This window comes from Salvelinus alpinus, chromosome 2 (genome assembly GCF_045679555.1).
Source record: "Salvelinus alpinus chromosome 2, SLU_Salpinus.1, whole genome shotgun sequence".
NCBI classification, from domain to species: domain Eukaryota; kingdom Metazoa; phylum Chordata; class Actinopteri; order Salmoniformes; family Salmonidae; genus Salvelinus; species Salvelinus alpinus.
The window spans coordinates 62,052,817-62,180,503 of NC_092087.1; the positions used below are offsets into that span (position 1 = coordinate 62,052,817).

The 127,687-nt window shown below is 42.1% G+C and overlaps 3 protein-coding genes and 1 long non-coding RNA gene across 10 annotated transcripts; 2 read left to right on the forward strand and 2 right to left on the reverse strand.

Annotated features, from left to right (window-relative positions):
* Nucleotides 1–4,611: 4,611 nt before the first annotated feature.
* LOC139566169 (CMP-N-acetylneuraminate-beta-galactosamide-alpha-2,3-sialyltransferase 2-like) lies at nucleotides 4,612–57,332 on the reverse strand. Its single transcript, XM_071387150.1, has 7 exons — nucleotides 57,202–57,332; nucleotides 20,379–21,242; nucleotides 11,472–11,665; nucleotides 7,697–7,876; nucleotides 6,992–7,037; nucleotides 6,788–6,907; nucleotides 4,612–5,974 (listed from the first exon to the last, which is right to left on the reverse strand). The coding sequence occupies exons 2-7, from the start codon at nucleotides 20,712–20,714 to the stop codon at nucleotides 5,804–5,806; spliced, it is 1,047 nt and encodes a 348-aa protein (XP_071243251.1). The 5' UTR covers nucleotides 20,715–21,242; nucleotides 57,202–57,332; the 3' UTR covers nucleotides 4,612–5,803.
* A 25,325-nt stretch (nucleotides 57,333–82,657) lies between these two features.
* Nucleotides 82,658–88,423, forward strand: dynlrb1 (dynein, light chain, roadblock-type 1). Its single transcript, XM_071387232.1, has 4 exons — nucleotides 82,658–82,813; nucleotides 86,231–86,306; nucleotides 86,487–86,654; nucleotides 87,958–88,423. Exons 1-4 carry the CDS (start codon nucleotides 82,811–82,813, stop codon nucleotides 87,999–88,001), a joined length of 291 nt encoding a protein of 96 aa, XP_071243333.1. The 5' UTR covers nucleotides 82,658–82,810; the 3' UTR covers nucleotides 88,002–88,423.
* Nucleotides 88,424–103,523: 15,100 nt separating this feature from the next.
* Nucleotides 103,524–124,381, reverse strand: LOC139566173 (eukaryotic translation initiation factor 6). 7 transcript variants are annotated; one of them, XM_071387173.1, is made up of 12 exons: nucleotides 124,286–124,364; nucleotides 121,845–121,943; nucleotides 121,360–121,488; nucleotides 120,909–121,074; nucleotides 115,296–115,381; nucleotides 113,542–113,641; nucleotides 112,987–113,124; nucleotides 111,845–111,930; nucleotides 106,040–106,215; nucleotides 105,476–105,652; nucleotides 105,079–105,260; nucleotides 103,524–103,895 (listed from the first exon to the last, which is right to left on the reverse strand). In XM_071387173.1, the coding sequence occupies exons 7-12, from the start codon at nucleotides 113,091–113,093 to the stop codon at nucleotides 103,886–103,888; spliced, it is 738 nt and encodes a 245-aa protein (XP_071243274.1). In that variant the 5' UTR covers nucleotides 113,094–113,124; nucleotides 113,542–113,641; nucleotides 115,296–115,381; nucleotides 120,909–121,074; nucleotides 121,360–121,488; nucleotides 121,845–121,943; nucleotides 124,286–124,364; the 3' UTR covers nucleotides 103,524–103,885. The 7 variants fall into 7 exon arrangements, with proteins under 7 accessions (XP_071243274.1, XP_071243264.1, XP_071243285.1 ...); XM_071387163.1 differs by lacking the exons at nucleotides 111,845–111,930; nucleotides 112,987–113,124; nucleotides 113,542–113,641; nucleotides 115,296–115,381 and having other exon boundaries at nucleotides 124,286–124,381; XM_071387184.1 differs by lacking the exons at nucleotides 115,296–115,381; nucleotides 121,360–121,488; nucleotides 121,845–121,943; nucleotides 124,286–124,364 and having other exon boundaries at nucleotides 120,909–120,927.
* LOC139566206 (uncharacterized) lies at nucleotides 115,377–118,457 on the forward strand. The gene is made up of 2 exons (XR_011673071.1): nucleotides 115,377–116,512; nucleotides 116,677–118,457. It is a non-coding gene; the product is annotated as an uncharacterized lncRNA (long non-coding RNA).
* Nucleotides 124,382–127,687: the final 3,306 nt, after the last annotated feature.

A 127,687-nucleotide genomic window follows, 5' to 3' on the forward strand; every position in this document is an offset into this window, starting at 1 on the left:
GTTTGATGGTTCGTCAGAGGGCATAGCGGGATTTCTTATAAGCTTCCGGGTTAGAGTCCCGCTCCTTGAAAGCGGCAGCTCTAGCCTTTAGCTCAGTGCGGATGTTGCCTGTAATCCATAGCTTCTGGTTTGGGTATGTACGTGCGGTCACTGTGGGGGTGACGTCATCGATGCACTTACGTATTGATGAAGTCAATGCCTGATGTGGTGTACTCCTCAATACCACCGGAGGAAGCCAGGAACATATTCCAGTCTGTGCTAGCAAAACAGTCCTGTAGCTTAGCATCTGCTTTAACTGACCACTTTTTTACTGATCTAGTAGCTGGTGCTTCCTGCTTTAATTTTTGCTTGTAAGCAGGAATCAGGAGTATAGAATTATGGTCAGATTTGCCAAATGGAGGGCGAGGGAGAGCTTTGTATGCGTCTCTGTGTGTGGAGTAAAGGTGGTCCAGAGTTTTTTTCTTCTGGTTGCACATTTAACATGCTCATAGAAATTTGGTAAAATGGATTTAAGTTTCCTTGTATTAAAGTCCCCAGCTACTTAGAGCGCCGCCTCTGGGTGAGCATTTTCTTTTTTGCTTATGGCGGAATACAGCTCATTCTATGCGGTCTTAGTGCTAGCCTCTGTCTGTGGTGGTATGTAAACAGATACAAAAAATACAGATAAACTCTCTAGGTAGATAGTGTAGTCTACAGCTTATCATGAGATACTCTACCTCAGGTGAGTAATAGCTCGAGACTTCCTTAGATATTGTGTATTTACAAAAATAAATAGTTCGCCGCCCCTTGTCTTACCAGATGCCGCTGTTCTATCCTGCTGGTGCAGCGTATAACCAGGCAGCTGTATGTTGATAGTGTCGTTGTTCAGCCACGTCTCCGTAAAGCATAAGATATTACAGTTTTGAATGTCCCGTTGGTAGTTTAATCTTCCGTGTAGGTCATCTATTTTATTGTCCAAAGATTGTACGTTTGCTAGTAGAATGGAAGGAAATGGGGGTTTATTTGATTGCCTACGAATTCTCAGAAGGCAGCCCGCCCTTTGGCCCCTTTTTCTCCATGCAAATCACGGGGATCTGGGCCTGTTCCCGGGAGAGCAGTATATCGTTCTCGTCAGACTCGTTGAAGGGAAAAAAGGATTCTGCCAGTTTGTGGTGAATAATCGCAGTCCTGATGTCCAGAAGTTATTTTCGGTCATAAGAGATGGTAGCGGCAACATTATGTACAAAATAAGTTACAAAATGAGTTACAAACAACGCAAAGAAACGAACAAAAAAACACAATTGGTTGGGGACATGTAAAACGTCAGCTGTCTTCTCCGGTGCCATCTTATTATTACATTGTGACCTTTCTCTTGCATTTCAAAGATGATAAAAATAAACTATTAAAAAATGTATGTTTTTTTTCTTTGTATTATAATTTACCAGATCTAATATGTTATATTCTCCTACATTAATTTCACATTTCCACAAACTTCAAAGTGTTTCCTTTCAAATGGTATCAAGAATATGCATATCCTTGCTACAGGCCCTGAGCTACAGGCAGTTAGATTTGGGTATGTCATTTTAGGCGAAAATTTTGAAAAAAAGGGTCTGATCCTTAAGAGTTTTTAAGAGAAATAAATAATAAAAAGGGGGTCAATATAAATTGTCCAGGTAGCCATTTGAATAACTATTCAGCAGTCTTATGGCTTGGGGGTAGAAGCTGTTCAGGTGCCTTTTGGTCCCAGACTTGGCACTCCGGTACCGCTTGCCATGCGGTCAACTAATCCCAGGGTTAACTAGTGCCCCATTACAGAGCCAGGGGGGGTCAATGTTGTTTCGAAACCAACAGCTGTACCAAAACACTGGGACCTTAAAGACTTTTACTGTTGTTACATCCATAATCATATTCTCTTCTGTCTCTGTCAAAATCCAAATGGTCTACAACTAATGTGATTTACAGTAAATGTGATGGCCCACAGGAATTCCTGTTCAAAATCATAAGTTTTCTTTTCCTGTAAACTTTATCTGCGTAATAATTAACAGAATTATTTCCTGATTGAGTTAGGAGATGGCCATCCAAAATAGAAACTTGTCCGTTTACGAAACAAGGCGAATGGTTCATGCAGCAGTCTGGACAGAGGGACAGCTGGAATTGGTTCTGACCAGACCTTGGGCTAGATTCAGGGCTCCATTAAATCTGGATCACGGAAGTTCGGCGTTATAGCGCGATTGAAATTTAAAGGTAATTTATGGTTAAGCCGACAAATGCAGCGTTTAACGTGAATGCAGTCTCTGCTAATGCGGTAACGTTGCCTTTAAATTTCTATTGCGCTATAACGCTGAACTTGGTTAATGAATGTAAAATGTGGCCCCGGTGATTCACTATAGGAAGATAAAAATGTGCGTATGGGTCTTTCACTCCATACATTTTCCTTGACACCCAAAAGTACTTGTTAGCAGGACAGGACAGGGAAATAGTACAATTCAAGCACTTATCAACCAAACATCCCTGGTTATCCCTACTGCCTCTGATCTGGCGGACTCACTAAACACACATGCTTCGTTTGTAAATTATGTCTGAATGTTGGAGTGTACCCCTGGCTTTCCGTAAATAAATAAAAACAAGAAAATGGTGCTATCTGGTTTGTTTAATATAAGGAATTTGAAATGATTTATACTTTTGATACTTAAGTATATTTTAAACCAAATACTTTTAGAATTTTACTCAAATTTAACTGGGTGACTTTTACTTGAGTAATTTTCTATTAAGGTATTTTAACTTTTACTCAAGTATGACAGTTGGGCACTTTTTCCACCACTGCGAATTAGACAGATAGGCAGGGCTCTAAATAAATAAAACAATTGGTAGCACTGGTGCTCTCAACTCAAAACAGTTAGCCCCAGCAATCCTCTGTAAGAAGATAAAAATGTTGCACCGGTAATAATATGGGTCAGATTTTTTAAACTGGTTAGGCCAGAAGCACGTTTTAGCTGTGGTAATGGTGCAACCATGACGCTATCGAATCTGCACTCACTTTGTTATCTAGGGCACTCGGAAACAACGCTACTGCGAAGCCTTAACATTTAAACAATTATTATCTGGTAGATTATTATTATTTATTTTTTCTGTTTAAATCTTCGCCCTTGTTTCATTCAGTCTCCATATCTGCATCAATGAGTCATCCACAACCAGGCCCTGATAATGCTTTCCAGATTAGGTTTTTACTCTCGACAATATCCCTCGGCAGGCCCTGGCCAAGACATACTGTACATCGCACAAGATGTAGAGTAGCAGGGAGAGAGAAAGACAGAGGTAGATAAGAGTATGAGCACAGTGAAAGAGTGAGGGAGAACAAAGTTACTCAGGAAAGAAAACAATGGAAAGGAAGATGGACAGACAATTATTGCGTGTCTAGTCCAACCTAAAGATCCCCTTTTGTACAGGATATCATGTGATACAACTATGCCAGAAACCCAACGTGTGGGGGGGGGGGGGGGGGGTTATAGAAGAATCACTTCCTCCTCTGGATTCTCAATTGGCCATCTGGTTTTCCAATGGAATCTCCCTGGAGATATTTGCAGTCACAAAAACAGACCAACTGAACTAACAAACATACAAAGTGGGTGTGGATGGGTCTACAGTAGATTTTGTGTGCAACCCATCGACATTTAATTTTGTCCTCACAGTATGGATACGTTGAGGGCCAGCCAAACAAGAAAGGCCTGTTCCCTTCATCTTTCGTTCATGCGATGTCTGACAAGCCAAAAGAGGGACATGTTCTGTAAGGCAACCTGCCACCCTTCCCAATGACTTCAGGACCAAGCTCAAACTACCCGAGGATCATGGGGCACTCTGGAACTTTGGTTCTGATCGTGAACATACTCCGTTTGAAAATCACTGCTCACATTTTCCTCATCTTGGGGAAGCCATGTTTTGCATTAAGAACAATGGCTGTGGTTGTTGCACACACTACACAGCCTTTGTAACAAGTCAAGTTTTGCCCAAAGATATTGCGTCAAATTACACTGCCAGTCAAAGGGGTCACTGTATTTACCTACACAAGCATTTCACGTTGTTATAAAAACTTAGGCCAGGATTCAATCCTACCCTACATTACTCATCTCATATGTATATGTATATACTGTACTGTATATCATCCACTGCATCTTGCCATCTTTATGTAATACATGTATCACTAGCCATTTTAAACTATGCCACTTTATGTTTACATACCCTACATTACTCATTTCATATGTATAGACTGTACACTATACCATCTACTGCATCTTGCCTATGCCGTTCTGTACCATCACTCATTCATATATCTTTATGTACATATTCTTTATCCCTTTACACTTGTGTGTATAAGGTAGTAGTTGTGGAATTGTTAGGTTAGATTACTTGTTGGTTATTACTGCATTGTCGGAACTAGAAGCACAAGCATTTCGCTACACTCGCATTAACATCTGCTAACCATGTGTCTGTGACAAATAAAATTTGATTTGATTTGAATCTGTTTCAAAATTAAAAAGGGAGGCAGTGTGGTGATGGTTCAGTATGCTTTTTTTTTTTTAAAGACACTACAGCTTGATCATAGTCAATCACACATATACTCACAAATACAAAAGGTATGGTTTCTTATGTTTTATTAAAAGTATTGTATTGGGTACCAATTTACTTTTATTTTTTAAATCCTAAATGGTTTTGAGATTTTATTTAAAATAGGAGCCGACTTTGAAACAAACAAACTTAATGTTCAGTTAATGATGATATTAAAGTTGCATTGATTGTTTCTGGTTTTAATTGAAGGTGTTCATTTTTACTCATCGGGTCACAACTGTCTAATAGTGGTCATAGATCAAACTCTAATAACAGCGGGACTCAGTCTTTGATTGACACAAAGGTTCATACATCCATATAAAAAAAGTTATCAAAACTCCCTGTTAAACTGGCTCAGAAGGCACATCACTGGAATCTCTCTTATTAAAGCATTCATTCTTTTTTAGAAATGAATCAAAGACACACATCGTGTGTTCCCTCCTTACACAGCGTTCAAAATTTGTATTCCTTGGGATGGCAACACAAGTGAAATTTCCATCATCTAAAACATGTTATTAGATCAAGTTTAGAGCAACATAATAATAGGCAACATAATTGGGTGTGAAAGCTGTACATTAATATGGTTTAATTGACTACTATGGCAGCTCAAAACTGTTTCTAGAGACATTAAACCAATCCTTATAGTTCCAATGCAGTATAAATTATTGAATTAATTTGACTCTAACTGTGCCCTTTTCCATCCTCACAAAGAAGAGAAATACACGCAGATGTGGTTTTTACACTCTTGCAACACAGGGCTTCTGTCCTTAATGTGGATTCTGTGGTTTACCCCTTCAGTCAAAGGCTCTCAGGTTCTTGAAGGGTTCTTCAGTATAAGGCTAGTTCGGTGCAGCATGCCGACAAGTACAGAACAGGGAAGAAACTAAATAAGCTGGCTCAGCGTAAGCCGCTCCGCATACTTTATATGTTCGTTTTCATGATCTGTCTAAAACGTGCATGGGTGGAGGTTTTCCGTCCCTGTTAAAATGTCTTTTCGGCCATTTATTATGCTGTTGACATGCAGTGCATGTTCAAATTACATGATTCAAGTTCTTGTTTTGGTCTGAGGACTTCTGTTTGTGGTTTTGGTTGTATGTGTAGCTCACAGTGCTAGTTTCAGAGACCAGGGCGCATCACAGGTTTCATGTCCCTCTTTGACGGTCTCTGACCACCACACCCAACACTAATGGCTTTGTCCTGTACACACCACCCTTGCTCATTCTCATCTCTTGTGCAGCTTAATTTTGCCCTCTGTGTCCAGCTTTTGGATAACCTCCGTCTCAAAATCAGCATTGTGCACTCCAGTTTTCCTAAACGCACCAGCGTACTTGTTGTCCTCCCAGTAGTGGTGCCAGTTCCCCTGTTGGTCAGCTCCATAGCCAAACACAGACACCTGGAGAAGGACGGCAATGTTTAGCATTACTAGTGTTATTAGCATTCTGTTTACTTTCAACCAGGCTTGTGATACTAAAGAGAAGTCAATTTCCACTGAGAATTTACCCCCTAAAAATCTGACTGTTTCCACATCCATGGCCCAGCTCCAGTGATTCACTGGGCTATGGCCTCAGTGGACCTGTTCTGACTTGGGGGTCAAGGCGAGGCTAAATTTACTTTTCAGTTCACATTTACATAACAATGGCTGAGCATGAGCTTTTTTTTTTTTGCTTTTTTCTATTTGACCAGGTAAGTTGACTGAGAACACATTCACAGTTACAGCAACAACCTGGGTAATAGTTACAGGGAAGAGGAGGGTGGATGAATGAGCCAATTGGAAGCTGGGGATGATTAGGTGGCCATGATGTTATGAGGGCCAGATTGGGAAATTAGCCAGGACACCTGGGTTAACACCACTACTTTTACAATAAGTGCCTGGAGATTTTTAATGACCAAAGAGTCAGGACACCCGTTTAACGTCCCATCCGAAAGACGGCACCTTACACAAGGCAATGTTCCCAATTACTGGGGCATTGGGATATCTTTTTTAGACCAGAGGAGCTAATCCCCTTTCACAGTTAACACCATCTCACAAAGTAACTGTGTTGATATTGCAAAGGTTGTTGATTCTGCTCTTCACAAGTCCTCAGTGTCAGCCCTAGTTATGGAAACACTGTTCCCCAAAAATTACACTAGAGCTTACATTAACATAATCACTGGCGAGACACTGATGCTGCTATGGAAAAAACTCTTGATGTCAAAGGATACTCACCTCATCGCAGATGTGAAGGGCAAATATAACGGCCAGCATGCCCGTGGAAGGGTACCTGCCATGGCGCTCTGTCCACCGGTCGTGGGTGTACTTAAAGAACGCTGGATTCACCACTATAACCTGCAAACGAGAGGGTGATTAGCTTTAACACACAAAACGAATCAACATTCACTCAATAGTTTTGTACACCATGATAAGCCTTACCCTGTCCTTGTCAGCCTGTACTCGACCTTTCACCCTCATGTATGTCCTGAAGAAACATGCAGGGAAAACAACTATTTTATTTTACCTTTATTAAACAAGGTGGGTCAGTTGAGAACCAGTTCTCGTTTATAATGATGGCCTAGCCAAGAGGCAAAACATTGTCACGATAAAAACATGAACATTCTAAATATAGACTAAAGGACCATTGTACTTGCCTATGGAGCAGCAAGAGCACACCTCCCTACATTCAGGCTCTGCTTAAAACCTACACCCCAACCCGAGTACTTCGTTCTGCCACCTCTGGTCTCTTGGACCTTCCACCCCTACGGGAGGGCAGCTCCCACTCACACTGTGATATGTGGTTGCCCCACCGAGCTATCTTAAGACGAATGCACTAACTGTAAGCCGCTCTGGATAAGAGCATCTGCTAAATGGCTAAAATGTAAATGTATAGACAAAGACAACAGTCATTCAAAAACAGACTACGACAAGGTCAAAAAGCTCAACAATGAATTACGCCATCTGTTGTAGTCAGTCAGACCCATACCATGCATTAGTCAGTTGAGTGCTTTGACAAGTGTTGTTGTGGTCAGTAGATGTGTGTTTGTAGTCAGTAATTGTGGTCTGTATTGTGTGGTTGTCGTCAGTAGTCGTACATTTGGGAGTGACAGTGAAAAGCTTGGGATTGGCAAAGAGTGGACCTACGTTTTGATCTCTCCCGTCGAAAGGGCACTGGCCACCCACTGTAGATCGCGGAGTTTAAAGGGCAGCAGAACGAGGTGGACCCCAGGGGCGATGTCCACTGCACTTTCAGGGTACATGAAGTGGTGCGTCGTTCTGTTGCCCACGTCGGCTTCAAACCCTGCTGTGGTGGCTTTATTCATTCTTTACAGCAAAGAGAGAACATTGTTTCAGTTCACAGGCAGGTCATGAACAAATCTGTGCCTATGTGGCGTGCGAGGCAACAATCAGACACTGAATTAGATTTAACATGGTAGCCCTGCAGCTACTGGGCTGTAGTGTATGTGTGAATTCATTCCAGACAGTCAGTCAACCACCTGATTTAACTAAGTATAGTCTTAATTAAGCTCATCTGGAATGCCTCATTGGTTTCAGGGGATATGGTAATTGGGTTAGGGGGTTTGATGAGTGTCTGGAACTGAAGCCTGGTCACTGGTTCCTCAGGCTCAGTATTGCCTAATCCTGCCAAGGTGAATGGTTGTGGGTTGTTTGGATCATGGTGGGGTTGTGTAATGCCGCCTCCACGCCTTTTAGACTGTTGGTGTTAAGGCCATTTTACTGTGGTAATGGCCATGATGTGATAATCATGCTTGTTTGGACTATGTATTTGCATAGAAGTAGTTAAGGCTATTTAATGATTGTTTTTACTGTTTGATTGGTTGTGTTGGGTCTAGTGTTGCACGGCATCCCGAAACTTCTGTGCTTTTTCATACTAGAACATGAAAAACGGTTCGGTACAAGAATTTGTGTTACTTTAGGTATTTCTGTCAAATGTGTCTCACGGATCAAGTCTGTCTACAGCGCACCTAGCCTACACTGGGAGTCTAGGCTGTATCATGTTAGCTTCTCACTCATTTTTTTATTTATTTATTTATTTCACCTTTATTTAACCAGGTAGGCTAGTTGAGAACAAGTTCCCATTTGCAACTGCGACCTGGCCAAGATAAAGCATAGCAATTCGACACATACAACAACACAGAGTTACACATGGAATAAACAAAACATACAGTCAATAATACAGTAGAAAAATAAGTCTATATACAATGTGAGCAAATGAGGTGAGATAAGGGAGGTAAAGGCAAAAAAAAGGCCATGGTGGCAAGGTAAATACAATATAGCAAGTAAAACACTGGAATGGTAGATGTGCAGTGGAAGAATGTGCAAAGTAGAAATAGAAATAATGGGGTGCAAAGGAGCAAAATAAATAAATAAATACAGTAGGGGAAGAGGGTAGTTGTTTTGGCTAAATTATAGATAGGCTATGTACAGGAGCAGTAATCTGTGAGCTGCTCTGACAGCTGGTGCTTAAAGCTAGTGAGGGAGATAAGTGTTTCCAGCTTCAGAGATTTTTGCAGTTCGTTCCAGTCATTGGCAGCAGAGAACTGGAAGGAAAGACGACCGAAGTAGGAATTGGCTTTGGGGGTGACCAGTGAGATATACCTGCTGGAGCGCGTGCTACGAGTGGGTGCTGCTATGGTGACCAGTGAGCTGAGATAAGGTGGGGCTTTACCTAGCACTGTAAATAACCTGTAGCCAGTGGGTTTGGCGACGAGTATGAAGTGAGGGCCAACCAACGAGAGCGTACAGGTCGCAATGGTGGGTAGTGTATGGGGCTTTGGTGACAAAACGGATGGCACTGTGATAGACTGCATCCAGTTTGTTGAGTAGAGTGTTGGAGGCAATTTTATAGATGACGACACCGAAGTCGAGGATCGGTAGGATGGTCAGTTTTACGAGGGTATGTTTGGCAGCATGAGTGAAGGATGCTTTGTTGCGATATAGGAAGCCGATTCTATATTTAATTTTGGATTGGAGATGCTTAATGTGAGTCTGGAAGGAGAGTTTACAGTCTAACCCGACACCTAGGTATTTGTAGTTGTCCACGTATTCTAAGTCAGAGCCGTCAAGAGTAGTGATGCTGGACGGGCGAGCAGGTGTGGGCAGTGATCGGTTGAATAGCATGCATTTAGTTTTACTTGTGTTTAAGAGCAGTTGGAGGCCACAGAAGGAGAGTTGTATGGCATTGAAGCTCGTCTGGAGGTTAGTTAACACGGTGCCCAAAGAGGGGCCAGAAGTATACAGAATGGTGTCGTCTGCGTAGAGGTGTATCAGAGAATCAGCAGCAGCAAGAGCAACATCATTTATGTATACAGAGAAGAGAGTCGGCCCGAGGATTGAACACTGTGGCACCCCCATAGAGACTGCCAGAGGTCCGGACAACAGGCCCTCCGATTTGACACACTGAACTCTATCAGAGAAGTAGTTGGTAAACCAGGCGAGGCAATCATTTGAGAAACCAAGGCTGTCGAGTCTGCCAATAAGAATGTGGTGATTGACAGAGTTGAAAGCCTTGGCCAGGTCGATGAATACGGCTGCGCAGTAATGTCTCTTATCGATGGCGGTTATGATGTCGTTTAGGACCTTGAGCGTGGCTGAGGTGCACCCATGACCAGCTCTGAAACCAGATTGCACAGCGGAGAAGGTACGGTGGGATTCGAAATGGTCGGTAATCTGTTTGTTAACTTGGCTTTCGAAGACCTTAGAAAGACAGGGTAGGATAGATATAGGTCTGTAGCAGTTTGGGTCTAGAGTGTCACCCCCTTTGAAGAGGGGGATGACCGCGGCAGCTTTCCAATCTTTGGGAATCTCAGACGATACGAAAGAGAGGTTGAACAGGCTAGTAATAGGGGTTGCAACAATTTCGGCAGATCATTTTAGAAAGAGAGGGTCCAGATTGTCTAGCCCGGCTGATTTGTAGGGGTCCAGATTTTGCAGCTCTTTCAGAACATCAGCTATCTGGATTTGGACAGAAGCTGAACAGAAGTTAATACACTTCAATAATGCGACACGGCATCTTAAAACTGTTAACTGTTTATAAAACAATGTCCATATAGGCTAGAACACGTTACAATGCAAGATACCGGTAGCTTCCAGCTCTGTAGGCCAACTTTTCTTGCTAGCTTACAGATGAAGCTACTGTAACGTCAATTCACTACCCTAGTACTTTGTGTGCAAACCATAACGCAAAATGTTGATTGCTACCAAAACGTTATTCATTCACTTGGTCTCTAACTTCTCTCCAAAAGAGTATCTATTCCCTCAGCAAACTGAAACTGTGTGTGTAGGGCTCTGATGGGCCGCCCCCATATTGCCTCATGAATGATGTCATTACTGGTTATAGAGACAGTGCACACTTTTATAAAATAAGCTACTTCTATGCAAATGTTGTTGATCAGTACAATAAATTAAGTCCCAAATAGAAGGGAAACAGATTGCTTGTCATCTGTACCCCCATGAAATCAGCCAAAATTAGTTAAATGCATGCACACTCCTATTGAATATGCATTCACCTGAATTGTGAATAGGCCTAGGCTACATCGTGATTTACCCTGTTTATCAAGAGACGTATCATTCAAATAAATGATTACCGTTATGTAGTTATTGTTTTTACGAAAGTCAAATTAATTGTATGATTGTATAAATTATTAATTAATGCATACATACATTGCTGTCTTTGAAAATGTTTTACATACATCTTTTTGAATGTAATGTTGAACTCAAAACATGCCCAACGATTGAACAGAGCAGTAGCAGAGTTTATCTGTCTGGCTCAAGTGCCAGTATGTGCCTTCTTCTTTTGTCGTGGTATCAAGTATTGTGATGGTATCAAGTATCGTGATATTAACCCTGGTATAGTAGTCAAAATTCCAGTATCGTAAAAACACTAGTTAAGTCATACCTTATGACACTGTTATGTGAGTCTATCAAGGAGCCGTATTGAGAGCCGAGCAGGTTTCCTGAGTTCCCCACCACTGCACACTTCCTGCACTGAGCTTGTTTGGGTTGGACATCCACGGCAGGGGGAGCGATGACCTGGAACATCTTCTGGATCACCTCGTATATTGTCTGCTCATCGGTGGACCGCTGCAAAGCCTGATGGGATGTTTAAAATTCACTTTAGGTGTGGGGTGACAATGATATCTCACAGGACTAAAGCCTGAGCTCACCTTTGGCAAACAAACAAAAACAGGGCAATATATACAGTTGAAGTCAGAAGTTCACATACACTTAGGTTGGAGTCATTAAAACTAGTTTTACTCCACAAAATTCTTGTTAACAAACTATAGTTTTGGCAAGTCGGTTAGGACATCTACTTTGTGTATGACACAAGTAATTTTTCCAACAATTGTTAAGATTATTTCACTTATAATTCACTGTATCACAAATCATGTGGGTCAAAAGTTTACATACACTAAGTTGACTGTGCCTTTTAAACAGCTTGGAAAATTCCAGAAAATTATGTAATGGCTTTAAAAGCTTCTGATAGGCTAATTGGAGGTGTACCTGTGGATGTATTTCAAGGCCTACCTTCAAACTCAGTGCCTCTTTGCTTGACATCATGGGAAATCAAAAGAAAATCAGCTAGACCTTAGAAAAAAATGTGTAGACCTCCACAAGTCTGGTTCATCCTTGGGAGCAATTTCCAAATGCCTAAAAGGTACCACGTTCATCTGTACAAACAATAGTACGCAAGTATAAACACCATTGGACCACGCAGCCATCATACCGCTCAGGAAGGTGACACTTTCGGTCTCCTAGAGATAAACGTACTATGGTGCGAAAAGTGCAAATCAATCCCAGAACAACTGAAAAGGACCTTGTGAAGATGCTGGAGGAAACAGGTACAACAGTATCTATATCCACAGTAAAACGAGTCCTATATCGACATAACCTGAAAGGCTGATCAGCAAGGGAGAAGCCACTGCACCAAAACCGCCATAAAAAAGCCGGACTACGGTTTGCAACTGCACATGGGGACAAAGATCGTACTTTTTGGAGAAATGTCCTCTGGTCTGATGAAACAAAAATAGAACTGTTTGGCCATAATGACCGTCATTATGTTTGGAGGAAAAAGGGGAATGCTTGCAAGCCGAAGAACACCATCCGAACCGTGAAGCACGGGGGTGGCAGCATCGTGTTGTGGGGGTGCTTTGCTGAAGGAGGGACTGGTGCACTTCACAAAATAGATGGCATCATGAGGGAGAAAAATATGTGGATATATTGAAGCAACATCTCAAGACATCAGTCAGGAAGTTAAAGCTTGGTCGCAAATGGGTCTTCCAAATGGACAATGACCCCAAGCATACTTCCAAAGTTGTGGCAAAATGGCTGAAGGACAACAAAGTCAAGGAATTGGAGTGGCCATCAGAAAGTCCTGACCTCAATTCTATAGAAAATGTGTGGGCAGAACTGAAAAAGCGTGTGCGAGCAAGGAGGCCTACAAACCTGACTCAGTTACACCAGCTCTGTCAAGAGGAATGGGCCAAAATTCACCCAACTTATTGTGGGAAGCTTGTGGAAGGCTACCCGAAACGTTTGACCCAAGTTAAACAATTTAAAGGCAATGCTACTAAATACTAATTGAGTGTATGTAAACTTCTGACCCACTGGGAATGTGGTGAAAGGAAGTAAAGCTGAAATAAATAATTCTCTCCACTATTATTCAGACATTAGACATTTCACATTCTTAAAATAAAGTGGTGAACCTAACTGACCTAAGACAGGGATTTTTTTCCCCCCCGACTTCAACTGTACAAGGGGCCTTTAATATTCGGTATTAAGGGAATCACCAGCCTCCAGAGGGAGACTTGTGTTACATTGGAGACCATGTGTTAAATGTCCCCTTTCATGACCAGCTAGCCTCTTTTTGGTTATTACCTTGTTTTGGCATGGCATTCTTATCAGACCAACCATGGCAACAGTGTGTGTATGTCCTGACCACTGCTTTTCAGTGCCACGGGAGCCATCACAATGCCAAGCTTATCTTAGTGTTGCTTTCGAAACCTTGAATGCCTCAAATTATCTTTAAATAAAACATATTGAAACATGCTCAGACTGGAGAATGGCTTAAGGAGGGCGACTTCTCCTTTCTTTGCTCAGTCCCTTCAGGGAGTTTCTTTTGGAAAGTAATCACCCTGACGATTACAGTGCATGGAATCCACCGCAGTAGGTTTTAATGACATTTGGCCATGGAATGATGGTAGTAACAGAGCACATTTAGTTTTCACTGTGCAGCACAGAGGCTGTCTTTTCCAGATGTTTGCCACGGAATAAAATGTTGACTTCAAACATTGATATTTGCAGCATGCTTGAGAGATAAGAGTAGGACTACTAAGTCCCTCATAGGAATAAAATGATAACAGATGAGTATATCTGGGAATACACACATTTCTCATGCATATCAGCAAATCTTTGCTGGCCACATGTCTTGATTTATTTTCAAATGATTGATTATTGAATGGTGGTGAACAGGTCATGCAGTGCAATAAAAAAAGTATTTGCCCCCTTTCAGATTTTCTCTAGTCTTGCATGTTTTTTTTATACTGAATTTAAATCAGATCTTCAACCAAAACCTAATATTAAATGAAGGGAAACTGAGTGAACAAATAACAAAATGTTGATGCTCATTTCATTTATTTAATAAACAACACCCAATGTCCCTGTGCGAAAAGTAATAGAGTACCACAGTATGTGTGTCATAATACCCATAAATCCTAGTGGTCAAACAATGAATAAATTAGCTACATTTCTTTAAATTTATAATTCTGTGAACTGTCTGGTGCAAGTTTTAAATTGACACAAAACCTGTTAGCAAAGGTGTCAGCGAAAGATGACGTGCAGGAGTTTGCAGGGATTTGTAGTCTTGCATGATGTCTACTTTGATGCTTATTAGAGCACATTGATAAAAGTCACCTTGTCCGAGACAGATAAACAGGGTAAACTTACACGAAACAGTTTCTAAAATTCCCTATGGGAAAAATGAATGGTGGAAAAACGATTGGAACCATTTCCCTGTTTGACTGCTAGGTTTAATGGGTATTATGACACCTCCACTGTTGGTCTCTATAGCCCCCTTACTCTCAATAACTGGTTGTACCACCTTTAGCTGCAACGAAACGCTTCCTGTAGTTGTTGATCAGTCTTTCACATCGTTGTGGAAGAAATTTCACCCACTCAGCGACATTTGTGGGTTTTCGAGCATGAACAGCTCGTTTCAGGTCCTGCCACAACATCTCAATCGGGTTTAGGTCTGGACTTTGACTAGTTCATTCCAAAACTTAAAATTGCTTTTCAGGCGTTTCAGTGCTGTTTTGAGCAACACACTTTTAGGTAAAAGAAAAAGTAATTGAGTTAATAACACTGACACGGTCGCCAGGTGTACAGTATTTCCTCCGACACATTGGTGCGGCTGACTTCCGAGTTAAGTGGGCACTGTGTCAAGAAGAAATGCGGCTTGGCTGAGTTGTGTTACGGAGGTCGGAGGACGCACGGCTCTCGACCCTCGCCTCTCCTGAGTCCGTACGGGAGTTGCAACGATGAGACAAGACTGTAACTACCAATTGGATACCACGAAAATTGGGGAGAAAAAAGGGGTAAAAAAATAAATAAAAAATGTGCCCATCCAAGAAGGCTCAAGGTCATTGGCCACAGAATTACATCAAGTCACATATTTACAGTAGCTTTGATTGGACTGATCATGTCAACATTTACTTTCAAAGTCTTAGCTAGCAGTCATCATCAGTTGTCATCAAGTTGACAATCTACTGGCAAATCCTTTTGAAATCCTTGTCATACGAAGATAAATAATGACGAGAAATTATAGATAAAACGTATCGGTGCTCATCGGCCATTGTACATAAAGATTACACAACAAGTTGGCAATCGCAAATTCAACAATGAGTCGTTTGGAAGGAATCAGTGGCTAACTGCAAGCGTTACAAAGAAACCACTAACGTTAGCCTGCTATTCAATGGAGTGGTTGTGTTCCCCCCGCGCCAAGTTCCCACCATAAATTCAGAGAATGCCAGACTTTGATGAGAAAATTTGCCCACAAAGGACTGCTGCGCCACCTTCACAAGGTGAGTCCAAAAATATATTGTATGTTGCTCCATAAGTTATGTAATATGCAAGGGAGAAATCTATTCTGTATCTAAGAAAGCAATACTAAGTATATATTGTGTAGTAAGCTGTTAGTAGCCCATGTGCCTCACCCTAATAATTTGGTCTATTTTCACCAACGTGGTATTGTAAACACATCGTTCGTGGCCCGGTTTGTGCTTGTTTGGCTACAGCTTTGACAGTGCTACTGATAGTATTGGTGGTGCTTGGCTTGCACGTGCAAATTCAGCACACACAACATTCTATAATATAATTGCGTTATTTGATGTGTCAAATTAAAAGCGTATTTAACGCATCAAATAGTATTATATGACGTGTATCTTTTTTGACACACAAAGACCCAAACGGCGTTCAATGTACCTCACCCTAATAATTTGGTCTGTTTTCACCTCTTAAATTTCACCTACTGTTCTAACTTGGTGGTGCACAAATCGCCTATAACCTGTTTTTGAGAAACGTAATCATTGAATATTGTAAGAGCTTTCATTGTCTGTTTACATGCCCCATTTATTTATCCAACGGTTCTAACTTGTACAGGAAGTCAACTGTAAGAACTGCCCATGTTCTGAATTCTGTCGCTGTAAATTTCAAAAGTGCTGAACAAATAGTAATTGACTATGTCCGTCGTCGCTTGCTCATTAATGTCATAGTTTGTACATCTCAATTGTCAGTGGAAACCACATTTGTTAAAGCAAGTCTGTCATTTCAGCTATGTTTTTTTAAAAGGCAGTAAATTAGGCTGAATTAACTGTTTCGATGCCAGACAAGGCTCAGATGAAAGCCAGGTGTAGCAGTGGTAAGGTGTTGAGACTCTGCTGTTGGGACAGTTTTATGTAGGCCCTACAGTTTGTGGGCACCATTTGTCACCGTTATAGTGCAATTAATGTATTGTTTAGTGTTGTGTAGTGGCTTTGCTGGCTTGCATCTCACATTTTTTGTTTGTTTGCCCCACTAAGAAGTACATGCTAAAATCGACACTGGCACTTCAGCTCATGGACGAATGGCCTGACATTCTCCTGTAAAATGATTTGATACAGAGCAGATTTCATGGTTCCTTCAATGATGGCAAGTTGTCCAGGTCCTGAGGCAGCAAAGCATTCCCAAACCATCACACTACCGCCACCAATTTCATCCACAGCGATGTGCAGGACTGATCAGTCATTGCAGCTAAAGGTGGTACAACCAGTTGAGTGTAAAGGGGGCAATTATTTTTTCACACATGACCTTGGGTGTTGCATAACATTGTGTATTAAATAAATGTAATTAGTATTGTGTTATTTGTTCATTCGGGTTCCCGTTATCTAATAGCTAGAGAGTAGCAGCGGTGTGAAGGGAGGGGGGGGGGGGAGCTTGGCCCCAGTGATGTACTGGGCCAGTCGCACTACCCCCTGTAGTGCCTTGCGGTCGGAGGCCGAGCAGTTGCCATACCAGGCAGTGATGCAACCAGTCAGGATGCTCTCGATGGTGCAGCTGTAGAACCTTTTGAGGATCTGAGGACCCATGCCAAATCTTTTCAGTCTCCTGAGGGGGAATAGGTTTTGTCATGCCCTCTTCACGACTGTCTTGGTGTGCTAGGACCACGTTAGTTTATTGGTGATGTGGACACCAAGGAACTTGAAGCCCCATCGATGAGAATGGGGGTGTGCTCTGTCCTCTTTTTCCTGTAGTCCACAATCATCTCCTTTGTCTTGATCACGTTGAGGGAGAGGTTGTTGTCTTGGCACCACATGGCCAGGTCTCTGACCTCCTCCCTATAGGCTCTCGTCGTTGTCGGTGATCAGGCCTACCACTGTTGTGTCATCGGCAAACTTAATGGTGTTGGAGTCGTGCCTGGCCGTGCAGTCATTAGTGAACAGGGAGTACAGGAGGGGACTGAGCACGCACCCCTGAGGGGCCCCTGTGTTGAGGATCAGCGTGGCGAATGTGTTGTGACCTACCCTTACCACCTGGGGGCGGCACGTCAGGAACTCCAGGATTCAGTTGCAGAGGGAGGTGTTTAGTCCCATGGTCCTTAGCTTATTGATGAGCTTTGAGGGCACTATGGTGTTGAAAGCTGAGCTGTAGTCAATGAATAGCATTCTTACATAGGTGTTCCTTTTGTCCAGGTGGGAAAGGGCAGTGTGGAGTGCAATAAAGATTGCATCATCTGTGGATCTGTTGGGGCGGTATGCAAATTGGACTGGGTCTAGGGTCTCTGGAATAATGGTGTTGATGTGAGCCATGTCCAGCCTTTAAAAGCACTTCATGGCTACAGACGTGAGTGCTACGGGTCAGTAGTCGTTTAGGAAGGTTACCTTAGTGTTCATGAGGCACAGGCACTATGGTGGTCTGCTTAAAACATGTTGGTATTACAGACTCGGACAGGGAGAGGTTGAAAATGTCAGTGAAGACACTTGCCAGTTGGTCAGCGCATGTCCTGGTAATCCGTCTGGCCCTGCGGCCTTGTGAATGTTGACCTGTTTAAAGGTCTTACTCACATCAGCTGCAGAGAGCGTGATCACATAGTCTTCTAGAACAGCTGGTGCTCTCATGCATGTTTCAGTGTTAATTGCCTCGAAGCGAGCATAGAAGTATTTCAGCTCGTCTGGTAGGCTCGTGTGACTGCGCCGCTCTCGGCTGTGCTTCCCTTTGTAGTCTGTAATGGTTTTCAGGCCCTGCCACATCCGACTAGCGTCAGAGCCAGCGTAGTATGATTCGATCTTAGTCCTGTATTGACGCTTTGCCTGTTTGATGGTTTCGTCGGAGGGCATAGCGGGATTTCTTATAAGCTTCCGAGTTAGAGTCCCGCTCTTTGAAAGCGGCAGCTATTGCCTTTAGCTCATGTGGATGTTGCCTATAATCCATAGCTTCTGGTTGGGGTATGTACTGTGTCACTGTCACTGTGGGAACGACGTCATCGATGCACTTATTGATGAAGACAATGACAGATGTGGTGTACTCCTCAATGCCATCGGAGGAATCCCGGGAACATATTCCAGTCTGTGCTAGCAAAACAGTCCTGTAGCTTAGCATCTGCTTCATCTGACCACTTATTTATTGATCTAGTCACGGGTGCTTCCTGCTTTAATTTTTGCTTGTACGCAGGAATCAGGAGGATAGAATTCTGGTCAGATTTGACAAATGGAGGACGAGGGAGAGCTTTGTATGCTTCTGTGTGTGTGGTGTAAAGGTGTTTTTCCCCCCTCTAGTTACACATTTAACATGCTGATAGAAATTTGGTAAAATGGATTTAAGTTTCCCTGCATTAAAGTTCCCGGCTACTAGGAGTGCCGCCTCTGGGTGAGCGTTTTCTTGTTTGCTTATTGGCGGAATACATCTCATTCTATGCTGTCTTAGTGCCATCCTCTGACTGTGGTGGTATGTAAACAGATATGAATAATACAGATTAAAACTCTAGGTAGGTAGTGTGGTCTACAGCTTATCTTGAGATACTCTACCTCAGGCGAGCAATAGCTCGAAACTTCCTTAGATATCATGCACTAGCTGTTATTTACAAAAATACATAGTCCGCCACCCCTTGTCTCACCAGATGCCGCTGTTCTATCCTGCCGGTCCAGCGTATAACCAGCCATCTGTATGTTGATATTGTCGTCATTCAGCCACGTCTCCGTGAAGCATAAGATATTACAGTTTTGAATGTCCCGTTGGTAGCTTAATCTTCCGCGTAGGTCATCTATTTTATTGTCCAAAGATTGCACGTTTGCTAGCAGAATGGAAGGAAGTGGGGGTTTATTCGATCGCTTACGAATTCTCAGAAGGCAGCCCGCCCTCCGGACCCTTTTTCTCCGCCTCCTCTTCACGCAAATCATGGGGATCTGGGCCTGTTCCCGAGAAAGCAGTATATCGTTTGCGTCGGCCTCGTCAGACTCGTTAAAGAAAAAAAAAGGATTCTGCCAGTCCGTGGAGAGTAATTGCAGTCCTGATGTCCAGAAATAATTTTCCGTCATAAGAGACAGTAGTGGCAACATTATGTACAAAATAAGTTTAAAAAAATATTTACAAACAACGCAAATAAACAAACAAAAAAACACAATCGTTTGGGGCACATAAAACGTCTGCCTTCTTCTCCGGTGCCATCTTACCATTTTGTCATCGCCAGACTGACTTTAGTTACAGTATAATATTAGCTAGCTAGCTAAGATTGAGGGAGACCTCCAGATTTTAGCTAGCTAACATTAGCATATCTTGCTATTTTTTATGAACTTTGCTAGCTAATGACAACATTGCCATCTGTCTAAAGTAAATTTGACAACATGATGATGCTGGTAAAGTTGTTTCCTACGAAATATGTGGCTACATTAGCAATGTCATAGTATTCCCAAGCCCCTATAATGTAATTTAGACTAAACAGTCATTAGCCCTGGTTTAAAGTCATTAGCCCCCGTTCCACATTTGAGCATCAATATGGCTGCGGCATCTGTAGAACGTTGATAACAATAGCAACGACACGACCGAGTGACCCATAAATAGTAATACAAATGTATTACATTGTACTGATGTACTAATATTAATGTACAGGACAGATTTTGTTTGGGAAAGTGACAGATTCCTTCATATTTTTTCTTAATTTGTCATATAATTTTCTGCTGTATAATCCTACACCTTTAACAATAAGCTGACAGTTTTTGGCCACATACAGTATATAACCACACTATTTGGCCCCTCTCATCAATAATAAACGTCTTACCAGCCACCACTTCAGGGCCAGGGGGTCCATGTTGTTGTCTCCGTCTGTGAGAAAGGGCTGTTGCTGGGGGTCATAGTGCTGAGCGAACCACTCCGAGACCTCCATGTCCGCTATGCAGGACGGACACCCACATATCCTGTCCGGGCTGGGCACCGTGGCACTCGGTGGAGCCCATGTTCGGTTAACAGCGTGCCCTTGCACAGTCCTGGAGGTGGCATGGATCTCCATCAAAGTCAAAGACAGGATGTTGTTCTTCTGAATGGTGTGGGTGGCAATCATGACAAAGAGAATCCCACCAAACAGAGCAAACAGGCACAACTTCCTCTTGAAGAGCATGACTGGACTGTTTGAGCCAGTGCCCTGAGTAAAAGGCAGTCCAGTGTTGATGTCTTGGCACCACTGCTCCGTGAATATACTTTGTCAGTGATTCTGGAGTCGAGGGTAAGAACCAGACACATTCAGCAAATATATCAGGAATCTCCCTGTTGTTCCAGCCAGAGGGAAGGTACACTTCTTAAAATTACTGGCAAGTTATACATGTAACAAACATGCAGAATAATTAGTTGATACCAGAGTTTATAAAGGAAAGAGGGCGTTTGCTGGATCGTGATCTTGGCCTAATGTGTCCTATTTGGCCATGCTGGTCTGCCACAGGAAGAGGAGAGTGAGATTGAGTAAAATACTTTTGTCTGCCGCTTATGAAGAGACACTGCCTTGCCCTGCTCAAGGCGATCGGCGAGGAAATTAAAAATAGAGCCTTCGGTTTCCAAACACCCTGTCTAGACCAAAGAAGGCCCCTCATTGGTTCAACCTCATGTTTCTCTCCAGAGCTCTGGGCTGCATGCGCTGCACAGCTTCCTGCTCCTAGAAGACAAACACATACAGATATCAGCATCTGGAGAAAAAAAAAGTCAAACCAAGATGCTTAGGTAAGAAATAAGACAGGGGGAGAAATCAATTACTCCAAAAATCACATACTGAACAGTCACCGCAGCCTTTGATTAATCTCCCCATCCATGAAGGGCTCAATACATAATCTTGAAAACGTCAATCAAACTCATACTGTGTGGATGGCCATACTGTGTGAGCCTTCTGTTGTTAGAACCTTTCTCCTGTTGTGGCACAGAAAGATGAAATCTTGCAGCCTCTTTCTTCACATTGAGTTCTCAGAGCACAACACGATCATCTATGGAGAGGAAAACCAGAACAACTTGCCTCTCCGCAGGCAGTAGAAACACAATGACTAAGCCTGAGTGTCCGCTCTGCACACAAGTTCATGAATAAAGTCACACGCTGGCTCTGCATTAATGCATCTCCTATAGATACACTGCCTGCATAAACTGTAGCTACAGCTGTCAGGAAACACAAATAGAAACCTTCTTGCCTTTGTTAAGAGACCATTAACCATTAAGCAAGGCTTTCAAATTGATGCATGTCAAACATACCAACTCCCGCGGCTCCCATCCAGTGGCTTTGAATCAATACTGAGCCCCCCTTTGGGGCCAGACTCAGTGGTACCAGGGATGCAGAATCACTTGCATTGCAATAAGCCAGCCTGCTGACTTCCCTCACTGGGCTGCTGCTGCCTCTGGAGTCAGACCAAGTTCTGAGCCTGCTCTGGAAGTTGACTTTGCCAGAGCAGCCTGTGCCAGAAGCGTCAGCAGCCTTCTCCAATACTCATAGACGTCTAGGTTGTTTCACAAGTTTGAACATCACATTATGGCAGTTTAGCACAGTACAGTAGTATTATTCAGTAGAGAAGAGTAGAGTATGATACAGTAGTCGAATTCAGTAGACTACAGTACATTAGAGTAAAGTAGGGTACAATACAGTACACTAATCTACATTTCCTTATTCTACTGTGTACTCTAATATACTTTACTCTGCTGTGCTCGACTGTACTGTGCAAATCTAAACCAATTATAGACGTCCATGTTTGGGCCAAATATAGGCCGATCTGTACCAGATGTCTATGGACGTTGAAATGCCGGTGTGGACTGTACCAAAATGGCTGGTCCGGACCAAAAAAAGTCGCCGCCGTCGCTAAATGCTTAGTGTGTTAGGAATATTTCATTTCAAAACAGGCCATCATGAATGATAATTCTTCACGTTTTACCAGTGAAATGTCCAAAGTGCATGTCAATCATTTGATCTCAATCAGTTGCATGGGAATATGCATTTAGATCTTAAACTACTGTTTGTGAGTGAATAAATGCAGATTGTGCGTTTCTTTGTAAGCCCATTTTGTTTCCATCATCGCATATATCCTGCCTCAGTTTTGGCCGCATGAGAAAAACATTGACAGCTTCAGATAAGAAATGACTGAGGTTTTTTGGTGTAACATATTAAAGGCCTATGGTACAGTACATGCTATTATATTAGGTTTTGTTATGTAAAATACTAATTCATCATTGTGATCTTGCGAGACATTGATTCAGCTTTAATCTAACTTTACAAGCACCATTGTGAGAAGTGATAATCTTCCACTTTTAATAATAATAATAAAAATAATGTGATGAGTAGGACTATTAGGTGCAGGCAACAGATCTTGATGAGGGTTATTTTAAGCGATTTGAGCGCTCTTCGAATCGTGGTGCTGAAAGGACAACAGTGGTTCCTCCTTTAAAAGTTGCGAGCTTATGCCGCGGGACTTAGAGGACTCAGCATCATGGCTTCATTGCGCCAGACCACCGCAGGGGGGAATAGGGGCACTCATTATGCATTTGGGTCCGAGGTTTTTATATAACCAATCATATTGAGTGGTTCCAATGACGAATTTGACATTATGCCAACCGTCGCTGGTGACTTTCTTCAGCAAAGATGTCTGACAAAACCATTATGGTGGAAGCAAATGTAAGTAATTATAACGTCATAACGAGTCAAGCAAAACATGTACAATTGAGAGGAATATGTTTGTTAATGTAGAGAAACGATTGTGCATATTTTTTTGTCAAAAAGTTAACTTACGAAAATCACTATTTAGCAAGTATTTTTTCAGTCATATCCAATACCAGGTGTATCAAACTCCATTCTTTGAATGATGCCGTGTCTGCATGTATGTATTACAATTATACACTTCAGTGTTTACCACTCTGCTCCTGGGACATCAATGATTACACATTGTTACTATGCAATAGACTAGAAACATGATTTAAGAAAAGGCTGATTTGTAATTCATATATATATATATATATATACACACATAAAAAAACAACTGTACACTACACTTCCTATGCATATCTAACTCCATCTGCATTAATCTGAGGAGGTTCTCCCAGCCATGTGGACGATTGAAAACAGGGCAGCAAAGTTTGTTTGTCACAAGAGCGGTTTAGAGCATATTACTATTTGCCTGTGAATAACCAGACTTTCATACAAACTTGCTATGCTGAATTCTTGACGTACAACCGAATATCCTGCCAGCACGCCCACAAGCGAGCCACTCAGGTGGAGAACGACGTGTGGAAGAGGGCGAGATGGGAGTAACAATCCAGGATATTTGCTCTGAGACCGGCATAATAATGTAATAAAACAAGCAGGGAGCAGGTTTCGAACCCTCAACATTCTAGCCCAAAGTCCGGCACGCTATCGACTGTGCCCAAATGTATTAATTGGGGTTGGGGCCGATTGTGGCTAAAAACACTATTAATTGGAATCTTTAACAATTTTTCTAGGATGGGCTATTAGCTGAATAGACTATTCAACCTTTACTAAAGAATTGTCTAATAGCCGAGCTAGGTGTGAACCCCCCCAACTTGAGCTAGGTGTGAAACCCCCTCCTCCCCAACAAATAATTTGTACAGTTGAAGTCAAAGGTTTACATACACTTAGGTTGGAGTCAATTAAAACAAATTTTTCAACCACTCCACAAATTTGTTAACAAACTATAGTTTTGGCAAGTCGGTTAGGACATCTACTTTGTGCATGACAAGTAATTTTTCCAACAATTGTTTACAGACAGATTATTTCACTGTGTCACAATTCCAGTGGGTCAGAAGTTTACATACACGAAGTTGACTGTGCCTTTAAACAGCTTGGAAAATTCCAGAAAATGATGTCATGGCTTTAGCAGCTTCTGCAGGCTAATTGACATCATTTAAGTCAATTGGAAGTGTAGCTGTGGATGTATTTCAAGGCCTACCTTCAAACTCAGTGCCTCTTTGCTTGACATCATGGGGAAACATGGGAAAATCAAAAGAAATCAGCCAAGACCTCAGAAAAAAATTGTAGACCTCCACAAGTCTGGTTCATCCTTGGGAGACATTTCAAAAACGCCTGAAGGTACCACGTTCATCTGTACAAACAATAGTATGCAAGTATAAACATCATGGGACCATGCAGCCGTCATACCGCTCAGGAAGAAGACGCGCTCGGTCTCCTAGAGATGAACATACTTTGGTGTGAAAAGAGAAAATCAATCCCAGAACAACAGCAAAGGACCTTGTGAAGATGCTGGAGGAAACAGGTACAAAAGTATCTATATCCACAGTAAAACTAGTCCTATATCGACATACCATGAAAGTCCGCTCAGCAAGGAAGAAGCCACTGCTCCAAAATCGCCATAAAAAAGCCAGACTACGGTTTGCAACTGCACATGGGGACAAAGATCGTACTTTTTGGAGAAATTATGACCATTGGCCGTAATGACCATGGTTATGTTTGGAGGAAAAAGAGGGAGGCTTGCATGCAGAAGAACACCATCCCAACCATGAAGCACGGGGGTGGCAGCATCATGTTGTGGGGGTGCTTTGCTGCAGGAGGGACTGGTGAAAATAGATGGCATCATGAGGAAGGAGAGTTATGTGGATATATTGAAGCAACATCTCAAGCAACATCTCAAGACATCAGTCAGGAAGTTAAAGCATGGTTGCAAATGGGACTTCCAAATGGACAATGACCCCAAGCATACTTCCAAAGTTGTGGCAAAATGGCTTAAGGACAACAAAGTCAAGGTGTTGGAGTGGACATCACAAAGCCCTGACCTCAATCTCATAGAAAACGTGTGTGCGAGCAAGGAGGCCTACAAACCTGATTCAGTTACACCAGCTCTGTCAGGAGGAATGGGCCAACATTCACCCAACTTATTGTGGGAAGCTTGTGGGAGGATACCCGAAACGTTTAAGTTAAACAATTTAAAGGCAATGCTACCAAATACTAATTGAGTGTACGTAAACTTCTGACCCACTGGGAATGTGATGAAAGAAATAAAAGCTGAAATAAATAATTATCTTTATTATTATTCTGACATTTCACATTCTTAAAATAAAGTGGTGGTCTTAACTGACCTAAAACAGGGAATTCTTACTAGGATTAAATGTCAGGAATTGTGAAAAACTGAGTTTAAATGTATTTGGCTAAGGTGTATGTAAACTTCCGACTTCAAATGTATCTACCTTTCCACATCTACCTACACACAGTTAATGTTCAGATTTTTTATATATATGATTGTAAATAAGAATTTGTTCTTACCTGACTTGCCTAGTTAAATAAAGGTTAAATTTAAAAACAACTGGCGGAAACGCAGCACAATCATTAGGAGGCGAACAGTGGCTGGTGCTGAAAATATAGCTAACTCTTTATGCAAGTGTTGCACACCAACAGATGGAGAAAACCTACACCAGTCGAGCAATTCATTTCAACAATAATCTTCATTTTAATTTGACTTTACAAACAACAAGAGGGCTTATTTGGAGTCTATTTCTTCGGAGCCTAGACCAATATAAAATAACTTAACTGGCTGAGGTAGGCTATGAGGCTTAACAGCCTAATAGAAGTAGGATTTTTTTTTATTAGGCCTCCTTACGATTGCAACTGGTCAAAAATGTAGCATCCTACATAAAACAATCATTTAAAGAAAAAAAGTCTGCATGTTCGAACTAAAACAATTAAACTAATAATGAAAAGCGCACATTTGTAAATCCCAAATTCTAAAAGTAATTGGAAAGGTAGATACAAATTACTTGTGACATTGTGGTTACAATAAAGAATGTAAACAAGATGCTGTGTTTTTATTTACAGTAGTGATGGACAACTGGAGGCATTTTGAAAACAGGTTTTCAAACGCTTGTTTTTCACAAGTGTACCGTAGTATGTGTAGCCCATCATGCAAATGTTTCCTATTAGCAGGACAATAGACTTTTTATAGCCCGGCTACTGTAGTGAAAATCCCTCAACTTGCAATGTATTCGATGCGCAAGTACTCTAAAGTGTTCCATTTCTAACTCAAAACAGCAGTACAGTATTTCACAATCAGCATCTTTATACTTTTGTTAATAAAATAAGGAGAAAAAATACATTCAAATGCGGATGTTTATTTAAACTACATTTTAGTCGCACTTCCACATGTAAAACCTTGCTGAGATGAGCAGCATTTGTGGAGAGTCAGGCGGCATTGGCGGAGAGTCAGGTGGAGAATGACGCGTTGAAAAGGGCGAGGTATGAGATGGTCACAATCCATGCCAGGGACGCCTGTGAGCTCTGGAACTCCACCTCCGACAGGCAGAGTCAACATACGTGGCATCGTCGGTTCACCCTGACATTTCCATTCCACTTCTGACAACAGACCAACTGCTCACCAGGCACAGCAAGGGCCGCCCGGACCATTATGCTGTTCTTCTTTTCCAAGGATGTGTAACCGAAGAGATACCACGAGTGGGCACAGAATACAAACTGGGATGGATCCCGAGGCAAATGTGGCTTACCAGTGAACCTCCATATGTTCATCATTAATCTTGTGTCTCAGAAGTTTCTGTCCAACCCAAAAAAGCCTTGAAGACAGAGTTAATGAGTGCTTGAGGTCACTGAGAAAGTCTGGACATGGCCTGCTCTCTCTTATGTAAAGAATTAGGCACTTTCCCATGTTTACTACAGTATGTACTGTAGGCTATGCTTACTTGTCAGACTGCACAGTAGCCTAAAACAAATGCAGGTGGCTTATATCTTCAAAATCTTTTAAATGCTTTATTATTCAAATTTAAAAGCATGTACTTTACAGTACTGTATTTCTTCATCAGCATCTATGCTTTCATTAATAAAATAAAAATACTCTTTCAAAATGCTGATGTTTATTTAGTTATGGATTCATAACGAATTACTATGGGAATAAATATCACTGAATGACAGAAATATTGGAACAAAGTTGTCTAATGAAGGTAAACAAATTGTTGCTTACTGGAAAATACTCTTTCAAAACACACGGTCACGTTGTACAGTGCCATTATGGCTATTAGCAGGGCTATATTTTGGCCATTATAAATATTATTTTGGCCTTCAGATTACAATCCCTCACTGTTTTTTAAAACAAAATAACCTCCAAAACATCATTATATATAGCCTTCCGGCTGTTTACGTCTATTTCAGCACCGTTTCGCGCTGCTCTGAGACAAGCATGGAGAAATTAAAATGTTCAATTATATTCCTTGATATTATTAAGATGTGTTGACTGCTAAGTGATGTCTGCTAAGTAATCAAGTTAGAATTATTTATTTCTGGAGAAACCTAAATAACAAACTGGCTTTATTGACAAATTAGTGAGAATTTCTCATCCCATGTTCGAGAATTTCCTTTTTCCTCGCTCACTCTAGGTTAAATATAAACTAAATCTCCAAAATAGTTACTTTTTAAACAAAGCAATTATTATAATTATTAATTCATTTAGAATGATATAAAAGCCCCTTAGATATTCTCCGATATTCTCACAGATCCTAACAGAAAATGCCTCTTAGATATTAACTTAGAATCTTCCAATCCTCTAAATGTAATTATTGGCGGAGAGTCACGTCATTGGAAAACATATTTTTAGATATATATTGTAGGCCTACCATAGGCGAAATGAGTCTCACTAGTGTTGAGTAATGTGCTGTTAAAAGTGGTTTGGGTCTTATTTATTTAAAGAGCATATTGAAGTTAGAAGCAATAGGATTTGAAGCAAAAGCCTACAACCATTTTAGCTCCGTTTCGGGCTGCTCTGAGACAAGCATGGGGAACTGGTCATGATAAATCAATTGAGATTTTTATTTTCACTTAATCTCCGTTTGGGTATTGGTTAGACTAGAATTCGAAAATTAGGGCGCAGAAATGTTATGCTCTTAGTATAACCTTTATTTAACTAGGCAAATCAGTTAAGAACAAATTCTTATTTACAAGGACAGCCTACACCTTCCTCCCCGTCGGGGAATTGAACCCCGGTCTCCTGCGTGCCCGCATTCTCTAGTACATAAGGGCCTGCTCTCCCTTATGTAAGGAATTAGGCACTTTCCCATGTTTACTACAGTATGTATTGTAGAATATGTTTACTTGTCAGACTGCACAGTAGCCTAATAAACAAATGCAGGTGGCTTATATCTCCTTATATCTTAAAAGCATATACTGTACAGTACTGTATTTCTTCATCAGCATCTTTATGCTTTCTTAATAAAATAATGATACAAATACTCTTTCAAAATGCAAATGTTGATTTAGTTATGGATCCATAACAAATTACTACGGGAATAAATATCACTGATTTACAGAAATATTGGAACAAAGTTGTCTAATGGAGGCAAACAATTTAGAATCCTCCAATCCTCTTATGCTGTAGCCCACTTCCGACCGTCACGTTGTACAGCGCCATATTTTCCATTCCATCCTAACGGAACCCCTGAGGGTTTCGTTTATCTAAGATTAGAAACATTAGAAACATTTGATTAATAATATAAATATTAATCAAATTAATTAAGCCAAATTTCTTAAGAATCAATCCCATATACTATGTTATTACAAAAAAGGTTTTAAATTCTCTGGTAATGCCAATATGGAAGACTATCAAATGCTTCTCAAAGATGCCCTCTGGTGGTCAAACTAGCACTAACTTGCATTAACAGAAAAAATGGCTGACAAATAACATGCCACAGAATGCTGCAGCAGCCTGCAAGGTGTGCTGCAGTACGACGCAACTTTTAAAGGAGGAACCACAGTATCGTTCTGGGTTCCACTGCACAAGATGGACCATGGACCTTTATGAACATCAAGGCAGACACTGTGAATTTGTATCCTAGATCGCATTGGTGTGATAAGGTTCATGCGGTGGATGTTTGTCTGCATACGCAATTACGTTTCTGTAAGCTAAGTACTCAGACAATTGGGCGAGTTCAAGTGCGTCGTACATGAGCCCCAAGTCCATAACAAACTGTTTTGAGGACCGCCGTTTTAGCAGCCCCTGGGAGTTCCGTCTGTGGCAGTTCTTGCTACGTCGGATTTGGACCGCTCAAAGTCAACGGGCCTCTGCACATGCCTACTGTTATTCATCATTCACGGCACCACCAGAGAGAGAGAAGACAAGTAAACGGTGGTTTCTTCCCTACCTATAGGCTCCTATAGCCTACATATTTACTTAGTTTCTCATTCTACTGTTTTTATGACATTTTTGTGGTAATTAAATATAATTTAAGATGTATAAGAATACATTTTCCAGGAATATTTTACCAGCTCTGTGTATTCTCTAATTGAAAAAACTGAGGGAGCGCTGCTCCCCCGCACTACTGAAACACTACATCCCTGCTCCCCACCTAGCCTCTGGCTGCCAGGCTAAAGCGGGGTTGCAGGGATAATTCGCAGAGATCAGCTGATCCTCAGCTGATGCAGTGGAAGAGTTCTGTTAGATGAGATCATATCGGTGCATGTCTGTCCTCTCTGGTCCTGCTGGAGACCAAACTGCTGGAGATCTTATCCTCAGAAGAGCGCAGCAAAAGTAACCCAGTCAGCAAACCGGCAGGCCCAGGCCCACACACTTCACAGGAGGTTGGTGGCACCTTAATTGGGGAGAATGGGCTAGTGGTAATGACTGGAGTGGAATTGTAACAAATACATCAAACAAATGGTTTCCTGGTGTTTGATGCCATTCCATTTTTTCCATTCCGGACGTTATTATGAGCCTTTCTCCCTTCAGCAGCCTCCTGTACTTCACATTCATTATGCAATCAAATGAAGGCAGGAAACCCTAAATTACAGGGCCAGGGCAAGATAAAACACCCACATGGGGATACACAGGGCATCACAGCAGTCTGTTATTTATGTGCCCAGGAATATACACGTATGCTTAAAAGCAGTAGCTACTACTAGATTATAGGATATAAAAAAAATACTGTATACAATTCTGATTATCCCTAATCTGCAAAAGTGTGCTTATTTTGCAGACTATGTTGGAGTGGCAGCTATCATACAAATTTGTGTTTTGATCTGTTCCACAGAAAAGCAGATATGGGGAACGTTTTTCTCAGTCTAACAATGCTTGTGATAACTAAGCACTAAGTTCCCAGTGTAGGGTAACGTGTCTGGTGCGTAGTTATCAACAGTACAGATCTGCAAAACTTAATCTAGGCTTCTTTTGCAGTTGTTATCAGGGCAGGATTAAGAAATCATAGGCCCTTCCCGGCACACCATCATTTTCTGTAAACAAATCTGTACACCAAGATGCAATTCGATGGATGGTCAAGTTACTGTTGAAGAAAAAGGGCCTTTATAATAAAGCCATAATAACATTTGCCATGTGGCAAAGGCTACAGTTGAGCAGAGGCGATTTTATGATTTCCACACATGGGGAACATTTGTTAGCATGGTCCGATATTTTTTTTTGCCTTTAAAAACGCATTCCATGCAATTCTACATCATTTACATGAAAGAAGACATTAGCTGAATCTTTTTTAATACCACAAATGACCAACATTTTGACACTGACAAACTGAGATCAAGCTGGTCTTGAATTCAAACAAACAATAGCCCATGCCAATGAAACATATTATTGTGGGAAGCTGCTATAGACCACCTAGTGCTAACAGTATCTGGAAAACGTGTGAAATGCTTGATAATGTATGTGATATCAACAGAGAGGTATCCTTTCTGGGTGATTCAAATATTGACTGTCTTTCATCAAGCTGCCCACTCAAGAAAAAGCTTCAAACTAACTCGTGCCTGCAACCTGATTCAGGTTGATCAGTCAACCTACCAGGGTAACCTGATCAGTCAACCTACCACGGTAATTACAAACTGCACAGGAATGAAATCATCAACCTATATTGATCACATTTTTAGTAATGCTGCAGCAATTTGCTTTAAATCAGTATCCAAATCCATCAGATGTAGTGATCACAATTTGGTAGCTATATCTAGGAAAACCAAAGTTCCAAAGGATGGGTCATACAATAAGTTTTGTAGTGATTCCTATGTTGTTGATATAAAGAATATGTGTTGGTCTGTGGTGTGTAATGACCAACCAGATGCTGCACATGACACATTTATGAAATTGATTCCAGTTACTAATAAGAAAATGTAAGAAAATTTCCTCATCAATCCCCATGGATTGCCTCATCCCCATGAAAGGGATGAGGCAAAAGGAATGGCAAATAAGTCTGTCTGTACAACCGATTGGAAAACGTACTGCAAATTGAGAAATCATTTGACTAAACTGAATAAAAAGAAGAAGAAACTATACTATGAAACAAAGATAAATTATATAAAGATTGATAGTAAAAAGCTTTGGAGCACCTTAAATGACATTTTGGGCAAAAAGGCTAACTCAGCTCCAGCATTCATTGAATCAGATGGCTCATTCATCCCAAAACCCACTGATATTACCAATTACTTTAAATGATTTTTTAATTGGCAAGATTAGGTGGATTGGGAAATCAAATGGAACCCTGTTTACAACTCTGTATAGAAAAGAAACAGACAGAAATACTCTATTACAGGGTGACAGCTTCCGCCATTAAAAAGAGGACTTCCAAGAAGCCAATTTTTTAGACTGCGCCGTATATACCACTCCACAGAGGATTATCTAGAAAAAGCAGTGGAGATGCGCATGAGGTTTCTAAGAAGAGGCTATTCGTCACAATGTGTGGATGAAGCTCATAATTTGGCATTGGAAAAAACATGAGATGAACTGCTACAAAAAAGACCAGCTAAAGCCAAAGAACACTCCGTAATGTTCACAACTACATATACTTTGAATTCGCGAAAAGTGGGAGGTGTGGTCAAGAAACAGTGGCATATTTTATCATCGGACCCAGCTTTGCCGGCTGAATTTAAATATCCACCACGTATTGTGTATAGGAGAAGTCGCAATTTACGCGATAAATTGTTCATGCCAACTGCCAACCACAAAAGAAAATTAGCCAAGCTCTTATATGCCCTCTACCAAATGGTAGCTATAAATGCAGAGGATGCGCACAGTGCAACAATATGATGAAGTGTGAATATTTCTGCCACCCACACACAGGAAAACGGTTCCAAATAAATGACATTATTACGTGTTCACCACCCATGTTATTTACATTATTAAATGTCCATGTGGGCTCTGTTATGTCGGTAAAACCACCCGCTCTCTCAAACAGAGAATTAGTGAACATAAAAGTTCGATCCAGGAGAAACGACAGGGATTATCCAGTCGCTGTACATTTCAATGACCTGAAGCATGACATTTCCACCTTTAGATTTTGTGGCATAGAGAAAGTTAAGATATCAGACAGGGGAGGAGATATTAATAATACTCTGAGTAAAAGACAATTTTGGGGATTTTCACCCTCCAGACATTATTTCCTAAAGGACTTAATGATGAAATACCTATGTATGTTATGTTGTGAATTTGAACATGAAATATGTCTCTTGTAGATTATTCTGACGTTTTTCGTACGATGTACCCAATGACTAATAAAAACTTACTATGTCCTCATTGAGATTTTACAGACATGTTCAATACGCCTTATTTTGTAATATTTATGAAATGCATATTGTTATATTTGGTAGCACTTATTTGCCTTTCCTTTGCCTCCAACCCCCTTTGATGTGTAGAACGGATATGGGTGGGGCCAGGTCTACATAAGGGTGCAAATTTTAAAAAAATCACAAAAGCTCTGACGAAGGCCGTGTGGCCGATACGTAAGCTTATTAAATATCGGTGATACTATCAAAAGCAGTGTGCGGTTTCCTTTTTCCTTCAATTGGCAAGATTAGCAAATTTAGGCATGACATGCCAGCAACAAACGCTGACTCTACACATCCAAGTATAACTGATAAAAATTAAGAAAGACAAGCATTGTAATTTTGAATTCCGTAAAGTGAGTGTGGAAGAGGTGAAAATTGTCTATGAACAATCACAAGCCACTCTTATTTGCCATATCTTCAATCTAAGCCTACTAGAATGTGTGTGCCCTCAGGCATAGAGGGAAGCAGAAGTTATTCTGCTACCCAAGTATAGTAAAGCCCCATTTACTATATAACAAATCAGCCTGTTACCAACCCTTACTAAACTTTTAAACCAGATACAATGCAATTTTACTGTTTGCAAACAAATTGACAACAGACTTTCAGCATGCTTATAGGGAAGGACATTCAACAAGCATGGCACTTACACAAATGACTGATGATTGGCTGAGAGAGAAATGTTTTGTTAGAGTTCAGTGAGGTTTTTGACATTATCAATCATAGTCTGCTGATGGAAAAACCTATGTGTTATGACTTTACACCCCCTGCTATATTGTGGATAAAGAGTTACCTGTAACAGAACACAGAGGGTGTTCTTTAATCTCTCTGGTACAAGTGGGACGGTAGCGTCCCACCTCGACAACAGCCAGTGAAATTGCAGTGGGCCAAATTCAAAATAACAGAAATCCCATAATTACAATTCCTCAAACATACAAGTATTAACCACCATTTTAAAGATAAACTTCTTGTAAATCCAACCACAGTGTCCGATTTCAAAAAGGCTTTACTGCGAAAGTACACCATGCGATTATGTTAGGTCAGCACCTAGTCACAGAACCATACAGCCATTTTTCCAGCCAAAGAGAGGAGTCACAAAAAGCAGAAATAGAGATAAAATTAATCTCTAACCTTTGATGATCTTCATCAGATGGCACTCATTGGACTTCATGTTAGACAATAAATGTTTGTTTTGTTCGATAATGTCCCTCTTTATGACCAAATACCTCCTTTCGTTCGCGCGTTTTGTCCAGTAATAAAACGGGCGTGCACTAATTCCAGACGAAAAAAAGTACAATAAAAGTTAGTAGAAACATGCCAAACGATGTTTAAAATCAATCCTCCGATTGTTTTTGTCATAAATAATCAATAATATTTCAACCGGACAAAAGCTTCGTCAATATGAAAGGAGAAACAAGAAAGGTGCGTTCCCGATCAGGGCGCATGGCTGATGAATGGAAATTTCCACGAGCCACTGATTGAAAGTGCTGTATCTCCCTCATTTTTCAAAGTAAAAGCCTGAAACAATGCCTAAAGACTGTCCACATGTAGAGGAAGACACGGAGCTCGTGAACTGGGTTCTAAGTTTTTATTTTTTTTATTTTTATTTCACCTTTATTTAACCAGGTAGGCTAGTTGAGAACAAGTTCTCATTTGCAACTGCGACCTGGCCAAGATAAAGCATAGCAGTGTGAACAGACAACACAGAGTTACACATGGAGTAAACAATAAACAAGTCAATAACATGGTAGAAAAAAAAGAGAATCTATATACAATGTGTGCAAAAGGCATGAGGTAGGCAATAAATCGAATAATTACAATTTAGCAGATTAACACTGGAGTGATAAATCATCAGATGATCATGTGCAAGAAGAGATACTGGTGTGCAAAAGAGCAGAAAAGTAAATAAATAAAAGCAGTATGGGGGGTGAGGTAGGTAAATTGGGTGGGTAGTTTACAGATGGACTATGTACAGCTGCAGCGATCGGTTAGCTGCTCGGATAGCAGATTTTTAAGTCTTTGTATTGTGGATAGGCTTTCAAAATAATAGTACTTCCTGGTTGGATTTTCCTTGGGTTTTCACCTGCCATATCAGTTCTGTTATACTCACAGACATATTAACAGTTTTGGAAACTTTAGAGTGTTTTCTATCCAAATCTACTAATTATATGTATATCCCATCTTCTGGGCCTTAGTAGCAGGCAGTTTAATTTGGGCACGCTTTTCATCCAAAATTCCAAATGCTGCCCCCTACCCTAGTGAAGTTAATGGAATCCTCTCCAAGATAATCCAGGTTGAATAAGGAATTCCCCAGGGAAGCTGTCTAGGCCCCTTACCTTTGAATCTTTACTAATGACATTCCACTGGCTTTGTGTAAAGCCAGTATGTCTATGTATGCGGATGACTCAACACTATACACGTCAGCTACTACAGCGAGTGAAATGACTGCAACACTAAACAAAGACCTGCAGTTAGTTTCACAATGGGTGGCAAGGAATAAATTGGTCCTAAATATTTCAGAAACTGAAAGCATTGTATTTGGGACAAATGGTTCACTAAACCCTAAACCTCAACTAAATCTTGTAATAAATAAGTTGTAACTAAACTGCTTGGAGTAACCCTGGATTGTAAACTGTCATGGTCAAAACATATTGATACAACAGTAGCTAAGATGGGGAGAAGACTATCAATAATAAAGCGCTGGTCTACCTTCTTAACTGCACTATCAACAAGCCAGGTCCTACAGGCTCTAGTTTTGTCGCACCTGGACTACTGTTCAGTCTTGTGGTCAGTTGCAATTGGCTCAGAACAGGGCAGCACGGCTAGCCCTTGGATGTACGCAGAGAGCAAACATTAATAATATGCATGTCAATCTCTCCTGGTTCAAAGTAAACTGTCAAAACATGTTGATACAACAGTAGCTAAGATGCAGAGAAGTTTGTCCATAATAAAAGCGCAGCTCTGCCTTTTTTAACAACACTATCAACAAGGCAGGTCCTACAGCCCCTAGTTTTGTCGCACCTGGACTACTAAGATTGTATAACTGCCTTAATTTTGCTGGACCCCAGGAAGTTGTGTGGTCAGGTGCCACAAAGAGGGACCTCGGAAAATTACAATTGGCTCAGAACAGGGCACCCCGGCTGGCCGTTAAATGTACACGGAGAGCTAACATTGATGGCTCAAAGTGGAGGAGAGACTGACTTCACCACTACTTGTTTTTGTAAGAAGTGTTGACATGCTGAATGCACCAAGGTGTCTGTTTAAACTACTAACACAGCTTGGACACATGCATACTCCACAAGATATGCCACCAAAGGTCTTTTCACAATCCCCAAGTCAAGAACAGACTATGGGAGGCGCACAGTACTACATACAGCCATGTCTACATGGAACTCTATTCCACATAAGGTAACTGATGCAAGCAGTAGAATCATATGTATAAAACATACACCTCATGGAACAGCGGGACTGAAGAGAAAACACACACAGGCACAGACACACATACACATGATAAGACACGCACTCTACACATACTTACACCTGGATTTTGTATTGTAGATATGTGGTACTAGAGTAGTGGCCTGAGGGAACACACTTAATGTGTTGTGAAAAGTATTATGAAATGTAATATCATGTAATGTTTTAAATTGTATACAGCATAACTACCTTAATGTTGCTGGACCCCAGGAAGAGTAGCTGCTGCCTTGGCAGGAGGCTATATTAGGTTGTAATAAATATACAGTGCATTCGGAAAGTATTCACACCTTCACTTTTTCCACATTTTGTTGCGTTACAGCCTCATTCTAAAATGTATTAAATAAATTTTTTCCCTCATCAATCGACACACAATGACACGGTGAAAACTGTTTTTTAGAAATGTTTGCTAATTTATGAAAAATAAAATATCTTGGGGATATATATCTTATTAACATAACAATTCAAACCCTTTGCTATGAGACTCTAAATTGAGCCAGGTTAATTATTTCCATTGATCATCCTTGAGATGTTTCTACAACTTGATTGGAGTCCACCGGTAGTAAATTCAATTGATTGGACATTATTTGCAAAGGCAGACACCGGTCTATATAAGCAAAAACCAAGCCATGAGGTCAAAGGAATTGTCCATAGGAACAGATCTGGGGAAGGGTAAAATGTCTGCAGCATTGAAGGTCCTCAAGACCACAGTGGCCTCCATCATTCTTAAATGGAAGTATGGAACCACCAAGATTCTTCCTAGAGCTGGCTGCCCGGCCAAACTGAGCAATTGGGGGAGAAGGGTGTTGACCAAGAACCCTATGGTTACTCTGACAGAGCTCAAGATGTGGAGATGGTTGTCCTCCTGGAAGTTTTCCCATCTCTGCAACACTCCACCAATCAAGCCTTTATGGTAGAGTGGTCAGATGGAAGCCATTCCTCAGTAAAAGACACATGACAGCCAGCTTGGAGTTTGTCCAAAGGCACCTAAAGGACTCTCAGACCATGAGAAACCAGATTCAATGGTCTGATGCCTGAATGCCAAGTGTTCACGTCTGGAGGAAACCAGGCACCGCTCATCACCTGGCCAGTACCATCCCTAGCCTGGTGGTGAAGCATGGTGGTGGCAGCATCATGCTGTAGGGATGTTTTTCAGTGGCAGGGACTGGGAGACTAGTCAGAATCGAGGGAAAGATGAATGGAGCAAAGTACAGAGAGATTCTTGATGAAAACCTGCTCCAGAGCGCTCAGGACCTCAGACTGGGGCAAAGGTTCATCTTCCAACACGACTACCTTAAGCACACAGCCAAGACAACGCAGGAATGGTTTCGGGACAATTGTCTGTATGCCCTTGAGTGGCCCAGCCAGAGCCCGGACTTGAACCCAAACATCTCTGGAGAGACCTGAAAATAGCTGTGTAGTGACGCTCCCCATCCATCCTGCGAGCATCTGCAGAAAAGAATGGGAGAAACTCCTCAAATACAGGTGTGCCAAGATTGTAGCGTCATACCCAAGAAGACTTGAGGCTGTAATCGCTACCAAATGTGGTTCAACAAAGTACTGAGTAAAGGATCTGAATACTTATGTAAATGTGACATTTCAGTTCAGTATTTAAATCAATTAGAAAAAAAATCTAAAAAACTGTTTTTACTTTGTCATTATGGGGTGTTGTGTGAAGATTGATGAGGGGGAAAACTATTTAAATAATTTTAGAATAAGGCTGTAACATGACAATTTTGAAAAAGTGAAGGGTTCTGAATACTTTCCGAATGCACTGTATATGTATTATTTTTATTACTACAAATAGAAGATTATCACTTCTCACAATGTTGCTTGTTTAGTAAAGTTAGATTAAAGCTGGATCACAATTTATTAGTATTTTACATAACTGAATATAATAGCATATACTGTAGCATTGTATACCTATAATATGTTACAACAAAAACACCTCAGTCATTTCCTATCTGAAGGTGTCAATGTTTTCCTCATGCAGCCAAAACTGAACAGCGGGCATCAATAGGCAGGATATATGCTTTGATTGGGGGGAAAAAAATAGGTCTACAATGAACTGATATTATAGCCTACAGTAGGCTACTAAATACAATTTCCAGTGGCACACTGACTCACCTAATGATGAAGACATAGGCTACTACTCACGGTGATTGCCGATAGGCTATTGCCAAGACGAGCTACTTTGACAAACAGTGCTGCTGTTTGGAAAAAAATTGGGAGTTGAGAAGAAAGAATTCTATTGGTTCTACAGACAGATTAGTCTTCTCTTTCCAGCAGTAGGCATTTGCTTTCCAAACTCTACGTTTTCCCACGATTGTATTTTGTATTTTGAAATTTGAAAAAGGCAAACAGACAGCCACAACCAACCATAGAAATATAATCTATAGATAGCAGTTCCCATTCATGTGCACCCATTAGTTTAACACTCAAATTGGCAGGGTAAGAGGTTCCAAAATCTTTCTATGGACTATATGTCTATGGCCACAACGCAACAAGCTGTATATTTGGCGCGCATACTGCCCAAATTGCAGCCTCCCCGACTGTAGGCAACCGGTAACTGCCAAAATAAAACGCTTGAGTAAATGAGGGATACAGAGTTTGTTATGTGGGGTGCATTTTCCTCCCATACCATAACCTCACCGCCACTATGGGGCACTCTGTTCAAACATTAACATAAGCAAACCCCTCACCCACACAACACAACACCAACACCGTCTGCCATCTGCCCGGTACAGTTGAAATCTGGATTCATCCATGAAGAGCACACTTTTCCAGCATACCAGTGGCCATCGAAGGTGAGCATTTTACCCACTGAAGTTCGTTACGTTGCCAAACTGAAGTCAGGTCAAGACCCTGGTGAAGATGACGAGCATGCAGATGAGCTTCCCTGAGACGGTTTCTGACAGTTTGTGCAAAAATTATTCGGTTGTGCAAACCCAAACTCATCAGCTGTCTGGGTGGCTGGTCTCAGACGATCCCGCAGGTGAAGAAGCCTGGCGTGGTTACACCTGGGCTGCGTTTGTGAGCCCGGTTGGACGTAATGCTAAATTCTCTAAAACGCATTGGAGGTAGTTTAAAAGCTCTGGTGGACATTCCTGCAGTCAGCATGCCAACTGCACGCTCCCTCAAAACTTGAGACATCTGTGGCATTGTGGTCTGTGACAAAACTGCACATTTTAGAGTGGCCTTTTATTGTCCCCAGCACAAGGTGCATCTGTGTAATGATAATGCTGTAATTTGTGCACAAAATTTAAGAGAAGCACATTTATTTTTGCATATGGAACATTTCTGGGATATTTTATTTTGGCTTATGAAACATGGGACTTTACACTTTACATGTTGCGTTTATATTTTTGTTCAGTATACTATTAAGGAGATTGTCCCATACTTTTGTCCAGGTTGGCTTGTGAACCCACAACCTTCTGGGCCCTATAAAAATTCCTGCATTGCCTTGTAATGCTTACAGGACAAATAAGAGTTTCTAAACGGCATATCTAAGGCACTGGCCTGTCCAAGAAGTGGGGGTAAATGGTAGACATGTTCTCTGCTATCCACTTTGTTTTAATTATTATTTTGGGTATAGGAGAGGGTCACTTGTTTTTATTCAAGCGTTCAGGGAGCATTTAGGTCAAATATATTTAGCTGAAGGGAGGGCCATCCATTTCATTTCAGAAAAGGTCCGATATTCTCCATGTAACCCATAATATAAAAAACGTTCACTCCCTTATATTTTCAGTTATTTGTTAGTCAACTTGTCTATAATTAGACACATGCAGCTTCTCTTCCATTATACACTGAGTGTACAAAACATTAAGGACACCTGCACTTTCCATGACACACAGACCAGGTGAATCCAGGTGAAAGTTATGATCCCATATTTATGTCACCTGTTAAATCCACTTCAATCCGTGTAGACAGGTTAAAGGAGGACAGATTTAAGTGCCTTTGAACAGGGTATGGTAGTAGGTGCCAGGTGCAACGGTTTGTGACAAGACCTGCAACGCTGCTGGGTTTTTCACGCTCAACAGTTTCCTGTGTGTATCAAGAATGGTCCATCACCCAAAGGACACCTAGCAAACTTGACACAACTGTGGGAAGCATTGGAGTCAATATGGGCCAGCATCCCATACACTCAGTGTATGTTGTCCTAGAAGACTTAAACCCTTGCTCACCTGAATGTCATACATTGATAGAATGAATGCTTCAATCTAGTTAACATCTGTAAAGTTCTGTCATCCATGCTTCTTTTATGGAGCAAAGACGTTTGGGACCGGGGAGAAAATGCAATTACATTTATAAAAATTTTAAACAAAATATTTTCTGTGCATGACAATTTGATTGGTTGTAAGGAAATAGAAAGCTGTGAAAACAACCCAACATCTGAAAAGATTTCAGTTCGGCTTGGATGCATATTTAGTCAGTGTCCAGAGTTCAGTTTCCATGATGTGCCATAGGCCTATTTGAAGTCCACATCTTTTGACTGTCGAATTTGTATAGCTCCTCACAATCCTCAGATAACTTTTTGACGTCATGAAAAATATCTGTTTTTTGGTTGAAATCTGATTGAACTACTGACCAGTTATCTAAAAGCTACTCAATTAATAGACACCAATCTATATAAACATGTGCATAGTGTTTGTGGGCCCTACATGCATTGCATAGAAGACATTAGAACCATTACAATTAAATTAATGTTCTTTTTCAGCAGGGGCTGCATGATTCAGCTTAGCACACTTGGCAAACAACAGCTGGCAGAGCACAACAAATTGCGTTAGTAGCATATTGTACCCAGTCAACACTCTGGTCTCGGGCCTATTCCGTTTGAGACTCGGGGGACTCTGATTTGGGGGGCTTCTTGTGGGCCAAGTCTGGCAGAATCATATTACTCCGGGATCCGGCTAATGGTAGTCAGGCCGAGGTCACTTCAGGTAATATCAGATTAACTTTTCAGGAGTAGGGACATTTTACGTTTTTATTCGGCAGGTGATGAAATACCAATTTAAAAAACTACGAATTTTGATATTTCACCTCCAAGTCAGATTTTGCTAGGTAATTAAACGCCATAATTTGTGACAGTCTCTGCAGTCATATAGCTATCAGAGATGGTCCCTAATTTAGAGAATCTCCAAATCTATGCTTTTACTACAGGCTATGGCAATGTTTTCTGTAGTTGCAGTCCACCACAATTGAAAAGTGCACATTCACTTCCATTACATTTGTTCTAGGCTACCAGCCTGTAAAATAATAATGCACAATAATACAGGATTCCCTTACAAAAATTCACTGCTGTTAAAATGCAGTAAAACTGCAGTACAATTAAATAATGGTTGTTTAATTAATGATATCTGGTAAGTTGCTGTGTGTGTTGGCTTCCAATGACCATCTTTTGTTGATGTTCATTTCTCTGTTTATTGTGTTGCACATTTTCTTCTGTTCCACTGAATGAAATGTTGATGTTCTATTATGTCCAACTACATTTGTTTTCAGAATTTGTTTAATTACACGTAGGCCTTTAATTTCAATATCATACTAAAATCCACCAGAATTTACAGAATCCTATTTTTATTCCATTTATTTCCATCAATAATTAGTACAAAATTATTGCACCCGAATTTGACCCTGAGAATATGACAATTATATTTTCCCTTAAAGATTTTAATGAATTAACAATGCGTGCAGTAATTATATTTTACATTCAGTAGCTAAATAAGGAGGTAGGCATATCAGTTCCAGCTAAAACTTGTATTGGAATCGGTTCCTCGCACAACAATAGTTCTTTGCTTGCAAGCAGCCTGCTTTCATCAACATTCCATACGGCATGTCGGGACAAAGCACCCAGTAAGCTACACAACACTGCTGGGAAACAACACAGGTTCTTGAAATGTATGTTGTTGTGTTTTTATAGATTTGACTGCTAAATGGTAGTTAGTCCCTGTTCTCCAGCATTCTTGTTTTCTTTTTGTAAGTAAAGTGCCAGTTTGTTGGGGAGATGAGCATCAAGGAAAGTTTTTCTAGCTGGCTAATTTTAGCTAGCTAACGTTAGCTCTCTGGCAAATCCTTCATGGACTTGGTAAATTTTCATTTTTAATTTAATTTATTTCACCTTTATTTAACCAGGTAGGCTAGTTGAGAACAAGTTCTCATTTACAACTGCGACCTGGCCAAGATAAAGCATAGCAGTGTGAACAGACAACAACACAGAGTTACACATGGAGTAAACAATAAACAAGTCAATAACACAGTAGGGGGGAAAAATGAGTCTATATACATTGTGTGCAAAAGGCATGAGGAGGTAGGCAATAAATAGGCCATAGGAGCGAATAATTACAATTTAGCAGATTAACACTGGAGTGATAAATCATCAGATGATCATGTGCAAGTAGAGATACTGGTGTGCAAAAGAGCAGAAAAGTAAATAAATAAAAACAGTAAGGGGATGAGGTAGGTAAATTGGGTGGGCTGTTTACAGATGGACTATGTACAGGTGCAGCGATCGGTTAGCTGCTCAGATAGCAGATGTTTAAAGTTGGTGAGGGAAATGAAAGCCTCCAACTTCAGCGATTTTTGCAATTCGTTCCAGTCACAGGCAGCAGAGAACTGGAAGGAAAGGCAGCCAAATGAGGTGTTGGCTTTTGGGATGATCAGTGAGATATACCTGCTGGAGCACGTGTTGTACCTGTTGTAGCTAGCTAGCTAACTTATTGACATTTTGATGTTAAGTTAATGACAGTAAATGTGTGTGTTTCTCTCTTTCTGTGTGTGTGTGTGTGTGTGTGAGAGAGAGGGATGATCATAACTTCTAGAAAAGATTGTGACCATGTCAACATTGTGTCATGCTAGCTACTGTATGTGTGTGAGAGAGATGGTTAATGAATACACATACACTACCGTTCAAAAGTTTGGGGTCACTTAGAAATGTTCTTGTTTTCCATGAAAACATACATGAAATTAGTTTCAAAATGAATTGGAAATATAGTCAAGATGTTGACAAAGTTATAAATAATGATTTTTAATTAAATAATAGTGTCCTTCAAACTTTGCTTTCGTCAAAGAATCCTCCATTTGCAGCATTTACAGCCATGCAGACCTTTGGCATTCTAGTTATCAATTTGTTGAGGTAATCTGAAGAGATTTCACCCCATGCTTCCTGAAGCACCTCCCACAAGTTGGATTGGCTTGATGGGCACTTCTTACGTACCATACTGTCAAGCTGCTCCCAAAACAGCTCAATAGGGTTTAGATCCGGTGACTGTGCTGACCACTCCATTATAGACAGAATACCAGCTGACTGCTTCTTCCCTAAATTGTTTTTGCATAGTTTGGAGCTGTGCTTCAAAAGGTTTTACTGCTAACCTACAAAGCATTACATGGGCTTGCTCCTACCTATCTTTCTGATTTGGTCCTGCCGTACATACCTACACGTACACTACGATCACAAGACGCAGAACTCCTAATTGTCCCTAGAATTTCTAAGCAAACAGCTGGAGGCAGGGCTTTCTCCTATAGAGCTCAATTTTTATGGAATGGTCTGCCTACCCATGTGAGAGACACAGACTCGGTCTCAACCCTTAAGTATTTACTGAAGACTCATCTCTTCAGTAGGTCATATGATTGAGTGTAGTCTGGCCCAGACCTTGCTGTCTCTGCCTGGCCGGTTCCCCTCTCTCCACTGGGATTCTCTGCCTCTAACCCTATTACAGGGGCTGAGTCACTGGCATACTGGTGCTTTTCCATGCCGTCCCTAGGAGGGGTGCGTCACTTGAGTGGGTTGAGTTACTGACGTGATCTTTCTGTCTGGGTTGGCGCCCCCCCCTTGGGTTGTGCCGTGGCGGAGATCTTTGTGGGCTATACTCGGCCTTGTCTCAGGATGGTAAGTTGGTGGATGAAGATATCCCTCTCGTGGTGTGGGGGCTGTGCTTTGGCAAAGTGGGTGGGGTTATATCCTGCCTGTTTGGCCCTGTCCGGGGGTATCATCGGATGGGGCCAGTGTCTCCTGACCCCTCCTGTCTCAGCCTCCAGTATTTATGCTGCAGTAGTTCATGTGTCGGGGGCTAGGGTCAGTCTGTTATATCTGGAGTACTTCTCCTGTCTTATCCGGTGTCCTGTGTGAATTTAAGTATGCTCTCTCTAATTCTCTCTTTCCTTCTCTCTCTCCGAGGACCTGAGCCCTAGGACATTGACTCAGGACTACCTGGCATGATGACTCCTTCCTGTCCCCAGTCCACCTGGCCGTGCTGCTGCTCCAGTTTCAACTGTTCTGCCTGCGGCTATGGAACCCTGACCTGTTCACCGGACGTGCTACCTGTCCCAGACCTGCTGTTTTCAACTCTCTAGAGACAGCAGGAGCAGTAAAGATACTCTTAATGATCGGCTATGAAAAGCCAACTGACATTTACTCCTGAGGTTCTGACTTGTTGCACCCTCGACAACTACTGTGATTATTATTATTTGACCATGCTGGTCATTTATGAACATCTTGGCCATGTTCTGTTATAATCTCCACACGGCACAGCCAGAAGAGGACTGGCCACCCCTCATAGCCTGGTTCCTCTCTAGGTTTCTTCCTAGGTTTTGGCCTTTCTAGGGAGTTTTTCCGAGCCACCGTGCTTCTACACCTGCATTGCTTGTTATTTGGGGTTTTAGGCTGGGTTTCTGTACAGCACTTTGTGATATCAGCTGATGTAAGAAGGGCTTCATAAATAAATTTGATGTGGGTCATTGTCCTGTTGCTGGAGGAAATTGGCTCCAATTAAGCGCCTTCCACAGGGTATGGCATGGCGTTGCAAAATGGAGTGATAGGCTTCCTTCTTCAGATCCCTTTTACCCTGTACAAATCTCCCACTTTACCACCACCAACGCACCCCCAGACCATCACACCATGCTTGACAGATGGCGTACTCCTCCAGTATCTTGAAAAAAAATTCTGCGTCTCACAAATGTTCTTCTTTGTGATCCGAACACCTCAAACTTCGATTCGTCTGTCCATAACACTTTTTTCCAATCTTCCTCTGTCCAGTGTCTGTTATTTTGCCCATCTTAATCTTTTCTTTTTATTGGCCAGTCTGATATATGGCTTTTTCTTTGCAACTCTGCCTAGAAGGCCAGGATCCCGGAGTCACCTCTTCACTGTTAATGTTGAGACTGGTGTTTTGCATGTACTGTTTAATGAAGCTGCCAGTTGAGGACTTGTGAGGCGTCTGTTTCTCAAACTAGACACTGATGTACTTGTCCTCTTACTCAGTTGTGCACCGGTGCCTCCCACTCCTCGTTCTATTCTGGTTAGAGCCAGTTTGCGCTGTTCTGTGAAGGGAGTAGTACACAGTATTGTACGAGATTTTCAGTTTCTTGGCAATTTCTCACATGGAATAGCCTTCATTTCTCTGAACAAGAATAGACTGACGAGTTTCAGAAGGTCTTTGTTTCTGTCAATTTTGAGCCTGTAATCGAACACACAAATGCTGATGCTCCAGATACTCAACTAGTCTAAAGGCCAGTTTTATTGCTTCTTTAAATCAGGACAACAGTTTTCAGCTGTGCTAACATAATTGCAAAAGGGTTTTCTAATGATCAATTCACCTTTTGAAATGATAAACTTGGATTAGCTAACACAACGTGCCATTGGAACACAGGAGTGATGGTTGCTGATAATGGGCCTCTGTACGCCTATGTAGATATTCCATTTTAAAAAATCTGCCGTTTCCAGCTACAAAAGTAATTTACAACATGAACAATGTCTACACTATTTCTGATCAATTTGATGCTATTTTAATGGACCAAAAATGTGCTAAAAACAAGGACATTTCTAAGTGACCCAAAATTTTTGAACGGTAGTGTATAGGAAACATTGATTGTGTGTGTGTGTGTCAGTGAGAGACATTTTAAGCTAGCCCATTTCTTGAAAAGTACCCCTCAATATGGAGGCAAATTTTTTCTTGATTCATCAGGGATCCTTGTATATTTTGTATCTGACAATACATTTTGCCTATCCCTCTCATTCTAACATTATAACACAACTGCCTTTTTCAATTCTTGACTGTCTTTTTGCAGGAATCTTCTAGCTTGGATGGCAGGATGGAGAAGGGCACAAAAGGGAAGGAGTACAGAAGTTATCCAGCCAGCTGACTAAGAAACGTAAATAGCCTATGTTTTGCTGTCCATTTGTCCATATGTCTGCCAGATTGCTGAGGGGCAACATAGAAAACATACTTGCTAGTCTAAATCTAATTTAGTGAAGACCTTAGGTAAAGGTTAATCATGATTTGGCTCTGTCTTTTCAGTCAATGACTTGATGCATGGCCTCTACAGCAGCGCTTGGCCACCCACTCAGTTACCAGTGACCTATTCTGCCACATCAGTGGAGGCTGCCGAGGGGAAAACGGCTCATAATAATGGTCTGCATGGAGTGAATGTAATGGTATCAAACATGGTTTTCATGCTTGATACCTTTACATTCACTCCATGCCAGATTATGAGCCGTCCTCCCCTCAGCGGCCTCCACTGCGTCACATCCCAGGGAAAGGAGAGAGCAGAACCACCATTTCCTTAAATACATAGTCAAGTTGTGTGCACATTCTTTTTCTTCCTGTTTGATACTATGATCTTCAATGTGTATTAATTCCTATCGGCCAGCCAGCTTTGTAAGAGCTAGGTTTGTACTAGCTATGCTGATGAGCATTAACATTATTTCTCTGCTTCAGGTCTCACTGAGACTGGATTCCCCAAGAGACATACTATTCAGCTGCCCATGATTGCCTGATCTTACACTTAGAAAAACACTAAACAAAAATATAAATGCAAGAGATAGTGTTGGTCCCATGTTTCATGAGCGGAAAGATCCCAGAAATGTTCCACACACACAAAAAGTGTATTTCTCTAAAATGTTGTGCACAAATTTGTTTACAGGCCTGTTAGTGAGCATTTCTCATTTGCCAAGAAAATCCATCCACCTGACAGGTGTGGCATATCAAGAAGCTGATTAAAGCAAGATCATTACACAGGTGCACATTGTGCTGGGGACAATTAAAGCCCACTCTAAAATGTGCAGTTGTGTCACAATGCCACAGATGTCTCAAGTTGAGGGAGCGCGCAACTGGCATGCTGGCTGCAGGAATGTCCACCAGAGCGGTTGCCAGGGAATTGAATGTTAATTTCTCTGAATTGAATGTTCATTGCCACCCCCAATGTCATTTCAGAGAATATGGCAGTATTTCAAACTGGCCTGATGAAACTGTGGGTTTGCACAACTGAAGAATTTCTGCACAAATTGTCAGTAACCGTCTCAGGGAAGCTCATCTGTGTGCTCGTCGTACTCACTAGGGTCTTGACCTGACTGCAGTTTGGCGTCGTATCCGACTTCAGTAGTCAAATGCTCACCTTCACTGCTCACTGGCACGCTGGAGAAGTGTGCTCTTCACGGATTAATCCTGGTTTCAACTGTACCGGGCAGATGGCAGACGTATGGCGTTGTATGGGCAAGCGGTTTGCTGATGTCAACATTGTGACCAGAGTGCCCCATAGTGGCGATGGGGGTATGGGCAGGCATAAGCTACGGACAACGAATACAAATATATTTTATCGCTGGAAATTTGAATGCACAGAGATACCGTGATGAGATCCTGAGGCCCATTGTCGTGCTATTTATCCGCCTCCAGCACCTCATGAGTCAGCATGATAATGCACGGCCCCATGACGCAAGGACCTGTACACAATTCCTGGAAGCTGAAAATGTCCCAGTTCTTACATGGCCTGCATACTCACCAGACATGTCACCCATTGAGCAGGTTTGGGATGCTCTGCATCAACGTGAACAACAGCGTGTTCCTGTTCCCGCCAATATCCCAAAACTTCACAAAGCCTTTGGGACAACATTCCACAACCAATAGCCTGATCAACTATGCGAACGAGATGTGTCGTGCTGCATGAGGAAAATGGTGGTCAGAAGTGTACATACACTAAGTAGACTGTGCCTTTAATACAGCTTGGAAAATTCCAGAAAATGATGTCATGGCTTTAGAAGCTTCTGATAAATTATGTCAATTAGCCTAAGTCAACTGGAGGTGTACCTGTGGATGTAATTCAAGGCCTACCTTCAAACTCAGTGCCTCTTTGCTTGACATCATAGGAAAATCAAAAGAAATCAGCCAAGACCTCAGAAAAATAATTGTAGACCTCCACAAGTCTGGTTCATCCTTGGGAGCAATTTCCAAATGCCTGAAGGTACCAGGTTCATCTGTACAAACAATAGTACGCAAGTATAAACACCATGGGAACACGCAGCCGTCATAGCGCTCAGGAAGGAGTCGCGTTCTGTCTCCTAGAGATGAACGTACTATGGTGCGAAAAGTGCAAATCAATCCCAGAACAACTGAAAAGGACCTTGTGAAGATGCTGGAGGAAACAGGTACAAAAGTATCTATATCCACAGTAAAACGAGTCCTATATCGACATAACCTGAAAGGCCGCTCAGCAAGGAAGAAGCCACTGCTCCAAAACCGAAATAAAAAAGCCAGACTACGTTTTACAACTGCACATGGGGACAAAGATGGTACTTTTTGGAGAAATGTCCTCTGGTCTGATGAAACAAAAATAGAACTGTTTGGCCAAAATGACCATTGTTATGTTTGAAGGGAAAAGGGGAACGCTTGCAAGCAGAAGAACACCATCCTGACCTTGAAGCACAGGGGGGGGCAGCATCATGTTGTGGGGGTGCTTTGCTGCAGGAGGGACTGGTGAACTTCACAAAATAGATGGCATCATGAGGGAGAGAATTTATGTGGATATATTGAAGCAACAAACATCAAATGGGTCTTCAAATGGACAATGACCCCAAGCATACTTCCAAAGTTGGCTGAAGGACAACAAAGTCAAGGTATTGGAGTGGACATCACAAAGCCCTGACCTCAATCCCATAGATAATTTGTAGGCAGAACTGAAAAAGCGTGTGCAAGCAAGGAGGCCTGCAATCCTGACTCAGTTACACCAGCTCTGTCAGGAGGAATGGGCCAACATTCACCCAACTTCACCCAACTTCCAGGATACCTGAAACGTTTGACCCAAGTTAAACAATTTAAAGGCAATGCTACCAAATATTAATTGAGTGTATGTAAACTTCTGACACACTGGGAATGTGATGAAAGAAATAATTTTTTATTTCAGCTTTTATCTGTACTATTATTCTGACATTTCACATTCTTAAAATAAAGTGGTGATTTTAACTGACCTAAAACAGGGAATTTTTACTAGGATTAAATGTCAGGAATTGTGAAAAACTGAGTTTAAATGTATTTGGCTAAGGTGTATGTAAACTTTCGACTTCAACTGTATGTATGTGTATATATAAATAAATATATATATATTTAAAAAAATTATCGGCCGATTAATCGGTATCTGCTTTTTTTGGTCCTCCAATAAATCGGTATCGGTGTTGAAAAATCATACTCGGTCGACCTCTAGCATGTAATGTCAGGGTTGAATTATGAAACAATTACTGTATGCAGATCTGCAAACATTTTTGATGTAGATTTGCACTGCTTTATCTATTTTAAAATGTAAGAATATGGCCTCCCGAGTGGCGCACTGCATCGCAATGCTAGCTGTGCCACTAGAGATTCTGGGTTCGAGTCCAGGTTCTGTCGTGACCGGTAGACCCATGGGGCGGCGCAGAATTGGCCCAGCTTCGCCCGGGTTAGGGGAGGGTTTGGCCGGCAGGGATGTCCTTGTCCCAACGCGCACTAGCGACTCCTGTGGCGGGCCGGGCACAGTGCACGCTAACACAATCGCCAGGTGCACAATGTTTCCTCCAACACATTGGTGCGGCTGGCTTCCGGGTTAAGTGGGCATTGCGTCAAGAAGCAGGGCGGCTAGGCTGGGTTGTGTTTCGGAGGACACACGCCTCTCTGCCTTCGCCTCTCGAGTCCGTACGGGAGTTGCAGCGATGAGACAAGACTGTAACTACCAATTGGATACCATGAAACTTGGGAGAAAACAGGGTAAAGAAAACAAAAATGTAAGAATATGTTGTATATATAAACTTTATATTGGTGACTACGGAAACAGAATTATGACCAGCTGGTTGTGTGGTGGTCAGGAAAATATGTAATATTCTGGCCAGAAAAAAAAAACATCCCTTTTCAACCAGTTTTCAACCATGTCCATTCTTTTTTCTTTTCAGGTTTTGCCCACTGGGTTCTCGGTGTGGTCAGTCTACTTTTCTTGGGTAAAATGCTCGATTAACTTTAAGCAAAACATTAGGAAATGTAGCGGGCTACATTCTTTCTACGATAAACATTAGAAATATGATGGCCATGCCTCGTTTTTGTCACAAAGACCTTGCTTTTTCATTGTAAGTTAATTTACTTCTGTGGCTGCCAGCCAAATAGCATTGCATGTCTGTTGTCATCTGATAAAAATGAAGCTATTTTCTGCCAAATGTTTTGCAGTAATGTATTTTCTGTTAAGGAAAACTATAGTTGCATGTCCCTGATCACTCTTGAAGCAACAAAAAAAACACTTACCTTTCAATATAAAATGTGACCCTTTCAAATAAACATCTGGACTCTCCTTCCCGCTTTCTCCCATTTACAAACACACGACTGGCTCAACTGTTCTGGGCAACTACGGTAAGCTTCATAAAGTAAAATACTGTGACAGGTGAAAAAAAGAACGCGATCTGCTCTATCTCCTAACGTATTGCAAAGTTTACTGCAGGCATTTACTTAAAGTAGCAACAAATATGAACATTTATTGAATAACGTAATAGTTTCAACGGCATTGAAAAACCATCCCGTGGCTATTTCCAAATACCCCGGTATACGGTACACCGCCCAAGCCTAATCAGTGATTTTTACCCAAGTGCCGCTAGGGCTGGGCGATATTGCCAAAATATTATATCACAGTATTTTTTTTAAATTGGACGGTATGACGGTATTTTACGTTTTTGAATAATACAAGTTCTACATTTGCTTTATGAGTAGTGAGTGATCCTAGGGTGGCAACACATACATTCTAAGTGATATCAATGAGTCTTTCTCCATTCTGATTGTATTATACTGTTCAATTCAACTTTAACCAAAACAAATTTCAGCACTTTTATCATTTCTGCATTTCCTGCACTCAATTGCAGTGGTGGAAAAAGTACCCAATTGTCATATTTCAGTAAAAGTAAAAATACGTTAATAGAAAATGACTCAAGTAAAAGTGAAAGTCACCCAGTAAAATACTACTTGAGTAAAAGTCTAAAAGTATTTGGTTTTAAATATACACTGCTCAAAAAAATAAAGGGAACACTAAAATAACACAGCCTAGATCTGAATGAATGAAATATTCTTATTAAATACTTTTTTCTTTACATAGTTGAATGTGCTGACAACAAAATCACACAAAAATTATCAATGGAAATCAAATTTATCAACCCATGGAGGTCTGGATTTGGAGTCACACTCAAAATTAAAGTGGAAAACCACACTACAGGCTGATCCAACTTTGATGTAATGTCCTTAAAACAAGTCAAAATGAGGCTCAGTAGTGTGTGTGGCCTCCACGTGCCTGTATGACCTCCCTACAACGCCTGGGGATGCTCCTGATGAGGTGGCGGATGGTCTCCTGAGGGATCTCCTCCCAGACCTGGACTAAAGCATCCGCCAACTCCTGGACAGTCTGTGGTGCAACGTGGCGTTGGTGGATGGAGCGAGACATGATGTCCCAGATGTGCTCAATTGGATTCAGGTCTGGGGAACGGGCGGGCCAGTCCATAGCATCAATGCCTTCCTCTTGCAGGAACTGCTGACACACTCCAGCCACATGAAGTCTAGCATTGTCTTGCATTAGGAGGAACCCAGGGCCAACCGCACCAGCATATGGTCTCACAAGGGTCTGAGGATCTCATCTCGGTACCTAATGGCAGTCAGGCTACCTCTGGCGAGCACATGGAGGGCTGTGCGGCCCCCCAAAGAAATGCCACCCCACACCATGACTGACTCACCGCCAAACCGGTCATGCTGGAGGATGTTGCAGGCAGCAGAACGTTCTCCACGGCGTCTCCAGACTCTGTCACGTCTGTCACATGTGCTCAGTGTGAACCTGCTTTCATCTGTGAAGAGCACAGGGCGCCAGTGGCGAATTTGCCAATCTTGGTGTTCTCTGGCAAATGCCAAACGTCCTGCACGGTGTTGGGCTGTAAGCACAACCCCCAGCTGTGGACGTCGGGCCCTCATACCACCCTCATGGAGTCTGTTTCTGACACATGCATATTTGTGGCCTGCTGGAGGTCATTTTGCAGGGCTCTGGCAGTGCTCCTCCTGCTCCTCCTTGGACAAAGGCGGAGGTAGCGGTCCTGCTGCTGGGTTGTTGCCCTCCTACGGCCTCCTCCACGTCTCCTGATGTACTGGCCTGTCTCCTGGTAGCGCCTCCATGCTCTGGACACTACGCTGACAGACACAGCAAACCTTCTTGCCACAGCTCGCATTGATGTGCCATCCTGGATGAACTGCACTACCTGAGCCACTTGTGTGGGTTGTAGACTCCGTCTCATGCTACCACTAGAGTGAAAGCACCGCCAGCATTCAAAAGTGACCAAAACATCAGCCAGGAAGCATAGGAACTGAGAAGTGGTCTGTGGTCACCACCTGCAGAACCACTCCTTTATTGGGGGTGTCTTGCTAATTGCCTATAATTTCCACCTGTTGTCTATTCCATTTGCACAACAGCATGTTAAATTTATTGTCAATCAGTGTTGCTTCCTAAGTGGACAGTTTGATTTCACAGAAGTGTGATTGACTTGGAGTTACATTGTTTAAGTGTTCCCTTTATTTTTTTGAGCAGTGTACTTAAATATCAAAAGTAAAAGTATTAATAATTTCAAATTCCTTAGATTAAGCAAACCAGATAGCACCATTTTCTTGTTTTTTTTAATTGACGGATAGCCAGGGGCACACTCCAACACTCAGACATCATTTACAAACAAAGCATTTGTGTTTAGTGAGTTCTCCAGATCAGAGATGACCAGGGATGTTCTCTTGACAAGTGTGTGAATTGGACCATTTTCCTGTCCTGCTAAGCATTCAAAATGTAACGAGTACCTTTAGGTGTCAGAGAAAAAAAGTACAGTATTTTGTTAAGGAATGTAGTGAAGTAAAAGTTGTCAAAAATAAAAATAGTAAAGTACAGATACCAAAAAAAACTTAAGTAGTACTTGAAAGTATTTTTACGCCACTGCTCAATTGAGATAATTTCCACACTGCCACGTAGGGCTGCACGATATGGGCAAATAATCTAGGACTTATTTTTAACCAAATGTTGCAATTGCAATTTGACTTGCAAATTAGAATTAGAGCAAAACTGTTGGACTCATGGAAATAGAATGACTATTTTAATTATATAGTTAGAATATAATAGTGGGCACTTTTAATACAGTGTTATTTGAGATGACAAGGAATTAAAATGCCAGGTAGGAGTTATTGTGACAGGGTAGGAAATAAAGTGCTGATAAGTGTTTCATAGGGGACCCTATAAGCTTTGGCTACATTGCATGTTCTCTACTTCATGTAGCTAACATATTCTTGCTTTGCATAGTCCTCTTTGATTTAGAAGATACTGTTGCACAAACAACATGCTGATTTAGGTCTACACCATCACTGGTATTATCAGGATGTATTAGCTAGCTACGTTTGCTCTTACTCAGTACATTTATTTGCTAGCTAGCTAGCTAGCTATTAGCGGCTAACAATTAGCATCTCACAAGATTTAGGGCAACTTGCTAAGAAAAGACAAACTAGCTGTTTGCTGATGTAAGTGTAACCGATGTGAAATGGCTAGCTAGTTAGTGGTGGTGCGCGCTAATAGTGTTTCAATTGGGTGACGTCACTCACTCTGACACCTGAAGTAGTTGTTCCCCTTGCTCTGCAAGGGCCACGGCTTTTGTGGAGCGGTGGGTAACGATGTTTCGAGGGTGGCTGTTCTCGATGTGTGCAGAGGGTCCCTGGTTCGAGCCCAGGTAGGGGCGAGGAGAGGGACGGAAGCTATACTGTTACATTGATGTTGTTGACCCGGATTACTGGTTGCTGCGGAAAAGGAGGAGGTCGAAAGGGGGGTGAGTGTAACCGATGTGAAATGGCTAGCTAGTTAGCAGTGGTGCGCGCTAATAGCGTTTCAATCGGGTGACGTCACTCGCTCTGAGACCTGAAGTAGTGGTTCCCCTTGCTCTGCAAGGGCCGCGGCTTTTGTGGAGCGATGGGTAACGATGCTTCGTGGGTGTCTGTTGTCTATGTGTGCAGAGGGTCCCTGGTTCGAGCCCAGGTAGGGGCAAGGAGAGGGACTGAAGCAATACTGTTACATAAGAAACAAACTAATAGTGTCATTATAGAATGCTAGTGGATTTATATTAAGAAGCAAAGTGAAAACAGCATTGTCGTCATCAACATTGTTGCATTGACCTTTCAGACTGATCTGTGGTTGAGGAACATCAAATGCGCTCCTTATGTGACAGGGGGCGTGGCTAGGTCTGTGTGGAAAGTGGCACAGAGAGAAAGAGCGGAGAGAGATGACTCAAGTAGTGAAGTAAACTATAAAAATTGACATTACACCTGGCGTATCACATTTAACAACCAAACATTCAAATACCGGTATAGAAGGTAAAGTAAAAACCCAAACCGGTCCCTGCATCAATACCGGTATATCATAAAATACGGTATACCGCCTAGCTCTATACAGTGCCGCTACTGGACAAAGCCTGGAGCCTATAGAAAACGTTTCTGACTCTCACATTACAGAAACCAGATACCCACAACTATGCTCTACCAACAATATTAAGTAGCATTGGTTCATAGGGGTCTTAGCCAAGCAAATTCCAAATTCATATTCAATTCAGGAGGGGGAACCTTTGTGTCTGACTTTGCATTACAACTCACTTTTTAACAGCAAAATGTAGTTAAGTGAGCTCTGTGAGTTCTGTAAAAGGAGTCTCTTCATTTCACACAAGTCAAACTGGCAACTTAGGGGGGAGAAAAAGTAAGTAGGACCAACATTTTCACAGAATTAAAGTAAACAACTAAAAATGAGAGAGCTGAGGAAGGGGATAAACAAGAACAACAAATCCCCTCTTAGAAGATTTAGACTAGAAGCGGAGCTGAGTAAATAATACTCAAATGCAAGGGCCTGTTATTTCCTGTGGCATGCAGGGTGGTGTATGTCAGAATTTAGGAGAGAGCTTCAAGAGGGTGACGGAGAGTGTTGTTATCTTTTGGGCGGGTAGGACAGTAGCAACATAGGTATTGGTTTCCAGCAGTTGCGTCTGTATAGACCACACACAAAAGACAGAGCGGGCCTTCACCTTCCAAATACAGGAAAGCTCACCCCACTCAAATTGGAAATATGCTTGCAACCAACCATCACCTCCAGCACCAGCCCAACATTGCATGACTACAGGAATGTAACAGCTGTTACTTTGTGATGTGCTTAGTCCATAGTAAAAGGACGCACTGGTTGTAAATGTATAACAATAGGCACAATACCGTTCACCAGCCACATCCTCACATTGTTGTTATGACAAGTCACTATATGTTATATGAGCACAGAACATATGGGTTCTCCACAATGGGCCATAGTGGGTGTGGAGAGATTAAATACTATGGCTTTACTTGCTAAAACCAGCTAGCTTGCATTCATTGCTAATGAGGAATGAATGGACTTGAGAACCATAACTTGTGTAGATTCAAGCCACAGGTCTGTTCCTTTTTATAGTGCAGTGCTCTTCTTTTGTGTAGGAAGAAGTGCTAGAAGGGCACTTCCTTTAACTCTTCTTGCAGCTGTTTTGATTGTGCACTTCTCTTAAAATTCAGCCTGGATGATGGAAACAATTCACCAACATACAGTATCGCTAGTGCTTACATGAATGTAAATTCTGCAGTGACTCCAGTGCTGAGTATGGGGGGGGGGGAACTGTGTGTACATAAACGCATTACTGACAACAAAAAAACAGGATGGCGACGCCTCACACTACGTTAGTAACTCATAATAAAAACGGCTCTATTTAACACAGATTATTCCATTGTAGTAATTTGTTTATGGGTCATGTGCTAATCTCATTTCACTTCAAAATAGATACCTCGGTGGTGCTGTTCGTTTTTTGTGTACGACTAAAAAACGGAGGGGATTACACAAAATATAGTTTTTTCCAATACAGCAAAATGTCGTATAGCTTTGCAACAATTTTCACAACGATCGTTAACGGGGCCATCCAATCTTTCTTTTCAAGATCCTCGAAGAAAACTTTTATGAACACGTCATTCACATAGCGGGTTTCTAGTCAACTGCATAGAAGTTACAATCTCCCATAGCGTTCATAGGGCGGATACATTTAGAAAAATCGAATGAAACTAATATGAAACTAATATACCAATAGTTTACTTACTATAATAAAAAAAAAACATTCCGAAATCGTATATAGTAAGTAAACTACGTGCCTTCTCAAAGTTGATACATTGTAACTTTGGATGAAAACGTTTTCAATCCTTGCTATGATGGCTACACAACACATTCGATACCACGTCTTCCCCGTTTTTGAGTCATTTGTTCAAAGGCAAATAGTCACACGAAAAGGAGACATACTTACATAGCGCGGGACGACAGCTCAGCAGCATAACTGTTTTTGGTAAAGCATGACCAGAAGGTACATGAGGTCGGGGTGCTTATTTGCCCTGCCTCCAATTTCGTGTGCGAGCGCTCACGCGTGCGTGGATGTTTTAGAAATAGCCATTGAGAAACGCAAAATGTTTATCATGGAATGACTGACTCATTTTCCCTTGGTAGCCTAACGTCTGAGTTAGATTATTTAAGTAACTTTTCCATGAGTCTCACAAAAAAATACAGTTTATTACTGTGGCAATGAACACAACAAAATCCACATTTTTAACACAGGGTATCTGTTGTCTGGCAGCAAACATTTACTACAGGCTATGGTGTATCCACTACCATATCTTCACTAGCATCACTTGTTTTCTCAATTATTTTAATCGCTTTTGCATAGGAGATTCGATTGAGGTGGCAAAAGTTAGAACGGGCAATCTCCTTCATCCTTACAGGGCACTCCAGGAACTCAGGATCATAATCCCCACCACAATTGCAACACGTCATCCTTCTACACACTGTTTTCAGTATACACTGTTCGTCTGCACACACTTGAAACATGGCCAAATCTTTTACAATTCTTACACTGCATTGGTTTGGGGACTAAATCTCTTACAGCGTATCTTACAGAACCAAGCTTCACATGTGTAGGTATTTGCTCTTTATCAAAAAACAATATTCATCCAGCAGGTCAGACGCCAGGCACTAACCCCACCAGGAATTATATTCAGGTATTCAACCTGAGCATCTGTCGTCACCACTGAGGTGACTCTACTCCGAAGTTCAAAACACAAAACTTCTGTTGTTTTTTGAGGCCCACTGCAATCTTCCTCTACTCTTAAGAAATACAATTAATCAAAATAAAGTCACTCGGACAGACTCCACTTTTCCAAGCGCATACTTCACCATTTTCAAAACCTCAAACGGGTTTCCCACAAATGCATCCTTACTCAATGAAACCATCCCATCAAGAAGTGATTCATTATCACTCACACACGTATCCTCCACTCCAACAGTTCCAGTACTACTGTTGTTCATTGAAGACATTCGTCTTCACCAAATTTGCTCGACGCGCTGCTTGATTCAAACTCCGCATTCACTTCCGCCATCTTCCCACCAAGCCTCCCGAAAAAGAGCTTTCATACACAGCCCTTGATAGCTAGCCTGTCTCTTATTCCACTCTTCCTTCCATCCTCCATGCTCCTCTCTCACTTGGCAGATCGCATCCAACTTTTAGGTGCATACACCGCCACCTACTGTACTAGTGTGCGAGGCCGTTCACGGCCTACCTACATTACATTTTTGATGCAGTAATACAACATTGGGAAAAAGGAAAATTGCCCTTCCAACTATTAACCCTCTCTAAAAAAACACCACCGCATTCCACTATTTAACCCTATCTAATCCTACTCCAGACCGACGGTCTGAGAGGACAGAACACTACCACTCAACCCCCCCTGCTACTGTTCTGCAGTAAATCCTCACAATCCCAAGTACTTCTCTATGAATGTTAAAAAGCCTACATGAAGGACATGATCTTCCCATCACTCTTTCTTGGTCGCTGCCTATCCACAGGAATACTCTCAGTATCCCTCACCCTGTACCCATCTTTCTCTACCTCTCTCTTCAATGCTTTGTCATACAACACTTTCTGTACTACTCTTGCAACCTCAACCTGACTTTCTCTCACCGGACACCACGGAGCTCCAGCCCCATGGGCACCCCCACATCTGTCACACACAACTTTCTCCACCGATACTGCACATTCCTTCGTCTCATGCCTCCTTGCACACATCTAGGAATCTCCCTCCTACACACTGCTGTAACATGCCCATAAACTTGACAGCTAAAACACTGTAGTATTTTCGGAACAAAAGCTCTCAAGGAATAACTTACACTTCCTTACTTGACCTTGTCCGGCAAAGACTCTACATCAAAACTCAGCAGGACAGACATTGTCTTCTCCGTTTCCCCACCCTCTCGAACGGATCTGTGTTGCACCAAACGGCAGGCATCACAGACACCGGGAATCTTCCATTTATACTGATCCTCCTCAACACTTAATGCCACCCTCGTTGTTACTCCTTTCAATGGCGCCCTGCTCCGGAGAGCAAAGCAAGTCACATTTCTTGTTCCTAATCATGTGGTCCAGAGTGCCCTCTCCCTCTGGACTGAAGAAACACAATAAATAATCTCTAATCCACTCTGAGTTACTCTCACCAACTCAACAGTCCCCAACCTCTTCTTCACCCAACCTGACACCACATATGGATCAGCCAAAATGCAAGGATCCATTCTCTCCACAAACCTCACTCCCACTGTGCCATAATTATGTCAACAAATCATGTCCCCTTTTGCTAAGCTCTATGTGCAAATCGCCCCTCTGCCCCCTTCGCTTCACTTCATTGAATGGGGCTTCATCACCCCCAACGCGTTCAAAGGATCACGGGCCCTACACGGATTGACCATGCCTCCACAGCCAAAGATCCTGTCGAAGGACCCTAGAGCTAGTGTGTGGTCAGAATAGGTGCTTGGAGTTCGTCGGTCCCCAAGTCTGCACCAGTAACGCTAGCTTGGTATGCAGTGACTGGTGGTGGTGAGTATAACCAGAGATACTGGAATTTAATCACCTCTCTGGTATAATTTAGCTAGCAATGTTAGATAACGTTATTACTGGTTATGTAGGTAGCCATCTTTTGATAAAGCAAGGCAGGCTAGCTAACATTAGCTAGCGAGGCAGGCTAGCTAATGTTACCTAGCGAGGCAGGCTAGCTATCATTTTAGCTAACGTTAGCGTAGCTAGCTACCTCGTTATAATTTAGTTAGGTCGTAGCTCATACTTTTATTGTGTATTGTCTAGATACTGCTGGTTAGATACTGCTGCACCCTCTACAACCACTGTGATTGTTATTATTTGATCCTGCTGGTAATCTATGAACATTTGAAAATCTTGGCCTTTTTCTGTTATAATCTCCATCCGTCACAGCCAGAAGAGGGCTGGCCACCCCCCATAGCCTGGTTCCTCTCTAGGTTTCTTCCTAGGTTTCGGCCTTTCTAGGGAGTTTTTCCGAGCCACCGTGCTTCTACACATGCATTGCTTGCTGTTTGGGGTTTTAGGCTGGGTTTCTGTACAGCACTTTGTGACATTAGCTGATGTAAGAAGGGCTTTATAAATACATTTGATTGATTGATTGATTGATTGATTGATTGATGGAACAGCGGGGTCTGTGAAGTAACACAAACATAGGCACAGATACATGCATACAAACACATGATACCATACGCACTAACACACATGTACACATGAATTTTGCGTTGTAGATATGTGGTAGTGGAGTATAGGCCTGAGGGCACACACTTAGTATGTTGTGAATTCTGTAATGAATGTATTGCAATGGTTTTAAAATTGCATAACTGCCTTAATTTTTCCAGATCCCAGGAAGAGTAGCTGCTGCCAATCCTTTGTAGGCTAATAACCTATTCAAAGCTTCCTCTGGCATCTCACCATACATCTGCCTGTAGTTATTGAACTTGACTTGCAGGAGGTTAGTTTGTTGTGATTGAGTGGGGGGAAACAGCTGTGGACAAGGTTCTGACAGATGGGTGTGTCTTGGTGGTGGCAAGGACACACCCACATCAAACCACACCCCAAAGCCAACTTACATTTGGCTTCTGTCATAGCCGCCAGCATTTCTTGAGGAGCAAGCCAAAAAATGAGGCCAAATCAGCAGGTGCAGTTCCCCTTTAAGGCAACAGCAATGAGGAAACAGTCGGTGGTTGTATTTGATTAATGTTTTATTAAAAAGTATGGATTTCAGCTAACAAAGAAAGTCACGCAGCTACAGAGGACAAGCATAGGAACACGGTAAGTGTTTAAGAAGTATCAACTGCACAGCAACTCAAAGGAGTCGGAGGTTCACTCCAAAAACTCTAGTCTCCACTCAACTCCGTGGATGAATCATCATGGAGTATAGATACTTGGCTAAAGTTAGCAGTGGCTATTGAAACAAATTCGAACAGTGGGTTACAGTTTATTGAGGTCTGTAGACTAATTTCAAGGTAAAATAAGAAATATAAAAATACCAAACTTGTCCTTTAACCATCTACAGAAAATGTTAATAATTAGTTTTAAAAGAATTTAGTCCACACAGTAAAACAATTTAGTCCACACAGTGAAGGACCTCCACAACATACAGTATATTTTAGGGATCCTCGCTACATGAGCCTCGTTACCATTCCAACCAAGTGGTTAACACTTGGTGTGAAACATAGGGCGTTTGTCTTTCAATCCAGAGACAAGGGTTTACTTCCTGCTCTCTCCGTTTGCCAGTGGTGTAAAAATACTTAAGTAAAAATACTTTAAAGTACTAATTAAGTCGTTTTTTTGGGTATCTCCACTTTACTATTTATATTTTGACAACTTACTTTTACTTCACTGTAAAAGCTAATTTTTTAAAAATTAGGTACGTTTTACTCCATACATTTTCCCTGACACCCAAAAGTACTCGTTACATTTTGGATGCTTAGCAGGACAGGAAAATGTTCCAATTCACGCAAATATCAAGAGAACATCCCTGGTCATCCCCTGTCTCTGATCTGGCAGACTCACTAAACCTAAATGTTTCGCTAGTAAATTATGTCTGCATGTTGTAGTGTGACCCTGGCTATCCTTACCTAAAAAAATAAAAATAAAATTGTGCTGTCTGGTTTGCTTAATATAAGCAATTTGAAGTGATTCATACTTTTACTTTTGATACTTAAGTATATTTTTGCAATTACATTTACTTTTGATACATAAGTATATTTAAAAGCAAATACTTTTAGACTTTTACTCAAATAGAATTTTCCCGTGTGGCTCAGTTGGTAGAGCATGGCGCTTGCAACGCCAGGGTTGTGGGTTCATTCCCCACGGGGGGACCAGGATGAATATGTATGAACTTTCCAATTTGTAAGTCGCTCTGGATAAGAGCGTCTGCTAAATGACTTAAAATGTAAATGTAAATTTTACTTGGTGACTTTCACTTTTACTTGAGTCATTTTCTATTAAGGTATCTTTACTTTTACTCAAATATGGCAATTGGGTTATTTTTCCACCACTGCCATATTTTTATTTTTTATTTAACCTTTATTTAACTAGGCAAGTTAGTTAAGAACAAATTCTTATTTACAATGACGGCCTACCCCAACCAAACCCTAACCCGGACGACAGCGCCCTATGGGACTCCCAATCACGGCCGGTTGTGATACAGCCTGAGATGCAGTGCCTTAGACCACTGCACCACTCGGGAGCCCATTTGCTTCATTGGTGTTAAAAATGGAATGGTGGCTGTGAGGCCATCGGAACGCTTTGATGTGTGAGGGGGCTGAGGTCAGTTAAAGCATGTGGAGGGGGCAGTGAAGCCCTTCTCTCTGTATGAGTCACGTTAGAATTCCCATCAATTGTGTTAACCCTATTGGCACAATGCGTAGGGGGTTTGACTTTCCCACCAGAAACCCGGGTTTGCTTCCCACTCCCTCTGTTCGCTACAATATCATTGAACTTTCTTTGGATATATCTACCCCAGTTTGGTTTCAGAATTTAGAACCGTAAAGCCTGAGGTAATTTCCTAACCTATTCAGTTGTCAGTCAAAGTCAGTCAATACATTCTTGACATGCCTTCTCCATATGGTTCTGAGGTCACACGGCCATACTGTAGGATAGGGCTATCAGGTTACTGGAAATACTGAGCTATAAATCAGCATGCAAAGGACATAGGCACCATTAGGTTTTTATCTCCTTGCTTGGCTTCCTTCCTGTGTCTGGCTTGTGTAGTGCCCATATAACATTCAGTTAAATGGAATGGGGTCCTTACAAGCCATGCAGTCTGTTCTGAGTGCATTGGTTACCCAAAATGAATTAGCTTGATGCTAATTGGGAAGATAAAAGGACTGTTGGGTTAATGTAACTGCATAGAGAAGTACACCAGGCCATGTCTGATCAATAGTACCATGCTATGCAGTTTGGGGTACACAGGTTTGTATTACATTTTTGGGAAATCATGTCCTGTTTTTTGTGTTTAACTTTGGATTTGCATACAGCTGTTACACACTGATGAAAATTATGTTTTCAATCTGATGACGTGTGCTTTCTCACAACTTTATGATGGAGATAATATGTACATGTAGGTAGAGTTATTAAAGTGACTATGCATAGATAATAACAGAGAGTAGCAGTGGCGTAAAAGAGGGGGTGGGGTGGGCAATGCAAATAGTCTGGGTAGCCATTTGATTAGATGTTCAGGAGTCTTATGGCTTGGGGGGTAGAAGTTGTTTAGAAGCCTCTTGGACCTAGACTTGGCGCTCCGGTACCACTTGCCGTGCGGTAGCAGAGAGGACAGTCTATGACTAGGGTGGCTGGAGTCTTTGACAATTTTTAGGGCCTTCGTCTGACACTGCCTGGTATAGAGGTGCTTGGCCCCAGTGATGTACTGGGCCGTAGGCACTACCCTCTGTAGTGCCTTGCGGTCAGAGGCCGAGCAGTTGCCATACCAGGCAGTGATGCAACCAGTCAGGATGCTCTCGATGGTGCAGCTGTAGAACCTTTTGAGGATCTGAGGACCCATGCCAAATCTTTTCAGTTTGCTGAGGGGCAATAGGTTTTGTCATGCCCTCTTCACGACTGTCTTGGTGTGCTTGGACCATGTTAGTTTGTTGGTGATGTGGACACAATCATCTCCTTTGTCTTGATCACATTGAGGGAGAGGTTGTTGTCCTGGCACTACAAGGCCAGGTCTCTGACCTCCTCCCTATAGGCTGTCTCGTCATTGTTGGTGATCAGGCCTACCGCTGTTGTGTCGTCAGCAAACTTAATGATGGTGTTGGAGTAGTGCTTGGCCATGCAGTCGTGAGTGAACAGGGAGTACAGGAGGGGACTAAGCACGCACCCTGAGGGGCCCCCCTCTTGAAGATCAGCGTGGCAGATGTTGTTGCCTACCCTTACCACCTGGGGGCGGCCCATCAGGAAGTCCAAGATACAGTTGCAGAGGGAGGTGTTTAGTCCCAGGGTCCTTAGCTTATTGATGAGCTTTGAGGGCACTATGGTGTTGAACACTGAGCTGTAGTCAATGAATAACATTCTCACATAGATGTTCCTTTTGTTCTTGTGGGTGGTGTGGAGTGCAATAGAGATTGCATCATCTGTGGATCTGTTAGGGCGGTATGCAAATTGGAGTTGGTCTAGGGTTTCTGGGATAATGGTGTTGATGTGAGCCATGACCAGCCTTTCAAAGCACTTCTTGGCTACAGACGTGAGTGCTACGTGTCGGTAGTCATTTAGGCAGGTTACGTTAGTGTTCTTGGGCACAGGGACTATGGTGGTCTGCTTAAAACATGTTGGTATTACAGACTTGGACAGGGAGAGGTTGAAAATGTCAATGAAGACACTTGCTAGTTGGTCAGCGCATGCTCGCAGTACACGTCCTGGTAATTCGTCTGGCCCTGCGGCCTTGTGAATGTTGACCTGTGTAAAGGTCTTACGCACATCGGCTGCGGAGAGCGTGATCACACAGTCTTCCGGAACAGCTGGTGCTCTCATGCATGTTTCAGTGTTATTTGCCTCGAAGCGAGCATAGAAGTAGTTTAGCTCGTCTGGTAGGCTTGTGTCACTGGGCAGCTCTTGGCTGTGCTTGCCTTTGTAGTCTGAAATGGTTTGCAATCCCTGCCACATCCGATGAGCGTCGGAGCCGGTGTAGTACAATTCGATCTTAGTCCTGTATTGACACTTTGCCTGTTTGATGGTTCGTCTGACGGCATAACGGGATTTCTTATAAGCTTCCGGGTTAGAGTCCCACTCCTTGAAAGCGGCAGCTCTAGTCTTTAGCTCAGTGTGGATGTTACCTGTAATCCATGGCTTCTGGTTGGGGTATGTACGTACGGTCACTGTGTGGACAACGTCATCGATGCACTTATTGATGAAGCCAGTGACTGATGTGGTGTACTCCTCAATGCCATCAGAAGAATCCCAGAACATATTGGAGTCTGTGCTAGCAAAACATTCCTGTAGCTTAGCATCTGCTTCATCTGACCACTTTTTTATTGATCGAGTCACTGGTGCTTCCTGCTTTAATTTTTGCTTGTACGCAGGAATCAGGAGAATAGAATTATGGTCAGATTTGCCAAATGGAGGGCGAGGGAGATCTTTGTACACGTCTCTGTGTGTGGAGTGAAGGTGGTCTAGAGTTTTTTTCCCTCTGGTTGCACATTTAATATGCTGATAGAAATTTGGTAAAACGGATTTAAGTTTCCCTGCATTAAAGTCCCCGGCCTCTAGGATTGCCGCCTCTGGATGAGCGTTTTCCTGTTTTTTTATGGCGCAATACAGCTCATTGAGTGTCTTAGTGCCAGCATCTGTCTGTGGTGGTATGTAGACAGCTATGAAATATACAGATGAAAACTCTTTCGGTAGATAGTGTGGTCTACAGCTTATCATGAGATACTCTATCTCAGACGAGCAAAACCTCATAAGTTTTATAACAAATATACATAGTGTGCCCCCCCTTGCCCCCCTTGTCTTACCAGATGCCTCTGTTCTATCCTGCCAATATAGCGTAAACCAGCCAGCTGTATGTTGATAATGTCGTCGTTCAGCCACGACTCCGTGTAGCATAAGATATTACAGTTTTTAATGTCCCGTTGGTAGTTTAACCGTATCATCACAGCTAGCTAGCTGCAACCGAGTGGCTACTACTGGCTAACACCTCTGTCCCGAAGCAAGCACCAGTTAGCCTTGAGCTAGCCTCGAGCTAGGCCCATCTGCCGGCTAGCTGAAGAGCTAGCGCCACTGCCACTGCCACGAAGCTAGCACCAGTTAGCAAACACAATTCTACAATTCACAACCTCTCTTTCGCCATCGCCATCTGGCTTGGATTCTCTGTCGACACAACCACGTCTGAGCAGACCCCCTCCGTCTGAGCAGACCACCCCCCGGGCTACTAACTTTATACGCCGCGTGCTAGCTTAGTGGAGGCCTCCTCTGCTCCATCTACGGCTGCCCCCTGGACACTATGATCACTTGGCTACATAGCTGATGCATGCTTGACTGTCCATTAATTCACGGTACTCCATTCTGTTTATTTGTGTTTTACCTGTCGGCTCTGTGCTTTAACTCAGGATCTGTGTGTAGTTAATCCGACCCTCTCTGCCTAGTCGTCGCCATTTTTACCTGTTGTTGCTGTGTTAGACTAACACCCTGTTATTGCTGCTGTTATCTTACCTGTTGTTTTAGCTAGCTCTCCCAATCAAGACCTGCAATCACTTTATGCCTTATTGTATGTCTCTCTCAAATATCATTATGCCTTGCATACTGTTGTTCAGGCTAGTTTTCATTATCATTGTTTTGGTTTGCAATGGACCCTGTAGTTCCACTCTCCGTACCTCTGATACCCCCTTTGTCCAACCCCCCACACATGCGGTGACCTCACCCATTGAGACCAGCATGTCCAGAGATACAACCTCTCTTATCATCACCCAGTGCCTGGGCTTGCCTCCGCTGTACCCGCGCCCCTCCATACCCCTGTCTGCACATTATGCCCAGAATCTATTCTACCACGCCCATAAATCTGCTCCTTTTATTCTTTGTCCCCAACGCTCTAGGCGACCAGTTTTGATAGCCTTTAGCCGCACCCTCATCCTACTACTCCTCTGTTCCTCGGGTGATGTGGAGGTAAACCCAGGCCCTGCATGTCCCCAGTCACCCTCATTTGTTGACTTCTGCGATCGAAAAAGCCTTGGCCTCATGCATGTCAACATCAGAAGCCTCCTCCCTAAGTTTGCCTTACTCACCGCTTTAGCACACTCTGCCAATCCTGATGTCCTTGCCGTGTCCGAATCCTGGCTTAGGAAGGCCACCAAAAATTCTGAGATTTCCATACCCAACTATAACACTTTCCGTCAAGATAGAACTGCCAAAGGGGGAGGAGTTGCAATCTACTGCAGAGATAGCCTGCAAAGTTCTGTCATACTTTCCAGGTCTATGCCCAAACAGTTCGAACTTCTAATTTTAAAAATTAATCTCTCCAGAAATAAGTCTCTCACTGTTGCCGCCTGCTACCGACCCCCCTCAGCTCCCAGCTGTGCCCTGGACACCATCTGTGAATTGATCGCTCCCCATCTAGCTTCAGAGTTTGTTCTGTTAGGTGACCTAAACTGGGATATGCTTAACACCCCGGCAGTCCTACAATCCAAGCTTGATGCCCTCAATCTCACACAAATCATCAAGGAACCCACCAGGTACAACCCTAAATCCGTAAACATGGGCACCCTAATAGACATTATCCTGACCAACCTGCCCTCCAAATACACCTCTGCTGTCTTCAATCAAGATCTCAGCGATCACTGCCTCATTGCCTGTATCCGCCACGGGTCCGCGGTCAAACGACCACCCCTCATCACTGTCAAACGCTCCCTAAAACACTTCTGCGAGCAGGCCTTTCTAATCGACCTGGCCCGGGTACCCTGGAAGGATATTGACCTCATCCCGTCAGTTGAGGATGCCTGGTCATTCTTTAAATGTTACTTCCTCACCATATTAGACAAGCATGCTCCGTTCAAAAAATGCAGAACCAAGAACAGATATAGCCCTTGGTTCACTCCAGACCTGACTGCCCTCGACCAGCACAAAAACATCCTGTGGCGAACTGCAATAGCATCGAAGAGCCCCCGCGATATGCAACTGTTCAGGGAAGTCAGGAACCAATACACGCAGTCAGTCAGGAAAGCAAAGGCCAGCTTTTTCAAGCAGAAATTCGCATCCTGTAGCTCTAACTCCAAAAAGTTCTGGGATACTGTAAAGTCCATGGAGAACAAGAGCACCTCCTCCCAGCTGCCCACTGCACTGAGGCTAGGTAACACGGTCACCACCGATAAATCCGTGATAATCGAAGACTTCAACAAGCATTTCTCAATGGCTGGCCATGCCTTCCTCCTGGCGACTCCAACCTTGGCCAACAGCCCCGCCCCCCCCGCTGCTACTCGCCCAAGCCTCCCCAGCTTCTCCTTTACCCAAATCCAGATAGCAGATGTTCTGAAAGAGCTGGAAAACCTGGACCCATACAAATCAGCTGGGCTTGACAATCTGGACCCCCTATTTCTGAAACTGTCCGCCGCCATTGTCGCACCCCCTATTACCAGCCTGTTCAACCTCTCCTTCGTATCATCTGAGATCCCCAAGGATTGGAAAGCTGCCGCGGTCATCCCCCTCTTCAAAGGGGGAGACACCCTGGACCCAAACTGTTACAGACCTATATCCATCCTGCCCTGCCTATCTAAGGTCTTCGAAAGCCAAGTCAACAAACAGATCACTGACCATCTCGAATCCCACCGTACCTTCTCCGCTGTGCAATCCGGTTTCCGAGCCGGTCACGGGTGCACCTCAGCCACGCTCAAGGTACTAAACGACATCATAACCGCCATCGATAAAAGACATTACTGTGCAGCCGTCTTCATCGACCTGGCCAAGGCTTTCGACTCTGTCAATCACCATATTCTTATCGGCAGACTCAGTAGCCTCGGTTTTTCTAATGACTGCCTTGCCTGGTTCACCAACTACTTTGCAGACAGAGTTCAGTGTGTCAAATCGGAGGGCATGTTGTCCGGTCCTCTGGCAGTCTCTATGGGGGTACCACAGGGTTCAATTCTCGGGCCGACTCTTTTCTCTGTATACATCAATGATGTTGCTCTTGCTGCGGGCGATTCCCTGATCCACCTCTACGCAGACGACACCATTCTATATACTTCCGGCCCTTCCTTGGACACTGTGCTATCTAACCTCCAAACGAGCTTCAATGCCATACAACACTCCTTCCGTGGCCTCCAACTGCTCTTAAACGCTAGTAAAACCAAATGCATGCTTTTCAACCGTTCGCTGCCTGCACCCGCACGCCCGACTAGCATCACCACCCTGGACGGTTCCGACCTAGAATATGTGGACATCTATAAGTACCTAGGTGTCTGGCTAGACTGCAAACTCTCCTTCCAGACTCATATCAAACATCTCCAATCCAAAATCAAATCAAGAATCGGCTTTCTATTCCGCAACAAAGCCTCCTTCACTCACGCCGCCAAACTTACCCTAGTAAAACTGACTATCCTACCGATCCTCGACTTCGGCGATGTCATCTACAAAATAGCTTCCAACACTCTACTCAGCAAACTGGATGCAGTTTATCACAGTGCCATTCGTTTTGTTACTAAAGCACCTTATACGACCCACCACTGCGACCTGTATGCCCTAGTCGGCTGGCCCTCGCTACATGTTCGTCGTCAGACCCACTGGCTCCAGGTCATCTACAAGGCTATGCTAGGTAAAGTGCCGCCTTATCTCAGTTCACTGGTCACGATGGCTACACCCACCCGCAGCACGCGCTCCAGCAGGTGTATCTCACTGATCATCCCTAAAGCTAAAACCTCATTTGGACGCCTTTCCTTCCAGTTCTCTGCTGCCTGCGACTGGAACGAATTGCAAAAATCTCTGAAGTTGGAGACTTTTATCTCCCTCAACAACTTTAAAAATCTGCTATCCGAGCAGCTAACCGATCGCTGCAGCTGTACATAGTCCATCTGTAAACTACCCACCCAATTTACCTACCTCACCCCCCATACTGCTTTTATTTATTTACTTTTCTGCTCTTTTGCACACCAGTATCTCTTCTTGCACATGATCATCTGATGATTTATCACTCCAGTGTTAATCTGCTAAATTGTAATTATTCGATTTATTGCCTACCTCATGCCTTTTGCACACATTGTATATAGATTCTCTTTTTTTCTACCATGTTATTGACTTGTTTATTGTTTACTCCATGTGTAACTCTGTGTTGTCTGTTCACACTGCTATGCTTTATCTTGGCCAGGTCGCAGTTGCAAATGAGAACTTGTTCTCAACTAGCCTACCTGGTTAAATAAAGGTGAAATAAAAAAATATAAAAAAAATAAAAATAATGGAAGCCTCTCCAACAAAATCCAGGTAGAACCAGGAATTCCCCAGGGCAGCTGTCTAGCCCCCTTACTTTTTTCAATCTTTACTAACTGAAATAACTGCAACACTTAACAAAGAGCTGCAGTTAGTTTCGGAATGCATAGCAAGGAATAAGTTGGTCCTAAATATTTGAAAAACTGAAAGCATTGTATTTGGGACAAATGGTTCACTAAACCCTAAACCTCAACTAAATCTTGTAATAAACAAGTTGTGACTAAACTGCTTGGAGTAACCCTGGATTGTAAACTGTTATGGTCAAAACATATTGATACAACATTAGCTAAGCTGGGAAGAAGTCTATCAATAATAAAGCACTGGTCTACCTTCTTAACTGCACTATCCACAAGCCAGGTCCTACAGGCTCTAGTTTTGTCGCACCTGGACTACTGTTCAGTCTTGTGGTCAGTTGCCACAAAGAGGGACATAGGAAAATTGCAATTGGCTCAGAACAGGGCAGCACGGCTGGCCCTTGGATGTACACAGAGAGCAAACATTAATAATATGCATGTCAATCTCTCCTGGCTCAAAGTAGAGGAGAGCCTGACTTCATCACTACTTGTATTTGTGAGAGGTATTGACATGATGAAAGCACCGAGCTGTCTGTTTAAACGACTAGCACACATCTCAGACACCCATGCATACCCCACAAGACATGCCACAAGAGGATCTCTTTACAGTCCCCAAGTCCTGAACAGACTATGGGAGACGCACAGTACTACATAGAGCCATGACTACATGGAACTCTATTCCAAATTAGGTAACTGATGCAAGCAGTAGAATCAGATTTAAAAAGCAGGTAAAAATACACCTTATGGAACAGCGGGGACTGTGAAGTAACACAAACATAGGCACAGCCACATGGATACAAACACCCACGATTTGGTGTCATTTGAAAATAAAGTAAAATGTATGCGTACTACGCTGCACTTTGGTCTTCATCTATCAACGAGCGTAACATGAGGTGAGATAAGGGAGGTAAAGACAAAAAAAGGCCATGGTGGCGAAGTAAATACAGTGGGGCAAAAAAGTATTTAGTCAGCCACCAATTCTGCAAGTTCTCCCACTTAAAAAGATGAGAGAGGCCTGTAATTTTCATCATAGGTACACTTCAACTATGACAGACAAAATGAGAAAAAAAATCCAGAAAATCACATTGTAGGATTTTTAATGAATTTATTTGCAAATTATGGTGGAAAATAAGTATTTGGTCAATAACAAAAGTTTATCTCAATACTTTGTTATATACCCTTTGTTGGCAATGACAGAGGTCAAACGTTTTCTGTAAGTCTTCACAAGGTTTTCACACACTGTTGCTGGTATTTTGGCCCATTCCTCAATGCAGATCTCCTCTAGAGCAGTGATGTTTTGGGGCTGTTGCTGGGCAACACGGACTTTCAACTCCCTCCAAAGATTTTCTATGGGGTTGAGATCTGGAGACTGGCTAGGCCACTCCAGGGCCTTGAAATGCTTCTTACGAAGCCACTCCTTCGTTGCCCGGGCGGTGTGTTGGGATCAATCGGAATATTTACAAATGGTCCCCATGGGACTGGCAGTTGAGACAAATAAGTGGTTATTTGTTTTGCTACATCATGTTGTTGGCAATTAAACATTGTGCACACCTTATGCTGCGATAGTACATTTTTGACTTGTACTAACCATTCCTCCTTTGGACAGGTGACTCACACTGCGATACATGCGTCCAAGGTAACCCAACATTACTGGTAGCTAATCGTTCAAAGGTTGTACCTTCCTCAGTAAAACCCTACCCATATGTATCCAACAGTATGAAATTGCAATAATTGGTTACAGTAATCAACCAGTAGCCACTAATCCAGAGTAGTTTGTTATCGGCTGGAGTACACAACAGTGCCGTCTCTCTCAATCTTGGGAGGAAACCCTCCCTAACCGCGGAGCTCAAGAGATTCCTACAAAAATGTCATTTGTTTCAGAAACCACCTGCAGGATGACATTTCAAGTATGAAATCATATGACACCTCTCCACAAAATATGAATGAGGGCACAGGAATGTGTAGGAGTAGTTTTTCTCTACCACTCCCCTACATCTCACCCCTTGGCAGTGTAACTCAATAGTTCTTCGGAAGGAAAAATCTAATAAAATTACAAATTAAAATAAAACCCGAAAAACAAACAAAATTAGAATTACAACCCCTGATAAATTCATAATGACATTATTGTAACCCATAAGGGGATTTAAGGAATAGACTAGACAGGTTTCTTTCACATCACTCATGCGCTTGTTTTGTGTCAGTAGCTTACCCGCCCCTTCTGTTGTACTTTCTTAACAATTCAGGGGCAGCGCTCTGTCTCGTTCTTGCCCATCCGACTCCAAATTAGAACTACTGATCAATTATAAAGGGTAAAAATACAATAAAAAATGAGGAAGCAAATACCAACAAACAAAAAAACATACAATACTTCTTTCCCTTTACTTCAGACTCATTGTTTAAAAAAAAAATAATTAAATCCTGCACCAGGTTTACATTGTTTATCAGTACCTTTTTCATCAGGAGAACTGACATGCACGGTATGCACCCAAAATTCTGACAATAGATACTGTACTTCAGAACATTTCATTTGTGTGCCCTTTAAGGTGCATCCTTTCTCACCCGTGAAGAACATACTAACCCCCCCCCCCCAAAAAAAAATAGTAAACCACACCCAATAAATCAGACACCGTATTAACATTATTAACAAATATTCCTAATGGGTGGGTTGTGTGTGTGGTAAAACATAGGGGCAAAAACTAACAAAGGGCCAGGCAGTTCTTAATTGGGAGCTCCCTTAACAGCCGGATCCAGGTACCTTTATACTTAATAGAACTGCAGAATGTCACTAACTGCTCTCCCAAGGCACCATCCTCAGGAAGTATTTCAAAGGTAGAGAGAGATACAGAATCATTGATAACCTCATCAGAATACTTGACAGGTGACACCCCATCCTCTACTGGAAAATGAAATAAACATTCTTAGTTTTCACTATGCAAAATAATAATCAGTCCTAAAAAATTATTTTTTTTTTTTAACATTATATTTAACTTTCCATTTAATTTCTTTCTCACTTTCATTCGTCTACATATCTTTTTACTTCAACTCCGACTCTTCCATCCCTTTCCAACAAGAAAGCCCTCAATCACCATCACGTACATCTCTCGTCCACTCTAACACTTCTTTCCCTCTACAATCTCTACTATACTCTAGCTCTCTCGGGTGTGAGTCGCCTCTCACCCAGCTAGATGTGGTGTCCGAGGAATAAGACGGTTTTATGGCACAGCTGTAACTTCTTTTTGGAGGCGTTGTGACCATTATTCAATTCTTCAGTTAGGACGGTGATAACGTCTCTCTCATGAGTATCTTTGTCTATATAAGTTCCATCCGCTTGCTGGACAGCTGTGACAATTGGTACTAATCGCTGTGGGTGTTGAGACAGTTTTTCCTTGTCTGAGGATTGGCTAGATCTAGTATTATATGGTCTGGGTGTGTTTTTAGTGCTACCTATTTGTGTTTTAACTTCATCTAGATGTTCTTTGAGTTGTTCTTTGAGTTGTTCATATGAGTTCTCAATGTCCTCATAGTTTGGCTGGGAATCTTTCAGTAGATCTAGGTTTGGGTAGACTGATTGGATTTCCTCTCCTCCTACTGCCTCATGGGACTGGAGCTGAGCTTGGTGTAGAAACGGATTCCTATCGGAATGAGATCTCTGGCTTGCAATAAGATCCTCTGTTGCTTGGGGAGAATAGTCAGGGGTGCTGTGTGGGGGGGGGGGGGGGCTGACAGCCTGACACATTTTTGGCTCAGCGTCTTAATTTTTCTCTGGGTTTAGTTCCTGCCTCAGTTTATCTTCCCTACGCTAACGTTTATTTTGTTCGCATTTTGCACAGAATGTATCTACTAATAAGTAGTCCAGAGATGTGGAGCCTTTTTGTGTCTGCGTTGTGTTTCTCCAAGGCTTTTATATCTTCCTTTTACAGACCCTTCAGCTGTCCATGCAGGACTTCTTTTTATCAATCAAATATATTTGGGGTTTTAGCCTGGGTTTCTGTATAGCAATTTGTGACATCGACTGATTTAAAAATGTCTTTATAAATATATTTATAAAGACATTTTTAAATCAGTCGATGTCACAAATTGCTATACAGAAACCCAGGCTAAAACCCCAAACAGCAAGCAATGCAGATGTAGAAGCATGGTGGCTAGGAAACCTAGGAGGCAGGAACCTAGGAAGAAACCTAGAGAGGAACCAGGCTCTAAAGGGTGGCCAGTCCTCTTCTGGCTGTGCCGGGTGGAGATTATAACAGTACATGGCCAAGATGTTCAAACGTTCATAGATGACCAGCAGGGTCAAATAATAATAATCACAGTGGCTGTAGAGGGTGCAACAGGTCAGCACCTCAGGAGTAAATGTCAGTTGGCTTTTCATAGCCGATCATCCAGAGTTAGAGACAGCAGGTGCGGTGAACAGGTCAGGGTTCCATAGCTGCAGGCAGAAGAGTTTAAACTGGAGCAGCAGCACGACCAGTTGAACTGGGGACAGCAAGGAGTCATCAGGCCAGGTAGTCCTGAGGCATGGTCCTAGGGCTCAGGTCTTCCGAGAGGAGAAAGAGAAAGAGAGAGAATTAGAGGGAGCATACTTAAATTCACACAGGACACCAGATAAGACAGGAGAAATACTCCAGATATAACAGACTGACCCTAGCCCCCCGACACAAACTATTGCAACATAATTACTGGAGGCTGAGACAGGAGAGGTCGGGAGACATTGTGACTAGACCCCCGGACAGGGCCAAACAGGCAGGATATAACCCCACCCACTTTGCCAAAGCACAGCCCCCACACCACTACAGGGATATCTTCAACCACCAACTTACTACTCTGAGACAAAGCTGAGTATAGCCCACGAAGATCTCCCCCACGGCACAAACCCGAGGGGGGCGCCAACCCGGACTGGAAGATCACATCAGTGACTCAACCCCTCCTAGGGACAGCGTGGAAGAGCACCAGTAAGCCAGTGACTCAGCCCCTGTAATAGGGTTAGAGGCAGAGAATCCCAGTGGAGAGAGGGGAACCGTCCAGGCAGAGACAGCAAGGGCGGTTCGTCGCTCCAGTGCCTTTCCGTTCACCTTCACACCCCTGGGCCAGACTACACTCAATCATAGGACCTTGTCAGAGTCTATCTAGAAGATAGCGAAGGAGTCAGGCGCAGGACAGGTAAGAGTAAAAGAACACTGTATTTACTCAATCCAAGAACGTAACAAAAATCCCGTTATAAAACAAGGACAAAACAGGACCTGAACTCCAACACACGAAAGACAATCACGCACAAAACAGAAAGGGAAACCAGAGGGTTAAATAAGGAACATAATTATGAGATGGGAACCCGGTGTGTAAACAGACAAAACAAAAGGAAAAATGAAACATGGATCGGTGGCAGCTAGAAAGCCGGTGACTTCGACCGCCGAACACCGCCCGAACAAGGAGAGGGAACAACTTCGGTGGAAGTCGTGACAGACCTACTGAAGAGATGAGTCTTCAATAAAGACTTAAATGTCGAGACCGAGTCTGCGTCTCTCACATGGATAAGCAGACCATTCCATAAAAATGTAGCTCTATAGGAGAAAACCCTGCCTCCAGCTATTTGCTTAGAAATTCTAGGGACAATAAGGAGGCCTGCGTCTTGTGACCGTAGCGTATGTGTAGATATGTGCGGCAGGACCAAATCGGAAAGATAGGTAGGAGTAAGGCCATGTAATGCTTTTTTTGCAGTAAAACCTTGAAATCATCCCTAGCCTTAAAAGGAAGGCTAGCACTGGAATAATATGATCACATTTTTTGTTCTAGTCAAGATTCTAGCAGCCGTGTTTAGCACTAACTGAAGTTTTATTTAGTGCTTTATCCAGGTAGCCGGGAAGGCTGCAGTAGTCTAATCTAGAAGTGACAAAAGCATGGATACATTTTTCTACATAATTTTTGGACAGAAAGTTTCAGATTTTTGCAATGTTAACGTAGATGGAAAAAAGCTGTCCTTGAAACGGTCTTGATGTGTTCGTCAAAGGAGAGATCAGGGCCAGAGTAACGCCGAGGTCCTTCACAGTTTTATTTGAGACGACTGTACAATGATCAAGATTAATTGTCAGATCCAAAAGAAGATTGCTTTGTTTCTTGGGAAACAAAAGTACTAGAAAATACTAGAACTAGCATCTCTGTTTTGTCCGAGTTTAAAAGTAAAAATGCTTGCGTTTGCACAACTGTACCACTCACATCTACAGTGCATTCGGAAAGTATTCAGACCCCTTGACTTTTCCACAATTTGTTACGTTAAAGCCTTATTCTAAAATGGTTTCAGGAAAAAAAAATCCTCATCAATCTACACACAATACCCCATAATGGCAATGCTTGAACAGGTTTTAGATATTTTGGCAAATGTATTAAATATAAAAAACAAATACCTTTATCTACATAAGTATTCATACCCTTTGCTATGAGACTCAAAATTAAGGTGCATTCTGTTTCCGTTGATCACCCTTGAGATGTTTCTACAACTTGATTGGAGTCCACCTGTGGTTAATTCAATTGATTGGACATAAGGCACAGACCTGTCTATATATGGTCCCACAGTTGACAGTGCATGTCAGAGCAAAAAACCATGAGGTCAAAGGAATTGTCCGTAGAGCTACTAGACAGGATTGTGTCGATGCACAGATCTTGGGAAGGGTACTAAAACATTTCTGCAGCATTGAAGGTCCCCAAGAACACAGTGGGCCTCCATCATTCTTAAATGGAAGAAGTTTGTAACCACCAATACTCTTCCTAGAGCTGGCCGCCCGGCCAAACTGAGCAGTTGGGGAGAAGGGCCTTGGTCAGGGAGGTGACCAAGAAACCAATGGTCACTCTGACAGAGCTCCAGAGTTCCTCTGTGGAGATGGGAAAACCTTCCAGAAGGACAACCATCTCTGCAGCACTCCACTAATCAGGCCTTTATGGTAGAGTGGCCAAACAGAAGCCAGTCCTCAGTAAAAGGCACATGACAGCCCACTTGGAGTTTGCAAAAAGGCACCTAAAGGACTCTCAGACCATGAAAAACAAGATTCTCTGGTCTGATGAAACCAAGATTGAATTCTTTGACCTGAATGCCAAGCATCACGTCTGGAGGAAACCTTGCACCATCCCTACGGTGAAGCATGGTGGTGGCAGAATCATGCTGTGGGGATGTTTTTCAGCGGCAGGGACTGGGAGACTAGTTAGGATCGTTGATGAAAACCAGCTCCAGAGCGCTCAGGACCTCAGACTGGGGCAAAGGTATACCTTCCAACAGGACATTGATCCTAAGCACACAGCCAAGACAACGCAAAAGTGGCTTCAGGACAAGTCTCTGAATGTCCTTGAGTGGCCTAGCCAGAGCCCAGACCTGCACCCGATCGAACATCTCTGGAGAGACCAGGAAATAGCTGTGCAGCAACGCTCCCCATCTAACCTGATAGAGCTTGAGAGGATCTGCAGAGAAGAATGGGAAAAACTCCCCAAATACAGGTGTGCCAAGCTTGTAGCATCATACCCAAGAAGACTCGAGGCTGCCAAAGGTGGTACAACTAAATACTGAGACTGAATACTTATGTAAATGTGATATTTCAGTTTATTTTTATTTTTATATATTACAAAAATTTAGAGGGAGGAAGAAAGACAGCCAACTCACTGGGCAAAAACTGAGTAAATCAATGTTGTTTTCACATAATTTCAACCAAAACATTCTATGTGATGTTAAAGTTTTCTTTTTATCAATGTAAGGTGATTTTATCTTTTTTTCCAGCCAACTTTTAACCTAAATCCAATGGCATTGTGACATTTTTTATTGACAACCAAATTGTGAAATTGTAAATCAAACTAGAAGTTGAACTGACGTCTGTGCCCAGTTGGATGGTTACTTGTTGAAGCCTGAGAAAGGGAGTCCTGGCTGTTGCTCCAGTCTGACTTTATGCCCCATTGCTTGCACTGTGGCGTACCATCTGCACAAGATGGTTTAGATTATGACGTGTCAGTATGTGAGAGGCTCTTTTTTTCTATCCAAAGAGGTGGAGCAGAGTTTTTTTCCCATCAACTTTTAGTTCACTTTCAAAAGACTAATGCACTTCCCAGTCATAGTAATTTGGTTCTTACAATTTGTCAATGTCATCAACCTAGTCACGGAATGCATTGCTTTCATAGTCATTAGCAGTGCCTCTGAACTAATTTCCTAAGGAAAGACTGACACTGTAGAACCAAGATTAATAAATGGAGATGAAAACAACATTTTGCTCTTAAAATGTACAGTATACAATAATTATTTAATCATGAAAAAGTAATTAATTTAGAATAATTCAGAATAATTAGAATTGTGCAATTGGGTAAATCATCTACAGTAATGACAATGTTTTTGTAAGAGGCCAGATGTGAATGCTGTATGATAAGCTGGGTGAAGAGGAGCAACAACCTCTCAGTCATACTGTATCAGTTTTAGTGCCCAAACATGGGGAATGGTTGGAGGTGGGGTCGACAGAGACAGTATTTGCCTGGGCACCTTTTGAACTGACAGACAGGATGAATGGGTGAACAAAGCAGGCTATTACTTTAGCCACAGTTTTCAAATAACTTTTATTTCTTGGGAGGGAACTTCCATGTGTGGTGACAAATTGGTACATACAAGACACATAGCAACATAGAACATATTAGTTTCAAACTTAAATGCCCACGGTGTCAAGGTGTTTTGGTGCAGTTTTAGGATTTGCCACTAGCCAATGGAAGAAGGTACTACAGTGGTTATGGCTAAGATGTGTTGTTCTTTTGTGTGGAGAGACGGCAACATGTACAGCCATGTCTGTGTCGATGCGATACGTTTGTCAGTCACATCACATGACTTGCATCCTGCTCTTTATCTCTCCCTCCAGATCCATAGAGTCTTGACATGCTCTGTCCACTCTGGCACATAGAGGGTTGGCATTGACTGTAAGAAAAACAGACTTGATCAACACTTAGGCTTATCATTTTTCAGTCATGATTTATTTTTTGGCCATAATACAAAGACCCACCCCAATCCAGAGAGGGATGTCTTCACGTGCCATGATCAATGAGTTCCCGGGTGTGTGTGCACGTGCGTGTGTATAGTTTGTGAAACTTCTGGTGTGGCCAAACAAAGAGCTTTTCACATATGAGCTGTAAAATCAGTTTCTAATAAACAAACATCGACATGTTTCGACAAATCTTGGCATCCAGTTGCATAACCATAAGGAAATGGGATTATACATTATGTCTGGTAATGTGTCCTTAAATTGATGATAATAAGGATTGGGTGAATTCCTCATAACTCATCCCATAGAGCACATAGGAAACCTTTTGTTTGTTCCTAAAGGAATGTACAACAGAGATGTACAACAAGGGCGATAAATGATTCAAAACACATTGGTATAAGTTTGTAAAACTTAATTGCCATGCTAATTTACTGCTTGTGTGTTTTCTTCCAATGAAAAAGGGTAGATACCACTTAAAACCCATAAGATACAATTATTCATAACATGTTCATATCCAGGATGTGAACCATACTGTATATGGATTTGAAGCATTGCATATCATCTCTGTAATTATTGCACAGAAAAACCTGAGGGAAACATTAGGGTGTGATGTTGACTTTACATCATCAACTTTAATTCACTCTGACCTTTATTGTCTTCCTTCTTATACTGTGTACGGTTTCCCTTTGGTTCCATGTCTTCAGATCAACCATGACTGTCATTGTTTTTTCACATTTTGGAAGGGCTAATGTAACCCAGATAAATGTAAAATGCTCTCCAGAGCACTTGGAATGAGTAACGAGGTTTCAAGGAGGGACCTCGGCTTTAACGAGGACTGCTCTGTAGTATTTTTGCCACGTGTGGGACGGAAGGTACCCAAGCCAAGAGCTCAAAAGTTGAACACTACAACTGATATAACTCCAAAGGAGAATTCCTCTGTTGATGCGTGTGGAAAACATTCTGTTTCCTCATCAAAAAGTCCATGGTCTTTACCACTTTACAAAATCTGATGGAGATTTGAAAGTATTTTCAAGGGTAACACAATCATTAATTGGACCAGGGAGAACCTAAGATTCTCAACATGGGAGAGGGCAAGAAAACATGAGTGTTTGTCCTGAGGGAGTTTGAATTCACAATAGCAGAGACATGACAGATTTCCCTGTGCTTCCTCTGCTCCTTAATAATTTATTTGCCAAAGGGAGAACTCCTCCAGTGCAAATGTAGAGGTCACCTGATGAAATCTCCTAAATGAAACACAAAAACCCCCAAGAAAAACGACCATAAGAACATGTTCGTGCTGCTGAAAACTTTTCATTTAGTCTATTTAAAGAAAAAGAAGTCCTGGATTCTTTGCTAGCAACTAGAAATCCACAGGGGCCGACCAATTGGATCCTGATCTGATTAAGTGTGCAGTCCCCAGCATTGTTGGTTCAATAACCCACATTCTTTATTTAACATTGTTATCAGGAAATATTCAAAAAGTATGGAAATCAGGTCTTGTGCTGCCACTCCATAAGGGTGAGGATAGTTGTGATCTTAATAATTATCGCCCCATTTCAAGGCTTACTTGACTAGCTAAGATTCTTGAATCATTGGTAAATGTACTACTTTGCTCTTTTTTATCTGAGAAATGTATTTTGAATGTAAACCAATCAGGGTTTAGGCCTGGACATAGCACTATTACAGCAACCACTTTAGTTGTTCATGCTTTAGACAATCAAATGAAATGCGCTGCTTTGTTTGTGGAGTTGTCAAACGCATTTGATACTGTTGATCACGCTATTTTATTGAATAAGTTGTCCTCGATAGGCCTGATCTCTGACACCTGTTAATGGTTTCATGATAATCTTAGTGACGGAACAAAGGCCATCGTGATTGATGGGGTTAAGTCTGAATTTCTTAAAGTGCATAAAGGTGGAACCTGTTCTCTTCACTATTTATATAAACACCATTGGTCAATCTGTTAAAAATTCTAAACTTCATCTATATGCGGATGATACTATGATGTATGCTATTTCCCCGACTGTTGCACACTGGAGCAGTGGAAACGCGTTCTTTGGAGTGACAAATCTGGGTGTGGTGGATGCCAGGAGAAAGCTACCTGACCGAATGCATAGTGACAACTGTAAAGTTTGGTGGAGGAGGAATAATGGTCTGGGGTTGTTTTTCATGGTTCGGGCTAGGCCAGTGAAGGGAAATCTTAACGCTACAGTATACCATTACATTTTAGACTATTCTGTGCTTCCAACTTTGTGGCAACGGTTTGAGGAAGGCCCTTTCCTGTTTCAGCATGACAATGCCCCGTGCACAAAGCAAGGTCCATACACAAATGGTTTGTTGAGATTGGTGTGGAAAAACTTGACTGGCCTGCACAGAGCCCCGACCTCAACACCTTTGGGATGAATTGGAACCAACTGCGAGCCAGGCCTAATCGTCCAACATCAGTGCCCGACCTCACTAATGCTCTTGTGGCTGAATGGAAGCAAGTTCCCGCAGCAATGTTCCAACATCTAGTGGAAAGCCTTCCCAGAAGAGTGGAGGCTGTTATGGCCGCAAAGGGGGGACCAACTCCATATTAATACCCATGATTTTGGAATAAGGTGTTCGACGAGCAGGTGTCCACATACTTTTGGTAATGTAGTGTAGCTGATGGTAGTACTGTTGGCCTTGCAGTGGATGAACGGAATTTAGCCAGACAGGGTTGTTGTGTGTTCTGATTCATGTGCTGTATGGATGAGTCTGAAGTCTTTTAGTTCATGGAGAAGACAATACATGCTATATGAGGTACTCCAAATTCATGCCCAGGTGAAACAGATGGGTGTCCAGATAAGTTTTGCTTGGGTCCCAGCCCGTGGGGAGGAGTAGATATGCTAGCTAAACAGGCCCTTAGGAGAGAGGTGGATGTGCCAATGAGCAAGGTGTAGGCTAAGGAAATGATATGGACAATGGTGGTGCAGAGATGGCAGGAGCAGTGGAACAGAGACACTAAGACCGGTATCTTTTCGAAGTACAGAGTAAAGTCGGGGAGGATGGAAGGAAGAGATATAAGAGCGGAGGCCATCTTTACAAGGATAAGGGTGGGACACAGACAGTTGAATAAGACATTAAATGTGATAGGAAATCATCCAACAAAGGTTGATTACTACCAGGAAAGAGAGACAGTGGAGCATGTGCTGATACAGTGTGGGCAGTATCATATGGAAAGAGAGACAGATCCAGTATGAGGGAGAAGGGGATAAAGGAATTGAGTTGAAAGAGCATACTGAGTAGAACATTAGATACAGTCTCAAATAATTTATATTTTTAAGAGAAACGGGCCTGGCACTCCACTCCAGTGCAATAGGTGGCGGTAATGCTGCACCCTACCGTTGGATGCCTAGCGCCAAAAAACGAAACCGCAGTAGAATAAGTGCGCATGAACGGTTGTGGAGTTGTCTGACGACACGACCCTCTACCGTTTTGGCAGTTAGCTGAATTCTGGCTAAATAGCGACATTTCTTGGACGCAAGTTACAACCTCGCCCCCAAAATGGCAAGTGCATTGTATATTATGTGAATACCTTGACATTCGTGTAATTTACATGCTTTGTATAGTTTATCTTATAACGCTAAGTATTTAGCTAGCTATATAGGCTACATGATGCTGGGCGTTGCCATAGCCAGTTAGCTTGGCTTCGACGCTGGTGGCGAAAATTCCTTTCGTAGAATAGCCGAAGGCAAATGCCGCGTTCAAAACAACTAGGAACTTGTGCAAAATTAACTCCGACTGGGAGAAAACGTTTTGAACGGTCAACCATTTCGGAATTCGAAGTACAAATGGTATAGAGAGAAATAGTCCTATAATTCCTATAACTACAACTTAAACTTCTTAACTGGGAATATTGAAGACATGTTAAAAGGAACCACCAGCTTTCATATGTTCTCATGTTCTGAGCAAGGAACTTAAACGTTAGCTTTTTTATATGGCACTTTTACTTCTCCAACAGTGTTTTTGCATTATTTAAACAATTGAACACGTTTCATTATTTGAGACTAAATTGATTTTATTTATGTATTCTATTAAGTTAAAATAAGTATTCATTTAGTAGTTGTAATTGTCATTATTACAAATATATAAAAATCGTCCGATTTAATCGGTATCTGCTTTTTTTGGTCCTCCAATAATCGGTATCGGCGTTAAAATCATAATCGGTCGACCTCTAGTATGTGTGTGTATTAAATCCTGTAATATTCATCTGTATGCCGACGATACAGTTATGTATGCCATTGCACGGACTGTTGACCAAGCTATGTTAGAGCTGCAATCTGATTGTTACATTACAGAATGACCTTGTTGAATTAAAACGTAAATATGTTCTCTAATTCACAGCAAAATGTCTCAGATGGGCTACATATTCACTCATTGAATCGTACTCTCGTCGAGGTGGTTCCCACCTATACATACAGTGGGGAGAACAAGTATTTGATAACCTGCAAAATCGGCAGTGTTTCCTACTTACAAAGCATGTAGAGGTCTGTAATTTATCATAGGTACACTTCAACTGTGAGAGACGGAATCTAAAACACAAATCCTGAAAATCACATTGTATGATTAAGTAATTAATTTGCATTTTATTGCATGACAAATCAAATCAAGTTTATTTTATATAGCCCTTCGTACATCAGCTAATATCTCGAAGTGCTGTACAGAAACCCAGCCTAAAACCCCAAACAGCAAGCAATGCAGGTGTAGAAGCACGATGGCTAGGAAAAACTCCCTAGAAAGCCAAAACCTAGGAAGAAACCTAGAGAGGAACCAGGCTATGAGGGGTGGCCAGTCCTCAAGTATTTGATACATCAGAAAAGCAGAACTTAATATTTTGTACAGAAACCTTTGTTTGCAATTACAGAGATCATACGTTTCCTGTAGTAATTGACCAGGTTTGCACACACTGCAGCAGGGATTTTGGCCCACTCCTCCATACAGACCTTCTCCAGATCCTTCAGGTTTCGGGGCTGTCGCTGGACAATACGGACTTTCAGCTCCCTCCAAAGATGATCTATTGGGTTCAGGTCTGGAGACTGGCTAGGGCACTCCAGGACCTTGAGATGCTTCTTACGGAGCCACTCCTTAGTTGCCCTGGCTGTGTGTTTCGGGTCGTTGTCATGCTGGAAGACCCAGCCACGACCCATCTTCAATGCTCTTACTGAGGGAAGGAGGTTGTTGGCCAAGATCTTGCGACACATAGCCCCATCCATCCTCCCCTCAATACGGTGCAGTCGTCCTGTCCCCTTTGCAGAAAAGCATCCCCAAAGAATGATGTTTCCACCTCCATGCTTCACGGTTGGGATGGTGTTCTTGGGGTTGTACTCATCATTCTAATTCCTCCAAACACGGCGAGTGGAGGTTAGACCAAAAAGCTCTATTTTTGTCTCATCAGACCACATGACCACCATTCCTCCTCTGGATCATCCAGATGGTCATTGGCAAACTTCAGACGGACCTGAACATGCGCTGGCTTGAGCAGGGGGACCTTGCGTGCGCTGCAGGATTTTAATCCATGACGGCGTAGTGTGTTACTAATGGTTTTCTTTGAGACTGTGGTCCCAGCTCTCTTCAGGTCATTGACCAGGTCCTGCCGTGTAGTTCTGGGCTGATCCCTCACCATCCTCATGATCATTGATGCCCCACGAGGTGAGATCTTGCATGGAGCCCCAGACAGAGGGTGATTGACCGTCATCTTGAACTTCTTCCATTTTCTAATAATTGCGCCAACAGTTGTCTCCTTCTCACCAAGCTGCTTGCCTATTGTCCTGTAGCCCATCCCAGCCTTGTGCAGGTCTACAATTTTATCCCTGATGTCCTTACACAGCTCTCTGGTCTTGGCCATTGTGGAGAGGTTGGAGTCTGTTTGATTGAGTGTGTGGACAGGTGTCTTTTATACAGGTAACGAGTTCAAACAGGTGCAGTTAATACAGGTAATGAGTGGAGAACAGGAGGGCTTCTTAAAGAAAAACTAACAGGTCTGTGAGAGCTGGAATTCTTACTGGTTGGTAGGTGATCAAATACTTATGTCATGCAATAAAATGCAAATTAATTACTTAAAAATCATACAATGTGATTTTCTGGATTTTTGTTTTAGATTCTGTCTCTCACTGTTGAAGTGTACCTATGATAAAAATGACAGACCTCTACATGCTTTGTAAGTAGGAAAACCTGCAAAATCGGCAGTGTATCAAATACTTGTTCTCCCCACTGTATCTGGGCATTTGGATTAAATATCTAATGTTTAAAAAACATACTGATGAGCTAGTTAAAAAGCAAAGTTTTAAAGTGGGCTTATTTATTAAATTTTATTATTGATCTTGCCTCCTCGAACAGCAGGAATCAGATTGTACAGTCAACTTTCCTGCCAGTTCTTGGCCATGGTGACACCTTTTACCAGAATGCAGCAGCCACTACTCTTAAACCTTTGGATGCCTTCTACCATTGCGTCCTTTGTTATATTATAGGTGACAGTTTTAATACTCATCACTGCATCCTGTATCAGAAGGTTGGCTGGACCTTACTAAAGTCCCGTAGATCACTTCATAGGACAATTATAAGCACCCAACAAATGTATTATTATTGTTGAAAGGAAGTTTTGCAGGCCGGTGGCCGCTGGCTAGATCGCTAGCCAAGTTGGCTAACACCATTCTGGTTTGGTTCTATTTCATGAAGGGAAATCATTTTAATTTAGCTAACTAACCCTACAAACAGTAGATTAACTGCTTAGCAACCACTGACCAGTCTAATACTTTGAAGCTGTGTTGGCCTGCTAACGTTAGCTAACTAGTCACTGGCTAGCTAGCTACAGTAGCTAATGTTTTTTTGTTTTTTTTCTGTCTTGTTGCAATCTTGATGAAAATGCTTTTAACTTAAGGAAAGTGTGATTTTTGAATTATATTTAAAATAACTGCTGTCTTTTAGGCTGAGGTAGAGGAAACCCTCAAGAGAATTCAGGGTCAAAAAGGGGTGCAAGGAATCATCATTGTCAATGCTGAAGGTAAGCCTAATTCAATGATTACTATAGTTTAAACTGGTTAGCTATTCCATTAATAATATACTTTATTATGGTAAATCATGGCACAATTAAGTTTCTTTCAAATGTATTTAAGACTGCAATGATCTCCCACAGACTCAATGCACAATGGTTCCCTCTGCATTCCCCTCTGACATTTTCCAGGCATCCCTATCAAGACCACCCTTGACAACTCCAGCACAGTGCAGTATGCTGGACTCATTCACCAGTTAGTGATGAAGGCACGTAGCACAGTTAGGGACATTGACCCCCAGAATGACCTCACCTTCCTCAGGGTCCGCTCCAAGAAGAATGAGATTATGATTGCTCCAGGTAACTCACAATGATTGTCTCAGTCACATATAGCATGGCTTTTGAACATCGGTGTCCCCTGTAGTTGCATTAGCAGCATACCACCCTGCATACCACTGTTGGCTTGCTTCTGAAGCTAAGCAGGGTCAGTCCTGGTCAGTCCCTGGATGGGAGACCAGATGCTGCTGGAAGTGGTGTTGGAGGGCCAGTAGGAGGCACTCTTTCCTCTGGTCTAAAAAATATCCCAATGCCCCAGGGCAGTGATTGGGGACACTGCCCTGTGTAGGGTGCCGTCTTTCGGATGGGACGTTAAACGGGTGTCCTGACTCTCTGAGGTCATTAAAGATCCCATGGCACTTATCGTAAGAGTAGGGGTGTTAACCCCGGTGTCCTGGCTAAATTCCCAATCTGGCCCTCAAACCATCTTGGTCACCTAATAATCCCCAGTTTATAATTGGCTCATTCATCCCCCTCCTCTCCCCTGTAACTATTCCCCAGGTCGTTGCTGCAAATGAGAACGTGTTCTCAGTCAACTTACCTGGTAAAATAACGGTAAAATAAAAAAAATTACCCCCACATTTATCTTGGATGGTGAATTTTGTCAAATGCAATGCTGCAGTAGTAGTCATTTGTTGTAGAGAGGACACTGACACTACAGAAATGTTTAGAATCTGTAGAAAGTTAAGATTAGGGTTTTCAAATCAACTTTTATTTGTCACATGCACAGGATACAGCAGGTGTAAACAGTACAGTGAAATTCTTACTTGCAAGCTCTTCTTCAACAGTGCAGTGTCAATATCAAAATAGAAATAAAGGGTTGATTTTAAAAAAAATAAAAAAGTATCAATCAACAAAAATTAACACAACATGTAACCATTTCAAAGATTTTTCTGAATTACAGATTATATAAGGAAATCAGTCAATTGAAATATATGGGAATACAGATATCCATATGTTGGTCACAGAATACAGTAACTTAAAAAAAGGTAGGTGCATGGATCAGAAAACCAGTAAGTGTCTGGTGTGACCACCATTTGCCTCATGCAGTGAGACACATCTCCTTCGCAACGAGTTGATCAAGCATTTGATTGTGGCCTGTGGAATGTTGTCCCACTCTTCAACAGCTGTGCGAAGTTGCTGCTTATCTGTATTCCCAGTCATGTGAAATCCATAGATTAGGGCCTAATTTATTTATTTAAATTGACTTATTTCCTTATATGAACTTTAAGTCAGTAAAATCTTTGAAATTGTTGCATGTTGCGTTTTCTATTTTTGTTCAGTGTATATTTGTTTAGAATAATACTCATTTTGCTTTCCCCTACAGATAAAGACTATTTCCTCATTGTCATTCAGAACCCTTCAGACTGAGAGGATCACCTCCACCATCTCTTTGCTGTATTAGTTTTTTCTATTTAATGGCCAAATGTTTATTCTATTGTTTTAGCAAAATGATAAGTTGTATAATAAGCTTTTGGGAGCTTGATTCAAATCATCATGGGTGGGTTGATATATGTATGTTCACGTTTGATCATCATTGCAGTTCCATCTCCCCTGTCTGAAACGCTCTTTATTGGCACATAACCTTATAGAAGGATCGTTGACTGTCATTTTGGGGCGAAGTCCTTAAACCATTTGAAACTTTAACTTATTTATTTTGTTTTGAATCCAATAGGTTTCAACAATATTCTTTGTAAACGTTGAGCAGTGTATGACATATCTGCTTCATCATTTTATGTTGGTACCTTGTAAGGACTGATAAGATCTATACAATAAACATTTATCATACAAAAGAGCCTTAACTCGGTGACATTTCAAATGTTTATTCAGCAAAGATGTACATCTGAATAAATCAATTCAATGCAGTGTCCACTTATATCCTGAGCTCTCACCCCCTCCCTCCCACAAATATGTACTTCAGTACTTTTCCATCACCCAGGATTTCTCCGTGCTCCTCCGTGCATATCACAGGATTTATCAGTCTAGAGGCCTTGAATTATTGGGAGTACACATTCCCGCAGTCCACTAAATAATTGCATTTCTCATATAATTTTGACTAATCGCCGCACGTTTAGCGCATTAAAGGGTCCAATCAAAAGCGGATTCGTAATTTTGACCAATTACTGCACTGTGACCATGGAAAATGGCCCAATCTAACCACACGTCAACAAAGTGTTTCCCCCCTGGCCTGTCAGCGTATTCACGTGCGAAGATGGGTGATTGTTGATGGCCGGACAGGCAGTACAATGAACAGAAATCACTCATTTGTCAACAAAAATGACAGCTAACGACCGTGCGAAACCATTTCCAAATGTTTTTGGAAACTAGAGAAAGTCGACGATCAACAGTCACTTCGAATCAGCAAAGCATATGAAAATGACTGAACAGTTCCCACAGCAGCGGGAAATCACCATGACTGAAGTGGTAGCAGGGAAGACTGGCAAGCGCTTAAAGAATCAAGGTGAGTGGCGTTTTCCTCAAACTTTTACTCAGCTAACCTTGGCCTTAGTGGATTACAATTATGTCAACAAATCACGCCCCTCCGCCCACTTCACTCTGTTTCACCGCCCCCAACGGCAGACTGAAAAGCACTGTACGGATTGACCATGCCTCCACAGCCAATATTCAATGGCATGTCCTGCCAAAATACCCGAGTATGCGCAATAGGTGGTTTAAATTCGCCAGTCCCCAAGTCTGCACCAGTAACTCAAGCTTGGTGTGCAACGACCGGTGGTGGTGAGTATAACCAGATACTGGAAAATAATGACCTCTGGTTTGACTTAACCAGCAACAAAGTTAATGTCGTTAGCTATGTAGGTAGCTATCTTTTGATAAAGTGAGGCAGGCTAGCTAACGTCAGTGTAGCAAGCTAGATAACTAGTTAGCTAACTACCTCATTACAACGTAGTTAGGTCGTAGCTAATACACGTTTATTGTGTATTGTCTAGAAACTGATGGTTATTTACATTTACATTTAAGTCATTTAGCAGACGCTCTTATCCAGAGCGACTTACAAATTGGTGCATTCACCTAATGACATCCAGTGGAACAGCCACTTTACAATAGTTATGTAACGTTATCATTTGATAATGCTAGCAAGACGGATTTGCAAATCAGTTCAAATCTCATACACGTATTCTGTATTGTCTAGGGCAAAACTAAATAATGGATGTTATGTGAAAAGTTGTATAAAAAATACCTGGTTTGATAAACTAGTAGGTGGTTAATTACACAACCAAGCAGATACAAGTATACTGAACAAAAATATAAATACAACAATTTTAATGATTTTACTGAGTTGCAGTTAATTTAAGGAAATCAGTCAATTGAAATAAATTCATTAGGCTCTAATCTATGGATTTCACATGACTGGTCAGGGGCGCAGCCATGGGTGAGCCTGGGAGGGCATAGGCCCACCCATTGGCTGAGCCTGGCTCCCAAATCAGAATGTTTTTTCCCCACAAAGGAGCTTTATTACAGACCAGAAATACTCCAGTTTCATCAGCTGTCCGGGTGGCTGGTCTCAGACGATCCCACAGGTGAAGAAGCCGGATGTGGAGGTCCTGTGCTGGCGTGGTTACACGTGGTTTGCGGTTGTGAGGCTGGTTGGACATACTTCCAAATTTTCTGGTGGACATTCCTGCAGTCAGCATGCTAATTGCACGCTCCCTCAACTTGGGACATATGTGGCATTGTGTTGTGAAACAACTTCACATTTTAGAGAGGCCTTTTATTGTCCCCGGCACATCTCCCGGGTGGCGCAGTGGTCTAGGGCACTGCATCGCAGTGCTAGCTGCGCCACCAGAGTCTCTGGGTTCGCGCCCAGGCTCTGTCGCAGCCGGCCGCAACCGGGAGATCCGTGGGGCGACGCACAATTAGCATAGCGTCGTCCGGGTTAGGGAGGGTTTGGCCGGTAGGGATATCCTTGTCTCAGTATGTAAAAAAAAAAAAATGTAATAAAATGTATGCACTCTACTGTAAGTCGCTCTGGATAAGAGCGTCGGCTCTTGGCCGGTAGGGATATCCTTGTCTCAGTATGTAAAAATGTAATAAAATGTATGCACTCTACTGTAAGTCGCTCTGGATAAGAGTGTCTGCTAAATGACTAAAATGTAAATGTAAGGTGCACCTGTGTAATGATCATGCTGTTTAATTAGCTTCTTGATATGCCACACCTATCAGGTGGATAGATTATCTTGGCAAAGGAGAAATGCTCACTATCATTGATGTAAACAAATTTGTGAAAAAATTGGAGAGAAATAATCTTTGGTGCGTATGGAACATTTCTGGGATCTTTTATTTCAGCTCATGAAACATGGGACCAACACTTTACATGTTGCGTTTATATTTTTGTTCAGTATAGTAGTCATTTTGGTTGTGAAGTGCATTATCAAAAAGCTTTGTCCTAATAACAAAATGCAAATTACCACTTGGCTGTCTATTGTATCACCCTGTCACAGGCCCTACCATCTTATGGAACAGCGGGGACTGTGAAGAGACAAACGTGCACACACACTCTACACCCACGTACAGTCGTGGCCAAAAGTTTTGAGAATGACACAAATATACATTTTCACAAATTCTGCTGCCTCAGTTTGTATGATGGCAATTTGCATATACTCCAGAATGTTATGAAGAGTGATCAGATGAATTGCAATTAATTGCAAAGTACCTCTTTGCCATGCAAATGAACTGAATCCCCCAAAAACATTTCCACTGCATTTCAGCCCTGCCACAAAAGGACCAGCTGACATCATGTCAGTGATTCTCTCGTTAACACAGGTGTGAATGTTGACAAGGACAAGGCTGGAGATCACTCTGTCATGCTGATTGAGTTCGAATAACAGACTGGAAGCTTCAAAAGGAGGGTGGTGCTTGGAATCATTGTTCATCCTCAGTCAACCATGGTTACCTGCAAGGAAACACGTGCCGTCATTGTTTTGCACAAAAAAGGGCTTCACAGCCAAGGATATTGCTGCCAGTAAGATTGCACCTAAATCAACCATTTATCGGATCATCAAGAACTTCAAGGAGAGCGGTTCAATTGTTGTGAAGAAGGCTTCAGGGCGCCCCAGAAAGTCCAGCAAGCACCAGGACCGTCTCCTAAAGTTGATTCAGCTGCGGGAACAGGGCACCACCAGTACAGATCTTGCTCAGGAATGGCAGCAGGCAGGTGTGAGTGCATCTGCACGCACAGTGAGGCGAAGACTTTTGGAGGATGGCCTGGTGTCAAGAAGGGCAGCAAAGAAGCCACTTCTCTCCAGGAAAAACATCAGGGACAGACTGATGTTCTGCAAAAGGTACAGGGATTGGACTGCTGAGTGATTTTTCTCTGATGCATCCCCTTTCCGATTGTTTGGGGCATCCGGAAAAAAGCTTGTCCGGAGAAGACAAGGTGAAGACAAGGCTACCATCAGTCCTGTGTCATGCCAACAGTAAAGCATCCTGAGAACATTCATGTGTGGGGTTGCTTCTCAGCCAAGGAAGTGGGCTCACTCACAATTTTGCCATGAATAAAGAATGGTACCAACACATCCTCCGAGAGAAACTTCTCCCAACCATCCAGGAACAGTTTGGTGACAAACAATGCCTTTTCCAGCATGATGGAGCACCTTGCCATAAGGCAAAAGTGATAACTTAGTGGCTCGGGGAACAAAACATTGATGTTTTGGGTCCATGGCCAGGAAACTCCCCAGACCTTGTGGAACTTGTGGTCAATCCACAAGAGGCGGGTGGACAAACAAAACCCCACAAATTCTGACAAACTCCAAGCATTGATTATGCAAGAATGGGCTGCCATCAGTCAGGATGTGGCCCAGAAGTTAATTGACAGCATGCCAGGGCGGATTGCAGAGGTCTTGAAAAAGAAGGGTCAACACTGCAAATATTGACTCTTTGCATCAACTTCATGTAATTGTCAATAGAAGCCTTTGGCACTTATGAAATACTTGTAATTATACCTCAGTATTCCATAGTAACATCTGACAAAAATATCTAAAGACACTGAAGCAGCAAACTTTGTGAAAAATTTATATTTGTGTCATTCTCAAAACCTTTGGCTACGACTGTACATTGTAATTGTTGTATGGTGGTAGTACAGTATACATGTTGTATTGTAGATATGTAGTGGTGTAATAATGTTATATGATGTACTGTTTTATCTTTTGTTTTGTGTAATGTGCCAGCATCCAAGAGTCGCCTCTTCACTGTTGACGTTGAGACTGGTGTTTTGCGGGTACTATTTAATGAAGCTGCCAGTTGAGCACTTGTGAGGCGTCTGTTTCTCAAACTGAACACTCTAATGTCCTCTTGCTCAGTTGTGCACAGACCTCCCACTCTTTCTATTCTGGTTAGCTAATTTGCGCTGTTCTGTGAAGGGAGTAGTACACGGTGTTGTATGAGCTCTTCACTTTCTTGGCAATTTCTCGCATGTAATAGCCATAATTTCTCAGAACAAGAATAGACTGACGAGTTTCAGAAGAAAGTCTTTGTTTCTGGCCATTTTGAGCCTGTAATCGAACCCACAAATGCTGATGCTCCAGATACTCAACTAATCTAAAGAAGGACAGTTTAATTGTTCTTTAATCAGAACAGTTTTCAGCTGTGCTAACATAATTGCAAAAGGGTTTTCTAATGATTAATTAGCCTTTTAAAATGATGAACTTGGATTAGCTAACACAATGTGACATTGGAACACAGGATTGATGGTTCCTGATAATGGGCCTCTGTAGATATACCATTAAAAATCAGTTGTTTCCAGCTAAACTCAGCAAAAAAAGAAACATCCCTTTTTCAGGACCTTGTCTTTAAAAGATAATTAGTAAAAATCCACACTGCAGGTCAACCTGCAGAAACTCAACTAATCATGTTCCTGCTTTACTGTGGTACTCCCTCCATCCCAAATGGCAACCTATTCCCTATAAAGTGCACTACTTTTGACCAGGGCGGGGCACCATTTTGGATGGGGATGGGGGGGGGGAATACAGAAGTTAGAAAAATTAGGTACAAAATGGAAGAGTAAGGCCTATGAGCACAAAGTCATGTCTAAGGCAGGTTATTTTTTCTTACTCGCATTCTGCCTTGGAAATAAAAGGTGCACACTTTGCTATTGTGCAAATGCTTCATACAACTGGCAATAGTATGGTAGCTTGAGAGATTTGAACAGATTCCCCGGAATATAATATTTGAGATTGCCTTCAAGTTATTTATTTTGATTTAATCATCAGTCGGTTTGTCTGTCCATGGTAATGAAAGACAGGACATGGTCTGTCCTGTCTTTCAAAGAGAATTCGTAAAAACCCAAATAACCCTACAGATCTTCATTGTAAAGGGTTTAAACACTGTTTCCCATGCTTGTTCAATGAACCATAAACAATTAACGAACATGCACGTGTGGAACGGTCGTTAAGACACTAACAGCTTACAGACGGTAGGCAATTAAGGTCACAGTTATGAAAACTTAGGACACTAAAGAGGCCTTTCTACTGACTCTTGAAAAACACAAAAAGAAAGATTCCCAGGGTCCCTGCTCATCTGCGTGAACGTGCCTTAGGCATGCTGCGAGGAGGCATGAGTACTGCAGATGTAGCCAGGGCAATAAATTGCAATGTCCGTACTGTGAGACGCCTAAGACAGCGCTACAGGGAGACAGGACGGACAGCCGATCGTCCTCGCAGTGGCAGACCACGTGTAACAACACCTGCACAGGATCGGTACATCCGAACATCACACCTGCGGGACAGGTACAGGATGGCAGCAACAACTGCCGGAGTTACACCAGGAACACAGAATCCCTCCATCAGTGCTCAGACTGTCTGCAATAGGCTGAGAGAGGGTGGACTGAGGGCTTGTACGCCTGTTGTAAGGCAGGTCCTCACCAGACATCACCGGCAACAACGTCGCCTATGGGCACAAACCCACTGTCACTGGACCAGATAGTACTGGTAAAAAGTGCTCTTCACTGACGAGTCGTGGTTTTGTCTCATCGGGGGTGATGGTCGGATTCGTGTTTATCGTCGGAGGAATGAGAGTCACACCGAGGCCTGCACTCTGGAGCGGGATCGATTTGGAGGGTTCGTCATGGTCTGGGGCGGTGTCACAGCATCATCGGACTGAGCTTGTTGTCATTGCAGGCAATCTCAATGCTGTGCGTTACAGGGAAGACATCCTTCATGTGGTACCCTTCCTGTAGGCACATCCTGACATGACCCTCCAGCATGACAATGGCACCAGCCATACTGCTCGTTCTGTGTGTGATTTCCTGCAAAACAGGAATGTCAGTGTTCTGCCATGGCCAGTGAAGAGCCTGGATCTCAATCCCATTGAGCACGTCTGGGACCTGTTGGATTGGTGGGTGAGGGCTAGGGCCATTCCCCCCAGAAATGTCCGGGAACTTGCAGGGGCCTTGGTGGAAGAGTGGGGGTAACATCTCACAGCAAGAACTGGCAAATCTGGTGCAGTCCATGAGGAGGAGATGCACTGCAGTACTTAATGCAGTTGGTGGCCACACCAGATACTGACTGTTACTTTTGATTTTGACCCCCCCCTTTGTTCAGCGACACATTATTCCATTTCTGTTAGTCACATGTCTGTGGAACTTGTTCAGTTTATGTCTCAGATGTTGAATCTTATGTTCATACAAATATTTACACATGTTAAGTTTGCTGAAAATAAATGCAGTTGACAGTGAGAGGACGTTTCTCTTTTTGCTGAGTTTACAATAGTCATTTACAACATTAACAATGTCTACACTGTATTTCGGATCAATTTGATGTTATTTTAACTTCTTACGGCTGAAATCCCGTTAACGGGATCGATATGACAACAGCCAGTGAAAGTGCAGGGCGCCAAATTCAAACAACAGAAATCTCATAATTAAAATTCCTCAAACATACAAGTATTATACACCATTTTAAAGATAAACTTGTTGTTAATCCCACACAGCCATTTTTCCAGCCAAAGAGAGGAGTCACAAAAAGCAGAAATAGAGAAAATGAATCACTAACCTTTGATCTACATCAGATGACACTCATAGGACTTCATGTTACACAATACATGTAATTTTTGTTCGATAAAGTTCATATTTATATCCAAAAATCTCAGTTTACATTGGCGCGTTATGTTCAGTAATGTTTTGCTTCCAAAACATCCGATGATTTTGCAGAGAGCCACATCAATTTACAGAAATACTCATGATAAATGTTGATGAAAATACAAGTGTTATACATGGAATTATAGATATCCTTCTCCTTAATGCAACCGTTGTGTCAGATTTCGAAAGAGCACACCATGCAATAATCTGGGTACAGCGCTCAGACACAAAAACAAGCCATACATTTACCCGCCATGTTGTGGAGTCAACAGAAGTCAGAAATAGCATTATAAATATTCACTTACCTTTGATGATCTTCATCAGAATGCACTCCCAGGAATCCCAGTTCCACAATAAATGTTTGTTTTGTTTGATAAAGTCCATCATTTATGTCCAAATACCTCCTTTTTGTTCGCGTGTTTAGTTCACAAATTCACGAGACGCAGGCCAGACAAAAAGTCAAAAAGTTCCATTACAGTTCGTAGAAACATGTCAAACGATGTATAGAATCAATCTTTAGGATGTTTTTAACATAAATCTTCAATAATGTTTCAACCGGAGAATTCCTTCCTTGTCTTTGGAAAGGAAAAGGAACGCAGCTACCTCTCACGGGCACGCACCTGACTGAGCTCATGGCATTCTGCCAGACACCTGGTTCCCCTTCACAGTAGAAGCCTGAAACAAGGTTCTAAAGACTGTTGACATCTAGTGGAAGCCTTAGGAAGTGCAATATGACCCCATAGACACTGTATATTGGATAGGCAAAGACTTGAAAACCTACAAACCTCAGATTTCCTGGTTGGATTTATTCTCAGGTTTTTGCCTGCCATATATATGAGTTCTGTTATACTCACAGACATCATTCAAACAGTTTTAGAAACTTCAGAGTGTTTTCTATCCAAATCTACTAATAATATGCATATCTTAGCTTCTGGGCCTGAGTAGCAGGCAGTTTACTATGGGCACCTCATTCATCCAAGCTACTCAATACTGCCCCCAGCCATAAGATATAATTTTTTTTGCTTTTCTTTCAAAAACAAGGACATTTCTAAGTGACCCCAAACTTTTGAACCTGTGTGTGTGTGTGTGTGTGTGTGTGTACACGGTTAGGACATCTACTTTGTGCATGACAAGTAATTTTTCCAAAAATTGTTTTCAGACATATTAATTCACTGCATCACAATTCCAGTGGGTCAGAAGTTTACATACACTAAGTTGACTGTGCCTTTTAAACAGCTTGGAAAATTCCAGAAAATGATGTCATGGCTTTAGAAGCTTTTGATAGGCTAATTGCAATTTGAGTTAATTGGAAGTGTACGTGTGGATGTATTTCAAGGCCTACCTTCAAACTCAGTGACTTTTTCCTTGACATCATGGGATAATCAAAAGAAATCAGCCAAGACCTCAGAAAAAAAATTGTAGACCTCCACAAGTCTGGTTCATCCTTGGGAGCAATTTCCAAAAACGCATGAAGGTACCACGTTCATCTGTACAAACGCAAGAATAAACACCATTGGACCACGCAGCCGTCATACCGCTCAGGAAGGTGACGCGTTCTGTCTCCTAGAGATGAACATACTTTGGTGCAAATCAATCCCAGAACAACAGCAAAAGGACCTTGTGAAGATGCTGGAGGAAACGGGTACAACAGTATCTATATCCACAGTAAAACGAGTCCTATATCGACATAACCTGAAAGGCCGCTCAGCAAGGAAGAAGCCACTGCTCCAAAACCGCCATAAAAAGACAGACTACGGTTTGCAACTGCACATGGGGACAAAGATCGTACTTTTTGGAGAAATGTCCTCTGTTCCGATGAAACAAAATTAGAACTGTTTGGCCATAATGACCATCGTTATGTTTGGAGGAAAAAGGGGGATGCTTGCAAACCGAAGAACACCATCCCAACCGTGAAGCACAGGGGGGGCAGCATCATGTTGTGGGGTGCTTTGCAAAGCCCTGACCTCAATCCTATAGAAAATTTGTGGGCAGAACTGAAAAAGCGTGTGCGAGCAAGGAGGCCTACAAACCTGACTCAGTTACACCAGCTCTGTCAGGAGGAATGGGCCAAAATTCACCCAACATATTGTGGAAAGCTTGTGGAGGGCTACCCGGAATTGTTTAACTTGGGTCAAACGTTTAAAGGCAATGCTACCGAATACTAATTGAGTGTATGTAAACTTCTGACCCACTGGGAATGTGATGAAAGAAATAAAAGATTCTCTCTACTATTATTCTGATAAAGTGGTGATCCTAACTGACCTAAGACAGGGAGTTTTTACTACGATTAAATGTCAGGAATTGTGAAAAACTGAGTTTAAATGTATTTGGCTGAGGTGTGTATTAACTTCGGACTTCAACACATATTTATTTAAGACAATACAAGTAAACTTTTAACATTTCTATGCCGAGTGCCTGGTCTCGCTCTATTCAGACGTCAGTATCAAGCCTCTCTGTCAGTCTGGACTTCATCACATCATTTTGCAAGTCTCCATGTGCTGGCTCCATACATGTTTCTGTGAACACAGTTGAGGTTATATTACCAATGGCAGTTAGGATAGGTGATCCAACTTGTAAGTCGCTCTGGATAAGAGCGTCTGCTAAATGACTTAAATGTAAATGTAAATACCTGTTCAAACGTCAACATACTGTGTTTGTCAGATAAGACTAAACCTACCTAATTCTGGGGTACCCCATCGACTGTTGGTGAGCAGGCAAGAGGTGAGGCTGGAGGTAAGGTCTTTGCCAGCGCTCCATTGATGGGCATTGTAGATCAGCTCCTGGCCCCTCAAAGATACTGGTCGGTCACACACACACAGAGCACTGATTTACATGATCAATGGTGGATATTATTAGCATGGTGGAACCAACCTGACCTTTCTATTTTCTATCATGATATCTGAAGTGAAATAGAATGGCAAACGCAGTGATCAGGCTGGTTCCACCAGGCTAGGTTACGACGGTGAATTGGGACAAAACTCGAAACTGTTTTGACCATGTCAAATGTCCTCCCTGTTCCATTTATAGGAATGCTCACAGTGAGGGCATGTCTGTGAGATGTGAGGGTCCCCTTGCTGGTCTTCTCTATGTTGCATGTTCGGCTGCAAACTGGACATCTCTCAAACAACTGCAGTAGGCAATCCTAAACAATGTACTTCCTCAGCTTATGAGGTGGCGTTGACTGGTATTTGTATTTATTAGGGATCTCCATTCGCTGCTGCAGCTACTCTTCCTGGGGTCCAAACACATTATATACTGTATATTACCCTTAAACAAAAGATAAAACAGTACATTATTACATATCTACAATACAAAATGTATAATACCAGTATACAACAATATTACTTTGTGTGTAGAGTGCTAGCGATTGTATGTATCTGTACCTTTTTGTGTGTGTCTCTTCACAGTCCCTACTTTGTGTTTTAAAAAATAAATTTGATTCTACTGCTTGCATCAGTTACCTGTTGTGGAATAGAGTTCCATGTAGTCATGACTCTGTAGTACTGTGCGTCTCCCATAGTCTGTTCTGGACTTGCGGATTGTGAAGAGACCTCTGGTGGCATGTCTTGTGGGGTATGCATAGGTCTCCGAGCTGTGTGCTAGTAGTTTAAGCTCTGTACATTCAGCTTGTCAACACTTCTTACAAAATCAAGTAGTGATGAAGTCAATCGCTCTTCCACTTTGAGCCAGGAGAGATTGACATGCATATCATTTAAAGTTAGCTTTCTGTGTACTTTTAAGGGCCAGCCGTGCTGCCCTGTTCTGAGCCAATTGTAATTTTCCCGAGTCCCTTTTTGTGAGACCTGACCACACTACTGAACAGTAGTTTAGGTACGACAAAACTAGGGCCTGTAGGACTTGCCTTGTTGATAGTGTTGTTAAGAAGGCAGAGCAGGGCTTTATTATGGAAAGACTTCTCCCCATCTTAGCTATGTCTATGTTTTAACCATGACAGTTTACAATCCAGGGTTACTCCAAGCAGTTTAGTCACCTCAACTTGCTAAATTTCCATATTATTCATTACAAGATATAGTTGAGGTTTAGGGATTAGTGAATGATTTGTCCCAAATATAATGCTTTTGGTTTTGGAAATATTTAGGACTAAATTATTCCTTGCCACCCATTCTGAAACTAACTGCAGCACTTTAAGTGTTTCAGTCATTTCAGTTGCTGTAGTAGCTGACGTGTATAGGGTTGTCATCTGCATACATAGACACACTGGCTATACTCATGTCGTTAGTAAAGATTGAAAAAAGTAAGGGGCCTAGACAGCTACCCTGGGGAATTCCTGATTATACCTGGATTATGTTGGAGAGGCTTCCATTTAAAGAACACCCTTTGTGTTTTGTTAGACAAGTAAATATTTATCCAAATTATAGCAAGTTTTTCCAGCAGCAGACTATGATCGATAATGTCAAAAGCTGCACTAAAGTCTAACAAAACAGCCCCCACAATCTTTTTATCAATTTCTCTCAGCCAATCATCAGTCATTTGTGTAAGTGCTGTGCTTGTTGAATGTCCTTCCCTATAAGCATGCTGAAAGTCTGTTGTCAATTTGTTTACTGTAAAATAGCATTGTATCTGGTCCAACACCATTTTTCCCCCAGAAGTTTACTAAGGGTTGGTAACAAGCTGATTGGTCGGCTACATGATCCAGTATAGGGGGCTTTACTATTATTGGGTAGCGGAATTACTTTTGCTTCCCTCCAGGTCTGAGAGCACACACTTTCTAGTAGTTCCCTCTAATTTTTTGGGGCACTGAGAAAATGTTTGGTCTTGTGAGCGAAACTTGAACGTTGTGAATAATTTGCAACTTCCAGTGCGCGTTTACAGTGAACACTGAGGCTGTACCCATACAGTGTTAGCCTATTGGCTAATGTCTATTTGAGCATAATGTAAGCCAACCAACAAAACCATTGGCACAAATCCAATAACATTCACATGGAAATAGCTTTTGAGTTCTATGATATAGCCTATATGTGGTGTTCATTGTAGGCCTACATTGCATGATACTTTTAAATGTTTTTACATTATGAAGGGCTTGACATTTAATTCATTTTTTTTTTTACTTGGTCTATAACACCATGAGCCAAATAGGTGACTGTAAATTGCAAGAAACCACTTTACAAAATACAATTAATTGTTATTACCAACATAGAATTAGACAATGTAGGCTACCCCTCTGTTGGCTTATTTGCATATTCAAGTCTGTCTCAAAATACAACACTGCCCCTTTTAATTAAGACAAAAGCGTTTTACCTGAATTGCTTTTCAAAGACGGCTTGGAATGTAGCCTACACGTTTTGTGCTCTTGTAGGAAGCAGTAACTCCCTATTGCTGACCTATACTCATAACTGGGCAAAGAATATCAACAAATGTGCACACGTGGCAAATTTGAGAACAAGGCTACCTAAATTCTATCAGCATATTGATTGTAGTACTCGCGCTGGCAAAACGCTGGATCACTGCTACTCTAACTTTCGTGATGCATACAAGGTCCTCCCCCGCCCTCCCTTTGACAAATCCAACCACGACTCCATTTTACTCCTCCCTTCCTATAGGCAGAAACACAAACAGGATGTACCCGTGACAAGGACTATTCAACGCTGGTCTGAACTATTGGAATCAACGCTTCAACATTGTTTTGATCACGCGGACTGGGACATGTTACGGGTAGCCTCAGAATAATATCGATTTTATATGCCGATTCGGTGAGTGAGTTTATGGAAGTGCATAGAAGATGTTGTACCCACTGTGACTATTAAAACCTATCCTAACCAGAAACCATGGATAGATGGCGGAATTTGCGCAAAACTGAAAGCACAAACCAACGCATTTAACCATGTAAAATTGACTGGGAATATGGCAGATTACGTGTAGTTATTCCCTCCGCAAGGCAATCAAACAAGCGAAATGTTAGTATAGAGACAAAGTGGAGTCGCAATTCAACGGCTCAGACACGAGACATATGTGGCAGGGTCTACAATCACCGACTACAAAAAGAAAACCAGCCACATCACTGACACCATCTTGCTTCCAGACAAACACCCATCCACTTGGGAGCCAAATGAGGGAAGCCTTTTGTGCGTATGAAACATGGGACCAGCACTTTACGTGTTGAGTTTTATATTTTTGTTGTCTGCTTTATGCTTGCTTCAGAATACAAACCCTGCAACACCTCCAGTTGGTTTAATTTAAAAGATGGGTCATATTCATCAGGCACTGGATGGACTACCTGGACATTTAGTTAATTTTCAGTTTAAAAATGTTTTACTATTGTTCCCTAATGAATGCAAATATGGTTTAGTGACCAGCCCTGATCCCCCCTGTATACCCATCCAGGCACAGCTCAACCCCACGCAGGCCGCCTTCCTCCTGGTCAACCAGCACAGCATGGTGAGGGTCTCCACACCCATCTGAGATCTACGTGCAGGAGCACGACGAGGATGGCTTTCTCTACTGGTCTACGCCTCTCAGGAGACCTTCGGCTGCTAGGGAGAGAGGGAAGTCTCGGCAGAGAAAGAGGGGAGAGGTGAGCAAGAGGGAGGCACAGAGAGAGGTGAGGTTGGGTAGAGTTAGGTCTTGCCCAGCTATGTGTTCTCTTTTACCCCTCTCCATGGATGGTTTGAGTTCCCCTTAAGGGTCATTACAGACAACACCATAACTGCATCTTTTCATGACACTAGTAGGTAAACAGGAATGCTATGTGCAACATCACCCTTCCCCTTTTTTCCTCCTAATTAAAACTAGTTTTCTTAGTGTAAGATTGGGTGGAGGTACATTAGGGGGAAAAAATTCTTTAGTGATCTTGGCCCCTATTGTATCTCTGGAGCAGTTTCACGTTTGTCATGGAGGCAGAACTGAGCAGTTATCGCTAGATGGGCCAGCTGCCGAGTCAAAATTGGCTATCGTAAAAATGATTGAAAACAGCTTTTGTCTTAATTTAAGGTTAGCGGTGTGGTGGCTGTGCCAGCTAGTGACCACTGCGAGTTATGTCAAATGCCAACCTGTGACATGTAAATAAGAATTTCTTAGCCGACTTGCCTAATTAAAGGTTAGAAAAATCAATATACAATGACAAACTAAACATTTAATTTTTAGGTTAATCTTTAAGACCTTTTTACTCACATAGTTATTGCCTAAAACAATATTGATACAGCTTATGGACGTTGCACTGTTGGCAAACTACACAAGGAATGCTACCATAGGCTAATCAAGCAATGGCTGTTTTTAGGTTCTTCCCTCTATTGTACCGTTTTAATCAAAAATAATTGTGATGAAGGCTTATTCAGTAGTATCTGTCACCTTTTGAATCATAAGTCTGGGGTAGCTGACTGGTTTCATGGGCAAGATGAACATCCATAACAGCCAGCATCACATCCGGCCATGATTGGGAATCCCATAGGGCGGCGCATATAAGACTTACCTAGTTAAGTGGTGTAATTGTGATAGTATTTAGTAGTGGAAACAGGCCAACCGCCTTTGCACAAATTAATACAGTAAGACTAAGCGTTGAATTTAAAAATGACTGATTCTCTCCATATGCCTTTGGTAAATTTACTTTTGAAATGAAGGGCTTGTGATGCACTACATACCTAACATGTTTTGACTTATTTACACAATAGATAACTTGGAAGTTTTGAAACTGTGCGTAAAATCATCAATTGTGTATAAATTCAAGCAGCAGCGCTACAAATAGACCTTTTGCCAATAAAGATTACTTGAGCCATGAATGCAATTTGGTTTACAGGTGTCACTTAAGTAAAAAGTAGGTACAAACAGATTGTGACAAATGCAACATGTTAAAGGGTAATCCATTTATTGTACATTCCAAAAATCCCTACATCAACTGTTTGCCATGCGTGGCTTTACGGTAATGCAATTGGCAGAAACACTTGTAATGTACATATCCCACTTCACATATGGAACATTAAAACTAACATTGTCACTGTTTACAGTAAAATCTTGATTTAATATTGCCAGAACATAAGTAGATTTAAGGAATTATGAAGTCTAGCATTGATACACCATACAAAATTCCAATAAACATTGAAGGTTTTAACCATATCAAATGACAGTGTTATGGGAGAAATGTCCAGCTTCTTGCATTCTGCAGCAGTTTTCCCACAGAGGTGCCTCACACCTTTCATGGTAGAATGGCATCTTATGTGAGGCTGGAAAATAAAATGAAATATTATAAAATGGGCCCACAGTATAGGCTTATATCTGCACTGGTAATTGTATGTCAAAGGCTCCAGTAAATCTCCATGAACATCTTAAAAAAACACGTTAACTGTTCCTGTTGAAAAACAATAATGTTGAGCAAAATGGCTTCAGACTTTTCTGCGCATTCGAAAAATAACCACCCAAAAAGAAAAGGCCGTAACTTCAGCTGTAGGTCAGGGGTTCCCGACTTTTAGGCTCAAGAACTCACCATGTGAAAAAAGTGATGTAATAACCTGTCAATGCTTACTTTATTTGGGGCTATTAGTCTTTTATAAATCAGTCACAGTATTTCATTGGGTTGGGCAGTTTCCAGATCTTCATACCGTCCTCCCATTTATGGGATTACCAGTTTAGTATACAAGGGGGTGCCAAAATGTGAAGACCATTGGGCATCTTACCAGACTTAATAAAATTAGCACAGGTAACAGTACATTTCCAGTGATGCTGCTAGCTAAATCTACTAATGAGTGCAAATGAAAATAAATGAATTGCTAAAATAGGCAATCCAGCTCAAAGTTGTATAGGTAGGAGCTACCAAATGTAACTTTTGGTGAGTTTAGATAATTTACAAGTGAATGTGAACGAGAGACATTGTTCATCTGCACAAAGTTGACATGCTTGTCTGCTCTGAAGCAGCATGTGTACAACGCTAGTGCAACGGGCCTGTCTGCACAGCAGAGAATGGAGAAAAAAGGCAAGGAAATCAAGTGGCAGCTGTGCAGAACTCCTTCAAAGGGCTTTGACTTATCAAACACTGCACAAAGCTTACAATATGATACCCCATCACCTTATTCATTCAGTTACTTAACTAGCAAGTCAGACTAATTTTGTGCTTCTCCACTGATGAGAATTCACAAAACAGGCATTCTATCAGTCAGCGAATTGACTGATGTATGTTTTTTCTCAGAGTTAAAATTCAAGATTAACTTAAGCAAAACATTAGGAAATGTAGCTGGCTACATTTTTCTCTATTGATAAACAAATGATGACCATGCATCGTTTTTGCAAAACACACCTTGCAAGTTCATCTACTGTGGCTGCCAGCCAAATAGCTTTGCACTTCTGTTTTTTACCGGAAGAAGAAATTAAGCTACCTCCTGGACGGAGCCCATGTCAGAAGTGATCACTCACCTGTCAATTAGAGAGTCTCTCATTGTGGTAGCGATGGCGCTAGGCTGAGACTCGCTCAGTCTGAACACACTCTCGATGACAGACAGCTCTGTGCTGGTGGTGTCCAGCCCAGTGAAGGCACACCAGTCGTTTACCACCATGCCCGCAGCGATGACCTCGCTACCACGGTTCACCGTTCCTGCCTGTGGAGTACGGAGAGGGAGAGTTGGGAATTACTCAAGCACTTATCACCAACTTGATGCAATGTGCGTGCACTTCAGTAGATCTGAGAATAACCAATCAGGGGGCAAGGTTATTACTACATTGCTTATATGCATCAGATTTATTTAGATCTACTTAAATATTATGGGATAGAGACTAAGTAGAAATGAGCTTAAGCAGCACCATGACCACTAACCACCAGAGGCACTTGGAGTAGGGAGGAGAGCTCATCCTGGTCTTCTATGGAGGTCTTGGGGTGTACCAGTCCCCCCTGATTGCTGAAGGCACAGTAGCTCCCCACTAGAACTTGCTCTGCTACTGTCTGACGAAACACCTCCACCTTCAGACTATCTGCCAGGATCTCCTCTGTCTCCTAAACCAAGATGGGAAATGTGTTAACATCCCCTACGTCAGACAAATCATTTCGGTTTGAGTAATCATGAAAAATGATTAAGGAATCTAATGTTAAGGTTTTAAATGTGGCTGGATAAGGCAAAGTTTGCAGTATGCTCCAATGAATGGTTGTTCTGATACAACTCAAAACGTAACATTTACACTGCACTCAACATTTTTTTGTATAAATTTAACCTGCTACGTATTTGCTTTTGAAAGTTGAGTACTCATTGTAATCAAATACAAACAAGGGAAATATAACTTCTGATGAATTAAAGTATATAGCAGCTAGTCAGACTGGTTATCCACTCATAACTTTTACTAGCCCAGGACAATATTTAGACATCGTCTCATTGTTTCCCCTCACCCTGTCCAGGTCAGGATGCACCAGGGCCACATAGTCATTACAGGCAATGACATTCCCCAGTGCTGAGAGCCTCTCCTCTACCCTCTGGATCTTCACTGTGTCTGGGAGACAATTCCTAATGTGCTGCAGCTCTTGGTCCGTGGTGTTGTTGGGCACCAGGAGCCCATGACGATTCCCTGGTGAGCAAAGTTACAAGGTAGAAGTAGTAGTGTTAGCTGTACATTAATTTATTTATCACAAGTCATTTACCTAAATCATTTATAAAATATCAAGTACATTATTCATCTATTAAATAACGCTTTGACGCATACGATCACATATTTGTGATTATTGTTAAGTGGTCCCTGCAGCGTACCATCGCAAATATGTGATTGGATTGCTGCTGTTCCAGTTTCATCTGTTCTGCCTGCGGTTATGGAACCCCTACCTGTCCCAGACCTGCTGTTTTCAACTCTTAATGATCGGCTATGAAAAGCCAACTGACATTTATTCCTGATTATTATTTGACTATGCTTGTCATTTATGAACATCTTGGCCATGTTCTGTTATAATCTCCACCTGGCACAGCCAGAAGAGGACTGGCCACCCCTCATAGCCTGGTTCCTCTCTAGGTTTCTCCCTAGGTTTTGGCCTTTCTAGGGAGTTTTTCCTAGCCACCGTGCTTCTACACCTGCATTGCTTGCTGTTTGGGGTTTTAGGCTGGGTTTCTGTACAGCACTTCGAGATATTAGCTGATGTACAAAGGGCTATATAAAATAAACTTGATTGATTGAACGTATTAAGCAACATTCGCATCTGAAAAGCATCTAAACAATGTTCTGAGGTCCTCAACGACTTTATTCCTCAATTTCACCTTTTATTGTAAAAAAAATTTGAAATTCATCATCCACTCATCACACGGAACCACACACACTCTAGGAGCTCAGATGCAATAAATTAACCTAATAACCAAAGTTGACAGACAAGCTATACCCTGATGAAGACTGCTTGTCTTCATCAGGAGGAGGGTTTAAGTAGCCCTGCTCTCTATACCATATCCAACCTCTCAGTTCCACCACCCACATATGCGATGACATCACCTGGTTTCAATGATGTTTCTAGAGACAATATCTCTCTCATCATCACTCAATACCTAGGTTTACCTCCACTGTATTCACATCCTACCATACCTTTGTCTGTACATTATTCCTTTAAACTATTTTATCGCCCCCAGAAACCTCCTTTTACTCTCTGCTCTAGTAGCTCTAGGTGACCAATTCTCATAGCTTTTAGCCGTACCCTTATCCTACTCCTCCTCTGTTCCTCTGGTGATGTAGAGGTGAATCCAGGCCCTGCAGTACCTGGCTCCACTCCTATTCCCCAGGCGCTCTCTTTTGATGACTTCTGTAACCGTAATAGCCTTGGCTTCATGCATGTTAACATTAGAAGCCTCCTCCCTAAGTTTGTTTTGTTCACTGCTTTAGCACACTCTGCCAACCCGGATGTTTTAGCCGTGTCTGAATCCTGGCTTAGAAAGACCTCCAAAAATTCAGACATTTTCATCCCCAATTACAAGATTTTCAGACAAGATAGAACGGCCAAAGGGGGCGGTGTTGCAATCTACTGCAAAGACTGCCTGCAGAGTTCTGTTATACTATCCAGGTCTGTTCCCAAACAATTTGAACTTCTACTTTTAAAAATCCACCTCTCTAAAAACAAGTCTCTCACCGTTGCCGCCTGCTATAGACCACCCTCTGCCCCCAGCTGTGCTCTGGACACTATATGTGAACTGATTGCCCCCCATCTATCTTCAGAGCTCGTGCTGCTAGGCGACCTAAATTTGAACATGCTCAACACCCCAGCCACCCTACAATCTAAGCTTGATGCCCTCAATCTCACACAAATTATAAATGAACCTACCAGGTACCACCCCAATTCCGTAAACACGGGTACCCTCCTAGATATCATCCTAACAAACTTGCCCTCCAAATACACCTCTGCTGTTTTCAACCAAGATCTCAGCGATCACTGCCTCATTGCCTGCATCCGTAATGGGTCAGCGGTCAAACGACCTCCACTCATCACTGTCAAACGCTCCCTGAAACACTTCAGCGAGCAGGCCTTTCTAATCGACCTGGCCGGGGTATCCTGGAAGGATATTGATCTCATCCCGTCAGTAGAGGATGCCTGGTCATTTTTTAAAAATGCCTTCCTCACCATCTTGAATAAGCATGCCCCATTCAAGAAATTTAGAACCAGGAACAGATATAGCCCTTGGTTCTCTCCTGACCTGACTGCCCTTAACCAACAGAAAAACATCCTATGGCGTTCTGCATTAGCATCGAACAGCCCCCGTGATATGCAACTTTTCAGGGAAGCCAGAAACCAATATACACAGGCAGTTAGAACAGCCAAGGCTAGCTATTTCAAGCAGAAATTTGCTTCCTGCAACACAAATTCAAAAAAGTTCTGGGACACCGTAAAGTCCATGGAGAATAAGAACACCTCCTCCCAGCTTCCAACCGCTCTGAAGATAGGAAACACTGTCACCACCGACAAATCCACTATAATTGAGAATTTCAATAAGCATTTTTCTACGGCTGGCCATGCTTTCCACCTGGCTACCCCCACCCCGGACAACAGCACTGCCCTCCCCTCTGCTACTCGCCCAAGCCTTCCCCATTTCTCTTTCTCCCAAATACAGTCAGCTGATGTTCTAAATGAGCTGCAAAATCTGGACCCTTACAAATCAGCCGGGCTAGATAATCTGGACCCTTTCTTTCTAAAACTATCTGCTGAAATTGTTGCCACCCCTATTACTAGCCTCTTCAACCTCTCTTTCGTGTCGTCTGAGATCCCCAAAGATTGGAAAGCAGCTGCGGTTATCCCCCTCTTCAAAGGGGGGGACACCCTTGACCCTAACTGCTACAGACCTATATCTATCCTACCCTGCCTTTCTAAGGTCTTCGAAAGCCAAGTCAACAAACAGATTACCGACCATTTCGAATCCCACCACACCTTCTCCGCAATGCAATCTGGTTTCAGAGCTGGTCATGGGTGCACCTCAGCCACGCTCAAGGTCATAAACGATATCGTAACCGCCATCGATAGGAAACAATACTGTGCAGCCGTATTCATTGACCTGGCCAAGGCCTTTGACTCTGTCAATCACCACATCCTCATTGGCAGACTCGACAGCCTTGGTTTCTCTAATGATTGCCTCGCCTGGTTCACCAACTACTTCTCTGATCGAGTTCAGTGTGTCAAATCGGAGGGTCTGTTGTCCGGGCCTCTGGCAGTCTCTATGGGGGTGCCACAGGGTTCAATTCTTGGACCGACTCTCTTCTCTGTTTACATCAATGATGTCGCTCTTGCTGCTGGTGATTCTCTGATCCACCTCTACGCAGACGACACTATTCTGTATACTTCTGGCCCTTCTTTTGACACTGTGTTAACAACCCTCCAGGCGAGCTTCAATGCCATACAACTCTCCTTCCGTGGCCTCCAACTGCTCTTAAATACAAGTAAAACCAAATGCATGCTCTTCAACCGATCGCTGCCTGCTCCTGCCCGCCTGTCCAACATCACTACTTTGGACGGCTCTGACTTAGAATATGTGGACACCTACAAATACCTAGGTGTCTGGTTAGACTGTAAACTCTCCTTCCAGACTCACATCAAACATCTCCAATCCAAAGTCAAATCTAGAATTGGCTTCCTATTCCGCAACAAAGCATCCTTTACTCATGCTGCCAAACATACCCTTGTAAAACTGACCATCCTACCAATCCTCGACTTCGGTGATGTCATTTACAAAATAGCCTCCAAAACCCTACTCAATAAATTGGATGCAGTCTATCACAGTGCCATCCGTTTTGTCACCAAAGCCCCATATACTACCCACCACTGCGACCTGTACACTCTCGTTGGCTGGCCCTCGCTTCATACTCGTCGCCAAACCCACTGGTTCCAGGTCATCTACAAGACCCTGCTAGGTAATGTCCCCCCTTATCTCAGCTCGCTGGTCACCATAGCAGCACCTACCTGTAGCACGCGCTCCAGCAGGTATATCTCTCTAGTCACCCCCAAAACCAATTCTTCCTTTGGACGCCTCTCCTTCCAGTTCTCTGCTGCCAATGACTGGAACGAACTACAAAAATCTCTGAAACTGGAAACACCTATCTCCCTCACTAGCTTTAAGCACCAGCTGTCAGAGCAGCTCATAGATTACTGCACCTGTATATAACCCATCTACAATTTAGCCCAAACAACTACCTCTTTACCTACTGTATTTATTTATTAATTTATTTTGCTCCTTTGCACCCCATTATTTCTGTCTCTACTTTGCACTTTCTTCCACTGCAAACCAACCATTCCATTGTTTTTTTTATTTTTTATTTTACTTGCTGTGTTGTACTCACTTCGCCTCCATGGCCTTTTATATTTTTATTTATTTATACATATATTTGTTTGCCTTCACCTCCCTTATCTCACCTCACTTGCTCACATTGTATATAGACTTATTTTTTTTTCACTGTATTATTGACTATATGTTTGTTTTACTCCATGTGTAACTATGTGTTGTTGTATGTGTCGAACTGCTTTGCTTTATCTTGGCCAGGTCGCAATTGTAAATGAGAACGTGTTCTCAATTTGCCTACCTGGTTAAATAAAGGTTAAATAAAAAAAAATTAAAAAAAATAAATAAGTACATGGAGGAAGGTATCATGGGGATATGATGCAGGAAATAAAACCAAAATGTGGGTCAAACAGAAGTTTATACGCTAAAGAAATGAGGGGTCTGAGCTGGCAACCCTGAGATACCATAGTTACAATCTGATGCTGCGTTCAAAACTGGGAACTCAAACCGAGCTCCAACTGGGAAAAAACTTTTTTTGAACGGTTATCCAACTCGGGCCTCTTTCTGACCTGAAGATCACTGACTTCATGATTGGACCTCGTATTTTTCAGAGTTCCCAGTTGTCTTGAAAGCACCATAAGTCAGTCGAGTGAACTATCCCGTAAGCTCATTTGGTCTGACAGACGCTTACGTGACAACCAGAATGCATTGTATGATGTCAAACATGGCTCCACACATAGCTTAGTTTGTCATAGTCAGTACAGCCTTCTAAAAAGTATTTTACACACGTGTCTATTACAATCTATACAAGAATCAGAATGGATGATTTGTCACCAGTACTTACTGGTAAACAGTAAATACATACGTTATACTACAGTAGATAAAGACAACACAATATACAGAAAATAAGGCACTTTGATAGGAACACAAGCATAACCAAAGTTATTATTTGTAAAGAAAACAATGCGGCAGGGGGAAAAGTTTGTAAGGCCTGTTCTGACTAGAGATGCTCAATGTCTTCATACTTGATCTGGGGAAACACTGGGTAAGTGCATGGGCTCTTATCAGAGAGAATTAAAGTCTCAAACAAATTGTCAGCAACAGTGAAATGGGCTACTTCTTATGTGAATTAATGAGGCAGAACACACCTCAACTCAAACTGTTAAATTATTTGAAATTGACACGTTGAAACAGCCTATAGATAATTAGCAGGCAGTGTGCCTTGGTTTGAGGGCAGCACAGGTTAACTGTCCTACTGCGTAACAATCACATTTTGGAACAGTGAGTGCATTGTCATCACAAGCAGGGGGGAAAAAAAACACGCTTGGGCGACCGTTCCAGATATTTGGAACTCACACGTGAATGAAGTATTCCATTCTCCTGTTGAACTGATGACATTTCTTTGTGCACTTGCAGAGGATAGCTGTTTGACCTACAATGTTGATCTGTTACAGAGCCATACTCACCCACACACATTCTTCCAATTATCCGACATCCTGCTATTGAGGCATGTACAACTGGGATGGTTTCGGACAACTCGCCTTCGAAGACACTAATCATAAATTGCATGTTACCATGACAACAATGCTGATTGTATAACAAACACTCCCCAGAGAAAGCTGACATTACTGTATGTAAGCTTTCAATACAACTTTACTTGTCCATTAATGGAAATTACGCTTATGCTGTTTTCAGTCCCTAATTAGACGGACAGTGAGAAGAATACAGGGTTAGCCACAGTGCAGCTATTTATGGGGTTTAGTGCCTTACTCAAGGGCACAAATGGTAGGCAATAGCACCTGGGATCTGACATCAGCAGCCCTCTAGTTGCCAGTACAATCCCCACTTTGTTAGTGTCATACAATCACACAAGGAACACTTGTGGTATTTACATAACTTCAGTCCTCCACCCTTTTACTTATGTCATAAACATTCTCAAAATGTTGTCTCGATTAGCCTCAATGCTTGGTAGACCATTATATTGGTCTCCCGTCGCTGAACGCTATATCCCCTATTTAAATAAAGGTTAAATAAGATACCCCACAAAATACACACCAGCCACTAGTTTACCTGTTTCAAAAAAACGTTTCCCGTCAAAGGCATATATATAATCCGGAATGCTTTCCCAGTCAGTAGAGGTTAAATGTGTGAACCACTAAAATGAACAAACATTGAAACAACTTTTCCAGAGCTCAACGAACTCACTCCATACTGCATCACACAAAAGTGCGCCGCCATCTCGGATCACGCGGTAACTACCACCGAGTATCTACTAGCTTTGGAAAATGTAGATTTAAATGTTTATTTTTTGTGGTTAACACATTTTACAACCCGTACTGACTGGTAAAGTTTTCCGGATTCGGTGACAGGAAACTTTTTTCGGAAACACTTACTCATTACATATTGTAACTGAAACTGTTTAAGAACCAAACCGAGAGGGACCTACCTGAATCTGTCCAATATAAAATTCGTTTTCGTTGCAACACGTTAAAGGACTGTTAACGTTACATATTTTGCGGGGTACTGGAATATAACGTTCCGCGACACCAACGTAGCTAACGTTAATGGTCGACTGCACGTAGATGCTATTCTCGATAAGATATCTTACCTGTAGAAGTTCTCTGACCCGCCAATTGCAACTAGGCAGTATGTGTTAGTTAATTTGGCGAAGCAGCCTATTTCGTTGTTCTTCTCGAAAGATGCCCTGACAGCCATGTTGAAGTTTTACAGTTGAGGCAGAACGTTTCTTAAACAAAAGACAATGGATGTGAAGATTACGCACTTAATTAACTACCGTTAGTTAACAAGTTACTGCTAGTCAAGCCTAGCTATTAGTACTAGCCAAGCGAGCTAGGCATCAGTTAACACAGACTGACAAATGATATTCTTATACGATTGTGGCTTTCGATGGCTGTATTACTACAATGGCACATACAAACGTGACAACTACCATGTTTCCTTGCAATATATTACGAAGCGATCCATTAAGATACGTTGGTTTAGTTGGAAGTTGCCTCAAATTGAGTAACGTTTGCTAACCAACGTTTTAAGAAAATCCAGTATCACTGGCTGGTACCCATACAAACTATAGCTATATACCTACGTTTGAATAGTCACCAGATCTTTTTGCCATATCGGATAATGTAAATAACAAGAACTTTACCTACTTACGTGTGACCTCTCGGCAAGCGTGGATCCCTTCTTTTCCCCACGTGTTCACTTAACATCTACGTTTACGTCTTCTTCTATGATATCATGGCGGTCTGCAAACAAACGTTTAAAGTGCATGCCGCCACCTACTGTGCTGGAATGTACGATCAATCATGATAAGCCCAATTCTGTACTACCATGAAAATAAAATTCAAAACCAAATAAATCCCAAAATTTTCCTGGCAAGACTTTCTCAAATTTCTGCATCACTGATAAGCTTTCACTTCTTTAACCCTCTTTACTACTGATCAACCTTTTGGCCTCAATCACTCTCCCTCCCATCACATTTTCTTTAATACAATCTGTGGACATTGATATTGGGACCCCAGTGATGACTCCCCTCAATCTAGCATAAGCACCGGGGACATGGCTTTTAATCTGCTTACCGATGTGAAATGGCTAGCTAATTAGTGGTGGTGCGCGCTAATAGCGTTTCAATCGGTGACGTCACTTCCTCTGAGACCTTGAAGTAGTTGTTCCCCTTGCTATGTAAGTACCGTGACTTTTGATGGATAACGATGCTTCGAGAGTGGCTGTTGATGTGTGCAGAGGGTCCCTGGTTTGAGCCCAGGTAGGGGCGAGGAGCGGGACGGAAGCTATACTGTTACATTGATGCTGTTGACCCAGATCACTGGTTGCTGCGGAAAAGGAGGTTAAAAGGGGGGTGAGTGTAACCGATGTGAAATGGCTAGTTAGCGGTGGTGCGCGCTAATAGCGTTTCAATCGGTGACGTCACTTGCTCTGAGACCCTTGAAGTAGTTGTTCGCCTTGCTCTGCAAGGGTCGCGGCTTTTATGGCGCGATGGGTAACGATGCTTCGTGGGTGTCAGTTGTTGATGTGTGCAGAGGGTCCCTGGTTCGAGCCCAGGTAGGGGCGAGGAGAGGGACGGAAGCTATACTGTTACACTGGCTACCACAACATATTTACAATCTACCACTTCCAATGAACAGAGCTAACTTCACCTACCTCTTTCTCTACTGCATTAGTTACTCGGATAGGGTGTGGTCTCATCCACCACTTTCCACTCCAAATAGCCTTGCTTCCTACTTTGGCTTTCTTTACTAGACACTTTCTGTATCATGATCTCTCTTCTTCCTATGTCTTTCCACTACCGAACATTCCAGTCCTTGACCCTAAATTCTATTGTTTTGTAATTTTCAAAACATTGTTACCTTTTCTGTTGCATTTTACAACATTGTTGCCATTTGTACCTCCAATTTGCCTACTCCTTACTTGTAACAAAAACTGAGCTATGTAGAGTAAATGAGTGATTTAGATTTTTGAAATATATTATATGGTAATTATAGGTGTTCTGTCCAGTGTAGGCTATACATCCTGTGTACTATACATTTTATCCATCATGGTGCATCTAGACAAACATACCGTTTTTTTTATACAACAGTAGCTAGGTTTCCATCCTGTTGGCGACAGACTTTCATACAAAAAAAAAAAAAAAAGATGCACATTTTCCCACCACAGATGTGTTTCCATCAAATTAACTTGTTGCAGATAAATCAAATAAAATGTTATTGTTTGCATACACATATTTAGCAGATGTGTAGCAAAATGATAATTTATATGTCAAGTTATGTATCACTAGATTTGATTTATTACAAGATTAAGGGTGTACTGTGCAACTTTCATAAGGTATGGATGCCTTATATGGAATGCAGTACAACTAAAGAAAGGAGTGTATTGAAAACATACCCACGTCAGAAGAAATACACATTTAGGCAATCCCTGGCTGCTCAGTCCTGGCCCTGGGGGTCTTCTCTGTGGGTTGTCACTCTGGCCTTAACACACCCGAAACCAATAATAAATGCTTCATTAAGATCCTAAAGCTGAGTGTGGTGTGTTGGTTTGGGGTGCTGCAAGGTGGTGGAACCCTAGGGACAGGACGGGGTGACCCAGCTATATTGTGTGCAAGTTAAAATGGCTCTACAGTACTATTAGTCCTATGAGATTAAATTATATGGAGGATTTGCTGTTTCTGTGTGTTAATGTATATTTGAGGTGTAAGTCAATCAAATGTATTCATAAAGCCCTTTTTACATCAGCCGATGTCACAAAGTGCTGTACAGAAACCCAGCCTAAAACCCCAAACAGCAAGCAATGCAGGTGTAGAAGCACGGTGGCTAGGAAAAACTCCCTAGAAAGGCCAGAACCTAGGAAGAAACCTAGATAGGAACCAGGCTCGGAGGGGTGGCCAGTCCTCTTCTGGCTGTGCCGGGTGGAGATTATAACAGAACATGGCCAAGATGTTCAAACGTTCATAGATAACCTGCAGGGTCAGATAATAATAATCACAGTGGTTGTAGAGGGTGCAGCAGGTCAGCACCTTAGGAGTAAATGTCAGTTGGCTTTTCATAGCCGATCATTCAGCGTTAGAGACAGCAGGTGCGGTAGAGAGGGTCCAAAACAGCAGGTCTGGGACAAGATAGAACGTCCAGTGAACAGGTCAGTGGGATTTTGTTTTTGTTTCCAAACCTTTCCCTTGGGAATGACATTTTTTAAAAGGTGTGAACTGGGAAGGAAATTGTGTTGTGTGTGTTATTGACAAGACTGGTGGAGGTCGGGCGGGCGGGCAGGCAGTTCAGGCTGGCTGAAATTTGATTTAGAGGATGTCTTAATAAAGACAATCAAAAGTCTATGTATACTTCTTCATTTCTCAAAGGAAAAACATTAACCACTTTCTAAAGACTGTTGACATCCAGTGGAAGCGATAGAAACTGCAAGCAACTGCCTTAGAATTCTAGATTCCCATTGAAAAGAGTGACCTCAACAAACAAACTAATCCTGATTGGTTTGTCCTCGGGGTTTTGCCTGCCAAATAAATTCTGTTATACTTACAGACATCATTCAAACAGTTTTAGAAACTTCAGAGTGTTTTCTATCCAAATCTACTAATAATATGCATATCCTCGGTCCCGTGTGGCTCAGTTGGTAGAGCATGGCGCTTGCAACGCCAGGGTTGTGGGTTCATTCCCCACGGGGGGACCAGGATGAATATGCATGAACTTTCCAATTTGTAAGTCGCTCTGGATAAGAGCGTCTGCTAAATGACTTAAATGTAAATGTAATATCCTAGCTTCTGGGCCGGAGTAGCAGGCAGTTTACTTTGGGCACGCTTTTCATCCGGATGTGAAAATACCACCCCCTAGCCTAGAGAGGTTAAGAGTTAAGGAGATTATGGTTAGTGTTTTCCCTGTTGGTAATGCTGGTGTGATTAACACTGAGGCTCAGGGGAAGTGAGATGGGTCTCATTAGGTTCTCTGAAAGTCAAAGTGAAGCAGCTATGGCTAACTGTGCCCCTCCAGTGAGTGCTTAGGGCTGGAACAAAGAGGTGTTAGTGGAACATGGATTGTGTTCCAAGTGAGTGTGCTGAAGTTGTGGTCGATATTCACTTGTCCCTGGTGGTGGTTGCTCCAAGTCTCACATTGTTGCTTACATATCAGATGGAGCTTGTTGCTTGTGACCATGGGCCTCGTGAAGGAAGTCAGGCACTTTGTTTAGAATCAGAGGGGTTACAGGTTGTCCCTTGGTTTGTTCAAGTCAGAGACTTTTGGCAGGAAGAAATTACCTGAGTGCAGAATTGGATGGTTTTGGTTTTTCAGAATGGCTTTATCTCAGAGTTGAGGGTTTCTGTAGTCAGGTTGTGTAACTGCAGCTCTGGTGTTTATTAGTGATTGGAAACCGAGGCTTTCTGAGGGCTTCAGTGCTGTCACCAAATTCTGCCGAAAAACAATTCATTACTCAGAGCTTCATTATCTGCTGGTAAGCAATAATTGATCAGATAGACGGGTTTTTTTCTCCACTTTTTCAGCAAAACTCCATGGCGCAGCGGTAAGTCGTTGGCTTTAGTAGCCTATAATCAGTTGGAATACCAGGTTTGCATCTTACATCATTCTTCCCTTTTTTGCCTTGAAGTTGACTATTTTTCAAAAAACATATGCCATTATTTAGAAAGTGGAAAGTGGTTTCATTTCAAGCTAAAGTATACTGTTAGCTAGCGTTAGCTGGCTGGCTCCCTAGCTAACGTTAGGTGGCGTGACGTGATGTGTGTGATCTTACATGTTGTTTACCTAGCTAGGTTAATTGTTTATCTAGGTAGCTAGCTACATGTCTTAAGCTAAAGTGTACAACACCTGTTGAATATGACCGGTGTCAGTAAAAGTCTGCAAAAAAACAATGAAATTGTTGCCAGCAGAGCTGTTTTCATGTTATCCAGAGGTAAACAAATCATCGGCCAGAGCGTCAAGTGTGTGCTCTGAATGCAAGGAGATGGGTGGGGCTAAAGCTTAAGAGGGTGTGAACGATGTTGAACGGGTGTAGACAAAGAAGTTCTCTCGCACCGAAACACTAAATTGCCATTTTCTCAAAAGTGATTTTACAAGTTTATCAACTTTCAAAGCAGAATAACTTTCCCATTGTTCCTCAAATGCAGTGTACGTAAGACCGAATCCAGGTGGTGAGTCACATATTTGTAAGTACGGTGTCCAGTAGAGGTCGGTGTTTGAAAGCAGCTTGGAATCGAAGAAAGCACCAGAACCAGTGGGATCTCGCACGATTTGAAAAAGCACGTGATCAAACAAAGCTTCGGACATCATTGGGGGCTTCCGATTGGCCTAAGGCACTGTATCGCAGTGCTAGAGGCGTCACTACAGACACCCTGGTTCAAATCCTGGCTGTATCACAACCGGGCTTGATTGGGAGTCCCATAGGACGGCTCACAATTGGCCCAGCGTTGTCCGGGTTTGGCCGATGTAGGCCGTCATTGTAAATAAGAATATGTTCTTAATTGACTTGCCGAGGTAAACAAAGGTTACATAAAAAAAAAGATATGTAAAATAAAGACATACTTCTGATAAAGTGATCGCCACACTACTTCAATGTTTTGATGCATGCCTTGGAGCTCCAGTATCAAAAGTAACATCACTAGTGCTTATAGTGTCCATATTTTGTCTCTTCAGTTAAGGATGTTTTATGGAAAAGAAATAGGGGGGGAAAAATATAAAAGTTAGAAAATTTCAAGAAAGTAGATAGTGGTGAATATGAGTTTTTGATGATCGTGTTGACACTATCCAGGATACACTTCCACACTCTATCCCCAGATGGGAGCAACCGGATCTAGGTGCTGAGCTTAGCCTTTATAAACACATCAGCTGCAGCCAATTAGGGTGATCATCAGTCAGTGTCCCAGCTGGAATAGCTGTTGGTTATGTTTGTTTTTTTGAGTCTTTAGTGTGGGCATGCCCTTTTGTATTTTTCTACATATTTATGTTTCGTCATCATCTGAACAAATAATAATCCGCTTGGACTGGCTTACCAAGAGGTCAACAAGGAGCTGGCCCTGGACATAAGGTGGCTGTTTCCTGGGTACATACAGTGCATTTAGAAAGGATTCAGAGCCCTTGACTTTTTCCACATTGTTACGTTACAGCCTTATTCTTCTATTAAATAAGTCTTCAATCTGTACACAATACCTTATAATGACAAAGCGAAAACAGGTTTAGACATTTTTGCAAATTCTATAAAAAATAAAGAACAAATACTTTATTTACATAAGTATTCAGACCCTTTGCTATGAGATTTGAAATTGAGCTCCGGTGCATCCTGTTTCCAATGATCCTCCTTGAGATGTTTCTACAACTCGGAGTCCACCTGTGGTAAATTCAATTAAATGGACATGATTTGGAAAGGTACACAGCAGGAACCACCAAGACTCTGGTGACCAAGAACCGGATGGTCACTGAGAGAGCTCTAGAGTTCCTCTGTGGAGATGGGAGAACCTTCCAGAAGGACAACCATCTCTGCAGCACTCCACCAATCAGGCCTTTATGGTAGAGTGGCCAGACGGCACCCACTCAGTAAAAGGCACATGACAGCCTGCTTGGAATTTGCGGAAAGGCACCTAAAGACTCTGACCATGAGAAACAAGATTCTCTGGTCTGATGAAACCAACTTTTTGGCCTGAATGCCAAGCGTCACGTCTGGAGGAAAACTGGCACCATCCCTACGGTGAAGCATGGTGGTGGCAGCATCATGCTGTGGGAATGTTTTTCAGTGGCAAGGACTGGGAGACTAGTCGGGATGGAGGCAAAGATGAACTGAGCGAAGTACAGAGCTCCTTGATGAAAACCTGCTCAGGACCTCAGACTGGGGCGAAGGTTCACCTTCCAACAGAACAATGACCCTAAGCACACAGCCAAGACAACGCAGGAGTGGCTTCGACAAGTCTGAATGTCATTGAGTGGCCCAACCAGAGCCCGGAATGGAACCCGTCTCTGGAGAGAACTAAAAATAGATGTGCAGCAATGCTCCCCATCCAACCTGACAAAGCATTCCCAAAAAGACTCGATGCTATAATCGCTGCCAAAAGCGCTTCAAACAAAGTACTGAGTAAAAGGTCGGAATAATTATGTATATGTGATATCAGTTTCTTTAAATTAAAATTAGCCAAAAATTCTAACCCTGTTTTTTTTCTTTGCCATTATGGGGTATTGTGTGTAGATTGAGGGGGGTTGGAGGGAGAAACAATTTAATAAATGTTTTAATAAGGCTGTAACAAAATGTGAGAAAATTCAAGGGGTCTGATTACTTTCCAAAGGCACTGTAAATGATCAGTATTTTATTTGGACGGGCAAGGAGGTACAGTAGGTCGGGCCAGGCCCCCTAAGGCCTGCCAATAACGGCCCTGCCCGTAGGGATATATCATAGGGAGTGAGCGAATCATCACTGGTTATACACACAGGATAGATCCTAGTTAATACAACACTATAGAGATAGAAATGGCGTCTTTTTGTAGGCTCTAACTCCACTCTATGCGGAAATTAATATTGTTTTTGTATAAATGCAGAAAATAAGGTTGGTGGTAAACACAGGCTTAGGAGATCTTATGTTTTGTTATGAGAATCTTTCAGCCAACGTCACTGTGAATATTGAAGCATTTATGTAATCATAAAAAGCACAAAGGCTTCAATTCATAAAGGTGATGTTAACTGACTGATCATCTCATAGAACAAAATGTATAAGATCTCCTAAACCTGTGTTGACCTCAGACCTTATTTTTGGCATTTACCCCAAAACCCTATTCTTTCCCCACAGGAATGGCTGAACAAACCAGAGGTAACGCATTTCCGTTTTTTAGGACTACAAGCTGGCGAGTTCTACACCATGCTTAAGTGCCCGTGGGAAGATTCATTAAGTTGTAATGATTTCAATGAAAGATAAAACTTCAGTTTCACAGACATTGTTAATAAATGTAGTGTATAACAAGCGGTATTGCGTTATAGGTTTGATTATGATAATGCCCTCTCATACCTATCCAGCTTGAGTCTGGGTCCGCTCCTGATTTCTGGGCCACAGAAGCAACCTGTGTTGGTATTGCCTGAAAGGGTACAGTCTGCCCTTGGATCTTCAAGGTCAAATCTGTTTCTTCATTAGACAGTGGATTCATCAGTGAGAGCAGCTCCTTGGTCTCCTCATCCTGAGGAAAAGAAACACTGAACACATCCTTTCTTGTGTCCTACATAACAAGGCAGTTATAGCCTACTGTAGGGGTGCACCTCAACAGTCTACAGTGGCTTCCTCCATCTTCTCCTTTCTTTCATTTGCACTGATCTGAACAGCAGATAGGTGAAAGCATTATGGTATTTGTTTTCACCTGTCCAGTTCATTCAGATCAGTATGAGCAGAGAACAGAATAGTGACAGTGAGCCACCTCAGACTATTGAGATGCACCCAAAACCTTGGGTAAGGTACCATACTGTACCTTGAATTTGAGCTTGGCTCTGTTGATGTCCATGCAGGAGTGAAGACACTCCCCCACCACCATGCCCCTCACACACTATGCTGCTGTCCAGGTAGCTCTGCATCCCTCCCAGCATGAACTGCAGCAGCTCTGACAGGGGAAAGGACACGAGGGTTGTGATCATTAAGCACCAAACAGAAGAAAACTGACTTCAACAAGGCGGGACTACATGGACACTTCCTATAACAAAACGCTCAGTTTTCATAGGCTTTAAAAAAAAATTATGAATACAACCCGGAGGCGGACAGGTCAAAGTAGCGTGAACAGCTCTCATCGTGTGACAATACTGTGCCGTAGTGTTGTGGGTGTACCTGAGCGTAGCTTTGCATCACTCAGCCCCACACACCGCAGCAGAGCACGGCGGCCCAGGCCTGGTACATCGACCGCAGCACCTAGACACACGCATAAATAAATGCACAACACTAAAGACTTTGTTGTACACTCACCTGTATAAGTAGTGGACTCTCCCTGTCTGAGCCAGGTAGCCCAGAATAATCCTCAAAACATGAGTCTGGGAATGAAGTTGAAGACTTCAAACACTAACCCTGCAGAAAGAGACAATTATGTAACTCTCTGATGAATGGAAAAGTGTTGCAGTTGACAATCAATGCAGGACAACACATGTTGAACGCATACCACTGTGTCCCTGATCAAGCCTTCCCCAGGGCATGGGCCACAAATGTCAGGGAGCAGTCTTTTCCATCAGGTAACAGTGTATTTACACTGAGTGACACACAATACATGTTTAAAGACGAGTTAAAGTAAACAACCATAAATAGACCTGTAATCAGAATGTACTATACTGCATTCAATAATTTATATCTTCTGCATGGATGTAAACCTCTGAGCCTGACAGGTTCTCTCCAGCGCTGTCAAGGATGTTTATAAAAGACAATTAAATACTTACTCCCCAACAATCAAACAAGTATAATGGCAACGTTTAGAGCTTGTCAGTGAAATATACAGTGCCTTCGGAAAGTATTCAGACACCTTGACTTTTCCCAAATTTGTTAAGTTACTCAATTCTAAAATTGAGTAATTTCTTTTCCCACTCCCCTCATCAACCCCATATTGACAGAGCAAAAACAGGTTTTTATAAAATGTTTGCTAATTCATTACAAATAAACTGAAATATCACACTTACATAAGTATTCAGACCCTTTATGGGTTCTTGGTCACCTCCCTGACCAAGACCCTTCTCCCCCGATTGCTCAGTTTGGCTGGGCGGCTAGCTCTAGGAACAGTCTTGATGGTTCCAAACTTCTTCCATTTAAGAATGATGGAGGCCACTGTTCTTTGGGACCTTCAATGCTGCATACATTTTTTGGTGCCCTTCCCCAGGTCAGTGCCTCGACACAATCCTGTCTTGGCGCTCTACGGACAATTCCTTCGACCTCATGGCTTGGTTTTTGCTCTGACATGCTCTGTCAACTGTGGGACCTTTATATAGACAGGTGTGTACCTTTCCAAATCCATGTCCAATCAATTGAATTTACCCCAGGTGGACTCCAATCAAGTTGTAGAAACATCAAGGATGATCAATGGAAACAGGATGCACCTGAGCTCAATTTCGAGTCTCATAGCAAAGGGTCTGAATACTTATGCAAGTAAGGTATGTTTTATTTTTAATACATTTTAAACATTTATAAAAAACTGTTTTCGCTTTGTCATTATGGGGTATTGTATGTAGATTGCTGAGAAAATGTTTTATTTCATGAATTTTAAAATAAAGATGTAATGTAACAAAGTGGAAAAAGGTCTGAATACTTTCTGAAGGCACTGTAACATTTACATTTACATTTAAGTCATTTAGCAGACGCTCTTATCCAGAGCGACTTACAAATTGGAAAGTTCATACATATTCATCCTGGTCCCCCGTGGGAATTGAACCCACAACCCTGGCGTTGCAAGCGCCATGCTCTACCAACTGAGCCACACGGTAACCAAATTGAATAATTCCCCCCTGTATGAACACTTATCGTTCTTGTATCATATCTACATAAATATCGGATCATCCTGAAAGGGAAAGACCCCCGAAAAATATAGCTTTTTGGAATTCAAAAAAAGCTATGCAAAAACCCAATTGTTACATGACATACCTTGTTTAACAGTTCACCAACAACATGGTGGTGGACATTATCCTACCATGACAGTTAAGTTATGCCACTGGTATGACAATATCACTAGCTAGTTATTACGGCTGTCACTCAGCAATAACAAAACTCTGGTAAGAAGAACGCACAGCTCTAGTTTAACTTTGTCACTGAGGGTGCTCAGACACATGCACACAGAGAGGGGGTGAAAGATTAAACAATGTGGATCCGATTAATCATTTTGCTTGCTTAAAACATGTTTGACTGACTACCTAATACAAATGGTGCAGTAATCAAATGTATCATTTCAGAAAAGTGCGTGACAACAGTAGGTACATTTAGCTAGCCAACCTCATCCCCCCTCAGCGCCATATTAAGCCCTTCTTATTTGGATGGAAACACGCAATTTTTAACATAAAAAATAAAATGATAACTAGTTAATTGCATCCGCTGTGTAGCCGAGTTTCATAATATTACCACATGTCTCAGCTGCTTGCCGCAGTTTTGAAGTAATCACGAAAAAAACAGGCCTTATTTTAGGGCATTTTTCTTATGTCGAGCTAGCTAACGTTAGCTTCTTAGCTCTGACAGGGCACTTATGCTCGGACAACCCCCTCCTTTCCCACGACGATTTAACCCCCCCAGGCAAAAAAAGTAGGTATCATACAGCGTAACATTCAAGAGTACAAATACAAAATATCACGACTCTAAGTGCATGTTAAATGATAAAAAGACGCCCTCACTTCTACATGTGACCAAAATGTACAGTTTATGCTCTTAAATTATTAACTCACGACGACCAGCTAGCTCCTCACTCCAGTTACCTCACATCGCTCTCCATTTAGATTATGGGCGATAACATTTATTGATTTTGTTGCCATGACACCCATACCTACGAAAACCAAAGAGGATCAAATGAAAAAAGTATTTTTCCTGCTGGTAGACAGGGATCCTTAGCGGAATGCGAATGTGTTTCTCAGCTGGCGGATTTGGAATCATTTGCAGGCGATGCGATTCAAGATCAATAAATGGATTCACATTAAACACACTAACACATTAAAACAATAGTAATGAAATGCATTACAAATTATTTCAATGTTTTTATTCCCTATTTTTAAAATGTCATTCATGCTGCAGTAGACACATTTTCATGGTGCAGTGGATGGTGCAATATTTACCTGATATGAGAAGCTGACACCCTGATTGCAGGTCAGTGCAATCCAAATGGTAGTTTGGAAAAAATACCGAATTCAAATTGTTATAAATTCAGTTATGCACCCAACAGGCCGTTTTCAGTAATATTCTGCCTATGTCAGATCATCTGACAACTTGACAAGTTAAATGTCAACACAAAATATAGATATTGTGGATATTTCCATATAGTCCCCTTAATTTAATCAATATAGGCTATGCAATATATGGTTATTTTCGTGTATCTCATGTTTTCAATACAGCAAGCTAGCGGTCAGGCTGATCTTTGGCTAAATTTGGACTTAAAAGTGATGGACTAAACACATGGGATGTCTATTTTTTGGGCGAAATAGTATGGAACGCCGATTGGGTCTTTACGTGTCAAAGATGCACGTCAAATAACACAATTTGATGCGTCAAATAAGCTTTAAATTTGACACGTCAAATAACACAATTATATTATAGAATGTTGTGTGTATTGCATTTGCACGTGCAAGCCAAGCGCCACCATTACGATCACTGTCAAAACTGTACAATACTGCATTGGTAATAAGGCATTAGTTGTTCGACCGAATGGGAAAATGTTTGTCTGCATTAGCAATTAGATCAGGATCAAACATGTTTGCAAATATCTTTGATACCCCAGAAGTTGCAAATCAGGCTGTATTGTTTTCCTTCTGGAATAGTGTTCAATACATATATAGTAGGTTGACTGGTACAATAAATGTGACTCAATTCTGTGTTTTCAGAGTCCCGTAAAAGAGCTACAACGCTACTATTCTCTGGGTGTCACGGAGTATATTGACACCCCATGTCATTGATCCACAATCCATAGGTAAGGCTGTACAGTGAAATAAGTATGCCCACAATGCAAATCTAAAGTCTAATAAATCCAGTGTGATTTCAGATTTTTTTCAAATGAATAAATTATTGTATTTTGTTGAATTTATATAATAACATTCCATCATCGTTTAGCATGATCTATTCCATTCTGTCATGATTCAACTATTTGTATTCATTTGCATCACTTTCATTGAGAGACGTTTACTTTGAACGCGAACAGCAAATTCCACTTGTCTAAGCCTTTATTGTGGCTAGATTCACATAGGTGTGTCCGACCACCATTAATCAAATAAGAACTGTCTTATAAATTAGGGGTATTTTAGATGACACCTAGCTAGCTAATTATAGCTACTGAAACAGATTGTCGTTTTTGGGGAAGAACATTGTCTGCACCCATCAGCTAGCTAGCTTTTTTATGACCAGCACTGTCCAGAGCTTGGGGAAGTGTGTCTGCGCTCGTGCGGCAGGTGCGTGAGACATCTTCATCAGCGTCATAGCATAGGTATCGGCGAATGGTTAGTAGCAAAGGCAGACCTGATATCGCCCAAAATTCAACGTTCATGGACGTCACGTGGTGAGTGGGCTTCATCAAAAACTGCATCATCTTCGATCACATGGTTTTTGTGAAGTTCATGCATCCGATATGCAGGCGCAAGTCAGACAGATTTATCCTCATAATGCAATATACTTGGAAAGGCAGACAAAATGTATCCCCTCGAACGTGCCCATTTCCATTCAATAACCCGCATAGCAACTGCGATTTCAGAGCCAATCACTTTGGGGCTCCGTGTGACGTCTTGTTTGTTGACACGTGTATTAGCTAGCCACCTGTGAAACGTCATTGCAGCAGGGGAACATCACTCCGTGGACTGTCAACCAGCTGTTTCTGCCTAGAAACACACAACTAATGGAACATGGACACATACGTATCTCGTGGGGGTCGCTTGCATGGGGTAAAACTTTTTTATACGCATCTAGTGTACACCTTTATCATGTAGCATAGTGTTCATGAAGCATACTCATCAAACTCCTGAATGCATAGATCTGCTCGCTTTCAACCTTAAAGATTATTTGCCACTGTGTTGTAAGGTTAGCTAGGATATTTCTCTGAAGTTAGGTTACTCTAAATGGCTTTCAAGTTGGCTATAGTGCAGCCACAAATGTTCAACTATAAACACATTGATTTCACCAGCTTCCTTATAATGAGCATAATATACAGTCTAGGGAAAGGTCTTCTTTAGCCTTATGTTTTGATTAGTTGTGAGGGTGAGTTGCTTTGAGGAGAAATTTGGTCCACCAATTGTCTTTCACAAGAGGGCAGCATAGAGAGCAGCAGGGGTTGTCAAAAGCCACAGATTGCATTCTATACTTATTCTGAAACTGCATGCTGCATGACTTTGTTAGGATATTTTATCTGAATTATTTGCTGTAGACCTAAGTGTTCTCGAAAGAGGTTTAGAACTCTTGGCATAGGACCTACCAAGACTGACAGATTTAAGGTTGCGGGGTCAAGTCCCACCTGGACTGCAGTCAGATCTGTAGTTGAATTGTTGTCAGTCAGTGTCAGTGGAATAGTGCCATCAGTATGTTGCCACTCCAATCTTTAGGGATTTCATATCCCGACGCAAGAGGGTATAGGTATAAATGTCGATGTAGCGTCGTAGTAACATCTGACTTAATCAAAAGGTTGGATCCCTTTGGGTTGGACCGACAGAAACAAGGCCGTCTTACATGTACTGCACCCTAAAAAAAAATAATGTCCAGTCACAACTCTGACGTGACTGACTGAGTTTGAATCTCCTGTCTGCCTCAAGACTTTTAGCTCGCAGAGGTAAAGCTTAGGCAAATTACAATTGGATCAGAACAGGGCAGCACGGCTGGACCTTTTAAAGTACATGGGGAGTTAACATCAATGATATGCATGTCAATCTCTCCTGGCTCAAAGTGGAAGAGAGATTGACTTCATCACTACTTGTTTTTGTAAGAAGTGTTGACAAGCCGAATGTACCAAGAGGTCTGTTTTAAACTACTAGCACACAGCTCGGACACCCATGCATACCCCACAAGACATGCCACCAGAGGTCTCTTCACAGTTCCCAAGTCCAGAACTGACTATGGGAGACGCACAGTACTACAAGAGCCATGACTACATGTATTCCACA

Excerpts from the sequence above, each read along its gene's own strand:
- LOC139566173 (XM_071387163.1), bottom strand. The coding sequence starts at position 121,422 with ATGGTGGTGGGGGAGTGTCTTCACTCCTGCATGGACATCAACAGAGCC. Across the intron at positions 121,075-121,359 it reads GAGCCAAGCTCAAATTCAAG|GATGAGGAGACCAAGGAGCT; the intron begins GTACAGTATGGT and ends TCTTTTCCTCAG. Across the intron at positions 105,261-105,475 it reads TACTCCAAGTGCCTCTGGTG|GCAGGAACGGTGAACCGTGG; the intron begins GTTAGTGGTCAT and ends CGTACTCCACAG.
- LOC139566169 (XM_071387150.1), bottom strand. The coding sequence starts at position 20,714 with ATGCTCTTCAAGAGGAAGTTGTGCCTGTTTGCTCTGTTTGGTGGGATT. Across the intron at positions 11,666-20,378 it reads TGGCCCTGAAGTGGTGGCTG|GCTTTGCAGCGGTCCACCGA; the intron begins GTAAGACGTTTA and ends ACATCCCATCAG. Across the intron at positions 7,877-11,471 it reads TCACATAACAGTGTCATAAG|AATGAATAAAGCCACCACAG; the intron begins GTATGACTTAAC and ends TTTGCTGTAAAG.
- dynlrb1 (XM_071387232.1), top strand. Across the intron at positions 86,307-86,486 it reads CATCATTGTCAATGCTGAAG|GCATCCCTATCAAGACCACC; the intron begins GTAAGCCTAATT and ends GACATTTTCCAG. Across the intron at positions 86,655-87,957 it reads TGAGATTATGATTGCTCCAG|ATAAAGACTATTTCCTCATT; the intron begins GTAACTCACAAT and ends TTTCCCCTACAG.